This window comes from Xenopus laevis, chromosome 1L, assembly GCF_017654675.1.
Source record: "Xenopus laevis strain J_2021 chromosome 1L, Xenopus_laevis_v10.1, whole genome shotgun sequence".
Taxonomy (NCBI): Eukaryota; Metazoa; Chordata; class Amphibia; order Anura; family Pipidae; genus Xenopus; species Xenopus laevis.
Window position 1 is genome coordinate 71,472,391 of NC_054371.1, and position 144,179 is coordinate 71,616,569.

The 144,179-nt window shown below is 38.4% G+C and overlaps 3 protein-coding genes and 1 non-coding gene across 4 annotated transcripts; 1 reads left to right on the top strand and 3 right to left on the bottom strand.

Annotated features, from left to right (window-relative positions):
* Window positions 1-809: 809 nt before the first annotated feature.
* mcub.L (mitochondrial calcium uniporter dominant negative beta subunit L homeolog) lies at window positions 810-59,070 on the top strand. Its single transcript, NM_001094368.1, is given in 8 exon segments — window positions 810-1,001; window positions 46,873-46,942; window positions 47,103-47,273; window positions 51,910-52,014; window positions 53,329-53,489; window positions 55,319-55,522; window positions 56,610-56,726; window positions 58,900-59,070. Coding segments are annotated over 8 exon segments (960 nt in total). The 5' UTR covers window positions 810-947; the 3' UTR covers window positions 58,978-59,070.
* Window positions 59,071-61,747: 2,677 nt separating this feature from the next.
* trnav-uac lies at window positions 61,748-61,820 on the bottom strand. Its single transcript has one exon. It is a non-coding gene; the product is annotated as a tRNA-Val (tRNA).
* A 2,498-nt stretch (window positions 61,821-64,318) lies between these two features.
* pigy.L (phosphatidylinositol glycan anchor biosynthesis class Y L homeolog) lies at window positions 64,319-64,807 on the bottom strand. The gene has a single exon (XM_018251290.2). The coding sequence runs from the start codon at window positions 64,627-64,629 to the stop codon at window positions 64,414-64,416; it is 216 nt and encodes a 71-aa protein (XP_018106779.1). The 5' UTR covers window positions 64,630-64,807; the 3' UTR covers window positions 64,319-64,413.
* Window positions 64,808-93,254: 28,447 nt separating this feature from the next.
* fam241a.L (family with sequence similarity 241 member A L homeolog) lies at window positions 93,255-112,814 on the bottom strand. The gene is made up of 2 exons (XM_018251297.2): window positions 112,285-112,814; window positions 93,255-93,651 (listed from the first exon to the last, which is right to left on the bottom strand). Exons 1-2 carry the CDS (start codon window positions 112,417-112,419, stop codon window positions 93,409-93,411), a joined length of 378 nt encoding a protein of 125 aa, XP_018106786.1. The 5' UTR covers window positions 112,420-112,814; the 3' UTR covers window positions 93,255-93,408.
* Window positions 112,815-144,179: the final 31,365 nt, after the last annotated feature.

Consider the following 144,179-nt stretch of genomic DNA (forward strand, 5'->3'; position numbering starts at 1 on the left):
AAGAGGCTTAATAATGGAAGAATGGAGTATAGAAAGTAGACATAAAAGACTAGAAGAATAAAGAGGTTAAATGAGGAAAAGAGGAATAATAGTTTGGAAACTGGGCCCATGGTCTAAAGTTTTCAGTTGGGCCTCTGGTATCTCAGTCCGACACTGTTTACATGGTGCTAAAATCGAATATATTTAAAAAAAGCCCCTTTATTAGAGCCCCCTATAAATGTTCTCTGGTCCCTGTTTCAAACGAGTGGTGGGCGTGTCCTAATGGTCCCTGCCATAAGCTCAGTAGGAGGGGGACAGACAATCACAGCCCTGCAGTCACACAAGCACAGTCTGGCTTCAGTTCCCTATCAGGTCCTGCTAGCAGCTGATTGGTTCTTGTTGTCCTACTGAACAGTGAGCCGCCACAGCCTGGGAATTCAGGGAGCAAGAAGTGGATGGGATTATTAGGGTTTTTGCAGAAATATTTCATAAATCAGCCTAGACACTACTTTTTAAGCACGATTCTAAATGAGTATAATGGATATTCTTATTTTTTTATACACAATAGGTCTCCTTTTACAAACACGTTTTTAAACAAAATGTCCCAGAATAATTTCTTTTATAATCCTGACTAGAAGAGTGTTTAAAAGACAATCATGCTCTGCGCCGCCATTTCTCTCTCTCATCAGCTCATTCAATTTGCCCACACAGCTGCAAAATTAACGGCGGCTCCTTAAAAATAATGAGATGAAGCCCAATGATTGCTATTTATGTAAAAACATCCCCTGGGTCACGTTACTCCGGCTGCTCCCCCTGCTGGTCAATCTTGTGCAACTGCAGCCCCAGATGACTGGGGAGTGACTGAGGAAGTGAGTTGTTGCTGCTGCTGCTGGTGTCTCTAGTGCGCACGCTGAGTATCCGCGGCGGAGTCGCTGCTATGTGAAGCGGGGGAATTCACTGCCAACGTCATGTCTGTTCTAGCGGGGCTGTGGAGGAGGATTCCCGTTGCTGCGAGCTGCCAGGTAAGACTACTGAAACTTGAGGAGACGCGTGGCAGCAGCAGCAGAGTTGTGTGTTCATTGCTCTGACTTCTACCTGAAACTCTCCCGCTGCTGTTGGACTGCAACTCCCAAGAGCCTCGGCTGTTGTTGCTAGTTGTTAACATGCAGTGAATGACAGCTACTAAGGAGCCATGCTTTGGTTTTAACTTTCTGCCGACCACTTCCTCGTGTTCCCCGAATCCCAATGTTCCTGTGTTCCCCAGCGTCTGCCTCTCCCATTGAATTCTCCTGCCTCTCCCAGTGCCATTGAATTCTCCTGCATGGGCGCCTCAGTGCTCCCTCCTCCCTTTCTCTTCCCTCCAGGGTGACCATTTCTGCTTCTTTCTTTCATTTCCATGTGTTCTGTTTTTTTTTCCTTTGTGCAGTCCTATTACATGAGTCACCCCACTAATTGCAGCTTCAATCTGAGCCACTGCTTACTCAAGCGCCCTTTCTATTGGGCCTGTCTTGCTCCCATTAGATTGCAAGCTCTCTAGCCCACTCTAGATTAAGATCTGTATGCTTATGGGAAGTACATTTGTGCTGGAGCAAACAATTTGGAAGAGTTGACACACTAAACAATATGGAATGTATATTGCCAGCTGGACTCAATATCTAATGGGGTGGTTCACCTTTAAGTTAAATGTTAGTATGTTATACAAGGATGGCCTTTATTTTTTCTTTTATATAGCTTTTGAGTTATTTGACTTTTTTCTAATGCATTCCTGCTTTCACACTGACCCCAAACTAAAAACAAATACTCTGTAAAGCTACAAATGTATTGTTATTGCTACTTTTTATTACTCCTCTTTCTATTCAGGCCTCTCCTATTCATATTCCAGTCTCTTATTCAAATCAATGCATGGTTGCTAGGGTAATTCTGATCCAAGCAACCAGATTGCAGAATTTGCAAACCGAAGAGCTGCTGAATAAAAAGCAAATTGACTCAAAAACCACAAGTAATAAAGAAAACCCAGTAGCAAATTGTCTCAGGATGTCACACTCTATGTTATACTGAAAATGGAGAACAGCCCCTTTAATTCGGAAACATTTTCTATGATTTAAAATGAGCACCTGCCTTAGACATCATGTGCTCATTTATTTTTTTTGTTTTCCTGTGCACTTATGATATACTTGTGAAATGCCCTAATGCTGTACAGGTATGGGACCTGTTATCCAGAATGCTCGTGAAATGGGTTTTTCCGGATAAGTGATCTTTCCGTAATTTGGATCTTCAAAAATATTAAAAAATATTTTAAATATTAAATAAACCCTGCTGGTTCTGCTTCCAATAATGATTAATTATATCTTAAATTTGTACAAGGTTCTGTTTTATTATTACAGAAAAAAAATGTGGATTATTTGGATAAAATGGAGTCTGTGGGAGATGGACCTACCATAATTCAGAGCTTTCTCGATAATGGGTCTCATACCTGTTACTTTATGGCATTTTCCTTTAGAAACACAAAGGTTTTATTTCTTAGAAGTTAAAGCTAATATAAAGCTAAAATCTGAATGAAAGGTTAGATATTTCCAAGCAACTATCCATTGTACATCTGTTGAACATCCGTGATTACGGAAGTTATTTGCAATTGAAAAACGTCTGTCCCTTTTTGCACTGTTGGTCTCAAGTTCAGAGTTCTGTTAATCTGCCGGCTTCTGCTACATTGTTTCAAATGTCAGAACTGCTGGGGCAGATCGTAAAAATAGACAGGGTCTGCCTTCTGTAACATTTATATGTACAATTAACTTTAAAGCCACTGAACATTTGTAATTTATGAACCCAACATAAAGTTGCTTAGAATTATAATTGTGTGCGTTAGGCAAAATGTTCTTGCTCTGTTTATATCCAATGTAAGAACTTGCTCCGATCAGTATGTAACCAGATTGCAAGAGGACTGGCTGTCAGTACATTCAGTGGGTCAGCAGGATTTTTATCCTTTGCGTATCCAACCCCTTTTGTCCTTCCGCTGACTCGGTCCTAAACCTGCATCTAAAATGAATCTAAGTAAGGATTGCTGCAGTTGCATCCCGCTGTCTGATTTGTAAATGCTTATCTTGCGAATTGTTTCAAGCACGAGGAAAGCCACACCAAAGATTCTCAGACGATAAAGGGGATTGGGAATTAAACATATTGACCTGAACATGGAGTAACTCGTATTACCTTGACTGGATAGCTGGCCAATGGGAGGATCTGTAGAGTGGCCACACAAGTAACACACTGCATACAGGCCAGGTTGCCCAGTGGTCTGGTCCTACTTGTGGGACCAGGTCTGGACTGGGATTCAAAATAAGCCCTGGCATTCCAAGTAGGGCCCAGCCAGCCCCCCATCAGCCCACTAAACAGAGACTTTCTATGGCATCTTACAGCAGCTCCTCTGGCATATGCCAACACCCACAGATTGCCAGCCTGGGCATGTGGGGGGGACACAGACGGCTTAAGTCACAAATTATGTTTTTTATTTTGTGATTTATTTGCCAGTATTCTCCAAATAAATGCTTAAGCATGTAATAGGGTGTATTTATCCACTTGCTTCTGAGGGGCGTAAATACAGAGGAAGCAGACCCTGCGGTTGTAGGGGGGCCCAGGAGTGTAGGGGTCCAGTAAAGCGATAATCAATGAGAAATTTCAAATTATTTTAGTAGAATAAGTCAATTTACCAATGCTTTGGGGCCCTAAATTGAATTTGCTGTGGGGCCCAGTAACATCTAGTTACATCACTGGTCAAAAAGCCATTGTTCTGTATGTAGGCTCCATAATCAGGGCTGCTCCAATATGGAAAGGCATTTGGGGATTATAACATTTTTTCCAGAGGATCATGGTGCTTGGTTGCAATCATACAGTGCTTGCCCTATTTCTGTCATGTCTGCTTAGTGCTCAGTGGATTTTACCTTCAAGGGGTGTCCTATAAACAGAGAGAGATATATCAAGTCACAATGATTACAAAGCATTACAGTTAAATAGTCATCAAATAAACATTTCAAATCTGACTTTAGCAGTCGAATACTTGTTTAGGCAAAGGAAAGTCCAGCCTGGAAGTATGGGTGGCTGTATGGGTGTTTCATAAACAAAACTATTTAATTATGCTTTAAAGACAACCTTCCAAAACATGGACATGAAATTTGATTTATGCTGGAAATGAATGTAAAAAAGACATATTTATAAAGTTTCGTGATTTGATAAGGTCTATCACGATTGCTGAGATATCCATTATAACAAACTGGTTGCTGTATTTATAAAGGTGTATACTTTCTGAAACATTGCCCAGACACCTTAGGTCACCTTATTAGTGATGTCCAGACCCGCCTGACCTGCGTATTTTGTCTGGGCCCTCACACCTCTTTACCTTAGGCCTTAGATAAGCGATTTAAGCCATTGAGAAATATTCTGGAGGCAGATAAATCTGGAAGCATAAAAACAGTAGACAGCATTTTTCAAGCACCGACTTTTTATCCTACAAATGTTAGAGAGATACTTGATCACCTAAAATCAATACACAGCTTGATAAATAGGAGTTAATGCTGGAGTTTATTCAGCACTGTCTAAGGTTGTCTGATGATTTTACACAGCTTGATAAATCGGTATACGTATGTACATATGGCTGAACACATTTTGTTTCTAAGAAAGTAGCGTACACTTCTACTGTAGTTGTTTCTACCTAATCTTCGGGTATCTTGTCTCCATAAATTGATGTAAAATAAGCATTCAAAGTACTACAACAGGTTTTATCAAACACTCCCTTTTGCTCATTTTCATTTTGATAGCGTGACAACTTGCATACAACTCCACTGCATGGCATAAGCAAAGTTCTGTGGCACACACACCACTTTAATCACCGCTACTTGTGGCAGCCATTAAAGGACAAGGAGACTGATATTCACTAGTGGTGTCAATATGTTAAGCGCCCCATAATCAATAGAATCTTTAGCCTTGGACCTCTGCTCAATGTTCCTCTTTGCTAAAACACTCACCAGATGTATATACACTGGCCTGTGGTCCAAGGTTAGTTATTCTGTTATTTGGGGGGTTGCATCTTAATGCTAAACGAGTTATATGGTGGTAAAGGTGGCCATAGACACACAGATTCTATCGTACGAATGGAGGTTTCGTACGATTTTCGGATCGTGTGTGGAGAGTGCCGACAGCTTTCGTCTGGCGGAGATAAGTCGTTTGGTCGATCACTCAGGTTTGATTTTGACCCGACCGATCCCGCCGGAGCCCATTGCATATTGTAATCAGATCGTAATGGCATGTCGGGGAAAGATCCGCTCGTTTGTCAATGTTGCCAAACGAGCAATCTTTGCGTCTATGGCCTCCTTTAGTTGAAAGCTCTGGACTTAACAGTGGACCCTGAGGTAGATCACGGTTGCCCAGCACTATCCAAACAAAAAAAAAAAAAAACAACAGATAGATTGCCCATCTGATACTTCCTATTATTCAGATTTTCAAAAAAGTAAGTAGAAAAATAGTTGTTAATTTAAAGATGATGCTGTTTCCTGTGTATTAGGTTTGCTCCAAATCCAGGAATCCTTGTGCCTGACCTAAATTGAATCCTAATTTGCATATGTAACTTTTTGTCTCAAAACAAGTAAAAATTAGAATGCACCGAATCCACTATTTTGGATTCGGCCGAACCCCGAAATCCTTTGCAAAAGATTTGGCCAAATACCGAACTGAATCCTAATTTGCATATGCAAATTAGGGGTGTGAAGGGGAAAACATTTTTCACTTCCTTGTTTTGTGACAAAGTCACGCAATTTACTTCCCCGCCCCTAATTTTCATATGCAAATTAGGATTCGGATTCATTTCAGCCTTGCAGAAGGATTCGGCCAAATCCGAACCCTGATGAAAAAGGCGGAATCCTGAACCTAATCCTGGATTCGGTGCATCCCTAGTAAAAATAGTTTGTTTTTTTTTTCACTTTTTTTCTTCCTGTCCCTAATTTGCATTTGAAAATTTGGATTTGGTTCGGTATTGGGCCAAATATTTCATGAAGGATTCTGGCATTTGGCCAAATCCCTAATAGTGAATTCGGGGCATCCCTACTGTGAATGTTACTGACTGAAGCTATAATAGCTGTAAAAAAGACCCCGCGTTTGTGAAGCCTGACCACCTCTCTATATACACTTACAGATTTTATGTTTATCTGGTTTATAGGGTAAGTAGCAATCCTTAATCTAGATTTTGTCAGTGGGCTGCCAGGAGCTGTTCCATAACTTTATGTAGAGAGCCACAGGGTTGCATTTGCCTGTTGTATAAGATGAAGTGCACACAAGCAAGTGAATATCCTCACGTCCATTCACCGCTTCTGTCCTCTGGGATTTTGGTTCTGGGATTCTGCCATCTAGTATAAGAAGATTTGAAAGGATTTAGTATTCCGGCTTCAATGCTGTTGATTATACTCTCATCCTGTGATTCAGTGCTTTGATGTTTTGCCTGGTTGAAAGGGTTAGTTAAGGTAATACTTTGTATCTCTCTATTTCTTTGCCCTTCATGTAAAAAGAGACCAGCTGCTGCACAAGAGAACATAAGGGCCCAACCACTAGCAGTGCTGTCTGGCTCTTCCCATGATAAATCATAAGTAATGCTGATGTTTTCACTTAACACTGGAATTTCTAATATGATCTCATTAACGGGGCAGATCACTTAACAGTACAGTAACACCAAAAAATGTAAGTGTTTTAAAGTAATGAAAATATCATGTAGTGTTGCCCTGCACTGGGAAAACTGATCTGTTTGCTTCAGAAACACTACTATAGTTCATATAAACAAGGGATGCACCGAATCCACTATTTTGAATTCGGCCGAACCCCCGAATACTTCTCAAAGATTCAGCCGAATATCGAACCGAATCCGAACCCTAATTTGCACATGCAAATAGGGGTGGGTAGGGGGAAACATATTTTACTTCCTTGTTTTGTGACAAAAAGTCACGCTACTTCCCTCCCTGCCCCTAATTTGCATATGCAAATTAGGATTTGGATTCGGTTCCGCCGGGCAGAAGGATTCGGCCGAATCCTGCTGAAAAAGGCCGAATCCTGAACCGAATCGTGGATTCGGTTCATCCCTAATATAAACAAGCTGCTGTGTAGCAATGGCGCAAATTGAAAAAAGGCTATATGGCACAGGTTAACTAATGGATAACACCATTAGACAGAGCTTATCTGTTATCTGCTGTGTAACCTGAGCCTTATCTTCTTTGAATGGCTGCCACCATTGCTACACAGCAGCATATTTTTATAAACAATAGTAGTGTTTCTGAAGCTAACAGCAGTTTTTCCAGTGCAGGTTACTGCGTTATATTTTCATTACTTTAAAACACTTTTATTTTTTGACGTTACTGTTCCTTTAAGGTGGTTATTTATCAAAGGTCGAGTTTGTGAAGTTTTTTTTTTTATACTGTACCTCGAATAAACTCACAACTTGAACGTTTTCTTATTTATGAATAAATTTAAATGTAATAAACTCGAATCACTTGGGGGGGGGACCTGAATACTTGTATTTATTGCGTTTTCGTTGAAAAAAGCCTCAAACCGCTCAAATTATCAAGTTTTCGAGTGAAACCCACCGAAAACATTTTCACATTTATACACCAAAGGTTAAAACCAACTGCAGTCAGGTTAATTTAGGGTTTTCAGGTATTGGGTGGGCTTTTATGTAGACCCTGGTAGTGCCACATACTGCTGCCCGAGACAAGGTTCTTGGCCAAGAAGGTGAATATGCCCTTTAATATAAATATATAAATATTCTTATATAGCACCAATAACTAACTATCTATAGTACAATAAGGAACAGAAAGAACAGTGTGGTTTACTATATTAAAAGTAGCCTTTAGTTATACATTCAGGGGTAGCCTTTACATCTGAACAGTGATATCCTGAGACAATTTACAGTTGGTCCTAATTTTATTTATTTTATTGTGGTTTTGGAAATATTTAGCAGCTCTTCCGTTTGGAATTCTAGCAGCTATCTGGTTGCATTAACCCGAGCTAACAGGCATTGGTTTGAATGACAGACTGGAAGATGAATAGGACAGAGCTGAATAAAAAGATAACTAATACAAATAGAACAATAGCAATAAAACTGAAGCCACAAAAAGAGAGAGTTTGTTTTTGCTGCTGGGATCAGTAACCACACATTTGAAAGCTATTAAGGCGCAGCAGAAGAACTACATTTTTTTTTGTTTTCAAATTCCAGAAAATTAAGTTTTAGAAATTCTTCAAGCATTCCACACCACTATACCATACTTACTGAGAGGTGCTTGAGCTGCAAAAGGCTAGGAGCTGAATTACCTCCCTTGTACGTTACTGTTCAGTTATGTAGATATTAGCTCAAATACCGGCACCTAATGTAGCCATGTCTTCTTATGGGCACTTTATGCAGTGCCGTCAGCTACTTCAGGAAACTCCCAGAACAACTTGGCTGCTTTCCTTACTGGAAACTTGGTACTGACAATACATGTTCTTCTATCAAAGTGGCAGATCAGGTTTGTCTGGATCCACCACATGTCTAGATAGAACTCCATGACTCAAGGCGCAGAAAAAACCCTTGCTGAATGCTGCATAATGTTTAAGCATCGACACGTTAACCCTAAAACCACAGTGATTGTACAACCATTATAAGAAAGTGCTAGGGCACAGCAAATGGTGGAAAGGCCATGGATTTAGTCAACAAAAACCATAGATTTTTTCCTAATTAAATCAAATGGCAAAAATGTTGTTCAGCAAAGCCCTATTCACTACGCTGAAGTTAAAAGATGGGTATACTGCCGCTTTAATGCAAGCAGCTTATTACAACTTGCCATCCAGACTAGTGATGCAATGAAAGAAAACCTCATTACAAGCAACTTCTCAGTTTCTATATTTATAAACAATTTTTAAATAAACCATTTATATTTCTAATGTTTATTGGAAAGTTGCTAAGGATTATACAGTATTTCCTTTCAATTTCTGTGACCTAAGATCTCCGTGCAGTTCATAGGTGAGGACCAACAATAATTGAAAAGCCGATACCTTTTTATGCAACAAACGGGGTGATCCCAAGCTTTATGCCATGGTGCTCTAGACACGGTTCAACAGATCTGAGCACTATGGAATAAAGCTTGGGATCACCCCGTTTGTTGCATAAAAAGGTATCGGCTTTTCAATTATTGTTGGATTCATTGCTGGCGTGTGGCAAGGCCAGTGCCAATTCCTGCATCCCCTTCTGCCTAACTTCTGTTCATAGGTGAGGACCTACACTTTAGAGCAATAATGGGTGCAAAGTAAGGATGCACAGAATTCAGGATTTGGTTCAGTATTCGTCAGAAGTTAGACTTTTTCAGCAAGGTTCGGATTTGGCTGAATCCTTGTGCCTGGCCAAACAGAATCTGAATCCTTGAAATCATGTGACTTTACACAACAAGAAAGTAAAAAAATGTTCGCTCTCTTTTTCAGATTTTTCAGATTTGGTCCGGTATTCGGACAAATCTTTCACAAAGGATTCTGGGTTTTGTCCCAATCTAAAATAGTGGATTCGGTGCATCCCTAGTGCGAAGTTTGCTCCAGTGTTAATATCAACCAATCAGAAGGTAGCATTTTGTGCTGTGGGTTTCTAGATGTGTTGCATTTAACACTTGCATCGCTTGATGAGGTGTATTAGTTACTGTATCCCAAATAAATCTATTAGCATTTTTCTTTAAACAAGGCAAGTTTTCTGTACTTGGTTACTGTAAAAATGTGGTTCTAATGATTTAAAACGAGAGAATCTAACATAAAAAGGCATTATACTGATAAAGGGAAATTAATTCATGTTTATAAACACAGTATATTATTTCCTTTCATCTTCAGCTGTGTCTAATAAATATTAAATTCATATCTAGTAACGGAAAGCATTTCACAGCTTGACAGTGTGAATATGGTTTCAAATGTGTGATGCAGAAAAGACAACAAACAGTTTCTATGACCAACAAAAATGTATTAAAAAATAAAAAAGATTAACCCCCCCCCCCCAAAAAACATTACTTATATTTTCAAGTGCATGGGTAGGTACAGGTATGGAACCTGATATCCAGAATGTTCGGGACCTGGGGTTTTCTGGATGACAGATCTTTAGATCACCAGACCTTAAGGGTAGAACTACACAAGCGTTTTTCATCAGATCCGACGCACTGAAAGGAAACGGTTGCGACGAAAATAAGGTAAGGAATAGAAATGTCGGACCTTGTCGCTGCATGCATCCGACACGACTGTCGGATGAAGACGCAAAGTGCAGCGTTCGCATCAGTTGTGTAGTGTCTGATGCACGCAGCGACAAGGTCCGACATTTCTATTACCTTATTTTCCTTGCATCTGTTTCCTCTCAACACGTCGCATCTGATGAAAAACGCATGTGTAGTTCTACCCTTAGTCTACTAGACAGTCATGTAATCATTAAATATAACCAATAGGCTGGTTTTGCATGCAATTAGGATAAATTATATCTTTGGATCAAGTACAAGCTACTGTTTTATTATTACAGAGAAAAAGGAAAACCTTTCTAAACATTTGGATTATTTGGATTAAATTGAGTCTATGGGAGAGTTCCTTTCCGTAATTCAAGCTTTCTAGTTAACAGGTTTCCGGATAACGGATCCCATACCTGTACTGGAAATGAATTTGAATTAATCACAATTGCATTTTGGTTCTGTAAGTGAATAAGTTGAATGTTGCTCCAACATGCATCCAAAAAATAATGTTAAAGTGTCCTTATTCTGATTGGTTGACTGCATTAAAATGAGTTGGGAGCCCACGGTCCATAAACTGCTCTAAGAGGTCATTGAAGCTGAGTAAAGGTGGCCTTACACGGGCCGATAAAAGCTGCCAACAGACAGAGTTGGCAGCTTATTGGACCTTGTATGGGGCTTCCCCTGATCGAGATCTGCCTGAAAGTTGGCCAGATCTCAATCGGATGGGACTAAAAATCCAGTCGGATCGCGGCCGCATCTGTTCGTTGATGCGGTCCCGCAATCTGACCGCCCGTTACCCTAGGGCCCACGATCGGATCAGCCCGATATTGCCCACCTCAAGGTGGGCATATCTGGGAGAGATGGGATCTCTCTATGTATGGCCACCTTTATACCTTAGTTGCAGGGGTTTATGATTATGGGTAGTCTCCTATAAATCATTAACAGTTTGACTTTTGCTATTTTTCCATATTGCATCTTTCCTTTGTTCCTCCTGAACTCCAAAAACTTACAGGCAGTATTACTGGCTGCTGATGAAATTGACCATATGGGGCAGATTTATGAAAGTGAGTTTAGAGCTTAAAGCTCTAAACGCCAAAAATGAAAAATTAATATACAGTGGTGTGGAAAAACTATTTGCCCCCTTCCTGATTTCTTATTCTTTTGCATGTTTGTCACACAAAATGTTTCTGATCATCAAACACATTTAACTATTAGTCAAAGATAACACAAGTAAACACAAAATGCAGTTTTTAAATGAGGGTTTTTATTATTTAGGGAGAAAAGAAATCCAAACCTGTGTGAAAAAGTAATTGCCCCCTGAACCTAATAACTGGTTGGGCCACCCTTAGCAGCAATAACTGCAATCAAGCGTTTGCGATAACTTGCAACGAGTCTTTTACAGCGCTCTGGAGGAATTTTGGCCCACTCATCTTTGCAGAATTTTTGTAATTCAGCTTTATTTGAGGGTTTTCTAGCATGAACCGCCTTTTTAAGGTCATGCCACAACATCTCAATAGGATTCAGGTCAGGACTTTGACTAGGCCACTCCAAAGTCTTCATTTTGTTTTTCTTCAGCCATTTAGAGGTGGATTTGCTGGTTTGTTTTGGGTCATTGTCCTGCTGCAGCACCCAAGATCCCTTCAGCTTGAGTTGACGAACAGATGGCCGGACATTCTCCTTCAGGATTTTTTGGTAGACAGTAGAATTCATGGTTACATCTATCACAGCAAGTCTTCCAGGTCCTGAAGCAGCAAAACAACCCCAGACCATCACACTACCACCACCATATTTTACTGTTGGTATGATGTTCTTTTTCTGAAATGCTGTGTTACTTTTACGCCAGATGTAACAGGACGCGCACCTTCCAAAAAGTTCAACTTTTGTCTCGTCGTTCCACAAGGTATTTTCCCAAAAGTCTTGGCAATCATTGAGATGTTTTTTAGCAAAATTGAGACGAGCCTTAATGTTCTTTTTGCTTAAAAGTGGTTTGCGCCTTGGAAATCTGCCATGCAGGCCATTTTTGCCCAGTCTCTTTCTTATGGTGGAGTCGTGAACACTGACCTTAATTGAGGCAAGTGAGGCCTGCAGTTCTTTAGATGTTGTCCTGGGGTCTTTTTGTGGCCTCTCGAATGAGTTGTCTCTGCGCTCTTGGGGTAATTTTGGTCGGCCGGCCACTCCTGGGAAGGTTCACCACTGTTCCATGTTTTTGCCATTTGTGGATAATGGCTCTCACTGTGGTTCGCTGGAGTCCCAAAGCTTTTGAAATGGCTTTATAACCTTTGAAATTGAACTCAGGTGTGATAAACCACAGTTAAGTTATTTTTTAACAAGGGGGGCAATCACTTTTTCACACAGGCCCATGTAGATTTTATTCCCTTAATAACGTAAACCTTCATTTAAAAACTGCATTTTGTGTTCAATTATGTTATCTTTGACTAATAGTTAACGGTTTTTGATGAGCAGAAACATTTAAGTGTGACAAACATGCAAAAGAATAAGAAATCAGGAAGGGGGCAAGTAGTTTTTCACACCACTGTAAGCTTCATCATACTGAAACAAGAAACTTTAAATACAATTAATTAAATATTCGGTACTGTTTCTGAAATAATCAAGTTGATTGTGTCTCTCAGCATCGGTTTCTCTTCATTTTGTCTTCATGCAGGGGTCAGATAATCATGAAATAAAATTAGTTACAGTCTATCTTACAGGGGTGCTCCTTTTGCCTAGAAGATGTATTAGAGCTCACTCTATTAAAATCACCAGAAATCCTGTCTCTCAGAATTTGTGCAAAAGCCAGTTATTTTGTTAAATTTTGTTTGTACTGGAATCAGTTATTTGATTGAGCTCTAATTCATCTGCTAGGAAAGTAAGCTACCCTTATAAGATATATCGGATCTAACTCTCAATGAATGTCTAAAAACCCAGCTCCTGAATGAAAAAACTAAAATTCTGCCCCTATGTGTCCTGATATTATAGGGAATGTCGAATTCCCTACTGCGTTTGTAAATGTGTGGCTGGGCCCTGTATGCTAATATTTCTCTTATTGCTGCATTTCAGGTGAATAAACAGAACATTGTGTTTAGAGTCAAAAGTGTATTACCTTATTTTCTTGACTCTCTGGTACACTTATTTATAAACCAGCACTAAATGGGGTGAACCACCCTTACTAAAGAAATATGACATCTAGTGCTAAAAGAGTACTCATTTACTCTTAGGGCTCCATATACTCTTATCTATTCTATTCTATCATTCTTATTTTTTGTAAGATGCTTACCACTTCTCAAAGTAGTCAAACATATTAATTTGGTGCCTACTTCTGCTTTTTCAGTTTATTAAAACACTTTTCAGTCGGGAAAGTGTTGATAAATGTGTTAGGCTGTAAGCACACAGGCTGAAGGCTCTGCGTAATTTAGCTGTAATTTAGCAGTAATTTAAGAGGATTCACTCCGTGGCCCATCTTCATTGATTTTAATTGCTTCCCCTTGCTCAAGCTTACACACAGTGGAGGTCGACCCAAACGGACAAGTAATTACATAGAATGTACTGTTGTCCTGCATTGGGAAACATTATGTGTAGAAAGACTACTATAGTTTATACAGATAGGCTGCTGTGTAGCCATTGGGGTAGGCATTTCAGCTGAAAAAGGAGAAAGGGCACAGGTTACTAAGCAGATAACAGATAAGCTATAACAATACAATGGGATTCTATAAAGTGCATCTGTTATCTGCTATGAAACCTGAACCTTGAACTGCTGAACCAATGACTACACAGCACCACATTTATATATAAAATAATAGTGTAGCACATACACCATTGCAGGGAAACAGTAAATTTATATTTTGACTTTCACTTTTTTGTGTTATTCAATATTAAAACTGCTGAGAATCCTTCACGATTCCCGTGTTCAAATGTTTTTAAGGGCCTTCTTTCTTGCTCTTCAACCTCCATGGAAAAGTTTTGGACCCAGGTGGAATGCACCGAGTTGTGTTTCACATTTGGTGCTTCCCTGAGTACAAAGTCTTTAAAAAGAACAGGCTGTGTTTCTTCATTCGGTTCCTTGTAGTTGAATGCATAAAAGATCATCCACAAGAAAACAAAGGAAGCAACGCTCGTCTGTAAGAGCCCTAAATCTGTCCCGATGTATAACCGAATCGTTGCCCAGTCTTGAGAAAGCATACTTTATAGCTCCATGTAAGAATAAGTACAAATAATTTCATTGGCACTCATGTCAAGATCCAAGCAGGGACAAACCCTTGCTGTATTTATTTGCGAAGGTGCAACGTGTCGGGGTAAACCCCTTTGTCAACCATGTCCATTTAAGAATAAGAAATTCAGAGTAACGTACCCACCACCCACTTATTTCTCCCTTTCCTTAACCACCAACAATAAGTCTTTGTAACTGTAAACTCTTGCCTAGCAAATATTTGTTCACATATGAAAGGCAATAAGTCTGTGGGTGTGTGTGAGGCATCGATTAAAGGTAACCTTTACACCGGCTGTTATTTCAGTGTTTGTTTGAATGGGTGGGGGGTACACAGGGATTAGCTGTAGTAATAAAATTGCTGCAGTACATCCTCCTAATCTGGCAGTTAATATTCAGAGCAGCAATGCGCACACGTCGGTAGATGCTGAGATGCTTGATGGTGAAGCTTATTTGTCCCACCATCACTCACTTAATAACTTATTTGTAGTGTTACATAGTATATATTATTGGATCCCTATTCTGGTAACCTGTTATCCAGAAATCTTAGAATTATAGAATGGCCATCATCTGTAGATTCCATTTTAAGTAAACAATTCTAAAAATAATTTCTGTGATAAAGTGATTTTGTTTCTCTAACAATAAGGCCTCTTACACTCATATGTCCCTTCATGCAGTGGATCTTTTATGTGTTCCACTACAAAGAACTGCATGAGAAAACACAGACTGCTTTTTCCCCCAACGTTTTTCAAAGATTCAATGCAGTTTCCACCTACGTTTGGTACTTCCCTGTGGCAAGGTTGGTACAACCTCCTTGCAATATACAGATTGGGTTTCTTCCTGCATACCCCTGCGGTGGAACACATGAAATATGTACCTGGAACACAGGTAAGAATGCCCATGTGTCAACATATTCCTGACCTTGCAGACCAGACCTTTTTTGAGAAATGTTGCATGGATGGGGTTACACCCCCCAGAGCTATTACATTTTTATATAGACATATACTCCCCAGCAATTATTATACCTTCGATATGTTCAGTCATGGGTAAAAGAGTAGGGGAAAACTCTAACAAATATAGTATGGGGTAAATTATGAGAGAAGTAAAGAAGAAAGACGTTCAAACAACACAATATTACTTGAAACCAGTTCTAAGGTTCTTCTTTTCCATTCCATACACCTAGTAGATTAGCACTCGTATATCCTGGTCTTAGAGACAGCTGAGGGTGCTCTACACCAGTAACTATGGTCCACATATGGTGGTGCTATCCTAGAGCGTCTAGATATTGGATACTGGTGTACAACTTAATATTTGCAGTATTGAAGGTTAATTTACAAACAAAATCCATATAAGGCACAAAAAAGGTTAATTAATCAAATATTTTTAGCTGCTAGACAAGTTTTAGCGAAATCATGAAAGTCGCCCTCTATAAATTACAACTTACTTAAACCCAAAATCGATTGGATATTTTTGTAAATGAGAAGCTGACCAGTATTGCATTAAGACAAATACCCATTATGTATGGGATCAGAGTGAACGGCAGTTTCTCTGATACAGAGACAAAAAGTTGTCACACTTTCATAAGAATGTTTACTATAATACCTTTAAATAACATTGTACAGGTATGAGACCTGCTATCCATAATGCTCAGGACCTGGGGTTTTCCAGATAACTGATCTTTCTGTACATTGGATCTTTATACCTTAAGTCTACTAGAAAATCATGCAAATATTAAGGGGCAGATTTATCAAGGGTCAAATTTGTAATTCAAATTTGAGTTTTTTTATGATCAGAACTGTCAAATTTGACTAGAGAGTTATTCAATTTTTTGAAGTTTTTTAAAAAAAAATAAATATATATATATATATATATATATATATATATATATATATATATATATATATATATATATATATATATATATATATATATATATATATATATATATATATATATATATATATATATATATATAATTCGATTTTCGAAATGTATCAGACCTGGAACTTTTGAGAACTCAAATTTGACTATTCATCACCTAAAACCTGCCAAATTGCTGTTTAAGTCAGTGGGCGGGGTCCAGAGTTTGCAGCCTTCCTGACATTCAAGTTCTTTTCAGAGAAAAAAACCTGAATTGAATTTTTTAAATTCATATATAATTAGGAAAAAATATGCACCATGGAAAAAAATTGTCCCATTGTGCAAAAATGTTTTCCTCTGTGCAAACCCACCAGTATTCATTTTCAATTTATACTGAAATAAGTTACAAATATGGCACCAAAACAAATGCCACCTTTCAATGGGCGCAGGGGGGCCCAAGGAAGTATAGGGGCCCCAGGAGGCCCTAATTTATATACATTTTGAATAAATACTGGTAAAACAAGTCAACATTTTTGGGGCCTGAAACATAATTTACTGTGGGGCCCTGTAATATCTAGTTAAACCACTGCCACCATTTATGATGTTTTAAAATTTGCCCCACGTAGTTTAATATATGTATAATGGAGAATGTGAGACTGTGATTTTCAGCATTTATTAAATATCATAAATTAAGAAACCAATCATTTCTGCCTGCAATTACTACAGGGCATGTGCTGATTTTTTTGAGTTTTTGTTCATCTGACAGCCAACAGTCAAATAAGCATACCTCTCCTAAATGAACCTCCACAGGTCAAATATGACCTAGGGCGAGGGCAAACCTGAATGCTGGACTGGGTAGAACTGGAATGTTCCATACACCAGCACTCTGATTTCCAGGTCCCAAACACAGGTTTAAAACCAGAAATGTTCCTTTTGTCAAAACACCCAGCTTCTGCATTATTGCATTTATGTATCTACTTACTGTTATTTAAACAATGTATTCATTTTATTCATAGGCTGCCACCAAGTTTATATAAAAAAAGTTATTTCTACTGTTCCATGCATGGCATTTTACAATTAGTTAGCATTTGCAACAAAAAAAGATCTAGTTACTTGATCAAGATAACACTGGGCAGAGAAGCTCATGAAACAGGATTTCCTGCTCCACAGTTCTGTGTGCTAGCTGCTGTTTACATAATAATGGTTTTATGGGTATGAAATTAAACTCTGATCTGCTACTACATCGTTTCCGAATATGAAATTGCTTTTGCTCATTTGTAACCTTTAAATATACTAAGGGGCATGTTTATTAAAGGTTGAAAACAGAACTTCATAATATACCAGAGTGAAATTTCTGTTCATTTGTATGGGAGTTCTAGGGGATATCATCACTATCATCGCTTGAAAAACATCCCCCAAAAATCCGGTTTAAAGGAACAGCAACATCAAAAAACAAGTGTTTTAAAATAATAAAAGTATAATGCAATGTTGCTCTTCACTGTCAAAACTGCTGTGTTTGCTTCAGAAACACTACTATTGTTTATATAAATAAGCTGCTGTGTAGCAATGGGGGCAGCCATTCAAAGGAGAAAAGGCTCAGGTTACACAGCAGATAGGCTGTGTATGGGATCTCTAACCCTGTATTGCAGGCATTTTGGATAATAGATCCCATACCTGTACAAGTAAATGTTGGCTATAATGAGTCAGTGAATGCTCCCCCCCCAGATTGCAATGTTTCAGTAGTATTAGAGCACAGGGAGTACTGAAAATCCACATAGTTGTTAGATAGATGGGTATGCATGATACTCACTACATTACAGAATCTAGTGACAAGTTTTCTTTTGGGTTATGGTTAGAGATTTTCTGCAACTGCAGAAAAATCATTTTATTTAAGCTGAACAGCCCCCTTTGAATAATCACTGGCAATTATGCTTCCAGTGGAACAACAAAGGCACTGGGGGTGGACAAGTTTTCTTTTGGGTTATGGTTAGAGATTTTCTGCAACTGCAGAAAAATCATTTTATTTAAGCTGAACAGCCCCCTTTGAATAATCACTGGCAATTATGCTTCCAGTGGAACAACAAAGGCACTGGGGGTGGACACATTTTCTCCTGGGCTGTAACCCATGGCAACCAATCAGATGATTACTTTCTGTGCACAACCTGCATCTGGCTGAAAAAATGGATTGGTTGCTATGGGTTACTGCCCAGGGGCAAATTTGCCCAGTGTTTATAAATGAGCCCCACTTGCGTGTTTCCATTTAGATTTGAATCACATCTACTTGAGTCATCAGTCATGTTGGTACCCATCTACTTGCAGCCTGCCATGCCCTTCCAGGCATAGATCTATCTTGCTTGATGAGGGGAGCTCTCACACTGGTCTCACAGGGTGCCAAATGGAAGGGGGTTCCAGGCGGGTGATATTCCTCCTGTATAAAGACTTAAATCCCACAAAGTACAGTTACATATACAGTATATATCATTTATTTTTGTACATTGCATTTTAATTTGTCATGGGGTCCTTAAGGATGTCCCTGTGTACTAAGGAGGGTGCCGCTCAAGAAACCGTAAAGTTGGCCATAGACATTATAATTCTTTTCCAAGAAAGATTTTTCGTTTCAACACATGCGTAGAACTGAATCGTCCGATATACAGATAGAAACAATAGAATTCTACCTGCATCTGATGATTCAGCATAAACCAGTGTCGGACTGGCCCACTGGGATACCAGGAAAACTCCTGGTGGGCCCAGGTGTCAGTGGGCCCTCTTGCTTCTAAACATTTGGCCTATTTCATGGTCATTCCCTATTATGGAAAAAATCCATAATAATGGAAGAATATAGTTAGTAGAGATAAAAGACTAGGAAAATGAAGAGGTTGAGTGAGAAAAGGAGGAATAATAGTTTGGAAAGTGGGCCCCTGGCATCCCAGTCCGACACTGGCACTAACAATGGCCGATGTCCAAAACACATCATCTGACCTTAAATAAGTTCCTTATGGAAGGTAGCTGTTACATTTGTCTTTGACATAAGCTTCTATGAAGGGGTTGTCTACCTTTAACTTTTAGTATTATGTAGAGAGTGATATTCTGAGACAATTTTTTTAGCTTTTTATTCAGCAGCTCCAGTTTGCAATTTCAGCCGTCTGGTTGCTATGGTCCAAATTCCCCTAGCAACCATGCATTGATTTGAATAAGAGACTGGAATATGAATAGGAGAGAGACTGAATGGAAAGAAGAGTAATAAAAATTAGCAATAACAATACATTTGTAGCCTTACAGAACATTTGTTTATTAGATGAGGTCAGTGACCCCCCCCCCCATTTGAAAGCTGAAGAGAATCAATTAAAAAAAACTGTAACAAATAAATAAAGCAGAGCAATTGAAATGTTACTTAGAATTGGTCATTCTATAACATACTAAAAGTTAACTTAAACGTGAACCACCTACTGGTAAAACAAGTCAACATTTTTGGGGCCTGAAACATAATTTACTGTGGGGCCCTGTAATATCTAGTTAAACCACTGCCACCATTTATGATGTTTTAAAATTTGCCCCACGTAGTTTAATATATGTATAATGGAGAATGTGAGACTGTGATTTTCAGCATTTATTAAATATCATAAATTAAGAAACCAATCATTTCTGCCTGCAATTACTACAGGGCATGTGCTGATTTTTTTGAGTTTTTGTTCATCTGACAGCCAACAGTCAAATAAGCATACCTCTCCTAAATGAACCTCCACAGGTCAAATATGACCTAGGGCGAGGGCAAACCTGAATGCTGGACTGGGTAGAACTGGAATGTTCCATACACCAGCACTCTGATTTCCAGGTCCCAAACACAGGTTTAAAACCAGAAATGTTCCTTTTGTCAAAACACCCAGCTTCTGCATTATTGCATTTATGTATCTACTTACTGTTATTTAAACAATGTATTCATTTTATTCATAGGCTGCCACCAAGTTTATATAAAAAAAGTTCTTTCTACTGTTCCATGCATGGCATTTTACAATTAGTTAGCATTTGCAACAAAAAAAGATCTAGTTACTTGATCAAGATAACACTGGGCAGAGAAGCTCATGAAACAGGATTTCCTGCTCCACAGTTCTGTGTGCTAGCTGCTGTTTACATAATAATGGTTTTATGGGTATGAAATTAAACTCTGATCTGCTACTACATCGTTTCCGAATATGAAATTGCTTTTGCTCATTTGTAACCTTTAAATATACTAAGGGGCATGTTTATTAAAGGTTGAAAACAGAACTTCATAATATACCAGAGTGAAATTTCTGTTCATTTGTATGGGAGTTCTAGGGGATATCATCACTATCATCGCTTGAAAAACATCCCCCAAAAATCCGGTTTAAAGGAACAGCAACATCAAAAAACAAGTGTTTTAAAATAATAAAAGTATAATGCAATGTTGCTCTTCACTGTCAAAACTGCTGTGTTTGCTTCAGAAACACTACTATTGTTTATATAAATAAGCTGCTGTGTAGCAATGGGGGCAGCCATTCAAAGGAGAAAAGGCTCAGGTTACACAGCAGATAGGCTGTGTATGGGATCTCAACAAATAAATAAAGCAGAGCAATTGAAATGTTACTTAGAATTGGTCATTCTATAACATACTTAAAGTTAACTTAAACGTGAACCACCTCTTTAAGCAAGCAACAGTCAAAATAGGGCATATTTATAAAACGGTGAAAAGTGAGTTTGCTGCAGTTCAATATAGGGAACTGAAACACATCTGTGCTACACAAGGAAGTATCTATTTATTTCTGTATATACAGTAGCATATCCAGTTCTTTGATCATATGCTTTGTACAGTAGATGAACAGTAATACAATGTATCCAACAAGTCTACATGGTATTACTAAAGTGCTAGTAAAACCTTGTCTACTGGCTTTTAAAGGGGACCTGTCACCCCCAAAAAAATATTTAAAATCCTTTTTTATCACATTAGTCTAGCAAAATGAACTTTAATTACACTATATAAATTATTTGAATCTAGTTTCCTTCAGTCTAGGAATTCATAATTATAGCAAGCAGGCAGGAGCCATTTGTGGACAATGTTATTAAGACAAGCCTTGTATCATCTCAGAATCTTGTTTGTGCACCAGAATGGGGGACCCGATGTCCACCCCCATGCCCTGGCTACACAACTAAATAGAGAAGAGAAAGATGGAGTGTGTGGAGAGCAGTGACATCTAGGAAGTGCTGAATGGAAAGTGAAAGTAATTGTCTGCCCCACCTCTATGCCTAAGGCAGCTGAGATTTTTAAATGAACTTACAACAGCTATGAATGCTTTAATAAAAATAGAAATTGGATTTCATGTTTAATTTGAAAAGGACTTTTATTATACAGCTTTTTGTGTCTGGGTGACAGATCCACTTTTTAAGTATGCAACAAACCATAGGCCAATGACGCCATTTTTTTTTTTTTATAGAAATTTAGCTGCATTTCCCAACATTTTGGAAGTAAAAAGAGGGACACAAAATTTTTTCCTGCACGTAGCGCAGCAATTTTTTGACCACACCCCTTTCTGTGGCCACACCCCCTAATTACCATGTTTGTTTTACAAAATTTGGCAGGTTATGAAAGTTTGAAAATATTTCTCCTTATCTAAACTGTGTTTTTGTGTCTCAAAATTGTTACAAAGGGGTCCGTTTACTAAAGTGCGGTAAATCTGACTTTAAGTTTCCGCATGTTATCGCCGAGAATATTTTTACGCCAGAATATTCGCAGCGACTAAGTTTACTAAACAGCGATGCGCTCAGAAGTCATTGCGATCACTTGCGGTAACTACGTTAAGGAACCAGCTTACGTTAGCGGTAATTTTAGCGAGTTGCGAATTTTCTGGCGAAAAATTAAGTTTTTGCGAATATTTATGCTATAGAATAGTCTTGTTTTATGGCGGTTATTATGGCAATTTTTACTGTGACATTTATGGCCAGAAATGCATCTTCAAAACTCATAAACTTTATTGACTGATGATTATACCATCCAACAACATCACCAGAGTAACACCAATCAAACACATCTGCATCATATAAACCCTTCTGCCAATAGAATCATGGGAACAAGAAATGATACCAGTCAATCTATTTGCTTCATAGAAATGCACAGTTTAATGTAGCCAATCACAATGAAACCAAAAAACCGTAGAGGCTGACGAATCCTTGGACTGTGATGCCGCTGCCAATAATACGACTCTGAGCTGAAACTGCTGCTGTTGCAACAGATAGAAGCAGAAGCCAAAACATCCTGTCAGCAATAGCTACAGATCTCTCTCCTGTCAGCAAAGAATGATGGGTAAAAAAAAACCAGTATTATGGGATATTTCCTGCCCCTTGAGAATTTTCTGGCGAAAAAAATACTTTTACGCCACTACATAGGTGGCGGTAAAAGTTTGCGAATATTCTGGCGTTAATTTTGTCTTTAGCACATTTCGCTGTTTAGTAAACCATGCGTTAATGTGTACGTAGCGTTATTTTCAGCGAATGCGATAACTGGCGAACAATTATTCTTGCGCAAGAATATTCGCAAATTTATATTTACCGCATGTTAGTAAACTGGCGATAACATATTTGGCGAAAATTCTGTCTATATATTGTGCGAATATTTTTAACGCACTTTAGTAAACGGACCCCAAAGTATCTTATTTGCACCTGTTAGCTGTTCTGGGCTCTCTGCTAAAAGCCAATTAAGTGAGAAACTTTGTTTCTTTTTCTGGCTGTTCAGTGCAGAGAAAAGAGGGACTTTCCAGTACAAATGAGGGACTGCGGGTTGAGCTGTCAAAAGAGGGACTGTCCCTCCAAAAAAGGGACAGTTGGGAGGTATGCAGAGGTCAGAAAGGCATGTCACTACTTGAATTGCCATGACATAACTGGTAGGGTTATTGTATTGCTTAGAAAGGTTTTCAGTGCAGCATGTGTTTGTCTGTTTGTCTCACTTGTCTAGTTGCAGTCATAGGGAGAAATTGTAAGGCACTTATAGCGGGTTTATAGACTATTTACATATTTTTAAATTGACATCTAACTGAAGGCTACTGTTTTGGTGTGTCAAAGCAGCAATCCATTTTATATATGCAGATTGCAGAGGAAAAAATACTAGACAAAGCAGTCAGAAACCGCAGTACATTTGGAGGGAACGCACTGTCACTGGAATTAGTCCAGCAGCTACACAGAGAGCCAAGACAACACACATTTTGCTGAAAACATGTTTGCTTCTCTATTAGTTTCCTTATTTAGAAGCTTTTATCTAAAAAAAACAAAACACATATACAGGTATGGTAACCCTTATCACTTATCCAGAAATCCCTAAATTACAGGAAGACCATCTCCCATAACTTATTTGAAGCAAAAAAAAATGTAATTTTTTTAAAATGCAATAATAAAACAGCATCTTGTACTTTATCCTAATGAAACTGCTGAGAACCCTAGATCCCAAGCATTCCAGATAATAGATCCTATACCTGTATTACACAGCAAATGCATTTATATTAGACCTAACTAATAAGAGGACTGAAGATCAGTGTGACTCATTCATATACAATGGGCAATTGCACCAAATCCGTTATTTCTGTAAAATGACCAATTGCACCAGGGCAATAACTCATGGCTACCAAAGACATTCTTGCTTTCATTGCATCACTGATGACAATAGCGTGTCTTCAAGAGAAATTTTCCAAGGATACTGTTAAAAAAAAAAAAAGAAATGTTGAATTATAATCTATGCCCTTTACCTGCCTAACCTCATTCAACAATAATAGTATTATTATATTTTATACATATCCTCAAGCAGTTAGTCATATGAAAAAGTTTGGGAACACAACCCCTCTTAACTCTTTGGAGTTTTGTTTATCATTGTCTTCAAAGTAGCAACTTCCTTTTAATATATAACATGCCTTATGGAAACAGTAGTATTTCAACAGTGACATAACGTTTATTGGATTAACAGAAATATGCAATATGCATCATAACAAAATTAGACAGGTGCATAAATGTGGGCACCCCAACAGAGATATTACATCAATACTGAGTTGAGCCTCCTTTTGCAAATGTTACAGCCTATAGTCGCCTCCTATAGCCTTTGATAAGTGTCTGGATTCTGGATGGTGGTATTTTTGACCATTCGTCCAAACAAAATCTCTCCGGTTCAGTTAAATTTGATGGCTGTCGACCATGGACAGCCTGCTTCAAATCATCCCATAGATTTTCAATGATATTCAAGTCGGGGAACTGTGACGGCCATTCCAGAATATTGTACTTCTCCCTCTACGTAAATGCTTTTGTAGATTTCCAAGTGTGTGTAGGGTCATTGTCTTGTTGGAATATTCAACCCCTGCATAGCTTCAACTTTGTGACTGATGCTTGAACATTATCCTGAAGAATTTGTTGATATTGTTTTGAATGCATTGGACCCTCCACTTTAAAGGAGAAGGAAATTCCCTGGGCGCCAAATCCCTGGCCTACCTGTCCCGCCGCTGGGTTCCCAAACGTTTTCATATGTATATACTTTGTGGGTTACCACAGCCAGAAGTTTGCATGCTACTGAAAAAAATAAATATATACATATATCCCAAATTTAAATGTAAATGTTTTAGGTTCCAGTTATATAAATAATTTTTTTTTTGTTTTTTTTTTTTTAAATATAGTTTGGAATGTACAGTCACCCCCTCTGACCTACTTTTGTAGTACAATTTAGCTTGCCTTTGGAATGCTGTTATGTTCTAGCCACTTTAATGAAATTTCATGAACTTAGTATCACTTACTGTTTTCATTGTAAGAAAAATATCTCCAGCCACGTATGGTAATCTGTAAATTGAAAGCATTAGTTTTGGCTAATTTTCATTAGGTTCTTTTTTTCATGCTTACTTTGGAAAAATAATGCAGGAATTGAAGCCATTCAAATGGCAGGATTTTTTGCATAAATCAGACTCGGGGGGGGGGGGGGGAATCTTCAGCATTCAGCAGAACAGAATCTGAACTCTTCTTATCACAGGACTTCACTGTACCACAATTCTGAATACAAAATGTCCTTTTACTTGCACAAGCTGAATTTTTCATTAATTTAGGACAGATATGGTGAAATATTACTATGGGAATTAGGATTCATTGTGTATTGTGGAGGATTCTATCTTTACAGATAAAAGATATGTACTGTATGTGTGTGGAATCAGGTATGTCTGTCTATAAATTCCTTTATATTTATTTTTGGCTGTATAGCGTATGTACCTTTTTTACATAAACCCAAGTTAATGAGCTCATGTCCAATGGGGGAGGTGTTATTTCGTATCAATTTAGTAATAAATGGTCTTGTGATTGGTCCCCTCAGGGGGGGGGGAAGTCACATGAAACCATTCCATTTTACATGAATTAAAAGAAAACTCTTAACCCCCAATCCTTCTCCTTTAGTCTAATTTTAATGCAGTGCACAGCTGGCAAGAGTAAGACATTGAGGAACTATTTATATATGCACCCAGTTTTTATTTGTTTTGTTTCTTTACCTTAGGTGTAACCTTGAGTTACAATGAAATTGCTGGTATTGAGCTATTAAAATCACACCTAGCTATAGCAGTAAAAAAGCTTTGTGGTTAATAATATTATAACTGCAAGACATTGCAGTATATAACATTGGTAATAATGTGCTATGCTTCAAGTTTACAGAATTAAATCCCATTCTAATACAGCACCACTGAACTTGCTGCCAAATTGTCTATAGCAGTTAGTACTTAGTTTTAAGGGCATTAATTGAAGAAGTATTTAGCCGCTAGGTGGGATAATTTAAATGGGACTAAATCTTTCTGTTTATAGACCAGCTGCTCTACATCGATTAGATGGCTTAAAGCAGGCAAAATATAAATGGGGTTTATATGGGAATGCTCATCACTGCATCTCATTTATGAGCTTTGTTTTTTTCATACAGGAGACACAAGTGAGGGTAGTTTACATGAGTTTTCTTTCTGCAGTGCTGTCCAACTTCTCTGTGGCACTGAGGGCGGGAATTTTTCTGGCCTACGTCATTGAGGGCTGATAATGGAAGCCAGTGTTGACCAACCCCTGTTTTGAACCACACCCACTTTAAATCACACCCATGTTACCACAAGAACTTTTTAAGAACATCTGCATTAATGGTGGTAGCACACCAAAAAAACCTAATGGTTGGTGATCATTGTGATTAAGACATACACTTAAATCTATATGCCTCATCCTTCCCTGTAGATAACATAGCACCCCTTACTACAGCAGAGAATGGCACACACAGGGAGCATAGGGCAGGCAGAGCATGGCACACATGGAGCATAGGGCAGGCAGAGTATGGCGCACACAAGGCACACAGGGCAGGCAGAGTATGGCACACACAGAGAGCAGAGGGCAGGCAGAGTATGGCACACACAGAGAGCAGAGGGCAGGCAGAGTATGGCACATACAGAGGGCAGGCAGAGTATGGCACACACAGAGCATAGGGCAGGCAGAGTATGGCACACACAAGGCACACAGGGCAGGCAGAGTATGGCACACACAGAGAGCAGAGGGCAGGCAGAGTATGGCACACACAGAGAGCATAGGGCAGGCAGAGTATGGCTCACACAGAGAGCATAGGGCAGGCAGAATACAGCGGGAGACAGAGAAATGTATTTTACCAATCTAAGATAAACTGTTCATACTGTGCTACATACATACAATTTACTAAAGTAATTACTAATTCAGCAGTACAATCAAAGCATACCGATCTGGGCAGCTGGAAGTGGAATGCAGAGAAATCATCATATGGTGAAAAGAAGAATATCCAATAAAAGATTAATCTGTTGGAGGAAGGATTACAGATTATATAATAAATATCAGAAAAACACTGTAGTAATAGATATAGATGTTCCAAATGTCCATATTCACATTTTCAAAGAACCTGATTGTTAGTTTGGTGCATAAAAGTGCATACCTATCTTAGACTTGAATGCTCAAAAGGGGGGTCGGCAAACCTCACATCATGATTGAAAGTATAGAGGAGAAAATTACATTGATTGGGTTTTATTTTCATTTGGCAGGAAGCAAAGTGTAAAAATGATTTGTAGCATGAGCTTCTACAATATTGATTATGGCCTGAATCCCTAGAAAACTGCTTACTTCAGAGAGCTCTGGAATGGTTTCTGCTGATACAGGGAATGTATTATTTTGGTTAGTTTTAACAAATCTCCCAAGAATACAGATGTGAAATGTCCAGCCCTGCGGCTGTTCAACATGTTTGGTAGTACAACCTTGCTCTAAAAAGTTCAGGACATCACTCCTTTAACCTATGTTGAACTACGGAGGCCTGTGATGGACTTTGTTTTTCACTCTATTCAAAAGGAGTGATGTCCTGAAATCTGAATAGATTGTCTGAGAGACCGCCTACCTTTTGGATGAATTCTTCAGCTGAGGAAAAATATCACCTTGGGGATAGGAATAAAAACAAGCATAATATTTTTCTTTAAAATAGTAATTGTAACACGTTCCTGAATATTCACTACTGTTACTGAAGAAAAGTAACTCACTCACACGTTCTGATTCTTGCAAAAAGGCGGAGATGCTGGGGTGCTCATTAGCATGCACCTCACAGGCCAGATCTGAGAAGCTAACTGCCTGCAGGCCATCTGTTCCCGCTGGCTTTTTATTGCAGTTGTTCCATTTACAAAGCCCAATATTTCACTAGCAAGCTTGCTTAATTATAATATAAAAATGTTAGACTTTCAAGAAAGCAAGTGGAGCAAATGAAAGCCATCAGGAAAAGGAACATTGCTCTGTTATTTTTCATTTAAATGATATCATTCAAAATGTTGTAAATGCACAGTTTCATACATGATCACATATTAATATTACAAATTGTTTTTAAATGTATTTCCTACCTATGAATAGCAACATTGTTTTGTTTTTTTTACACAAAGGGGCAGATTTACTAAGGGTCGAATATCGAGGGTTAATTAACCCTCGATATTCGACTAGGAACTAAAATCGTTCGACTTCGAATATCGAAGTCGAACGATTTAGCGCTAATCCTACGATCGAAGGATTATTCGATTAAATCCTTCGAATCGAACGATTCGAAGGATTTTAATACAACGATCGAAGGAATATCCTTCGATCAAAAAAACACAGGCAAGCCTATGGGGACCTTCCCCATAGGCTAACATTGAGTTCGGTAGCTTTTAGCTGCCGAACTAGGGGGTCGAAGTTTTTCTTAAAGAGACAGTACTTCGACTATCGAATAGTCGAACGATTTTTAGTTCGAATCGTTCGATTCGAAGTCGTAGTCGAAGGTCGAACTAGCCCATTCGATGGTCGAAGTAGCCCAAAAAACACTTCGAAATTCGAAGTTTTTTTAATTCGAATCCTTCACTCGAGCTTTGTAAATGTGCCCCAAAATCTCTGAATCAAGAGTTAAATGCTAACACCAGGCTTGGCAAACAACATCATATTTCGGGCTCCCATCAGAAATCCCAAACCCTCTTACTAAACATAATATTTTAGCACCCAGTCGACGACTGGGTTACAGACATGAGCATGGCTATATATTTATCTAGATCTATAGCACTGGCAGAATATGCATGACGGACAACTGATTATACACTGTGTGTGATACATCAAACATATATGACCGACTTGAATGGATTGGACCTATAGACTCAATCGGGCGTTTGGATATCAATTAGGGATGCATCAAATGCATTTGGTTTGGGGATTTGGCCAAGATTCAGCTTTTTTTCAGCAGGATATGGATTTAGGCCAAAGCCAAGTGCCTGGCCAACCACATCCGAATCCTTAAAATCATGTGACTTATTGCCACAAAAACAAGGAAGCAGGAAAATTCTTAATTGTGTGCTGCACACAGGGTTCTCTTTCACCTTTTCTGGTCCTAATTTGCATATGTAGATTAGGGTTTGGATTTAGTTCAGTATTCAGGAAAATCTTTCATGAATGATTCAACGATCCCAAAATAGTGGATTTAGTGCATTCGTATTATCAATATTGCTTATCTGCCCCTTCCCAAAGACAATTTACAATAATCTCATTTAAGAGACCTTTTATATCCTAGCAAAATGCTGTTTTTGGCTCATCAGTCTTGATGATTGAGCCAAGAAGTCCTTTGAAGGTAAATTATGGGTAATGGAGACTGATAAGTACAAACCTGAAACAACTGGAAAATTTATGCTAACTTTCGTAAATACTGAAACAACTGGAAAATGTATGCTAGCTTTCGTAAATACCCTCAACAAGACACACCCTCCATTTATTAACATTTGTGCTCTCCGCTTCTATTAGCTCTATCCATGTTCATGTTTGAAGGTCTCCACCCTCGTCCTCCTTAAAGAAGAATAGTTTTCAATGGCAGAAAATTATCACCTTATAGTTATGTGCTATAGTATATATTCCTCCATATATCAAAGTTTGCCCAATATCTCCCATTTTAAGCCCACTCAGAAGTATGAACCTCCTCCCATCAAGAATACACAAATAAATATTATATTTTTCCTTTATTATGCTGCCACCCATCTTCACATGAACCGCTTTGACCTCTGTGGTGGATACACCCATATCTTTAAGGGGTATTTCTAAACTCTTAGCAGTTTATGCAAATCTGTAATATTTTATTATATGTTGATGATTTCTGATTTACTGCTGAAAAAGAAATTGAAAGCTTGCAATTTCCCGAAAAGGAAATGGTCTCAGGCAGCTGTTTGATACATGACAAAGTGGCATAAAATGAAGCTATATCTAGAAAGTACAGCAATTGTGATGCAGTTGTGGATAATATCATTGGAAAGGTTTTTCTTTTGTTTTTGGTGAAGTTTCCCGTTAAAGCCATAATAAGCTACTATTAGTAGTATAGATGTGTGCTATTTTCGAGCTGTAATAGGCTAAGAATGGAATGGCTTCTTTATACCAGGCTTTTGGACCTTGTTAACCATTTATAAATGCGCTCAGTAATCACCCCTGATTGCATGCACAGTACGAGCCATTTCTGAGAAGACCTCTCACATCTTACTTTATTGACTGGTTTGGATGGATGGTTAATATATTATTAATATGGGATGTAATTTATACTTGTGCAATATGTGCTGATTGGCATAGACAAACTCGCTTCAACAGATTGTCCCTTGAGTCTCCTCAATGTGCTCACTGGCAAGGTGATGTGAGGTTTTGTTTTATTGTTTATTCACTATTGTCATTGATGCAGAAATACGTTTTATATAAGATCACAGACACATAAAAAGCATCAGACTGTTATACAGTTATGTTGATATTCTTTGATGTAATGTCTATTTTAATAGGAATCTTGTCTCTTTTCATTAAAGGAACATTGCAAACATTGTTGGAATTAAGTAGCAAAAATATGGCCACTTCTTAAGAAGGTACTGTATTCCCTTGTTATTCATCAAAATGACAAAAACAACTAAATGGCTTCAATTGTAGTGAAGCAGCAATTTAGCTAAATCCTGCCCTGCTAAGACCTAGAGATGGACTAACCTCTTCTGCTACCTGGACACTAATGTCCTTGACCAGCCTACATTTGAAAATCCCTAGGGTGGGGGAAAGAACATCCTCCATGGCATTCATGCAGTGATCCTCAACTGCCAGGCTACCGATTGCCAAATTGTGTATTGCCAAACCCTTAGGCTGCCAGGCTACCAATTGCCAATCACATCCCATATTTTGCAGCCTTAGGAACTTTTTGCATGATTATGTTGCTTTCCAAATTTTTTTACATTTAAACGTGGCTCATGGGTAAAAAAGGTTGGGAACCCCTTCATTTATTTATGTTTGCTGTTAAGAAGTCTATGGGAAATCCATTTCAACGAATACAAAAGAACCGCAATTTTAGGCCCACTAAATTTCCTGAAATTATGCTGTTTTTTTTCCAGTGCCACATACGACTACAGACCCTTTTGAGTAAAGGAAAGTAGATGTATAGAAAATGGCTCCAATCCTTTTCATGCAAGGCCAGCTTAAGATGTAGGGGTTGAAACGATAGTGTGCTTACAGTTAGAAGGCCAACAACTCTTTTCTCTCATTACACATGTGAGTGAATCTATATTTTCAGTCTAAATGTGATAATCATATTTGGAATCAAGTCCTGGTGCAGCTGTAAAAAGTATGGTAGGTTTTTATAGTTATTTGTATGTCAGCATAGTTTCATGGCAGATTTCATGACATTTATATCATAATCAGCAGGGCAAATGCTCCAGTGCATTCTAAGAGAAGCTGCTATAAGGCCTAAGGTCACTTTATACAAATGGTTTCTGGCCCCAAAAATGCACATATAATATCAATAATAAATCTGAGGCTTAGGGTCTCCAAGTAGAAAGTGATTATTTACCACATCAAGGAAGAGGCCCAGGTGCACTGCCCTGAGCCCTCAGCACGGGGAGAGGACAATCCGAAAAATCTTTGGAGCAGGCACTTAAAGAAGGCAAACTTCCACCAGGCAGTATATTCAAAGTGAAAAAAGTTTGTGTCCACAGCCTTGCGCGTTTCATGTCAGAAACACTTAATCATAGGCTATCTTCACAGAGCCCTGCCTCAAGTATTTAAATAAAAGGTGCACCTGGGTAAAGCTTTCGGATTGGTTAATTGGTGTATTGTTTTGATTGGTGCATTTTTGTTTAAATATTGGAGGCAGGGCTCTGTTGAGATAGCCTATGATTAAGTGTTTCTGACACGAAACGCATAAGGCCGTGGACACAAACTTTTTTCACTTTGAATATACTGCCTGGTGGAAGGTTGCCTTCTTTAAGTGCCTGCTCCAAAGATTTTTCCAAAAATGCACGTATTCCTTTCATCTAAATGACACAGAGAGGTATGAAGCATAACTGAAGTAGCTGAGTTAATTTATCTAGAGACGCACACTGAGTTAATCAGAAGAGCAGTTATGATGATCACAATATTAAATAAATACCAGTTTTCTTGCTATTTCGCACAAATCCATAGCAGGATTGAAAAATTGCATGCATCAAACTCTATCAAATGCCTGATAATGAACTAATGAATACAGCTATGCTGCATAACTCCCTACTGTCCTGTTATTCACGGGACAGTCACAATTTAAAGAGCTCAACCCACGGTCCACGGATTGTAACTAAAATGTCCTTACTTACTCTTCGATCTCCTGCACTGAACAGCCAGAAAAAGATATAGAGTTTATAAAACTTAATTGGCTTTTGGCAGAGAGCTCAGAATTGGTGCCAGGTGCACTTAGATACTTTTATAACAATTTAAGATAAGCAAAGAAGCAATTGTAACAATTTAAGATAATCAGGTCTCAAGGAAACTGACTTGCAGCTTAAAGGGCAATTCACCTTCCTTAAAACTGATAACACATAAAAACCACAGAAATGTGTTCAAACTTTCTTAACCTGCCAAATTTTGTAAAATGAACATTGTAATTATGGGGTGTGATCATAAAAATGGGAGTAGTCAAAAGACTTTGCTGCACTCCATGTGGCAAATCCTTTTGTCCCTATTTCTATTTCCAAATGTTGGGAGGTATGATGCTGTTTTAGTGACATTTTGAGTATGGCTCCTGCATAGCCTCTTTGAGCTCCTGTGGCCCTACACAATGGTGCCTGTTATCCAAAATAATATTACCATACTACTGACACTGTTCTGGCTCCACAAGGGGCCTCTATAAAATAGTTGGAGGAGACAAACCTCTCATTTGTCCTGCTCTAAAGCTAGCAATGCCTAAGCTATTTAATATAAAATAAAAATAGAAATTTCCTTCTCCAGAATATATATCTCTCCCACAAAAAGTACATTTTGACATAGTTTAAATTTATTAAATTGATTATAACAGCATGAAGGTAGTTTAGAGAACTTTATACAAGGCACATTTTAAACTTCAGATTTCCCTTATGGAAAGTTCAGATGGCTATATATCATGGCTTTAGCAATTTAATTGTAATTTTCGGAGGCAAAGTGTTGTAGGTCATAATAATGTGATTTTTGCCGAGGGTTAGTCTCCAGGTAGTAATTATGTACAGAAAATGGTCCTCACATGCATTAATATTGCAGTAAATAGTCAGCAGTTAACATTATACTCATTATATAATATTATTATTATTATAATGATACTGCAGGTTAAAAACATTTCTTCATTCCAACAGGGATGTACAGATATAATCGGATTGCGGAAACGCTCCATAAAAATCGTGTGAAAACACTAATTGCATGAATTTTTTAGACTATTTTCTGATTTTTTTTTTTAGTTTTTTCCCGAAAACCCTGAAAAAGTACGATTTTTGGTTACCCCCCCCCCCCGATAACTTCTATTTAGGAAATGTGCCTCTCCTATACTTATACAGGAGCTCGACATGTCTGAGATAGTGGATTTTTGGATTTGGGCTTTTTGCAGTATTGGGGTATAATAAATACAAAAAAATTAGGTTTTGTTTTTTCCCACAAAATTTTTTTTTGAGCTTTATTCATTCGGACTTTAATAAATAACCCCCTAAATGTATTTTTGCCTGCAGAATTCTTAGTGCATTGCCTTTGACCTACAGGAACAGTTGGGGACCTATTTATTAAACCTCACATTTTTTGGTCAAGTTTTTAAAGGGGAAAAACTCAAATATTTTTAGAGATTTATTATACCCGAAGCTGCTTAAAAATCTGAATCTGTAAATACTCCAGCTAAATCCTGTCAAAGTCACTTAGAAGTCAATGGCAGATTTGAAGATGTTTCTTGACATTGTGATCTTCATTGGTTTTTGTGCAACATCTCAAAAAGTTGAACGATTCAAGGGCCAAATGTTATTTAAATTAAGTAAATTTGTGGATGGGAGTTAGGTCGTATTTGTTTTAATAAAAAAATGGTAAAACTTTGAGTTTTAGTAAATACTAAATGGGTCCCCAAGAGTAAACTTCCAATTTTTGAAAGGGCAAAACTCGAATTTTTAGAGGAAAAAAACCCCTCAGATTTTTAGAGTTTTATTATACCCCCAAAACTGCTTAAAATCGGAATCTGAAAATACTCTCAAACCTGTTGAAGTCATGTAGAAGTCAATGGCGGATGCCCCTGAAGATGCTTCTTGACATTGTGATCTGCGCTGGTTTTTTGTCCGATACTCCAAGAAAATCGATAAAGTTTTTGCAGTGACAGTACGATTTGAAATGATGTGCAAATTTGTCACAACGTTTCTTCGCTTCAACTTTTTTGAGAAGAATTTTTGATAAATGAGTTCAATTCATGGATGTGAGTTAAGATGACTTTGTTTTAATAAAAAAAAAATGTAGTACCTGTGCTATTAAGTCATGGCTTGCTTCATTTCTAATGTGTAAACTAAAATATGTAAAGACTTATCTTTTATAAAATATAAAAAAGGGGTCAGTGTGCATATCTTCTTTTTTTCTGTATTTATAGCCTCTGCATTGTCTGAGACGCAGAAAATAATAACAATATTTAACCATTCCAACCTGCGTACTTCAATCCTTTACTATTACGCTTATGCTTAACAGGTATTTATAAAACAGATTTGCCATACTTAACAACTAAAGGGTGTACATATTAAGGAGGGTATTTACTAAAGTCTGAATTTATCTCATATTTTATTTAAAAAAAAAAAACACAACCAAACTCCCATGCTCGATTTGAATTTATTTATTAATAAAATAAGCCAAATTTAGCGGAAAAACTTGATAAAATTGAATAGCTTGGTTTTTCTTCTGTTTTTTTTCCTGAAAACGCTCCCTTTTTTGAGTTTTTGCCCGAAAACCCAGAAAAAGTAAAATTTTCAATCTAAACCCACCGACGACCCCAATAACTACATTTTTGGATTGGTACCTCTCCCATTGACAGGTCTGAGATGGCGGATTTTCGGATTCAGGCTTTTTACAGGATCAGGATTTAATACATTAAAAAAACTCTAAAAATTGAAGTCTAGTGAGAAAAACTCAAATTTTTTGACATTTTACTTATCGGACTTTAATAAATAACCCCCTAAATGTACATAATAAATATATAATAGTGACTGATACAGTATTCATTATTTAAAATAGGTCACTGGGATATGTATAATTCTTTTCTGGATAATAGACTCTATACCAGCGATTTCTTTTCTCCAACTTTCCTTATCTCTAAATTTAACATTAACATATAACATTAATACACTATTATTTTTATGCAACTATGGGTAAATATCGGTGGTTTAATAAACCATGGTAATATGCACAGAGCTGTTGTTGTGTGTCATGTACTTGTATGCACATGAAGGGTTTAGTAAAGTACTAACCATTGTACAGCTTGATTTGCCCAGGGAATTCAGTGTCAAGCAACAAAGAAGGCTTAAGATTTAATACTCCACAATGAAGGGAGAATGACTTGGATTGAAAGGAAAAATAAATGATTGCTCTACTAAAAAAAGCAATCTACAGAAATGTCTGCACCTCTGAATTTACTTGTACTTGACTCCCACGGTTATATCGTTTATCCGGCATTCCATTAATTAAATGCTATGTTTTCACTGTGGAAATGAGCTAAAGTAGAAGATGCTGCAGTCGACTGGTTTTCTGTACATAGCTTTGCAATATATTTGCCTCTTCATTAGATTATTGTAACTTGAAGCTAAGCTTTAAAATGGAAACATTTCCTTCCATAATTCAGATGTACTGGACTTGGTAGGTGCCTAAAGTTAATGGGGCATTCGCTAAAATCCACATTAGAAGTGTTTGGAAATGGCAAGGATTATGGAACGTGAAACAGTGTGTGCAGTGCTCATACCACAAGGGTTGCTGCAATCTCAGAGTGAGGGGAACAGCCGGCAGGGGATTGTAAGGTTTCATAAACGTACTCTGAAATGACTTGTGGTAATAAGAAACCATAATAAAGCCTTATTCAAGTTCATTTTATTACATTCATTTGCATCTAACAAGCAAGGAATATTGAGTCCTGTAATTGCTTCATTACAGCAATTTGGCAGAAAGCCTCTGCACAATATAAAGTACATCTTGGGTTTTTTAGTATTAGTTTTCTGAATAGTACCAGGACAAGTCGCACCAAGACCCACTATACAGGTGGGCTGCTAATGATGATGATGATGAATATTAAAGCCATTTTAGATGTTTGGTTTATACATAAGCTAAATATAATTTTTACAACATACCTCTTGAACCCCTTTAATCCACCAGAAAAACCTATTTGGTGCATTATATAGTACGGGTGGTTGCTAGAAGGCCTTACAATTTACTATTGGCCATAATTTGAATGTCCATTGAGTATTGTAGTGTAGAAAAGGGCTTGGGGCCAGTAGAAATAGTGCAGAACTCCTTAAGGAAAATGAAAATAATCAAGAGTAGTGTAGTACATTGATGCTGGCCATGGGAAGTATGATAACAATTCTAAACCATAAAATGAAATGCTGTTAGCTAACAAGCTATAGCAGTGCCCTTTGCAAAACTACGTTTTATAATGACAGTTAAATAGTGACTCACAGGGTGCAGTTATATACCTTTGTGCAGTGCTGGAACACCTTAGTGCACAATGAGTAAAAAGGTGTTTATTAGCAAACAAAATCGACTAACGTTTCAGCAAACACTCAAGCCTTTTGAGAAAGCCTTTTGAGTTTGCCGAAACATTAGTCGATTTTGTTTGCTAATAAACACTTTTTTACTTATTACTAAGACCTGAGAGTGCTAGCTTTCTCTCTTCTATATCCAAACCTTGGCTTATTGGACACAGGCAACTGTGACCTTTATACGAGTTGTGCTTTTGCCTTTAAGGGCAGTAAAAACTGTATATTGCTTATCCCAGCCTAAGGGAACCTATGTGATAATAGCCTACATCAGTGGAGCAGAAAATAAAATCATGGAGAGAAATACTGACATGGTAATAAGTCACTACACCCACGAAGGTGCTGAATGCTGGGTGGTATGTTAATCATATAGATTATGTTGTTCATTATAATTTAATTATGCTGTGCCAAAACATCTTCTTACAATAAATCTTCTTAACTAAGACACTAATAACCTTCTTTCCGCCTTTGTAATTACAAACATAAAACCTGTCGATATACTATATTTTAGTTGTTGTTCTGATAGACACACAGGCAATAAATATATGGTTTCATGTTGGTAATAGTTAAAGGGAAGCACTTTAATCTTGTTCTACCCTGCCCATAATTGGTATAAAATGATACATTTAGGTGCAGTTACAGTAATAGACAAGTTTGTGCTCTGACAAAAAAAACATTGTTGTTACAATCCACCATGTACTATGCAAAGAAGTTGATAATCATGAAATAGATCAGTGATCCCCAACCAGTATCTTGTGAGCAACATGTTGCTCTTCAACCCCTTGGATGTTGCTTCCAGTGGCCTCAAAGCAGGTTTTTATTTTTGAATTCCTAGCTTAAAGGCAAGCTTTAGTTGCATAAAAAACATGTGTACTGCCAAACAAAGCCTCCTGTTGGCTGCAAGTCCACATAGGTGCTATTAATATCCAATCACAGCCCTTATTTGGAAGCCCTGGAATATTTTTGCATGCTTGTGTTGGTCTCCAACATCATTTTATACTTAAGTTTGGCTCAAGGGTAAAAAAGGTTGGGGACCCCTAAAATAGATGATTCCCCCCACACTCCAACAGTGGCTTGATCTAGTAAATGCCACACTGCCTTTGGTTAAGCTGAATTATAATACTTGGACGCTCCTGAAAAGTTTGAAACAATATGGTCACAGTAGTTAGATGCCAACCCCTCGAAGGTCTGGGCCTAGGGCGCAAATTGCTCGAATAAAATCACAATTTAAATCAAGTCGAATGTTTGCTTGTTCATGAAAAAATCCAAATGTAAAAAAACTTAATTGAATGCAATCTGGGAAAAAACTTGAATACCTCGAATTTATCGAGTTTAGAGGCCTAAAACCTTGAATATCTCTTATTTAATTTATCAAATTTTTGAGCGAAAACCAGCTTAAAACATCCGAAAATCATGAAGGCAAGCAACATCTTCAACGGTTAAAGAGACCTCTGCCATTGACTATTACATGAATTCAACAGGTTTTAGCAGCTTCGGGGCATAATACATTTCGATAAGATTCAAGGGGTTTTTTTTTCCCTGAAAAATTCAATGTTTTTTTGTGAAAAACACACCTCAACCTTTAATAAATAACGCCCTAAGTACTTCTTGCTGTACTGAAACTGTCAACTTTCTAATGCAGCCAAATGTGCCCAGTTACTATGGAAGTGCCGATTTTGTTTTTGTTTTGGTTTTGCAAAATGAAAAATAAAAACCTTTACAAATTATATGGGCATGTTTAATAACATTGGAGATAAATATCCGGAGAGATTTCTGGAGATTTTGCCCATAGCAACCAATCAAAATCTTGTTTTTGTTTTTTATAGGTGGCTGCCTAAAACTAATTACTGATGGGTTACCATGGGCAACATCTCCATAAATCTCTTCAGATATGTATCTCCAATGTTAGTAAACATGCTGTACAGTTATGGGGAAGCATGAACAATTGATGAATACTGTTGGGTGAGACACAGCTATGTGAGATACTAATGGGTTATGTCCTTAAGGTGCATTTTAGCCATACATAGTTAGTTTCTGCATCAGCGTTAATGGGAAAAAAATGCACAGTGCAAAGTTTTTCCTCTATGGACAGTTAAAGGAATTGTTCAGTGTAAAAATAAAAACGGGCTAAATAGATAGGTTGTGCAAAATAAAAAATGTTTCTAATATAGTTAGTTAGCCAAAAATGTAATGTATAAAGGCTGGAGTGACTGGATGTGTAACATAATAGCCAGAACACTACTTCCTGCTTTTCATCTCTCTTGGTTTACACTGACTGGTTACCAGGCAGTAACCAATCAGAGACTTGAGATGGGGGGGGGCACATGGGTCGTATCTGTTGCTTTTGAATCTGAGCTGAATGCTGGGGATCAATTGCAAACTCACTGAACAGTTATGTCCCATGTGACCCCCCCTTCAAGTTGCTGACTAACTCAGAGCTGAAAAGCAGGAAGTAGTGTTCTTTGTAAACACGTTTTTGCCAGAAAAAAAATGCACGTTTTGTTTTTTACTCTGGTGGTCCGTTCATTAGAATGTCTTATTGAAAAAGCAATTATTTTGGCAAATCCCAGCACCTTAGTTCTTGAAGTGGTCATTTTCTCTTTAGGATTATCCAATGGCAATACAGGTATAGGACCTGTTATCCAGAGTTTGGGACCTGGGGTACCAGATTTGTTATTTGGATTATTTGTATAAAATGGAGTCTAAGGGAGATGGCCTTTCTGTAATTCGGAGCTTACTGGATAATGGGTCTCCAGATAACGGATTCTATACCTGTACTAGAAAGGTTTTTAGATGAAGCAGTGTTCTACATATGTGCTGTTTTAGGCAATGTATTTTCATAGAGATCTGGAATGTTCAGGGGTGGTTTTCCTTTAAAGGACAAGGAAAGCCACTGAGGGGACATTAAATATAAAGGGGTATGACTCCTGGTGTGAAAAATGTCGGCTTTCAACTGTTTTTTTTTTTTCTTTTTTCACCTTTAAGTTAACTTTTAGTATGTTATAGAAGGGCCAATTCTAAGCAACTTTTTATTTGGTTTTCATTATTTATTTTTTTATAATTTTATGGGTATTCACCTTTTTCTTATGACTCTTTGCAGCTTTCAAAAGGGTGTCGCTGACCCCTTTTAAAAAGCAAATGCTCTGTAGCATTGGACCCTAGCTACCAAATTTCTTAAAAAGCAAATTGAAGAGCTGCTGAATTAAAAGCTAAGTAACTCAAAAACCTTAAAATAATAAAAAATAAAAACCCTTAGCAAATTGTCTCAGAATATAATTCTCTACACCATACTAAAAGTAAATTTAAAGGTGAACAACCCCTATAAGACGTATTTATCTTTTTTTTCTTGCCTTCCTAAGTCAGCAATCACAGAATGGATTTGGCAAAGACTGTGCTGGACTTAGGTCTTTATTACCTTGAACATGGTCCAATAGTCATGGCAACACCATAATAAAAGAAAGTACCAACGGATCTTGCACAGATGATTGTAATATAAATCATTTTTCATGGACGGCCAGAGCAATGCAAATGTTTCTTGACTGCTAAACAAACAAAACGTTTGTGCAAAAAGTATTTGGAGATTTACAATAAAGTCAGGCAGGTGCATGTAAAACAGTCCTTTAATTCAATGCACACAACCTTGCGGCATGTTATTGCAAATCTGTGATTACATGGATATTATGAATCACCGCAGTTTATGGATGTTACTTTCAATGATTACTTCTTCTACTCAACAATAACATTTTTAACATACGTTAACAAACGTATTCTATTACTGTGAAACCAAAATACAAGTCTTTTCTGTAAAACAGGCAGTGCTGTTACTTGTTCTTTGTGGCAGTATCTAGCGCAGCATGGCTGTATATGTGGCACTGAAACTGGCACTGATTGGGTGACTTGGGTTTGCAGTTCCTTCCGTTTCTGGTTTTTAACAATTTTCCTTTTTACATTAAGGGGGTTGAAATAGGACAAGTGTCAGCCACGGGAGTAACATAATCATTGTTCACACAGGAAACAAATGTGGCTTCTATACAACAGCACAGGAAATACTGGTGCCTCCCCAAAACATTGAAGAGAAATATTGAAACCAAATTGCCTGTTAATTTGAGGGTACTCTGTAATCACTACCACACAGTGCAGTCCAGCACAGGAGATGGAGCACTTTTGCAATGTTCATTCATTCTCTATTTTTTGTGATTACTGAGATTTTGGACTCGTAATACAAGGCTGTCAATTCACCAATGCACTTTGAAGGTCTGAGTGTCAGCACTGTCTAGGCACTGTTTATGCATTTCTCAATTTAGTTAACCCTATTGTTTCTGACTCTTGGTTGATTAAAAAAAAAAAAAATTAGCAGTCTAAAAATGCAATTGTCTCACAAACCACTACAAATAAAATATGAATGTAAAAGTGCTCTTATAACAGAGGATTCCAGACCGAGACAGTAATGTTTTTATATACATTTGGGATACAGTTAGAAACTACAATTCCAAGATTGCCTCACATCTTTATAAGCATTTTGTTCTTCGTATTGCCACCTATTTTTTTATGTGAACTATGTAGAGGTGTAAAACAGGCAATTTTGCATTAAAGGGGACCTGTCAGCCAGACATAAAAATCTGTATAATAATAGTCCTTTAAAATTAAACAAGAATTTGTTTTAATGAAACATCCATACCGGTTATAAATTTATTTAAAACTCTCAACTGTCAATCATATATTGACTGGCCCTCCTCTATGTCTTATAGAGGCATACAGGTGGGGCAGTCACTTACTTTCACTTTCCATTCTGCACTTCCAAGATGTCCCTGCTCTCCTCTCCATGTTCAGCATCTAATTGTGTAGCCAGTGCATGGGCATGGTTATCATGTCCCCAATTCTAACACATAAACAATATGTTAGCATGCTCTAAAGCTTGCCTTAATAACACTGTCCACAAAATGGCTGCTGCCTGCTTTCTGTGATTATAATTTCCAAAAATAAAAGAAATGAGATTGAAATAATTTATTTAGTGTAAATTAAGTTTATTTTACTTGGCTAACCTCATAAAATACGATCTGGAATTGTTTAATAAGGTGACAAGTCCCCTTTAAAATCCACGTGTTCATTGAATGAATGAGGAAAGAGCAACTATCTATATGCAACTGGGATTTATTAGACAACCTGCAAAGAAATATATGCAAGGGCAAGACCTCTATAATGATTAGAACACTGCCTGGCTGAGCACAATTAGTATGTTTTAGGCTGGAAACCGTAAATCACTCTGGACTGAACTTTCTCACAAGTCAGACCCATATGTTGTTCCTCTCACTCTACTGTGATTCTTTATCAACCCATCCTGTAAACCAGACAGAAAATCAATTGGAGGCAGGCAGAGAATATAATGGAATATTGTCCTTATAAACTGCCTTTTTAATGTAGCAGTTGGGTGCCCCTGGTCTCTCTTTGTCTGGATGCTCAGCAGGGAGATCAGTGTGGTTCAGAAATATGGCACAAAGATTTGTTTAGCTATATACTCTATTATTACATGGGCTTTGAAAAAATATGAATGCATGAAATGCAGAGAGAATGAGGGAGACTGTACTTGTACTAATGGCATGTGTTTCTACATCCGATATAGAATAGTTATATTATCTGCTGATGACTCTGTGCCCTCTCCTGGGGCAGCGGTGCAAGTAAGTGGAGCAGTTGGAAACTAATATGCCAGAAGCAATTTGCTGCATGAACTGAATTCCCACATGAATTGCACTTGTTTCAGGACAAAGACTTTAAACATGTTGGTGCGGCTTCTGGTTTCTGACTATGCAGTTTGTCTCTGTCAAGGTTGTATTGAATTAGAGCAGTGCTCTGTGATATCTAAGATGGTAAATTAATATTCTTTAAATAATGACTGAATAGCATAATGTTCTCTAAAAGCAGTGCTAAGAGGTTCTAGTTGCAATATATTTATGGAATATGTGGTTTAAATGGGTTTTTTTTTGTTTTTTTTAAATCTGCTAGATCTGCTCTCTGCAGTGACTCACAGAAACACAGCTGTTATCAGGGTTGGACTGTCCCCCTTGGTGGGCCCCCAGGCTGGTCCATTTTACAGAGATGCACCACCACTTAATGACCTGATAGGCTGCTGCAGTGCAATGTCTTTGCCCCCTACTTGATTGTAATCCTACAGACAGGAACTAGAGTTGCCACCTGGCCGGTATTTTACCAGCCTGGCCAGTAAAAATGATGGTTGATCCCAATGTTATTAATAGGGAAAAATGGGAAGGCCGCTATTTTTTTCCAGAAAAGGTGGCAACCCTAACAGGAACCAGCTTTTAAGTGGCAAACTTTTTCTTATTTAAAGAAGGAAAGCTACGGAGGCATTTTATTGCCAATAGATTACAAGGCTGATTATTAAATTCTGATGCTAGTTGCACTGGTTTCTCTGCTGCATGTAGTAATTACTAATCAGCCTTATACTGTGACATTTATATTACTAATTAGCCTTATACTATGACATTTATATTCTATGTGCTCAGTAAGTGACAGCAGCATAGAACATGTGCAGTGAATCAGCAGAAAAGAAGATGGGGAGCTACTGGGGCATCTTTGGAGACAAAGATCTTTACTGCTAAATGACTGTGGTTGCCATGGACTGGTACAGAAGTCCAAAACATAATGTACAGCATTTCTAGCTACTTATTTAGTTAAGCTTTAGTTCTCCTTTAAAGTGTTGGTGCAGGTCTCACCCAGTCCCCGACCGATAGAAGGTATGCACTTGGCGGGGTGGAGGTGGCTTGTGGGGAGAAGGTGGGTGCGGGCCCCTGATAAAGCAGCTCCTGTGGGCCTAGACCCCCCAGTCCGACACTACTTGCATGCTCCTTTGTGCTTATACACTTGGACTCACTGTGCTTTGCACCTCATGCAGGATAAGAAATCCTTCTCAAGGTGTAGCAGAGGTGGATACAGGCCACTATCAGTGGCGATCCTAGAGGGGGGCGGGCCCTGGTGCGTGACGCGCAGCCGGGCCCCGCCCCCTCCATGCGGCCGCATTTTCAGGGGCGAAACGACTGCCGGGGGGCCCTGAGGGGGTGCGGGCCCTGGCCCGCTCGCACCCCCTGCTCCCCCGGTAGTTCTGCCACTGGCCACTATGGGACCCTGTACTTACCAGCTGCCCTATAGGTGATAAGAACAGGGTTGGCCTGTCTCCTGCCATTGTTGTACTGTGCAGAACACAGCCAGTCTTTGGGTAGAAGTACTCTGTGTAAGAACATTAAAGGGCTCACTCTGTGGTGTGTCACTCTGGGGTGTGTCTACAGAGGAAGCAGAGCCTGCTGTTGCAGTGGGGCCCTATAAGGCCCTAATTCATTAACAATATCTATCTACCGTATATCTAGGTAGAACTGAGAAATGTTTTGGGGCCCTGAATTGAATGTTCTGTAGGTAACATTTAGTTATGCTGCTGGGCTCACTCTTGCACTATGCAAATGACACTTAGGGGCAGATCTATTCAAATGTGAGATGAGAGTTTACCACAGAAAAGCTCACTCACTTTCTATTCATTCCTATGGGATTTTTAGAAGAATATTTATCAAATGGTGAACTCTAACTTTCACCCACCCGACGAGGGCTTTTAGTGGAAAATATTCGGCTTGCAGCAGCTCCTAGATATGGACACGTTTTTATAGGAACATGTTGGTATCGCTTTGAGGATCATAGATTTCTTTATAAAAACAATTGCTTTTGATAGCAACTCCTGGTTGTTACTTTATAAACAATGTTACAAAAGTCTTGAGTTCCCCAGCAAAGACAGGTCTCTTAATCAACTGCCTTATCTTACATTGTCTGACACATTAGGGCAGAGAATAGAACTTAAAAACCATAGAAAAATTGTAATGAATGTATTGCAAAGTTTTCTTCTATTATTATTATTTATTATTTTTATTATTTTAATATCATGGAGTCCTTTAGAGTATCTGCAGCACTCAGAACAGCAGTATACTGAGACTAGTTTTTAACATACAAATGAAATCTAAGATATATCAGAGAGATTTAATTATTTGTGTATATAGAGGGAAAGTATCATAGATTTACTGTAGAGAGAAAGGAGGAGCTTTGAGAACCCATTTGACAAGCTGGCTATGCACCGGCTATCATTGTCATACATGATGGTTTCATAAAATACTCTGCCATAAAACCCAGTAGCTGGGTTCTTCTATTGTTATGGCCCATTAGCCCTTCTTGGACTCTGGAAACAACTGCTGCTACAATGCTTTACTCTGTGTAGACTTGTAATTGTAGAAATCTAGATCATTTACTTTTACATCAACATTAAAAGGAAAAATGTGCCTTTGACCCTGGGATCTTCTGTGTATAAAAGGACACAATAACATCACCCAACACAATATTATATTTTGAATATATATATAAAAATTGAAAGTGTGCCAAGTGCAGAATGCAGAAATCTGACTTGTAAACAGTTTTGGATGTTATGAGGATACATAAAGTAATGGAGTCAGAGAGAAGTAATAATTACACCCTCATATGGAATGATAATCCCAACGGCTCTGGCCTGTGTGTGAGTCAGTAAATGTATAAACTAAGCAAGACACTTTAATTATATGTTCTTGTAAAGAACTGATTTTATTGAGCATTTTATACAGAGGGAACACACAGTCTATATCTGGCACCTTGTTCAAGGCTAAAATAAATCAACACACGGGTTAAAGCCAGGCTCCCTAAAGAAATATTTCTTCTAAGCAGCCCTCTCTGAGAATTCCAACATTTAAAGCAATTGTTGTGGTCATTTTTTGGGATAGGACACAGAATGCTTTTAGTCAAAGAAGCACCGCGTCCTCTTTTCCTCTCAGGAGATAGAAGAAATATAAAGGCATGTAGTAAAATGTAATGGTGAAAATGTGATAACAGGTATTTGCACTGACACTGCAGATTGCCAATATCTACTGGTAAAAATACACTGCTGGATGTTTGGACAAAAATACAGGTTCTTATCTTTGCTCACTTTATGGTGCCTTTAAGGCGGAGTTGGAGTGACAGAACAGGTTTTAGCAATTTACTTTTCTTTACTTGTACGGATTCTCACATTCATCAGCAAATGAATCTATGACTCCCTCCCTTTTGTGTAACAGCACAATTATGTCTCAGCTGTGCTCTGCCATTCCTTGCTTTCAGTTTGTCATTTCATAGACTTTTTTAGTTTATTTTGAACGTAACAGTGCTTGTGTTTTTGTACATACATATTGTGAAGCAGATGAACATTATCTTTTTTGAAAACCGGAGTAGTAGAACTAGCTTACTTGGTGTAGGATCTAGTGATGTGCGGGCCGACCTGATACCCGCGGGTCACACAGGTTCGGGTCGACCTCGCACTGGTCCTAGCGGGCAGGTGCGGGTTGAACTCTTCTCCTGCTCTCCCCTCGCGGGCTGCAGCAGGACGGGTTAGGGTCCGTGACCCGCACACCACTAGAAGGATCACGATTTTACCACAGTTTGATAGTACAGTGCTGTGGCTCATTAACAGCGCTTTACAAATAAAGTTATACATACATACAAGATATCTGCCTTTGATTTTGCCGACTCCTTCCCACCTACTTACTTTAACCCCTGGTGTCTACAGAACATTCTGACAGGAATTTATCATGCTGTGTAAAACATTGGAGACAAACATAATGCGTGATGCTTTTGTTTTCAAACTTGTAGGACAAGTTGTTGAAAACGAATTGCTGATTGGTTGCTATGGGCACACATCACCGGGAATGTTTGACTCCAATGTTTTACACAGCAGGATAAATAGGCCCCTAAGGATAGTGACACACGCAAAGATTCGGGGAGATTTAGTCGCCCGGTGACAAATCGCCTCTTCTTCAGATCGACTAATCTCACTCTGTTTTCACTGATGACAGCCACTGTGTATTTTATTTTTAAAGGCAAATAAAAATGATTGGAATTAAAAAAAAAAAAAAAAAATTGGACCATTGCAACAAAATGGATCATATGAAGCCGTGGCTCCAGCTTTATTATATATATATTTTTTATTTTCCAGATCAGATGTCTAACTGGAAATCTTCGTTTAAACTCGGCAGTGTTTTACAGCACACAGCCACCCTCTAGTGGTGAGTTTAAATATAAAAATCCTAGTACTTTAAAAAGATGCATGCTTAAATGTTGCCTTCTAGACCTAACTATAAAAGCTCTGGCACAGAAACAGGAAAGTATCTGGTGAGAATGAGTGATACTCTCCCGTATTAACATTTTTTTTGTCATGTGCCACAGATGTAACCGTTAACTATAGCCATGGACTCCCAGTGATAACCCTTACACTCCCCTCTCGGAATGAGCGCTGCCAGTTCACTATCAAACCCTTAACAACTACAGTGGGGACGTTCTTAGGAGACATTAAAAAGGAAGACCGAGGCATTGATGTGGTTGCTGCTCTTTCCACAGGTATGAACATATGTCATTTAGTGTTTCAGTTGCCTGACAATTACCACAGGAACCACTAAAACAACAATTATCCCATTCATTTACATTACTCGCACTTTTCATTTCAGACCCCAGTGGCATCCAGACTGATGTGTGATTTCAATAAACCCCTTCCTAGAAGTTTAGATCTACAAAATATTTTTGTGTATGGCACTCAGTGCCTTCTATTTATGCCACAGTTTTTAACATAAAAGGGTTATAAGGGAGGGAAGAGTAAGGCACAAACCCATGTGCCCCTAATTCTGTGTTACAAATAAGATGGATAAGTAAAAGGCTGTATTCTATGAGGCATATTCCATGAGGTGGGTTCCTGAAGATATTCAGTATATATTTTTTTCAAGTCTTTATTTTTATTTTCAAGGGAAGGGAACGTGGGAGGAACATACCACAAAATGTGGTTCACAAGCAGTATTCAACCATGAACATATGATGTGTCCCAAGTCCAGTTTAGTAGGAAACAGTCACCAGAGAAATAAACATTAGAACAATCTTACACATCCCCTCACAAGTGGTCGTTAGTAAACACATTATTCTATCTAAATACAATCTAACCAGCAGATGCACAAAATCCAGGATTCAGTTCGGGTTTCGGCCTGGATTCGGCCTTTTTCAGCAGGATTCGGATACGGATGAATCCTTCTGCCCGGCCCAAACCGAATCCTAATTTGCATATGCAAATTAGGGACGGGGAGGGAAATAACGTGACTTTTTGTCACAAAACAAGGAAGTAAATGTTTTCCCCTTCCCCTCTCATAATTTGCATATGCAAATTAGGATTCAGTTCGGTATTCGGATGAATCTTTTGCTCTGCCAGGTTAACGTCAAGCCATGGTTTCCATATCCTTTCAAATTTATCGGGGCACTTTCAAATAAGTGAGCTTGATAAATCCCATTGACCCATCGGGTAACTGTAAGGGTGTTGTTACCCATCCAGCACATCTACTAATTCTAGTAGGAACAGAATCAGGGGAACATACGTGTGGGAATGCCTTGTTATCAGCTTATTACTTCCCCCCCCTCCCCAAATTTCTGTACTGGGGGACACTACCACACTAGATGCAGAAAGGATGCCTTGGGTTCTTGGCATCTTGAGCCAAACAAAATGCAGATGCACACCTGTTCCCTCTTTTCACGTTCACGGTGCATGGAACATAGGAGGACGGCACCTCCAAAAAATGGTAAGTAAATAGAATGAATCCAGCACACAAAATCTGCTCAAGGGTTGTTACCCGTGTTTAATGCCAAGCCAAACAGGTTACAACGTTTCGGGGGCGTACCCCTTCGTCAGGTGATCTGTGCCTCCCACCTCCACCATTAAATAAGTAAAAAATCTTAATCACCACCCACATGGTAAGAAAATTTACATATCAATAAAGAACAATCAAAATGATTCCTTGGATTATAATAAAAGTCCAGAGTCCATCCAATAATCAAGATATCCAATATTCAAAGTAAAGTCCAAACACCTGAAAAGTTTATTTTGTTACAAGAAAATCTTTTCTCAAAATAAAGAGCATACACAAAATAAAATTAAACAATATAGGAAGGGATTAATCATACCTTTCCTTTTCTAATGAAAAAATTTTCAATTTAAGAGAATCTGTAGAAAGATGGAAACAAATTAGCAACATAATTTCAAACTGAATGATACATTGTTACAAATAACATCTCAGGCTAAACTCCTCATTTAACCCCCTCGGTGTTTGAGTTTGAAGCAGCCATATCCAGTAAGCCTCACGTTGTGCCAATCTTATCAAGATTTTGGTTTGATGTATATATTTTTTCTAATACCTGCCATCTTAATTGTGATGTCCTATGGCCTGCTTCAAAAAAATGTTGGTATAAAAAAGTTTCTTTTTTCTTTTTATCACTAATTCCCTTAATATCATCCTTTTTTAGTGGTTTGAAGTTTCTTATAGCAGCCTTACGTTCATTTAACCTTATTTTTACCTGTCTACTCGTTTGGCCAATGTATGCCAAGCCACATGGGCACTTTAAACAATAAATTACTCCCTGAGAGTTACAGGTATGAAAGCCTTTTGTGTTATGTTTTGTACCCTTTTGGGGATGTACCACATAATTCCCCTTAATAATACCAGTACAATGGCCGCAACTAAGGCAGGGAAAAGTGCCTATCCTGTCAGTGTGTTTTTTGTGGACATTTTGCTCCTTCTTTTTAACAATGTCAATGTAACATCACCTTTTTAGGATCTTCCAGTGCTTTAAGATTGTTTTCCTTACATATTTCGCATTGATATCATATGTAGAAATAAACGGTATGCGTTTATCATTATTAGTAGTTCTTATCTGTTTATGTAAGAGTTTAGTTCGAGGTATCTTACTAACCTCTTCACGAATTTTTAATAGGTTATTTTTATCATAACCCCTTGTATGAAATTTTTCAATCATCTTCTCAGATTCACATGTATATAATTCATCATCCAATGTAATTCTCCTAACCCTCATTAATTGACTTTTTGGTAAGCCATTAAAAAGGCTAGGGGCATGGAAACTGGTAGGACTCAATAAATTATTACGGTCAGTAGGTTTTGTAAAAACTGTAGTTTTAAAACCATTATCAGATCGGCAAATATCAACATTTAAAAAGTGTATATTAGTAGGATGGTACTCTAGAGTGAATTTTAAAGTGCTATGTGCAGTGTTTAAATATCCAAGGAATTCCAACAATTTCTCCTTGCCACCTTTCCAAAGAAAAAAAGTATCGTCCACATAGCGCCAATAAGATAAAATATGTGACGAAAATTCAGAGCTAGCAAAGATAAATGTGTTTTCAAAGTAATCCATAAAAATATTTGCATAAGCGGGTGACATATTGGCCCCCATGGCGCAGCCTTGTGTCTGTAAGAAAAAATTGTTCTGAAAAGAAAAAACATTTTTCGTAAGTACCATCTCCAATAAAGTGCACAAAAAATTGATCTGGTGTGTAGGTGTTTTTGTAAGGCCCAGATAAGAACGAACACAATCAATGCCTTCATTATGCGGGATAGACGTAAATAAATCACATACGTCAAGAGAACATAGGAGGTAATCATCTAACGGTACTACTATCTCATCCAAACGTAGCAAGAAATCACCTGTGTCCTGTACACAGTGTTTCAACATTGGAATTATTAATTATCTTAATTATTGGATGGACTCTGGACTTTTATTATAATCCAAGGAATCATTTTGATTGTTCTTTATTGATATGTAAATTTTCTTACCATGTGGGTGGTGATTAAGATTTTTTACTTATTTAATGGTGGAGGTGGGAGGCACAGATCACCTGACGAAGGGGTACGCCCCCGAAACGTTGTAACCTGTTTGGCGTGGCATTAAACACGGGTAACAACCCTTGAGCAGATTTCGTGTGCTGGATTCATTCTATTTACTTACCATTTCTTGGCATCTTGGCCATCCAGATTGCTGGCCCATTTTTTGTTGCTTTGTGAGGATGACGTATAGTTATGGATACATTTGTATTGGATAAGCTGGAGTTTAAATCACTGTAGAGCGAGTCAGTGGCTTCATCCCATTGTTCCTCAGTCAGAGCTGGAAGTGACTGTTATCAGAGTTGCTGGGCTCTGGCAAAGGGTGGGGGGACGGTACCTATGAGCACCTGATACAGTGGTTTATTTTTATATTGTTAGCTTTCAACCATATTCAGCCTAAGTACTGTATTTTAGAACAGATATGAAATTAAAAATACCACAAAAAGCTAAATCTTCTTATAGAAGGCATTGATTTAGAACCCATACATATATTTACATGATTACAGCTAGGATTTAGTAGGGGTCTCGGATGTTAACAAATGACAAGTGGGTCACTGGAGGGCAAGGAAAAATCATATGGGGCACAGTGTACTTAAAGGAAAACTATACCCCTGAACAATGAATAAAAAGATATTGCATAAAACAGCTTATATGTAAAACCCTACTTCATGTAAATAAAGCATTTTCATAATAATATACTTTTCTAGTAGTATGTGCCATTGGGTAATCATAAATAGAAAATTGCCATTTTAAAAAATAAGGGCCGCCCCCTGGGATCGTATGAGTTCAGTCTTTTGCGTCCACACTTCTTCCTGTTACAGTTAGAGTTGAAGTATTTCTGGTCAGGTGATCTCTGAGACAGCATAGAGACCATCACAAAATGGTGGCTCAAGGCAAGAGATGTAAAAGGACAATATTTACTTAAATATATATTCCAGTTTGGTAATATGCCACTTAATATGATATAAACAATCTGGGCAAGTAAAATGTGGTCACCTGAAGTAAGTAAAACCAGGACATATAGGAGGCTTTTCTCAAAATTTGTGTGAAAAACAAAAATAAATGACACAATATTGTGACTAAACTCCATTCCATTATCCACTTTCTTTTCGTCCACAATTGTGCACACGAGTCTCAAATTGGCTAATCACGCTAAGTTATGGGAAAAAAACCAAAAAACACACATTTATTTTCCAGCAATTTTCAAGCAAGTTTAAAAACCACAGAAAGGAAATTGATTTGTTTCTGTTTAGCACAACCAGAAAGTACTAAAAGCATGTATTCCTTCAGTCTTTTTTCACACGGATATTTGTTCTTACCTACAGATGATACCAAGTTTTCTAACTCCACTTTAATGGATGTTTTGCTAATGAATGACTTTAAACTCAACATTAACAACTGTATGTACCACGTCCAGCCACCCTCCAGAGGTAAGTTCTATCAAGTACAACTATTACTATACAGAACTGCAGTCTGTCCATTTTAATGTCTCAAGTACACAATGTGTATGTTACAGAGGTAAGTGATCTGTTATCCGGAAACCCCTTATCCAGATAGTTCCAAATTACAGAAAGGCCATGCCCTATAGAATCCATCTTATCCAAATAATCCAAATTTTTAAAAATTTTAAGAATTTAAAATCTTAAATTTTAAGAATTTCCTTTTTCTCTGTAATAATAAAACAGTACCTTGTACTTGATTCCAACTATGATAGAATTATTCCTTATTGGAGGCAAAACAATTCTATTGGTTTTATTTAATCTTTGTTATTTTTTTAGTAGACTTAAGGTATGGAGGTCCAAATTATGGAAAGATCCATAAAGTGGAATAAAAGTGGTGGTAAACTGGTGTAAAATACTTTCTCCATATTCACAAACAGAAATCCGCCTAAATTCCGACTCAACCGCCGTTTTTCATTTTTTTAGTGAAAGACCGTTTACAGACACTTTTATGAATTTGTCTTTTCAACGACATAAAAATGGAGCAAAAATAACATTTTAAACAACATTTTCCCCCGACATTTTTAAAATGGAGTAAAGCTCAGTATAACTTTTCCCCATGTGTCAGATCAATTCTAATATAATCTGCTCTGTTTTGGTTCACTCAATCTTCATTTCACACCTCTTGTAGGTGCCCCATTGGGGAGTTATTAGCATATTAATAGGGATTAGCATTTTATAGTCCGGATTCTTGATGGTCGCGGATAAGGTACTTGCGGGTCAGGTAGCCGGTCCAAGCGGGTAAGAATGCAGGTCCGGGTTGTGGATTGCAGGTTGCGGGTATGGGTTCCAAAAAAAAAACCCTACCCGGAATATTCCAATTTGATGGCTGACTGACAGGTTTAGTAAGAGCTAAAGACAAATTCAAGAAAAGGTTCATTAAAATGTTGTGCGATAGACACAATCTGAAAACTGTCAGTTTAAAGGACAAATTCACAAAAGTGGAGATAGAGGTTTGTGAATTTGGTGGGAAATCTGACATTTTTATCTCCACTTTAATTTAGTCTCAATATCACCACTTTTGTAAATTCCCCCCTATGTCTCATGTTCTTATTAATCTAGAATGCAAGAATAAACTGGTATATAAGTGTAAATGTGCAGCTTAACTGGAACCTCAGTTTCCCGAAACGAATCTGGTGCAGATAATGTCAAAACAAGCCAATACAGAGTGTGAACCACTAGTATTGTAATACATAGTTTTTGTTTACTTTGCTTTTTAAATCCCTTATGACGCCTTTCTTTCAGATAAACCTTATCATCAAGAGTCTAGGGAAATGGACACCATTAAAACTCTGGTTCATCGTCTGTATACAGCTCTGCACCAGGAAGAACATCATCTTAAGAAGGAACAGGAATTACTTAAGAGGCTTGATAGTCTTAAGGAGCAAATTCAGCCACTAGAGCAGGTCTGTCCAACAAGGAGAACCTTCTAAATGAAATCACTAAACCAAACAATGTACTAGTGACAAGGTAGCACAGCTTTGCTTACAGAGTTTCCATTTGTGCCTTGCAGATCTGGGGTCTTAGGTTTGATTTTGAGCTACAGGGCCAACATCAGTAATCAAAGGGTCCCATCAGTGATGAATTACAGGGAAAACGCCGGCGTGTACCACACCAAACACTTTTTTTCTTGGGGCTCAGCAGATTAGGGGAGAGGGCCTTGGCCGTGGGGGCCCAGTCAGACCCTGAACAGGACTCCAATAAAAAAAATGGACATGTACACAAGGTCACTTCTCTAAACCGCATGATAACGCTGCAGCCCAGTGTGAATCACAAATGTACATGAGACCTTAATCAGGGACCATCACGTGTAATAAAAGTATGGCAGTGGGACACATTTCCGCCATTTATTGATGTTAGGAGTAGTAAGTCACATCTGTGCTACATAACACAATATGGCAAGGGTTTATTGCTGCAGCATGACTAGAGAAATTGTTCAGTGTAAAAATAAAAACTGGGTAAATAGGCTGTGCAAAATAAAAAATGATTCTAATATAGTAAGGCTAAAATGTAATGTATAAAGGCTGGAGTGACTGGATGTGTAACATAACAGCTAGAACACTACTTCCTGCTTTTCAGCTCTCTTGGCTTCCACAGATTGGTTACCAGGCAGTAACCAATCAGAGAGCCACATGGATCATATCTGTTGCTTTTGAATCTGAGCTGAAAGCTGAGGATCAATTGAAACTCACTGCACAGAAATGTACCATGTGGGCCCACTTCAAGTCACTGACTAATTTAGAGTTTGAAATGTAAAGTGATGCAAAGCTGGAATAGTGTTCTGGCTATTACGTTCTCTTCATTTCAAGCTACTGGTGTTCCAGAACTTTGGAATAACTGCACGTCCCTTTCTCAAAGTATACAAAAATGATTACCAATGGTTTTAAAACTCCAAAACCCCATACTTCACATATTATTAACATGTGTTTAACAGGACATGTACATCATGGTATGTAACCCACTCTCTGAAGAATGCTCATCCAAAAGCAGTCACGTTGTAATACAGTTTTTACAGTTACCTCCCCTTTTAATAGGTGGGACATAATCAATGACCATTGCTTGTAAGTGACAAAAACAAACACTGTGGCCTTCCTTTACACAATGAAGTGCCAGAGGATTCTCATCACCTTTAAGTTTACCGTCATTATATCTTCCAATAGTTGTTCTGATATGGGATTCGTGTTCAGTGACTCTGATCTTAAACATTCAATTGGTCTTACCTATGTACAGTGCTGTGGTATATTTTATCATAAACCTTTGATCCATTGCCCAATAAAACCATAGTTGTAACAATGTTTAATCTCTAAACTTTACTGCCTTATTGGGTGCGCATGTGACTGCTTAATGCATTATTTTTAAAATTCTTAAAGGCATACTGTCAAAACGCATCGGTTAATAGTGCTGCTTCAGCAGAATTCTGCACTGAAATCTGTTTCTCAAAAGAGAAAACAGATGTTTTTAGATTTAATTTGGTAATCTGACATGTTTGACATATTGGCAGTTTCCCAGCTGCCCCTAGTCATGTGACTTGTTTTCTGATAAACTTCTGTCACTCTTTACTGCTATACTACAAGTTGGTGTGCAATCAATCACCCCCCCCCCCCCGCCAGCAGCTTAACAGCAGCTGCCAGTAATAATGCCTAAAGGTTGCCAGTGATTTAACTGCAGTATAATGAATTTTATTAAAAACCAACTTCCAAATATGCTAAGCGCAAATTATTTTCCATCGCTGCAGATGAAGTCGATGATACTAACCAAATCAGATGCCAAGACCACGCGGCTCATGTGGATTGGACTGGCGCTAATGTCCACACAAGGGGGAGCTCTTGCCTGGCTCACCTGGTGGGTCTACTCTTGGGATATCATGGAACCAGTAACTTACTTCATTACCTACGGAAGCGCCATTGCCTTCTACGCATACTTTGTTTTAACCAGACAGGTGAGTGAATCCACATGTAATAGTAATGGGGTAGAGTCCTTGCACAAAAGAATAAGTGGGAATAACCTTCTCTTCTGGTACTTTTTATTGGTAGATGTCACCATTGATAGAAGCCATATAAGGATTGAAAAAGTCAATGTTTTATTCAGCACAGAGTTACATAACAAAGTAAGTTGCCCGACGCGTTTCGACTATCAAATTGTCTTTATCAAGGGCTAAAATACAACAAAAAGGCAGGATGGAGACCATTTGATGGTTGAAACGCGTAGGGCAAGTTACTTTGTCCACTGGGCCTTAGGGGCCCTCACACCATCCCCATGCCCCCCAACTGCAATGCACTCTCTGGCCCCCCATCCCAGCCACAACCCTCCTGGCCCCCCATTTTTACCTACTCCTTTAATAGGCAGCGACCAGGGCCAAGGAGAGAAGCCGAGGCAATGACCGGAGCCAGGGAGGGAGGTCCGGAGAGCTGCGGTGCTTCAAGTAGGAGCATGTCTGGACTGGCAGGGGGCCCACGAGAGCTGGGGCCTACCGGGATTTTTCCCAGTACCCGCCAACCCAGTCTGACCCTGACTATACCTACTGATTTTAACAGTTTAAGTAGCCAGATAACAGTACAAAATCCATATTGAAGTTGTGACATACTATACTATATTGGTGTGCAGGGACTCCGCAATAATCGTGCCCCCTACTAGTGTACCCCCTGTTCCTAGCTATTGGCTGTCCCGATGCAAAAAAGAAAGGTTCTGATTGGCTCAGTTGAGGACTGTGTGTGGAAGGAGGTAGACGGAGGGCCTGCAGGTTGCTGTGTAGCAAATAGATAGGGATGGTGTAGAGACACAGACAAGTTGTGCTGTACATGTAAGAGCCAGTGAGTTTGTTGAAGAGCGTGTGATGCCTGACTTGTGCTCAGTAGATGTATCTAAAATAAGGCAGAGAATTTCTAATCTACTATTACTGGCAACTCATGACTTATTTATTTATTCTCAATGGTCACATAGTCCTTGTTCACATCTGATCTTAACCTTCTGCTAATGAATCTGATTCCAAGATATATAAATGTACCTGTGATTTTCCTGTGTTTCAGGATTATGTTTACCCAGATATTAGAGAGCGCCAGTTGCTGAACTACTTCTACAAGAGAGCCAAGACACAGCGCTTTGATGTGAAGGAATACAACAGGCTACAGGATGAATTTGCTGAGGTAAAATTAGCTGAAAATATTGCTGCATTCAGATGCAAAGTGCTGGCAACTGGCAGGTCCCAAATGGAATCATGGATTTAGTGCAAAAATACACTGGTGAAATGACTATGCTACAGAGAAACAATTAAGAATAATGGGGCCCCATCCTATTTACTTAGTAGGGCCTTCCCCCAGTGTGCCTAGATTATTAGCCCACAGCATGTCTGCGACCATTGAGAGGAAGAGACGCTCCCACATAGTGATACCCCCCATTATATATTTGCTTTTTTATTTATTGACAGGTGGCTGGTGCTTAGGTCAGTGAACACAAGGGGGTTGGACTGTGAGCTGATGCAGGGTAAACTATGATGGATCAAAACTCTGCTCTGATTGGTCCAGCACTGGGTTTTTTTCTGCACCACTTTACTACATGCCAAACAGAAAGAGTACCCCCTATTTCCTCACACTTGTAGCACCATAGTAATTAAAGAGATCATTCACCTTTAAATTAACTCTTAGTACTATTCTGAGTATAACTGCAATTGGTTTTCATTTTTTATCATTTGTGATTTTTGAGTTATTTAGGTTTTTATTCAGCAGCTCTTCAGTTTGAGAGACTGGAATATAAAAAGGAGAGGGACTGAACAGAACGATGAGTAATAAAAAGTAGCAAAAACAATAACTGTGTAGCCTTACAGAGAATTTGTTTTTAGATGGGGAAGAAGGCAAATAATTCAAAAACTATTAAAGAAAAAAATGAAAGTCCAAATGGAAAGTTGCTTAGAATTGTCCATTCTATAACTGGGGGCAGATTTATCAACGAATTTCAAGTTTTTTTTATGGCTAAAACTGTTTTTTTAAAAATTCGATTTTCGAGATTTATCATACTCTGGCCCTGTAAGAACTCCAATTCGCCACCTAAAACTTGGCGAATTGCTGTTTTAGTCAATGGGAGAAGTCCTGGAATCAATTTGGAGTTGTTTGCACCCTTCCTGACATTCAAGTTTTTTTCGAAGAAAAAATTCGATTTGAGTTTTCGGGTTGATCCCATTCTCCAGAGTTTAGAAAATGTGATTTATTTTTTTTAAGAATTTGGAGTTCGTGGGAGTTTTTAAATACACCCATGAATTTGAAGTTCGACCCTTGATAAATCTGCCCCTAAGTATTCAGTTAACATTGAACCAACCCTTTAAAATTGTAAAGGTGCCTTTGTAGAGCTCTTTTACTGTGGTTTTTGGGCAAATATAAACACTGCATCTGTGTCATATTAACCAATGCAATCAGCCATATGGGAATAACACTGAGAAAATGATGTTTCATCCTAAAAACAGAATAAAATGCCCCAGTAGGTTCCAGGGAGCAGAAATAATATTTGCTTATTGTAGAGTGTCAGCCCCATGAGCCAGTCAGTCTGTTCACCGGTAACTACATTAGGGCTGTGGAATCATCTATTCTTTATTCAATGATAAACTTCATGCCAAACAGATATAAAGGTATTGCCTTCACCTTGATACTGAAGCGACAAAGAGTGAAGCAGAGCACACTCCTAGAGATAAGATAACGAGAACTCCTGGTGCACAGTGCTAGGAGTCTGGCGACCTCCAATATGACATCAAAATGGTAGACACACTGGCACACAAGGAACTTTATGCAGGGTTACCCCTTGCGTTTATTAAGTGCGGACCTTGATACACCCCAATAGGTATTTACCAGGAACTCCGTGTGGTTTATCTCTAAAGTCTAGAAATGAAGAGATTTTATGTCGAATATCTTCAAATCATCAGCAGCGAGCCAACACCACAATCCCTGGCTAACTCTTGCCAAAGTAAGGGGAAATGCCCACGGCACAAATATTCAAAATGGACATATTCCCTCTATGGGCAGAATTCAGTAAATATTAGGAGCCCCATTCATATCCCTAAAAGCACTGGTCTGAAAAATCTACCCGCAATCTCCAAAGAACTGATAATAAGCTTCTCTCTTTACATCCCATTCTATAGCCAGCGTCTTCTCACAATGTTCATTAGATAGAACCTCAGTACCACAGTTTTCTTTTTGGCTTCAGACAATATGACATTTTGGCGGTTTCGCCTTCCCACTTTTCTTATTTTTACAAAAATTCTTCAGTACCTTAATTTCTGGGTGAATTATAATATTTCCATGTGTTCACCAAAGATTCTCTCTTTGTTTGCAGACTGAAGAGAGCTTAAGGCGTCTGCGAAATCCTCTCCGGCTGGGGCTTCCCATTGAACAGCTGAATGAAAAAGAATAATATTTTTTTTTAAGGCATCAATTTTGTAATAAAAAAAAACTGGAAAATGCTGCCCACTGTTTTCTGCAAATGCAATAAATTATAACAAATGAACCACATTTTCTTTCTTTTTTGTCCCCTGTGATTTTATGCCAGTGTTTAGTTTGAATAGATCACCATGAATTTTACCAAATATTTGTAGGGCCTTTTAATGCTCAGTTATTCTTAGTATTGGAGAATGCTTAAAGGAACAGTAACACCAAAAAATGAAAGTGTTTTAAAGTAATGAAAATATCATGTAATGTTGCCCTGCACTGGTAAAATTTATCTGTTTGATTCAGAAACACTACTATAGTTCATATAAACAAGCTGCTGTGTAACAATGGCAGAAATTGAAAAAAGGCTACTGTATCTGACAGGTCAAATAGTGGATAACAGATAACACCATTATGTTCTACAGAGTTTATCTGCCATCTGCTGTGTAACCTAAGCCTTTTCTCCCTTGAATGGCTGCCCCCATTGCTACACAGCAGCTTATTTATATAAACAATAGTAGTGTTTCTGAAATAAACATAGCAGTTTTACTCGTGCAGGGCAACATTTCATTATAATTGTATTACTTAAAAACCCTTTAATTTATTTGATGTTACTGTTCCTTTAAGCCATATGTTTGGCACTTTAACCAGTGGATGTAGGGGTCTTTCCTAAAGACTGAACATGACATTTATGGCTGAATTCTTATTTGCTCTGGATACTACTTGACTAATGAAGTGTGTTTTATTATTTTACATTTGTGTAAAAACCATGTATGTAGTTGGACAACACAAGGCCTTTTTAGACATTAATGAAGGCAGGGTATACTTTGCACGTTGACCTGAGTTTGTATGTACAATGGAGGGCCAATTAAAAGTTGCACTGATAGGGCTGGTGGTTGGCCACACATGGAAAACTCTCTAGCTTGCTCATTGTTCAGACATATAGGCTAGGAAGTAGTGATGTGCAGGTCGAGAATTTCCTAACCAATCTGCACCTTGCCCTCTGGTGTCCCTCTATTTTTATAGACCGGCGCCCGCCCCGCAGTGATGTCACAAAAGAGGCCGGGCAAGTCTATAAATTTTGGCGCCAGAAGTGATAGGTCGTGGGTGGGGAGAGCCGGAGAAGAGCTCGATCCGGACCCACCCTCGACCCGAAGATCTTGTGCAGGAGTTGGCCGTCGGCCCGAACCAGCTGACCCGTGGGCTTCAGGCCTGCCTGCACATCACTACTAGGAAGTACCAGGGGATGTAACACACAGGAATTTGTTGTACATAACCTAAAGCAGACATTAAGTACAGGGCTGCCTTGTGTCTCATTGCACTCTGCACCCTCTGTTTCACTTATGTACTTTGTGCTTGGTCACTAAGGGGCACTGGGTGCAAAAGTATCAGGCAAAAAGGCAGCCCCGGATTTTAATAGTATTCGTACTAGTGGTGGTGGTGGTTAATGATCTCTAAGAAGTATAAAAAACACTGAGGTGACAGTTTATTAAAGGTCGAAATTTAAATACAAATTTTCAAAATTATTATTGGTCAAAACTCACAAATTCGAATGGTGAATTAAACAAACTTGATTCGAATTTTAATTCGAATTTAGAGATTTATCAAACCTATACCCTGTAAATAATTCGAATTCAACTATTCGCCACCTGAAACCTGCCGAGGTCATGTGTAAGTCAATGTAAAGCAGACGTGATAACCGCTACACTATGAAACCCAATCTTAAATACAAGTTAAGAACATCCTGATATGAAATTCATATAAGACTATGGTTTTGGTATAACTTTCAAGTATCCAGCAATGAAACATTACATATTATCAAAAGACCCATGAATTGTTCAGGCATTGTTCCACTTGGGATTGAACCCAGGACCTTCTGTGTGTAAAGTGGATGTGAGAACCTCTACACTATGAAACTATGGTAAGATTCTTTAATATGCCACTTAATAGTATATGAACTATCTGTTGTTTAAGTGTTCATTTTGGGGGTATAGTTTTCCTTTAAATGCCACTTTCAGGTGTGGTTTTATTGGGATTGCACCCAGGACCTTCTGCATGTAAAGCAGACGTAATAACCACTACACTATAAAACCCCATCTTGACTACACACTTTGTTTTTGTTTGTAATCTAAAATCAAAGGACCCATCACTTTGTGGTTTCTCTGGAGATTTAAGCCAGGACCTTCTGCATGTAAAGCAGACAAGATAAACGCTACACTATGAAACCCAATCTTAAAAACAAGTTAAGCACATCCTGATATGAAATTCATATAAGACTATGGATGTGGTGTAACTTTTAAGTAGCAGTGAAACCACAGTAAAAGTTTAAGTCTAAGGTATGGAGACAATTACACATCATCTTGATTGTAGGCTGAAAGTACCACTAGTCGCTTCAAAGTGTGGTTTCTCAGGAGATTGAACCCAGGACCAGGTCCGGACTGGGAGTCAAAATAGGCCCTGGCATTCCAAGTACTCAGAGGCCCAAATAGCCCCCCCACCAGCCCAATAAATAATGACTGTCTATGGCAACTTATAGCAGCCCCTCTGGCATTTGCCAGAACCCACTGATTGCCAGTCCAAGCCTGCCCAGGACCTTGTACATGTAAAGCAGACATGATAACTACACAGTGAAACCCAATGCTGGGTTCATGTTTAGGACATCCCGGGTTGAAATTCATATAAGACTATGGTTTTGGTGTAACTTTCAAGAATCCAGCAATGAAACCATAAACATTATCAGAAGACACATCAAGGTGTGGTTTCACTGGGGATTGAACCCAGGACCTTCTTCGTGTAAAGCAGATGCAATAACCACTACACTATGAAACCCAACGTCGCAGATGTGATTGGGGGATCCTGGATTGCAATATAAAAGACTATGGTTTTGGTGTTACTTTATACTATCCAATTCTAGGCTATGAAAATGATTGTGGTTTTTGTTTGTAGGCTGAAATTATCAAAGGACCCGTGTAAAACAGACGCGATAACTACTACACTATGAAACCCAACATTGGGTACATGTTTAGGTAACCCAGGGCTCAAATTTATAGAAGACTATGGCTTGGCTAAATTTCCAGCATTCAGTATTGATTCCACTGTTATACCTTTAACTCTAGGCTATGAAAATGATTGTGGTTTTGCTTGGAGACTGAAATGATCAAACACATCTTCAAGTTGTGGTTTCACTGGGACCTTCTGTGTGTAAAGCAGACATGACAACCGCTACACTATGAAACCCATACTTGGGTGCACATTTAGTACATCCTGGAATGAAATTTATATGAGACTATGGTTTGTATGGTTTTAGTATCCAGCAATGAAACTTGGACTTGGTGCACAACATAGTTTGGAGTAGGGTATACATACCTCAACATCTGCTCATTTACATTGATATTATGTATTGTTTTATAATAAAAGCACAGTCATAAATGTCATTCTAGGCTATGGAGACATTTACATTTCTTTTTGCTTGCAGGCTGAAATGATCTAAAGCGACTTCCAAATGTGATCTTACTGGGGATTGAACCCAGGACTTTCTGCGTGTAAAGGCGATAAGATAAGCACTATACCATGAAAACTTAACCTATACTAGGCTGAAATGAAGAGTAGGATATTAGCATTTTATTTGACAATGAAATCTCTGTCATAGCTTTAATTGTGGCAATGAAAAGGTTTATATATTTTGTCATTTTTAGGCTGAAATTATCAAGACACCAACCAAAGAGTGGTTTCACTGGGGATTGAACCCAGGAACTTTTCTCCGTGAAGCAGACATGATCATCACTACACTATAAAACCAAATTTAAAGGACCTGTAACATCAATTTTTTTTTTAAAATTCGTTAGTATACACCAAAAAAACCCCACAAAGACAAATTAAACTTTGAAATCACTAAGTCTTTATTAAGAAATAACTTACCGAAACTCTGCTTGTGCTCCTCTTCAGAAAAGGTGATCCGGCAATCCATCGTGCAGCGCTCGATTTCTCCTCCCTGTCTTCCTTATAGGAGATAGCCAGGGAGGAGAAATTGAGCGCCGCACGATGAATAGTCGCCTTTTCTGAAGAAGAGCACCAGACTAATTAATTTTAGTTAAGTAAAGGCATGCATGCGCTAGAAATGAGGCATGTCTATATAAAAGAGATCAGACAGCTGGGCAATTTATAAAGGCTGGCAACTGTATTGTATTGTCTAAAAAAATGTATGTATGTACATTAGACATACTTAGTGTTGCCACCCGGCCGGTATTTTACCGGCCTTGCCGGTAAAACACCAGCCAAGGCCCGGCCGGTATTACAAATTTACCGGCAATGTAGCTGCTGGTAAATTTGTAATACACCTAAAAAAAGCCTGCGGCCTGCCCCCAGCCAGCTCCAAACTCACCTTTTTTCCTGGGCTTCTTGCCAAATGCATGCGTTTGGCTCCGCCCCCTTTGACGTCACGACCCGGCCAGCCAATAGCGCGTCGCGGCCCCGTCCCCTTTAGCGTCATGGCCCTGCCCTTTTAACCCCGCCCCCTCTCCCTGCAGGTGAATATTATTTTAAAAGGTGGCAACCCTAGACATACTCTAAACGCTAGATGATTAGAAATAAGATATAGTTGTAGCAGACCCTTAGGGAGGAACTCCACGATGCGTCTGGTGCCGACATGTCGCCATGCGACGAAACAGGAAGTGAAGGAGAATCGCATGTAAGAACTACATTTATCCGACTGTCGGATGAAAATGCAGAACTTCCTGTTTCTTCACAACATCCGACACGTCGCATGTGTTTCATTGCATAGCGACGTGTCGGCACCAGACGCATCGTGGAGTTCCTCCCTTATTCCCTTGCTTTTTCTAACAAGTTTATAGTAGGCTATTATTCTCCAGATGAGATCTCTACCCATAATGCTGCCAGCCTTTATAAATTGCCTAGCTTCTGACCTCTTTTACATAGACATGCCTCATTTCTACATAAAACATATACAGCCTAACCATTTTTTTTTAGACCTACATATATCTATATATAAATATATACAAATATATCATATTTCTAATCATCTAGAATTTAGAGTAAGTCTAACAACAGAAGAAATGTGACTGGGAATGTGGATTGCAGATGACTTGACAGAAAGCAGCCAACATTTCTGCACTGTAAGAATATATTACAAATGAAACCTTGTGTCTTTATGGCTCAGTATAGTTATTGCATCAAAAATGGGCTGCATTTTCTTTTTTTATTTCAATGTTATCGCTATGTATTTAATAAGTAAGCTCCTATCAACGTGAATATGTAACGGCTCCCAGGTAAGTGTGGAGCTCACAAAGAAAGTACGACAATAAAAACAATCATATTTCTAATTTTATTTCTATGAAATGGTTATATTTCTATACAAAGTCGTAACCAACCTATCTGAATGAGATATTTATTGTTCACTTATGCATTAATTGTGCCTAAAGAGCTTGATTCCCATCCAGGTCCACAAATGAAAAAACACATAAACGGGCAAAGTGATGGGGAGCAGCAGGCTGTAAAAACACAAGCTGGCTGTACTGGTGCAACCTTTAGGGAAATCCTCATCCACTGAGGCAGAGTATAATAACCCTGTCAAAGACACCAGAGGAATGAGCACAGTCAGCACAGGGAGGGAGAGAAACATGGCTTCTTTACTATTTGTACAAACAAAGCCAAAAACCTATGTTGTCTGCTCCGTGTTCTCAGCTTTCCGATCTTTATGAAGCACGTGGGCATCCTATGGGATCATGTTTGGGATAACATCGATTATTGGGTAATCTATACCCAGCTCATCATTGATTAACTCATTGGTAGAGCCTTCATATCTAGGGAGAAAATGAAATATAAGCAATCACATCTGGATCAATATTATTATTAACACAAATTTCTAAAGCACCAACATATTCCACCATGTTGTACAATAAAGAGGTGTATGTACTAAATAAACAACCAATAACCGAGAGGTGAAGATGGCCCTGCCTGAATGAACAATATGCAGAGAGTCACAATTGTTTTGCAAGATAATACTCTGTTTTTAAAGTACATGAAGCTGTTCTTCATGGTTTATTTAATGTTTGAATGTATTTTAACAGACAGTTAAGCTTAGGTTGTTCCCCACATAAAAATGTACTTAAAAAGTCTGTGCTGACAGACAACACAAAAATAAAATGTGAACACTGGGTGGCAGCAAAGGGGTCAAAACATATACATTCCTGTTCAAAATACAGTCATATGAAAAAGTTTGGGAACCCCTCTCAGACTGCATATTAATTGACTCCACTTTCCACAACAAAAAAGGTAACAGTGGTATCTCTTTCATTTCCCAGGAACATCTGGGGGGTTTTCTGAACAAAGAGTTTTAGTGAAGTAGTATTGAGTTGTATGAAATTAAATCAAATGTGAAAAACTGGCTGAGCAAAAATGTGGGTACCCTTTTAATTTTGCTAATTTGAATGCATGTAACTGCTCAATATTGATTACTGGCAACATCAATTTGGTTGGATTAGCTCATTAAGCCTTGAACTTCCTAGGCTGGTGTGTCCAATCATGAGAAAAGGTATTTAAGTTGCCAATTGCAAGTTGTGCTTCTGTTTGACTCTCCTCTGAAGAGTGACAGCATGGGATCCTCAAAGCAACTCTCAAAAGGTCTGAAAACAAATATTGTTCAGTATCATGGTTTAGGGGAAGGCTACAAATAGCTATCTCAGAGGTTTAAACTTTTCAGTTTCAATTGTAAGGAATGTAATCAGGAAATGGAAGGCCACAGGCACAGTTTCTGTAAAACCCAGGTCTGGCAGGCCAAGAAAAATACAGGAGCGGCATATGCGGAGGATTATGAGAATGGTTATAGACAACCCAAAGATCACCTCCAAAGACCTACAAGAACATCTTGCTGCAGATGGTGTATCTGTACATCATTCTACAATTCAGCACAATTTGCACAAAGAACATCTGTATGGCAGGGTGATGAGAAAGAAGCACTTTCTGCACTCAAGCCACAAACAGAGTTGCTTGTTGTATGTAAGGTTGCCACCTTTTCTGGAAAAAAATACCGGCCTTCCTATATATTTATCTTTTTTCCCTATTAATAACATTGGGATCAGCCATCATTTTTACCGGCCAGGCTGCTAAAATACCGGCCAGGTGGCAACCCTAGTTGTATGTAAATTCTCATTTAGACAAGCCACAGGCATTTTGGAACAAAGTGCTTTGGACTGATGAGACAAAAATTGAGTTATTTGGTCATAACAAAAAGTGATTTGCATAGTGGAAGTAGAACACCGCATTCCAAGAAAAACACCTGCTACCTACTGTCAAATTTGGTGGAGGTTCCATCATGCTGTGGGGCTGTGTGGCTAGTTCAGGGACTGGGGCCCGTGTTAAAGTTGAGAGTTGGATGCATTCAAACCAAAATCAACAAATTCTTCAGGATAATGTTCAAGCACAAAGTTGAAGTTACACAGGGGTTGAATATTCCAACAAGACAATGACCCTAAACACACTTGGAACTCTACAAAGGCATTTATTCTTTTTTTTATACTTTTTCATATGACTGTATGTGATATAAATAGAGTTTGTACTGGGCATCCATTCTGTCTACTGTCTACTGTAATTAAACAATAAACCTAAATAGCATAGAACATTACATTTAACCCACCTGGTTCTACACAGCAATTATGGGAGGTAGTAAATGAACTCTTTACCAGTTAAACATCCCCTCTCCTTATCTCTCCTAAGGGAGGCCAGCAGGAGTAAAAATAATGTTTTTTAATTAAAGCGGTGGTTCACCTTTAAGTTAACTTCTAGTATGTTGTAGAATGGCTAATTCCAAGCAACATTTTAGTTGTATTTTTCCTTTTTATAGTTTTTGAATTTGCCTTCTACTTCTGACTCAAACATCAGCTTTCAAATGGGGGTCACTGACCCCAATGAAAAAAGAAATGCTCTGTGATGCTACAAATGTATTGTTATTGCTTCTTGTTTTTAGTCATCTTTCTATTCAGGCCTCTCCTATTCATATTCCAGTCTCTTATTCAAATCAATGCATGGTTGCTAGGGGAATGTGGACCCTAGCAACCAGATTGCTGAAATTGCAAACTGAAAAGCTGCTGAATAAAAAGCCGCATAACTCAAAAACCACAACTAGTAAAAAATTTAAACCAATTGCATATTGTCTCAGAATAATAGTCTCTAGATCATACTAAAACCTAATTTAAAGATGAACAACCTCATATTAAAACTAAGCAGCAGCCATTAATGATTTTATAAATTGTAATGAAGTCCTGTGTACTGTGACATACATATATATATATATATATATATATATATATATATATATATATATATATATATATATATATTGCCCCTTCAAAGGGTCATTAAAGGGGTTGTTCACCTTTGAGATAACTTTTAGTATGACGTAGAGAGAGATATTCCGAGACAATTTGCAATTGGTTTCATTTTTTTCATTATTTGCGGTGTTTGAGTTATTTGGCAGCTCTCCAGCTTGTAATTTCAACATTCTGGTTGCTATGGTTGAAATTCCTCTAGCAACCATGCATTGATTTGAATAAGAGACTGCAATATGAATAGGAGAGGCCTGAATAGAAAGTCGAGTAATAAAAAGCAATAACAATATATTTGTAGCCTTACAGAAAATGTGTTTGTTTTTTTTTTAGATGGGGTCAGTGACCCCCATTTGAAAGCTGCAAAAGAAAAAGGCAAACAACTATAAAACTATAAAAAAAATTTATAATGAAAACCAATTGAAATTTTTCTTAGAATTGGTCATTCTATAACATACTAAAAGTTACCTTAAAGGAGAACCAGCCGTTTAATGAGAAAATCTGAATATAACTGCGGTTGACTATAACTTTTGTTTTAGAGAGAAAAATAGACAAAGGAACACTGCCAAATTCACTAATTCTACCAGTTATAAAGGCACTTTGGATAGCGGGGTCCACTGTTATATGAAATGAGCAGCCCCACTGCTGTGTGAATTGCAGATAAATAAGCCACTGTATGACACTATATAGGGTTATAGATATGTATGAAGCATCAGTGAAAACAAATGATTAAGTTATAATAGGAATAGTGAGCTGTTAATAAGCAAATAATGAGATGTCAGTGGGCCAGGGAAATGCTGGCTAAGTCAGACACAGCAGTAGTATCATTCAGTCAAATACAGATAATAAAACTGCCTATTAAGCCAGTGCCAGGTGTTTTACCTCAGAGAATTCCGTGAGACAGAGCAGAAATTGCAGAAGGTTAGGATCAAATTCCTTGTTGTCATTCAGGCTCTGTTCTGTGGATCTGGAAGCGGAAGTGCACGGGTCGGAGTCTGGTTGCGGTCAGTGAGCTGGTAGGACAGGCAGCATTCACTGGTCACTGGACTAAGGTGTTATATGTTCTTCCCCATACCCTGACAACCGGCATATTCCACTTTCTGCAGAGAAACGGAGTCTGACACACAAGCGATTCTAGCCGCCTCTTTCCTGTGCAGCTTTCTAACCCGCCCCTCGCACAACACAAACCAGGCTCGGTGGTTCCTGTTAGGCTCCATGTACTTTGATGTGTGATCCAGGGTCATTTTCTCAGTGTGTTACTGCCTGTGCTTGACAGGAGAAGCAAGTGAGGCACAAGGTGTGAGGTAGAGGGGGCTCCAGGGTAAATAGAATTCAGTGTGGAACAGAGAACACAGCTCTTATATTAAAGCACAATATAAAGGTAACTGGAATGCTCACTTTCCTCACTGATTGTATATGCAACACTTTGTACAACTATTCATGGAATTACAAATAGATTTGTATTGGTTAAATTATACGTACTGTAAATGCATTTTGTATGGATTTTTATAGACACAAAAGTTTTCCCCTTTTTTTTTTTACCAAAGCTTGAATAAAAATAAATGAAGCCCATTTGCTCTTAAACTAAGATAAATTAATTTGGAGGGCTGTTTAAGGTAAGGGCACATGGGCAGTTTCAGGGAGATTAGCTATAATGAAAAATCGCCAGTGGGATGGCACTTGCGGCTTTTCATTTTCAAAATGCATAGCTTGCAATTCCGCATAGTTTTGCCCAGTGATGCTCAGTCCTACCTGCCTTTCATTCCAGATTGAGAGCTTCTGGGCCTATTGACACAGGGGAACCCTGAAGCTTCCTCCATTTGCAGACCAAGTGTTAGATCCAGGGTTCCCATAACGCTGTGCTTCAATCTCTATGATTTAGCGGAATAGAGCACACATGTCACTTGAACACCAGAAATGATGACAGACAGAAATTATATGGCACAACTGTTACAAATTTGTGAAGAAGCACATGCACAGTTGTGTTTGGTGAATCAGACACAAGGACACCAGAGTTCTGGGTTAAAAACATTGCACTTTGCTTACTGCACTTGTAGACACACATATGCCCTATTGTCCTTTGAAGTTGTAGAAAGGAGATAATATTTATATATAATTATAAATAAGACAGGCAGAGTGGGTATGAGATCCCTCTGTAACAAACAGACGTTCCAATACGCCATACTGCATTTAAACAGTACATGATTACAAAGAGGCACAGGCTTAACCTGCTCTCAAAATGGTGGGCCCCTTCATACATAAATGTAATTCAGTAATGGCCCATAGTCTGATAACTACCAAAGAGGTACACGGTATCATATTGAATTTATCCCAATGATTCTGATGATTCATCCAATCAGGTGTAGAACAAACGTTGGCTTTATATTAGCTTCCTTCTTGGATTTAGATATACATACTCTTACACTCTTATCAAAATACCTCCTGTACTCAATATAAATGTTATATCAGCAATCTGACATGATCCTGAATATACAAACCTGTTACATGAGAATCTCCTTTTCAGCAATTGTAACTACATCTGAATTTAAACTGGAGAGCTAAGAACCTGTCTCTACAATGTAATGGTATCTTCCAGTAGGCACGCGTGTCTAAAACTTAATGGTATCTTCCAGCATGAGCCTAAAGTTATGATGTCACTTAATAGTAAGTCATGTGATTAGACATCTCAACTGTCTAAAGTGACAGTTAGAGAGAGGAGAGCTAGAGAGCAGGAGCTATATTAGAGAGTGAGATTTTTATTTCAAAACTAAATAGATAATAGAGGGCCGGGCCCATTAAAAGGAGGAAAGAGAGTAGGGAGGACGAGGAGAAAGAGGGTTTGAAGTGGGAGAAGATGAGTAGGAAGGAGACAGGAGCGGAGGAGAGGATTAAAATGGGGAGAGAGAGTAGGGAGGAAGAGGTTCAAAGGGAGAAAATGAGTAGGAAGGAATCAGGAGAGGAGGAGAAGATTCAAATCAATGCTAAAAAGAAGACTAAGAGTAGAGAGGAGAAAAAGATTCGGATGGAGAAGGTGAGTAGGAAAGAGTCAGAAGAGGAGGAGAGGATTCAAATAAATGCTAAAAGGAGGAGAAAGAGTAGAGGGGATGAAGACACTTGGATGAATAAGGAGAGTAGGAAGGAGAAAGGAGAGGAGGAAAGAGCAAATTCAAATGAGAAGGATAGAGAAGAGAGCCAGAGGAGGAGTCCAAAATCCCCAAAAGAGGGAAGAATTACAAAAAAGAGAAGCAGAGAGGACGACAGAGCAGCTGGTAGGTGAAGCAGTTTGAAAAACAAAATACTCTTTTTACATTTTTAATTCTGTAGTACAAAATGTGGCTCAACGTTGTCATCTACCCTTAATGTGTTGGTTAGTGTTGGAAAAGTACCATTTTTTCCATGTCAGTTTGGGTTCCTATAAAACTTGTCCTATGATATCCTGTCAGTTAAACTGTCACTCCCATAAATTCACTGACAGCACTGCATTTTTAGTGTAGTATTTCATTACTAATTTTAAGGAAGACTACATTTCCCATGATGCAATATGAACTTTAGGGTACCACTAGCTCTTGCTGATGCCAGCTTGTCACCGAAAATCTGTGTGCATATTAATTTACCAAACTGGCCTTCTTCGTGAAGTCTACAAGCCCCCATTGTACACTAACATGAGTGCAGCAGGAGTAATCATCTACAGGCATGCAGTTATTCTTGATGTTGCCAAATTACTGTACTTCTTAGTTTTAATCCTCTGTCATCAATGTATGTATATGTGGAGAGATATAAACCCTATAAACACTGGAACAGACCTTTACTCACTCAACAGTGGAAATCGACTATAGGTTTAGATGGTGGATTATAATGTTTTAAACTGTGGCAACTTTAGCTAAAAAAATGGCTTTGATATCAGAAGAAACTTTTAATAAACTATATGTATATGTTATAATCTACAAGATATCACTATTGTATCACTATTGTAAGGTTACTAGCTAAGGTTACCTGGCATAGCCTGGAAAATGTAATCTTACACCTTTTCTTTAGTTATAATTAACTAATTATAATTTAAAAAAAACACTTCATGGCAAAATATTTGTGTTGCTGGCAAGTTCTTCAATGCAATGAATTGCCACAATTCTATAGCATTTTTCAGTCATGGCAGATATCCTGGTGGGCTCTGGGCAAATATCCGCTTTGCTTTGTATTAAAACAGCATGTTAGTTAATGAGGCAATTCAACACCATATACCTCATGCAAAACATTCAATAGTATATATGTGATGGCATTTAAAGGAGTGGTTCACCTTTAAGTTAACTGTTAGTATGTTATAGAATGGCCAATTCTAAGCAACTTTTCAACAGGTCTTACTTGTTTATTTTTTATAGTTTTACAATGATTTGCCTTTTTCTTCTGATTCTTTCCAACTTTCAAATGGAGGATCACTGACCCCATCTCAAAATTCTCTGTAAAGCTACAAATTTATCAGTATTGCAACATTATATTACTAATCTTTCTATTCAGTTCTAGTCTCCTGCTCATAGTTCAGTCTCTTATTCAAATCAGTGCATGGTTGCTAGCGTAATCTGAACCCAAGAAACATAATTGCTGAAATTGTAGAGCGCTGAATAAATAATACAAATAATAAAAAATGAATACCAATTGTAAATTGTCTTAGAATATCACTCTTTAATTAAAGGGGCAGTATACCTCCTTGTTCAACAGTAGTGCTAAACATACTTTTTGTTTTGATCACAAAAAAAATCTATGGTTTTTATTATTTCTTGAGCTAAACTGGGGAAATAAACTCTGTTTCTGTTCCATATGATTCCATGAATCCCTGTTCATTAAACTCATGTTGAAGGTGGCAGGTACTGTCCATTTGAGTAATCTGGCTAATGTAGTGTCATTACTTTTTTTTTAACTAGATGAAATCGAAAGCAAGAAACATCGTGCTGATTCTCCAGAGCCGCCCGACCCACTGGCAATTACCAACTATCAATTCCATTCTGAGCTGGGGGAAGGAACATTTGGCAAGGTGAGTGACAACTTTCCAAAAGGGGTAAAGGTGTGAGGAAAAAGAATTAGGGATTTATTATTTATATTTATATTTAAATTATAGCACTAAAATAAATAGAAATATTATGCTGTGCCTGTCTCTATGAATCCATTTCAATCAAACAGCAAGGGAACGACATGTATTTTGAGAGCTTTCCACAAGTTCTCTAATCTGTCCAACCATTAATTATGCTAGTGTGAATCAGTGATTGTATCCCTGCAAGGGGCTTTTTATGATGATTTCTCATTGCATTTCTCAGGTTTTCTTGGCAAAATTACGCAACAAGAAGACACACGTGGCCGTTAAAGTCATCAAGAAAACATCTAAGATTAGTTGTGTTAAGATCAAGACTGAATCCAAAGTGCTCCGGATCGCCAAAGAAAACCCATACCTGTGCCAAGGTTTTGCAGCATTTCAATCTCAGGTATATGTTTGGGTCAATCATGCAGCCGTCAAAATACTACATATTATTTCCTAATAGACAAACCTTTGCACTAAGCTTCTAACCCACCCATACATGCAATGATCCGTTTCACATGCCAAACAGATCATACAGAACTAAGCATTACATACATTACATTAGCTCTGCAACACAAATCTCTATATTGTCATGCAGCAAAACTATATCTCCCTTACACCATTCATACTAAACTCACAAACCTCATAAATTGATACTTTAATAGGGCTTATATTAATCTTTTCTATTGATGAATGTTCTCACATAGGTGTAGAAACACATAGCAACAAATGAACTATTTGCTTTTCTTATTATATCTACTCCCAACTGAAATTTAACATACTCTACTAACAATACTGACGTTTGAGATGAGATGGATATTGGGTGCACACATGAATGACCAGTAGTCTGATCATTCAAATCATGAGGACAATGGATTGGATCACAAGTAGAGCTCAAATCTGGGCCACAAAACACAGTCTGGCTCATTTATCAGTGCTGGGCAAATTTGCCCATGGGCAGTTACCTATAGCAACCAATCAGTGATTAGCCTTTTAAAGCCAGCTGCAAGTAGAACAATGAATGCAGCAATTTGATTGGTTGCCACGGATTACTGCCCATGGGCACATGTGCTCAGTGTTGATAAAATACCCCAAGTGACTCAATATACCACTTGTATTTGGATCAGTCCTTAAAGGAATTGTTCAGTGCAGTAGTGTTCTGGCCATAATGTTAGACATCCATTCACTCCAGCCTTTATACAGTTTTGCTAACTAACTATATTTGAAACATTTTTTTAATATTTTATCTATTTACCCAGTTATTATTTTTATACTGATTTTATACTGTTCCTTTAACAATGTATATATGATTTTACTGTTTTATAATTGTTTAAATCTGTGTTCTCTCGTATGTTGTTTTTAATTTTAATAATCTCTTTTTATTTGTCTGTGTAACCAGTCGCATTCATTCCTCGTCATGGAGTTTGCCAGTGGGGGCAGCCTGTGGGATCAGATAGTAAAATACCAGCGCCTGGAGATGAGCAGAGTTTTGTAAGTGATACCTGAGGAACTCAACCTTTTTGTGTCTCTTAGTTTACTGTTATCTGCCCCAATATGGTATAAAAACAGGGAAAGAAAAGATTATCCTCTTAATTGTTTAATACGAAGAAAGCAAGTACATGTTGCACTTTACAATAATATTATTATTAGAAATAGGGGGCATAAAAGAAAGTAACAAAAAAAGTTGAAAAAAAACAATAGGATAAAGATATAAAAGTAGAAAAATGACATGGCTATAAAGGGTCAGTAACTAGTAAATGCTACCTGCTGTTTTGTGGCATCTTTTGTTATGCTCTTTTGGTACACTGAAAGATTCTGTTTTTCTGCCCAATTTTCCTCCCTTGAAAAGGTTCTATTCGGCAGAGATAGCGTGTGGCCTAGATTTCCTGCATGACAGAGGCATCATTCATCGGTATGTATTACTCAGCTCTGATCTCTTGCTACTGTATCTGTGGTCTTTTGTAATGTATATTGTGATCCAGTGTCAGACTGGATACCAGGAAAACTGGTGTGGGCCCAGGTGTCAGTGGGCCTCTTGCTTCTAACCATTTGGCCTATTTCATGGTCATTCCCTATTTCTTTATGAAAAAAAGAGGCTTAATAATGGAAGAATGGAGTATAGAAAGTAGACATAAAAGACTAGGAGAATAAAGAGGTTAAATGAGGAAAAGAGGAATAATACTTTGGAAAGTGGGCCCATGGTCTAAAATTTTCAGGTAGGCCACTGGTATCCCAGTCCAACTCCTACAATATGTTTGCAACATTCATATTATTGGCTAAAAGTAAAACTCTTTGACTTCGTTTCACAACCATTTCCATCAGGTCCTTTATATTTTAAATAATTCAATTCTTCTACCTTCTAGGTTTTTTAGAAGATTCTGTTAAAGTGAATATACTAGGGGTCATATAATACTTGCAGAGTACCAAGTGAAAGAATGGGTTCAATCTGCCATTCTTTTTACAATTTGAGACCGTAGAAGAATTCCTGCCTGTCTCTGCAGTCTAAAACAGAGTGCACGGACCTGCGGTTGACCCATAAATATAGTGCTGCAATCAGCTGTATTTACCCATAAGTGTTTTTGTGATTTGTAATGCCTTACCTCTATGCCATTTCATGGGTCTTAATTTAATGGACAGATACATGTTGCTAACGGAGCTGCCATATTTTTTTTGCACAGTGTGACTACATTGTACCAGCAGGTTTCCCATTCAATAGCTTTAGAAACAGATTAAGGCAGATATGTCTTTCTTTCCACAACTACACATATTCTTTTTGTAATAACTGAATGTATTCTATCTATATTCCAGAGATCTAAAACCAGAAAACATCTTGCTGGACCAAGAAGGCCACGTGAAAATATCCGATTTTGGTCTAGCAGTGGAGACATTTGGTGATAGAGTCACTGGCTATGCAGGAACACTGGGCTACATCGCTCCGGAGGTGAGGAATGCAATACCAGTATTTTTCTAGCATAAATAAATGTCTAGGGAATGTGCCCAAAATAATGAAAATGTGTGAGTTATATGGCATTAAACTTAGGTTTGCACATATGTATGTCTATTTGTGTGTCTCGGTTACATTAAAGAGGATGTGAATAATAAAATATGTTATTAGAGTTATTATTTATTTCTGAATATATTATATTATGTTACTTAATTTTAAACAACATTTTAAAATGCATGAATTAAAAATGTGCAATGATTGTAACTTTGTTGTTTAATTTTGGGGGTTTATATAAGTAAAGTCTAATAAAAACAAGACTAAAAAGTTGAGTTGACATACATGAGATAGGTCAGTGGAATGTATTACTTATACTATACATCCAAATATTTTTACCCTCTCAGGACTCTTGAGTGTGCTTTAGATGTTAGGTTCTATTCATGGGTCTCAAAAATATGCTGAATTAGTGCAACATTCTAGCTGTTATCAAAATAAAATGTCATAGTTAACTAAAACAAGCTTTTTTTCTAGATGTAAGTGCTCATTAGATGTTACTATTTCTTGTTTCTAGATGATAAATAATGAGGAGTACGATTCAGCGGTTGACTGGTGGTCATTCGGTATCATCATCTGTGAAATGGCCACTGGTAAGTCCCCATTTTATGATGGCCCTGATAGAGAGAAAGTCATCATAGACACCATCTGCAATGAGCCTGAGATACCTGATTGCCTAAGCACAGATCTACAGCATCTTATAATAAATGTGAGTATGAACAGAGATATAGAAATGGCTAAGTTTATAGACAAATAGTATATTTTAAATTTCTCTCAATATAAGGTTTTTCTGGATTTGCTTTTTACTTTGCCATCCTTACTTCTGAAAATGTATAAAGTTTAAAACGATTGATAATGTACTGCTCTTGGCTGTTGAAAAAAGCACATAGATATCATTCACAGTAGGGCTAATGTCACAAGCACCAGGATTGTTTCAAAGTTAAGAAAATTGTTCATTTTCCTTTAGCTACTGGAGAAGGATCCCCAACTGCGTCTGGGAATTTATGGAGATATCCGATACCACGCATTTTACTCATCCATTGATTGGGAGGAACTGGAACAGAAGAAGATACCACCACCTGTCCAGCTAACAGAAGTAAGTACATGATTGCTGATGAAAATACACTCATTATTTACTCACCAGTGAATTTCAAAAAGTTTACTCTACTTTGCAGTCTACCCAAGGAAAGCCATTTAAAATGGTGGCACAACATTAAATTGGAAAGTTTGCTGGGCAAGCATAATTTGTTATGAAACAAAATCCCAGATTAAAATATTGGACCCCCCCAATTAAATGTGAGTTACCTTGTCCTTTAAACATTGGGAAGGGGACTAAATAAGTGGGGGGAAAAGCAGTGATTTGCATGATTTTGTAGCTTTCATTTTCCACTTGTATTAATGAATGAGTCCTGAAATAAGAAAAGGAGAGGGCCTTAAGGTGTGTGTGAAATACAGAAAAGGAGAGGGCCTTAATGCAGAGATAGATACAACAATCTGTTAATTACATTTTCTGTAGATTTAGAGGGCATTGGTTTTCTAGACATTAGTTACTAACCCTGGCAGACAAAGATGAATTTAAATTTCAGCTTAGTAAGAGGCAGATTAGATATAAAAAAGCATATAATTAAAAAAACAGAAATAGGAAGAAATCCAGCTGCATTTTGTGTACAGTTTACTATAAGGCGAATATCCTCTTTATGAATTAAACATACCCTTCTGCACTACCATTAACACTCAAAGCTTTTCTTGCAGCCTTCAAGTGATGTCAAGAAGTGCTATGGAAAGTCACTGTCACCGTTGGATTTCCTGGATTACAAGAAAACAACACAGGAGATTCACAATATTTCAGGCTTTTCTTATACGAGTTCCACCTGGTACAAGGAGTGACTTAAATGTACTGCTGAATCTCAGCCATGCATCGTATCCACCTGATGCATCAAGATCATCATCCTCATCATCACCTGCTCATAATAGAAACATAACTAAGTATAGAGTAGGGATGGCCTATGCTGCTAGTGAGAAAGGTGTGTGATTCTGTGAGTGAAAGGAAACTCAGTGCCGCCATAAGAAACTCCAGCTAGTGTAGCGCCTCACAGGCAGCTCCCCACACAGCGCAGTGCAGCCATTATGTCACTGGTTTTAATCCATCTAATAAGATCAAAGTGGTTGGACAAGGGGAAATTAGTCGCCAAGCAACAAATCGTCTCTACTGCAGGCAACTAATCTCCCCAAATGCCTTCCCGCCAGCAAGAATATGAATCGCCAGTGGGATGGCAAATGTATCGCTTCATTTTCCGAAGTCGCCAGACGTTTCCTTGTGAGGCAACTTTGGAAAACTGAAGTGACACAAATGCCATCATACTGGCAATTCGCATTCTTGCTGGTGGGAAGCATTTTGGGGAGATTAGTCGCCCGCAGCAGCGAAGATTTGTTGCTTAGCGACTAATCTCTCCGTGTGCCTCCCTTACTGGCAGCCACCTATGTCCCTTCTCATGACGGCACTGAGCAGATATGAAAGGTGTGTGAATGGGCAGTAACACGGGGTGAAGCCTTGACGTGGCGTTGCTGCTCACATGTATATAAACGTGTGCCAATTCCCCCTAATGAGAGACAGAGAGTGCTGTATGTTTGATTGCTAGACAAAGTAAGTGTACATTTTCAGTGATTAAATAAAATGTTGAAAAAAACAAAAGTTGCAGGCTTTTTGTTTTGTCCCTCAAATTCCACATATCTAAATCTTGTGTATTGCTCAAATCCTACTTTTTCATCTGATTCTGGTAAGGAGGCAGGAGCCCTCTGTGTAATAGCAAGAAAGGGGTAATTCTCTTTAATTCAGATTTTTTATTGATAAAGGAACCATAATATAGATTCTTACATCACATATTAACACAGCGAATAAAAAACCCAGCCAAAACTATGGTGAATTTGTTCTGCGGTATTTCAAGAATATTACAGTTGATGGGCATATTGTAATATAGATGTATAGACAGAAATTCACCCACCAAAAACCTTTGCCTTGCTAGATTTTCTGAAAGTCACACTAATAAATTCTTTTAGATAAGACCACTGTTTATGATGGAATGTCATCATAAAGAATAAGAAATTCTACCTTACTAAATATGGCTCATTGCTTTCAGGAATTACAATAAAGTATTTTGATTATGTATTATTCAAGTTAAAGAAGTGAATGGTTTACAGGAACATATACTTAATCTGCTTTATTGTAGTTAAGCCACTGCTTATGACCCCCTATACACTTTGTTCTTTAAAGCAGAGTATTGCAGAGGGGTTGGCAGACATCATATTGCAAATCTTAAGGCTCTACTATTGGCTAAGGGTGGCACTGAAGATGTGCAGTTGAGCATAGGCTCCTGTTAGAAGAATGCCAAGAAGCTGCACAAATCTGCTTTATGGAACAAGGTAAAGGAATAGTGAGTGGTAGAGTTTCAGGAGGGGGCAGAGAAGGCTCTGGAGGGGCAAAACTGTATTAATCACCTCTAAATGTATCCCTACAGGGGATCTGCATTTGTTTAACATAAACAGGGATCAAAAAATTGCATCCAGACAAAAATGTATTTGTTGATGATACAAAACTATGTAGAGCAATGAAATCTATTCAGTAGGTATCATCATTGCAGGCAGGCCCGGACTGGCAATCTGTGGGTTCTGGCAAATGCCAGAGGGGCTGCTATAAGGTGCCATAGAAAGTCAGTATTTAGTGGGCTGGTGGGGGCTGTTTGGGCCTCTGTGTGGGCTGATTGGGCCTCTGTGTACCTGAAATGCCAGGGCCTATTTTAATTCTCAGTCCGGACCTGATTGCAGGGAATATTGACCAATTGATGATCTTGGACAGTAAAGTGGCAGATGGAATTTGCAGTGATAAATGCAAGGTTGTGCACTTAGGAATTTAAAATATGCACAATACATATCCCCTTAATGGGACATAGGAAGCCATACTACAGAAGAACCATGGATTACTTGTACTCTAGCAAGCAATGGGTCATTAATCCCTTTTATAATGCATTGGTAAGGGCCCCTGTAGAAGATGCAGTGCAGTTTTAGTCTGGGATCTGAAAATGATGTCCAGTGGCTATATTTGTTGGTGATACAGAACTATGCATTTAAATTAAATCTATTCAGAAGGTACCATCTTAGCAAGGTAATATTGACCATTTGGTGAACTGAGCAGATGAAACTTGCATTGATAAATGCAAGGTCCTGCATTTGGGATTTAAAATATACAGCATACATATACCCTTAATGGTACGGACTTGTCTTGGTTGCAACAAATCTCTACATGACTGTAGTTGGCCTTGTAGGTTTAAACATATGTAATGTTTTAATTTTTCAATGAATCTACCAACATAGATACTGCATTTTCACTGATCTTATCCTCCTGCCATGTGAATCAAAAGACAGAGAATACCTTTGAAACTGAATATGATACTGAAACCTTCCAATCAATAACAAGAATCAGTGTCAGGCCTCTAACATGTTATCTAGTCTGTCAAGAGGACTGATCACTCTGGGTTATAGTGGTTTGAAAGGGTAAGGAAAGCCCAGAAAGAAGGCATACATTTGTAAAGCACTCATAGGTTATCACAGTCAATAACCTTAAAACACTGGTGTCATGTATGGCAAACCCAAACCCGAGGGAGGTATATGGATTCCTTTCTATGCTGCCTATAACAGCAACTCCTGGCTTTTGGCCTGGCCCTCAGTAATTTGGGTGAGCCGGAACTCACTGCACGGGAATCCAGTACTCCCACAGGGGCAGGCAAGGGCGCCAAATGTATTCTCTGGGAAAGGTGCAGGTAAGGAAAAAGTTGGACGTAGTTAGATGGGCAGGACATAGTTAGATGGGCAGGTCAGAGCCAGATAACAACTGTAGAATCTTGAGGCAAACTGGGATCAGAACCAAAAAACAACACAGGGACAGTACCAGGAAAGCAGGAAACAGGCAATGAATGAGTATTAAGATGGGGATTTATATGCAAGCTAATGGCACTTATAACACTAATGGATTGCAACACTCAATAAATGACTACATTTCCATGACTTATCTTTTACTTGTGTTGTCTGCTATAGCTCCATAACTGAAAACATTTTCCTTCTGTGTACTATGGAATGGTGCAATGTCATTATTCAAATGTTGGTCATTAGTTAAAGCTAAGCACGTTTGAAACCCCCTGGGTACTTTTTATCCTTCCCTACAATGCCTTGTTGAATAGTTTTTGATATTGTGGAACATATGCAATATATACAATACCATATATTGTTTAGATATGCAAGGGTGGTATTCTGGCATTAGATTGCAGATTAAAGCTCAGTAGCTTTAAAAACCCCTAGGCACATGTTCTGTTGCGTTAGGTTGTAGCCTGCAGTATTTTAAGAGAGCGCTGAAGATTACAGAGGCTGTGTTTGTTTGGAAATACCTTGAAGGACTTTGCATTCTTTTAGTAAGCCAGACGGTTTGTCCCTGCTCAGGGCCGGAACTAGTGGTAGGCAGAGTAGGCACGTGCCTAGGGCACAAAGCGAGATGTTTCTTTCACACCAAATCTTTTTGCGTGCATGCACAGACAGGTTTTCGTGCATGCGCACGTAGGTTTTTCATGCATGACCAGCCAGGCCATCTGGCTGGGTTGGCCTGGCACTGCTCCTGCTTAGTTTGTTAGTGCGGACCCTATTGCCACCTTGTTAGGATTGCTGTTTGTATTAGCTGCCCTTTATATTTATTTTAGATAAACAGTTATTTAGTTTACCAACTGTGTGCTAGAAGGGCCACCTGTAGTTGCACTCCCGGATCCCACTAGGTGTAGGCACTTCTTCTTCTGGTAAGAACAAGGAACCCAGTCTCTCCCAATACCACTGTGGAGTGGCTCAGGTTTATCCACTGCCATAAGGTATGCATCACATGTGGAGTGTAACACTAACAAGGGTTGTCAAAAGGGCTACATGAACTTTCAGAATATTCAGTCATTGTGAGTCATGATATGCAAGGTCAAAGGCAGTTTATAAAATGCTACATGAGCTGGTGGTTTTTGAGTATGTGGCAGTGGATGCTCTGAATCCAAAATTTTGGGATTAGGCTGAATCCTTTATGAAAGATATGGATGAATCCTGGACCAAATCTGAGCACTAATTTGCATATGCAAATAGGGCATGGAAGGGTTAAAGATAACTTTTTTTTAAGTTGTTTAAATCTTTTGTGGTTTTCTTTGTATCTAATGTATACATTTATCTGCCAAAAATAGCTACAAGCAATCTGCTGACATTTGTGCCACCACTGGGGATGAGCACATTTTTTTCTCTTAGTTTCGCCACGGAAATGACGCCTGTAGACTCCAATGGGAGAAAAAAATGTCATGCGTCAAAAAATGACACGCGGCAAAAAAATGTTGTCCCCCATAGACTTTAATGCATTTCTGCAAATTTTCGCCTCAGGTGAATTTTAGGAGAAACGGGTCAAATTCGCCAATCACTAGCCATCACCTGTTCTGAACTGGAGCTGAATAATACTGCCATAATAATGAGAACAATGATTCTTACAGATGGAAAATACTGAATAAATACTCATTCAGTAACTGTTTATGAACAAAGTAGATAATGGTATAATGGTAGCTGCAACTTAGCAAAACATTTTTTGGTTTTAGGGTTGTACATATATTAATGTAAATCATGACCAGAATTTGTATTACGGTATGTTTTAAATTCCATATCAAATAACCATGCTCTAAATATAGATATTTCACAATTCGCATAGCTGTAAATGAAATCCTCATAAATGTCTCATTCTCATGGCAGAAAACACTACTTTTTTTATTTCTTCAAGGGTCAGGCCCACCACCTTGCATTGAACACTGCTCTGAAAGCACATCGTCCATGTTACTGTCTGTCTTCACATCTATGGGCACTAACGTGGGCAGTCTGCTAGAAACAGCCTAAATCTCCCGTCCAGACTATTGAGGTGTGCAAAAAAATTATCTATAATGATGAATTATCTCACTCATTGTTTGGTTCCTTTGTGCCTATTCCTATTGGTATATCTGCATGCAAAGAAACTAAAACAAATCACAATAGGACAATAGGAGAATATGAGAATAGGGGCAATAAAGCACCTGAAGTGTGTTTGGATCAAGTTTGGGGAAATCCATCTTTTTCTATTTGCATTCAGATAGCATTTGACAATATTATTAGCTCAAGTGAGACTGGACTTACTGATACAGTATATTCTAGTTCGGTTATAATATCTGGTATTTGCAGTACGTATGGGATTGTTATCTGGAAACCCGTTATTCAGAAAGCTCAGAATTACGGAAAGGCCACGTCTCATAGACTCCATTTTAACCAAATAATTAAAATTTTTTTAAAAAGATTTCCTTTTTATCTGTAGTAATAAAACAGTTCCTTTGTCTTGATCCAAAAGATATAATTAATCATTACTGGAAGCCTGTTGCCTGTTGGGTTTATTTTATGTTCACATAATTTTCTAATAGACTTAAGGTATGAAGATCCAGATTACGGAAAGATCTGTTATCAGGAAAACCCCATGTCCCCTACCTGTACTTGTTTCTGAATCCAAGTGGTATTTTCCCAATATACCTCTAGAGGTAGTAGTGGCATCGTTAGAGCTAGAAAAGAGAACTCAAGAAATTGTGTTAAGTCATATGAGCCATAAGGAGTTTAGTTTCAATATGAGAACAAGAGACATTTCATCATTATACATTGCCTTTGCAAAAGCATTCAGGCCATTGAACACTTCTCATTTTACCGAATAACAAATTCTTTACTAAAATTTTGTTCTCTATGATATATTTTATTTCAAATAACTGAAATACTGAATTTGTTTCTGATGCCTATAAAATTTCATTGTAGGAGTAGATATTCCGTAAAACAAGAGAATTGGTCAAAGGTCTGAATTTGTTTGTGACGCATTTTATATAAATTTGTTGTGTCTTTACGATACCCATGCGGAAAGTTATCCTGCCACATTATACAGAGAACTTTAAGTGGCTATGCACTTTAAGTGGCATACTACCCATGTAGACTTTTAGGTATTTTGATATTTATTTTTAAATCTTTTTAATTATTAAACATTCTTATTTTCAGTTGAGATGCTGCAGAGTCATTTATAGTATATGGTTTATAATTCTTTTATTTTTATAGGTACAATCTGGTGATGGGGGCATGATACCATAAATCAAATATGCACCTTATGTTAGATCAAAATCTCCTGCTGCAGCAGGGGATTTGATAAAAGGCCACTTAAAATGTGACCATTGGTTCAACATGTAGGGCAGTTAGAATAATCTAATACCACTACAGCAAAACTGACCTAATTTTTTTTTTTAAAAAGTTTTTATTTTTCAGTTTTACAACAAAAAAAGTATAATGATAGAAAAGGGAGGAAAGAAGAAAGAGAAAGAAGAGAAAGAGAGAAAAAAGAGCAGTCTCAAGGGCTAACCTGTACCCTACAGGATGCGTTTAACACTTGTTTAACACCTGTAACATCCCACTGGACCATTCACCTTTCTTGGGCCATCACCCAAGTCCCCCATACCGCATCAAACTTTCGGGGACACCCTCTAGCAATATATGTAAGTTTTTGCTTAGTAAGGGAGTCATTTATCAGCTGTTTCCAGAAACTAAGAGTAGGTGCAGTTATTGACTTCCATTGCAGTAAAATCGCTTTTTTAGCATAGTACAGCAGCTGTAAGTAACATCTTGTGGGAGCCTAATGTAGGATCCGTGACAATGCCAAGGAGGCAAGTAAGAGGAGAACGGATATTGGGCAGATCAAGGTCTATAGCCATATACTGTAGTACCTCAGTCCAAAACCTTTGCACTTCAGCGCATTCCCAAAACACATGCATATAAGTACCAACAGAGGTTTCACATTTTGGACAAACATCAGAGACTGTAGGATACAATTTAGCTAATCTATATGGAGTGTAATACACTCTATTGAGAAATTTAAGTTGTATAAACCTATCTCGCATTGAGAGCGTTATCCCAGGTACTTGTTGAAGTGCATCGCTCCACATTTCGTCATCTAGTTCAGGAATATCTCTACACCATTTCTGTTTAACTTTTTCCAACGGGTTAGGGCATGCCTGCAGCAAGATTGTATAACACCATGAGAGTGGTTCGCAGGTCTGCCCTAAGAAGGTATTTTTCTAGAGCAGATTCTTTCAGTTGTATTGGACGAGTAGGGAATTGCACCAAAAAGGCATGTTTTAACTGAAGATAGTGGAAGATCATGTTAGACGGGAGATTAAATTCTTGCTTTAAATTTGGAAACCGTTTAAGATTCCCATTGTCCACAACATCCTTCAGTACTTTAACACCATGTATTGCCCAACAGCTGACCTCAGGGATAAGTTGAAATTGGAGCAGATTATTATTACCCCATAATGGAGTCCATACCGACCACACAGAGGGGGTTCCCAGCACCATGGATAGAGCCTTTTGAAAGGCACTGATTACCATTACCATAGGTATTATAGTGGTTTGGGACCGAGACGGGCCTCTATACAAGGACCGGGCTAGAGCTTCGAAGGAACCGACTGTTGCAGCCTCCAGCACCACCGCCTGATTATCTAGTTTGGGATTTATCCACCAATGAGCAAATACCAACTGGCTAGCCAGAAAGTAGAGTCTGAGGTCAGGCAAAGCTAGTCCCCCCCCCGTTGCTGGAGCACAAAGAGTTTTTAAGGCAATACGTGGATGTCCCCCTGAAAACTGACCTAATTAAAAGTGTGCTTCCGCCAAATACAAGATTTTAAAAATATGAAATTGTCTTGAAGATTTGTTCTGCTTTAATTCTGTACTCCTGTTTCCTATTGGTCTTATTTTGTCTCCATTCTGTACTCCTGTTTCCTATTGGTCTTGTTTTGTCTCCATTCTGTACTCCTGTTTCCTATTGGTCCTGTGAACTGAATCAGAAAGCCTAGAAAGAAAAGATACCAGTCGTGTGCTTGAGAACTATTGGGTCAATATGTTACATCTATTTAGAGGAGCTCTATCTCACTGTACATATGCAAAAAAAACTACAGGTTAACAGCTGTACACTATAAAACACCCTGCTAGTTGTATAGTAAATTGTAGCAATTTTTCCTACATCCCTACACACAGTGGCAGCAAATGTTTTACTGTTAAGAAATGCCTGATATTTCAACCATTGCTAGGAGAGGCGGCCAGACCAGCCGGGCACCCTAGGCGACTCAGCCGGCCATGTCTCCTGTCGCATGTGCGACGACGTCACACGCTTGCGCATGTGTGTTACTGCCACCGTTCTCAATCGGCAAGTTGTGTCTGGTGAGCAGGTGAGTGTGGTCTAGGGGCAGGCAGAAGAGGCAGCTGCCCAGCGCCCCCCCCAATTGTTGTGCCCAAGGCAGCTGCCTCTTCTGCCTACTCCTAATTCTGGCCCTGATTGCAAGTGCAAACATTAGCACCACTGCATCATAACATGTAAATGATGAAACATATTATAGGCATGCTATTAAATGAACTGTGTACAAAGTTGAATCAGAATCCCCCATGAGCTGCTGCTTTTCTTTCTGTTCATAATGATTTAGCAAAGAACAATACTTACAGTATCTGCAATGGGCACTTGATGTTCCACAGTAATTTGATTTTTACCTCGCTGCAGACAGCACAGATATTTTTCCCGGGGTTGTGGCGCTTGCCTTCTATAAGCAATGGTCAAGCATTTTATGATGATGTACTTATATGCATATAAATACCAGTGTACCTCAATAAATTGATGGGAAATTATTACTTTGGCACAACGAAATCACTACTGATGAGATCTCATAGCATGATTACTGCTGACAAAAAGACAAAGGTGAAGGACACAAACCCAGAAACATGGTTGTAAATACGACAAATGAATATGTAAGAAATATGTAGTCTATGGATACGGAGACACCCAAGAAATAATATTTACACAAACCATATATAAAAAGTAAACAGAGAGCAGTAGAGATTTGTAAAGCAGAAATACTTGCTCGTACAAAGCTAGTGAATACGAAACGATGATACTAAATTGTGCAGAACTATAGGTTCCATGCAGGATGCTGCGATTTTGCAGAGTGATTTGTCTAAAGGTGGCCATACATGGATAGATCCGCTCGTTTGGCGATGTCGCCAAACGAGCGGATCTCCCTCCGATATGCCCACCTTGAGGTGGGCAATATCGGGCAGATCCGATCGTTGGGCCCTAGGGCCCAACGATCGGATCCTAGCATTCGGCAAACGGGTGGTCGGATCGCAGGACCGCATCAACGAACAGATGCGGCCGCGATCCGACGGGATTTTTAAACCCATCTGATCGAGATCTGCCCGACTTTCGGGCCAGATCTCGATCGGGGAAGCCAGTCGGGGGCCCCCATACACGGGCCAATAAGCTGCCGACACAGTCTGTCGGCAGCTTTTATCGGCCCGTGTATGGCCACCTTTAGTTGGGAAACTGGGCAGCAAATAAGGTTCAATGGTGATACAGTAAATGCAAGGTTATGCACTTTGGCAAAAATAATATAGTTGCAAGTGTCTCGTCACTGTTGCTACTTTTAATTGTAAATAAGGCAAGGTGAAAGACAGAATGGTTGAAGGCACAAGAAAACTTATATTTTATACCTGCCATTGACCAAAAATAATTAGGAACCTGAATTAGGAATACTGTCCTAGTGATTATCCCTAGTATGCCCTATTATTTTTAACTATTATTATTATTATTATTATTAGCAAGAAGTTATAAAATGCATTTATATTTCACAGGATTGGAAATAAGAGTAGAACATATACAAAATCATATACAAATACCAAGCTAAATGAGGCCTTGCTCTGTGCATTTGATGATCCATGTGGGACATTGTACAATAACCGAAGGCCTCTGCTCTCTGTTCTACACACAGAGACCTGTGGACTGCGCTCAGGCTGCACTCATTTTTAAAGGGGCAGGCAGGGAGAGGTGAATAGGCACCTTCCTTTCCCGCTGATACCTTGAACGTCATTCTATATACTTGATTTTTCATGCGGTGCTCAGCGCAGGGTGCAGTGTAGAGGGGGACACAAGTGCTGGGGAGATAAGCTTGAGCCCCTTAGTATTCTTGCACTTGCACCCCAACAGTTTATCGCCCATAAGTATATGATAAGAATCACCATTGATTTTAAATTTATAACTTAAAGGGGTGGTTCACCTTTACTTTAAAGGAGAACTCATATTTGAATTAAACACACAGGGTAAATCCCTGTTTGCATCTAACCTGTAGTGTCAGTTCTTTTTAGTTCTCATATTTTAGGACTCTACCAAATGATTAAAATAAAGGGTCTGCCATTTTGGGGATGTTTTCAAAGTTACTGCCAGTGTCGGACTAGGGTGTCTGGGGCCACAGGGGTTGCCACCTCGTGGGCCCTCCACCCTAGCCACAGAGACCCCCGACAGGTGCAAATCCCCCACTGCTCTTTCCTTCCCAACTCGTACCTTATGGGGAGCCGTTTGTCCCAAATACATTCTGTATACAAAACTATCCCTAATACACAGAATGAATGTCTCTCATGGTATATAAGTATTTGTGACTATACACAGAGAAAAAAAATATACAAAAGACTTATTTCGATTAAAGAATGAAAACAAAATCTGGTTAGTGCACAAAAGGATGTCATTATATCACAAACTCCATTCTGTACAGTTTAACAAGCAATCTGTCTCACAAATGTATAACCTCCATGTAACGGACACACTTATGTGCAAAGTTACTTACAGAATGAATTATGTAAAAACAAAGTTGGACATAATATATAATAGTGTAACTAACTAGTGCATGTCAAGCTAGATTTGAATGACTAAATAGATATCTGCGACAGAAAGCAAGATTTTATAGCACAGGATTCATTCTTTCCACAAAATGACAGTTTTGTTTCACAAAACAGATAAAATAACCATTCTGTGAAGCAACACTGTCAGTCACATTCCTGAACCAATAAGAACAAAGCTTATTGCCATATACAAACAAGATGAGAAGTGGCCAGCTCTGCTCCACATGGCTAAGGCAAAGTATCTGACCTGCTATAGAGGGCGCCCTCTAATGTCCCCTGTGCTGCATAGTAATAAACATGAACAAACCTTCCCTAAAAGAGCTGCCGTTAAACACTACAGGTTCATAAATCTTAGTGAATTTGCCCCCATGAGAGACATTCATTCTGTGTATTAGGGATAGTTTTGTATACAGAATGTATTTGGGACAAACGGCTCCCCATAGTACCTCCGAGTTGCAGCACTAACGTCCTTGCCGCTGCCTACACAATTAGATCTACCCCTGTGGTCCCCCCTACCTGGAGGTGATGGCCAAGCAACAGGTCAGTGGGTCCCACCAGGTTTTCTCCCGGGGCCCCAGCGGCCCAGTCGGATGCTGGTTAGTGCAGATGTAATAAGGCAATAGTGGACCCAGGGCTAATGTTCCTTCTGCACATTTATTAAGCATCCTTGCTTAGTTTTTGTCTGTAAAATGTAATCTTCAATTGATCCATGCAGTTAGAATATGGAAAGCACACTACTGAACAACTTAAACCTAAATACTAAAAGGGTTCTGTAATAAAATACCCCAACTTCATACCTCCCAAACATTTGCCGCGCGTATTGCAGTGAACATTTTGACCACACCCCTAATACCCATGTTCATTTTACAAAATTTGGCAGCTTATAAAAAGTTTGAACATATTTCTGTATTTTTTTTCTCCAGTTTTTACAGTTTTGCTGATGAAGGTGAAATGCCCTTTAATCTGTGAGTTTAACTTCTCCCAAGGGACCTGTTATCTAAATTGTTACAATTACTTATTTGCTTATCTCAAAATTGTTACAAAGTATCTTATCTGCACCTCATGGCTGCTCTGGGCTCTCTGCCAAAAGCCAATTAAGTTAGAAACTTATCTTTTTTTAGCTGTTCAGTTCAGAGAAAATCAGGACTTTCCAGTACAAACCCATGACTGTGGGTTGAGCTGTCAAAAGCGGAACTGTTCCGCTGAAAACAGCACAGGTGGGAGGTTTGCAACTTGACCCAGGAGCTGTAACCCATAGTAACCAATCAGCAGGAAGCATTGACTGGTCACCTGTTTAAAAGAAAACCTCAGACAATCACCACACCAAACAGTAACTGCTGTCGTTTAGTAACGCCCACTCCTGGGAAGTGTTACATTTCAAAGTAATTATTGTGCTATTTTATGCTTTTATCACTTAAATGATGTTTGCGCTTCATGCTTTAGGATTAATGCTAGTCTATAAGTATTGCAATGCGATTAGAATACAGATTTGCGGTAATGTAGTATTACCACTTGCGATATGTCTATTAGCTTGTGTGAAAAAACTGATGAATCGTTCCTTAAACATTGTTTTTTAATGTGCAAAACTGTGCGTTAAGGAATAATGACCTTTTGTAAATAGGCCCCTTCGTCTTTAATTTTGCATGACCGATCTTCTCTGTAGTGAAAAACCCCACTGAACTTTTATCCATCAATGAGGAATATCAGCAGGCTACAGTAGACACATTTGATAACATGAATTGCATTTGCTTTAGACTTTCCAAGTAAAACATTAACCAACTTGCCTTGCAGATGTGGATTTCTCAGCAGCATATGTACTGTAAAAAAGATGTTTGAAACCTACCCCTAATCTTTTAACATCAAAATATCCTTTCTGCCCAACTAATTTAGCACTTAAATATGGTAAGGTTCCAGGTATAGAACATTTGCATTTATGTTTCAGTATGGAAGCACCACTGTCACACAAAAGCTATAACACAAAGGGGCACATTTACTCAGTTCGAGTGAAGGAATATAATAAAAAAACTTTGAATTTCAAATGTTTTTTTTTGGCTACTTCGACCATCGAATTGGCAACTTCAACCTTCGACTACGGTTCGAACTAAAAATCGTTCGACTATTCGACCATTCGATAGTCTAAGTACTGTCTCTTTAAAAAAAAAACTTAGACCCCCTACTTTGCCATCTAAAACCTACCGAACGATTTTTCATTCGATCTAATGAATTGCGGTAAATCCTTTGAGTGATTTACCTTCGGCAGTCGAATATCAAGGGTTAATTAACCCTCGAAATTCGACCATATGTAAATTTGCCCCAAAGTGTATTCAGGATGAAATCTAAAGTGATTTTTAAGCAGCAAGTCATTGCACACAAGCTCATTCCAAGAATATGTATAACAGTGATGATGTATTGGACCCCATTAAGCATTACAGTCGTGATGTAATGTTCTAAAGTAGGAGTCCCCAACTTTTTCCCAAATTCAAATGTAAAAAGAGTTAGGGAACAAAACAAGCATGAAAAAGTTCCCATGGATGCCAAATAAGGGCTGTGATTGGCTATTTGGTCGGCTCTATTTGGACTGGCAGACTACTGGAGACTCAATTTGGCAGTGCACATGATTTTTATGCAACTAAACTTGCCTGGAATTAAAAAATAAGCACGTGCTTTGAGGCCACTTGGAGCACCATCCAAGGGGTTGTGAACAACATGTTGCTAGCAAGCCACTGGTTGGGGATCACTGTTCTAAAGGGTATATCTTGCTTTCTGTGTTTCAAACACATGATCAGGACTGCATAGGGGATGCGAAGTAGAGTGCTGCTGGGCACCTTTAAGTGTGAACTGTGCTGGAACATCTGTAGAACAGGTGAGATCCAACTGTATAAGAGGGGACAGCTGTACAATACCCAATTTTACCACTGGAACCTTTAAATCTAGCCCCCCTTTCTGAAAATACAGGATTCAATAACAATCCACAGCATTTGTTCTGTTGCACACATAACTGCGTATTTCAGGGCTGCTTTCCACTTTAGAGGAATACACTATGGAGTACTTTCCCTGGGCACTCAAAGGCCATGTTATTCATTTGTTTGTTTTTTAGATAATCATAGCCAGTACAATGAATTCTATGTGAAGGTGTATCCAGATCAACTGGGACTTATTATTACTTATTTATTTGTATATATACTTGTCAGGGTGTTGTTTTAGTTTGAGTAGGCTGGCCAACTAATTTTTGAATATAATAAATGTGTACAGTATATGAATTTTTTTAGATAAAGAATATATTGTTGTATTTACAATAAGCTATTCACCTAAGTTTAATATTTGTTCTCTATAGCTATATAAGCTACATTGAAAACTACCCCACCACCCCTCTCTATTGTATTTACCCCACCATGGCTACCGACAATTCAGTTTCTAAATAAAAACCCTCTATAGATGATGTTTTGAGGCTCCTTTAAAGAAGGAAAGGGATAATCGCTGGGTGCGCGCATAATGTTACGTACCTCCCAGTTATTATAATAATTTACTGGATATCCTATTTGCTCAAAACACTGGCCCGAGTTATTGCTGTTGGATCACCACACGGCCATCTTCTTTTTCTGGATCTTCTTCCACACTCTGGTCCGGGGGTGCAAGCCTAGTAGATTAATAAAGGAGAAAACGGCAAGGTTCGCTGCTGGCTTGATGCGTTTCGGGCACAGCTGCCCTTAATCATAAGCTGTGCCCGAAACGCATCAAGCCAGCAGCGTGTTTTAATACGGATAAAATAGATTCCCAATTTTTAAACTACAGTCCGGTGTCTGGAACCTTGCAGTTTCTCCTTTACACTTCACACAGCATGGGGCGCTGAAATATCTCTGCACCCAGCTGGATGCCTGAGGCTGCCGAACTTTATCTTCCATGTGCGGTGAGTCTGAGCGGTTTCTTTTGAACTCTTTAGTAGATTAATAAGCCAAGTGTTCACTCTACTGTGCACAAAAAAAAGCTCCAGGGCTAAAGAGAAAATATAATAATAATAAGAAGAAGATCATAGCATGGTGCTCCTACAGAATTATGAAAAATCACCACGCACCCAGTTGAAGGCATTCAAGTTATTTAAAAATCAATCTAAACAAATTCCCTGGGGTGGTGCAGTTCTTTGCAAACAGAAGCACTGGCCTGAGATATCAGGTAAGTGATTATAATTACTGGGGGTGCCTAACATTTATCACTCCCAGTGATTATAACTTTCCTTTTTCTTTTACTGCACACTTTTCTTAACTACTAGAGCTTTCTTCTATGAATAGTGGCTCACACTGTTATAATTTGCAAATTGAGGAGGTGGTATTGATCTCATGGTTTTACTGGTCTTGATGTAGACTAATGACCTGATAAGTGTTCCAAATCAGGTCATCAGCATTTTCCTTTTTAGAACCAACTGTGGTACAAAGAGTTCAGGTTAGCTGCCTGAAACTGATCTTTGGCCCATACCAAAGATCAAATACTTCTGCTGGAAATCAATTGAAAATAATGGAAGCTTTGTGCATGTGTGGCTGTTATAAGATAGACAGTACAGGGGAAAGAGAGTAACGGTGAGGAAAAAAAAAGAACAGAAAGAAATGTATATATTATGGTTCGGAAGGTTAGGTAGAGGAGGATTCAGACGAGAAAATCAAGAAAGCTTGAAGAAGATCGGAGTTAAGAAAAAAATTAGAGCTATAAAAGCAATATAGTCAAAAACAAATGTGGGTCTTGATCTGAAAATCCAAGCCTTATCCCAGCCAGGCCACATACTGTAGCACCTTAGAGTTTCTATTAAATTTAAATTAGCTTTTTGCCTTGTGCAGTAATGTGTGTATTTTTTGCATTAACTTTAATTCTTTAATTGATCCATTGAGCTCCCACTGACTACAGAAGCTGTGGTTTGGAACAGAACTGGAAATATTTCCATGTTTTACCCACCGCTTAATGTCTTTTTAAATATCTTCATTATCATACATTTGAAATAGCATGTAAAGCATGTAATGTAGCAGGTAAAAAAAAACAAGCATATCGTAATTCAACTCTTGATATTTTAAAAATGTTTTTAATTTATCAACGCAAAATTTGGCACAAATCATATTGTCTTATGCTCTGTGCCTTCATATTTGAAACAAATATTTTAAGACAGCTTATAAATACAAGAACTTCACTATTTCTCAAACAACAGGTCCTGTCCCATTACTGTATATGAATAATAACAAGGCAGAGTATAGACACCAGTCCTAGAGCTTGAATGCCAAGAAACCAAAGCATAAGTCCAAAAAATAACAGAAGCACTGGTTCCACAGTCCTTTCACCAAAGCACATTCGGGAAAAACCAACGCTAAGTAGAATTTTATTCAGTTCACCAAAAAGGGTTCCCAGTTTTTTATAGTCATCCTTGATGTGCTCTTGGTCTGTGCTGTTTTGCTCCGTAGGTACCTGCAAAATGAGAGATAAAATCTTATATTTCTTTTATTTTTAAGAATACTACCCAAAACCTACGTATCCTTAAATGGTTGTGGAACGAACCCCTGAATAACATTTTAACCACTGGTGCCCTTGTCTTCTCCTGCTCTAACTGCAAAATGTTCCTGATGATAGAACGGGTACCTGTAACGGACTTCCTAAAGGGGCTGCCATGTTCAGCTGCATTACTTTTGCCTTCTGGCTCCTTGTTGCTTATCTCTGAGCAAGAGCATCTGCAGTGGAAGGTGGCAGTCTTGTTCTGGCTTACACTATGCATACCCATGGTCAATAATCATACATTAAAGGGGTAGAATTATCAAGGGTCGAATAGTAAATTTGAATTTTTGAGTTTGAAAATTCACACATTCAAATTTTAATCCCCCTATTTGAATGTGAGATTTATCACAACTTTACCATGGAAACAGTCCTAATTCGAATATTCGCCACCTAAAACCTGCTGAGTTCATGTACAAGTCAATGGCAGAAGTCCGCTGAGTCATTCAAGTTTTTTTCGGGGAAAAAAATTAGATTTGTAAGAAATGAATACGATTCTAATTTTTGGGTCGGAACCTTTTGTTCGAATATTAGCCATTCTAATGTTTTCTTAAATAACCTCCCAGTTGAATAGTGAGTATATTCGCATTTAAAAATATTCACATGAATTCGAAATTCAACGTTTGATAAATGGGCCTCTAAGAGAAGTAATACAAATAAGTATTACCCATGGCAATGCAATTGAACAATTAGTGCCATCAAGTAGCTCTTAAAATGTTGCCTATATGTTGCACAATTTTTTGTGTGGCTTCTATAAAGCATTTTCGTATGTAGAACCTCATACCTTACACAATAATGCTCAGTGCTTCCAGGCCTAAGGGTTGCTTTAAAAGCAGTTAGCCAAACTACCACAGTAGTGGTTTGCCAATAACCGCATGCATAAATGTTTATTCTTTTCAGAAAATTAGGCCATCTTGGGCTCAATTATTAGATTTTTATATAAAAAATAGTTAGGCCTAGATACTAGGCCTACAATATCAGCCTGTGTGTGTGTTCTGTCTAATAAGAAAATATAAGGGCAATAGGCCAAAAGCTTGGTACTGGTCTAGTTACCCACAGCAGCCAATCAGTTGTCTTATTTCAAACAGTGGACCAGTGAAATCTATTTGCTGAATAGCTGCTACGGGTTACAGTAAATGGCACACTTATTACATTAACACTTTAACTGGTTATAAGGTTATATGGTGTTAAAAAGAAATCTCTGGTCTGTTTTTGACCTTACAATGTGCCAAAATGAATTTTACTCCATTTTCTGGACTGGCAGCCCATCTGAAGTTCTTGAATAAGTGGATATTATAAAGAAGGGAATTTGCATTGAATTTGAGAGCTACAAAGGGGGAAGACATAAGCTTATTTTATATTTTTATATTTATATATGTTCAGTTAATAAAGGTTTACTTACTCTGTCCATGTCCTGTAATATTTAAGTGCAAACATGTGGATTGGAAGAAAACTGCCAACTATGTAATTGAACTGTGTTAATCAGCATGGGGGGGGGGGAGTTGTTCAACTTTTTAATTTTAATATTAAGAATGATGTAGGCATTGATATTCTGAGACAATTTGAAATTGAAGCCATAAAAAAACCTGTGAAACATGTTCTTATAATTCAAGAGACAGGAGTATCCTGTAAATAATATACTTGTAAATGGTGCTTTGTAATGTCATCAGTTTTAATTGGTACTTAGTGTCACATAACTCACTGTACTATACAAAATTAATCTTGTAAAAATATGAGGATATAAAAAATACCCTTGGGAGTTCCATGACCTATATAAAACATATTTTTATCATTTACACCATAAAATTGAGATTAATTAACGTCTATAATTCAAAGTATTTAATATGTAACCAAATACATAAATTGTTCTTTAAAAGAAACATGGTACATTGATCTGTAGATTTGTTCTGATTCATGAAGTTCTGTTATAGTGAAACAAAATAAGAAGTGTGAAGAAGAGCAACCGTTACTAAACTTAGTGCGCTGTATAACGTTATGAGCCACAATTTCCTGAATACACACACCACCCTTACATAATAAGACTACACCCTTCCCTAAAACCCAGGTGTCAGAGAAAATGAAAGCACCCTATTAGAACTCAATTGAATTTCTCACGTATGTGAAATTGTATTGAAACATGTTTGCTTATCTAGAATAGAACAGTAATAATAAAACACCTTTGTTTTCACACTTTTCTAGGTGACAAAGTACAGAGATGATGAAATGTGACTACTAATAGTGAAAGGGAAGCACTTGTTTGGCCTTCAAATAGGAAAATTAAGGTTGCTAAACTTGACTGTGTGCCATCTCCAGTGATTCCCATTAGCTATTATGAGAAGATATTACTATGACTTTTCCATGACCAGTGGTGTGGCATTATCATTAGCCCTGCATAAAAAGGGTGTAATCAGCAATTCATCAGTTATGTATTTATCACAATAATGTTAAGCAGTTTCTTTTTATACATCAATAAATACAGTGGCAGTGACTGGCACCTAAAATACTCAAATGCTTTGTTGTCCTTTTAGGAAGCTAGCTCCTATCAGTGCAAAGGGTTGTCCGAAACCAGATCAAGAGAAGACAGAGAACTGTGCAAAGAAGTGTCTAGAAAAACACTGAGCACCTTTACTTTTTTTGTTTTTAAACCTTACTTCCCTTTGTATGTGGTCATCCATTATCAGAATTGGTTGGAGCAGTTTAAGCAGATTACGATTTGGTTACATATGTTGCTTCAGAAGGGGCCGTTCAGACATACTGATGTGTAATTCTATAGTAATGGTCACCACCCAGTGGCTCATGAGCAACATGTTGCTCTCCAACTCCTTGGATGTTGCGCCCAGTGGCCTCAAAGCAGGTGCTTATTTTTGAATTCTAGACATGGAGGCAAGTTTTGGTTGCATAAAAACCAGGTTTACTGCGAAACAGAGCCTCCTGTAGGCTGCCATTCCTCATAGGGCTACCAATAGTCAATCACAACCCATAATAAGCACCACCAGGAACTTTTTGCATGCTTTTGTTTCTCGCCAACTTTTTTCCACATTTGAATGGGGCTCACAGGCAGTGACGTAACTAAATATTACTGGGCCCTACAGCAAATTATTTTTCAGGCCCCCACAAAGTCTAGAGGTTGACCTGTTTTACAAATATATATTGAAATAGTATATAAATTTGGGCCTCATGGGGCCCCTATACCTACTGGGCCCCCTTGCAGCCACAGGGTCTGCTTCCTCTATAGTTATGCCACTGCTCACAGGTAAAAAGGTTGGGGATCCCTGTTCTGTAGGAATGCTTTTGGCCTGTAAAGACTGGAAATCTTGTGTATTGTTGCCACGTTTCAGCACATGGATGTAACAGATGCTAAAAGTGAAAGGAAATGCAGTTCCCTTACAGTTTCGCTCAGATCCACTTGTCAGGCAGACTGAAACAACATGAATGCTATTGGCCATCTGAATGGAAAGTCAAATTGCACAATATCAGATTGCTTAAGCTGTACTCTGATCAGACAAATAACTGGCACACAGTTCATTCTGCAGATAGACAACCTTTAGAGCCACATTTGTGGAAAAGTCACCAAAGGAATGTTGAAAGTGGATACGATTTCTTTTATTTCTGATGGCTGCTCAGTGGGGCAAAGCATTTAATTATAGAATGGATTAGGCTGGGAGTGAGAAAATGTATGTATGTATAACATTATTTGTAAAGTGCTATAATGATCCAAAGTGCAATATACATTATATTACTGTATATATAGTATAAGTAGCATAATAAATAGATTAAATACACACACTGAGCTTATATGAGGACAGAGAGCTTAAAGGGATACTGTCATGGGAAACATTTTTTTTTTTTCAAAATGAATCAGTTAATAGTGCTGCTCCAGCAGAATTCTGCACTGAAATCCATTTCTCAAAAGAGCAAACAGATTTTTTTATATTTAATTTTGAAATCTGACCTGGGGCTAGACATATTGTCGATTTCCCAGCTGCCCCAAGTCATGTGATTTGTGCTCTGATAAACTTCAATCACTCTTTACTGCTGTACTGCAAGTTGGAGTGATATCACCCCACTCCCTCCCCCCCCCCCAGCAGCCAAACAAAAGAACAATTGGAAGGTAACCAGATAGCAGCTCCCTAACACAAGATAACAGCTGCCTGGTAGTTCTAAGAACAACACTCAATAGTAAAAACCCATGTCCCACTGAGACACATTCAGTTACATTGAGAAGGAAAAACAGCAGCCTGCCAGAAAGCATTTCTCTCCTAAAGTGCAGGCACAAGTCACATGACCAGGGGCAGCTGGGAAATTGACAAAATGCCTAGCCCCATGTCAGATTTCAAAATTGAATATAAAAAAATCTGTTTGCTCTTTTGAGAAATGGATTTCAGTGCTGAATTCTGCTGGAGTAGCACTATTGACTGATGTGTTTTGAAAAAAACATGTTTTCCGATGACAGGATCTGTCATCGGATCTGCATACCATTGTGTTTGGGCAACAGTATCACTGAAGCGCTATACTACCTGGAGCATAAATAGGGATATTGCCTAATTCACATCACTGATATTACAGGAACAGATAAGCATGGTGCTATGGTGACTTCACTCTAATAATAACCACAGGAAAAGTCATAATAGCACTACACTTCATTAACAGCATTAATATATATAAGGCTAAGATACTTGCAAAGGCCAACGACAGCCTGATGTAGAAAAAAGACTGGCAAATTACCAGTTGCCCAAATCACTAAGCAACAATTTACTCACCAAAGATCTACTGGGTAAACATGTAGTCTAAAAGCTATTTTTAAAGGGCATCAAGTGGGGGATCAGTTCTGGTTTTACACTGTGACCCCACCCAGTAAAACTAAAAGCAGAGGCTGCAGCAGGCTATACATTTAATTTAATTAAGTACCTGAAGTACAAAAGATTTACCACATCCATAGGGGGTTATTTTCAAAATCTGATTTTATCTCACCATTTTCTGCTACAAACTCCGATCAAATCTGCTTGGGTTTTTTACACTTATTTATTACATTCTCCTGGGAAAAAAAGCAGATTTTCAAGTTTTTTTCTGATTTTTCACCCGAAAACTCAGCTTTCTTATGCTTTTTTGCGGAAAACTTGGGGGTATTGTACAAAACCCCCCCAAAAAAATCATTGGGACTTCCCATTGACTTATATGTAGGGATGCACTGAATCCAGGATTCGGCCAGGATTTGGCCATTTTCAGCAGGATTTGGCCAAATCCTTGTGCCTGGCCATACCGAATTATTACGTGACTTTTCGCGGCACTATTTCCCCTTCCCCCTCACTGATTTGCATATGCAAATTAGGATTCGGTTCGGTATTCGACAAATCTTTCACAAAGGATTCGGGGGTTTGCCGAATCCAAAAAAGTGGATTTGGTGCATCCCTAGTTATTTGCAACCTCGACAGGTCTGAGATGCCGGGTTTTCTGATTCTGACTTTTCCATCTTCGGGGTTTAAAAATTTTTTTTATAAAAAAAAAATAAAAAAAATACATCACAAATGTTTTGGGATTTTTGCATTCGGAGTTTAGTAATTAACCCCGTAGTGTAATAATACTAAACATACTAAGGTATTTAGCTGCAGCACAGTTATTTTATCTTGCAATACTGATATTACATTGTCAGAAGTGCTAGCTTTGCAGGAAAGGCCAATCTGGCATTGTCTGGCACACCTCCATAGCTTTTTACTTTGTTTCTAAACTCCTGCCAGCTACACAACCCAGAAAACTCTCCTAGACAGATCCAGATCACTTAATAGATATGACTCAGCTATTTCCTTCAGTGACTCGGCTATGAGTCAGGCTCCACGGTAGGAAACAATTATTGCTGGAATAAAGCATAGTTTCTGTTACGGATATAATATAGCTAAGGAACTTGGGGAACGCACAGTTTAATTTGTATGGATAGTATATGAAATATTTACCTTCTTCTCCTGACTCTTTCTAGCTTTCAAAAGGGAGGTCACTGACCCCATCTAAAAACAAATGCTCTGTAAAGCATTGCTACTTTTTATTACTCATCTTTCTGTTCTGACCCTCCCATATTAATATTCCATATTCTCATTCAAATCAATGTATGGTTGCTATAGTAATTTGGACCCTAGCAACTAGATTGCTGAAACTGCAAACTGGAGAGCTTCTGAACAAAAAGCTAAATAACTCAAAAACCACAAATAAAAAATGAAAACCAGAGGACTATAAAACTACACAGCAATGAACAGATATTAAAAAAGTCCAGGTCACCTGTGAGACACTGATCTACTGCTACCACAAAATACAGTAGTTTGCCTTTTTTTCACATTAGTACATTAAGGTCTTAAAAATGGCAACATTACTATTTTTACTGTGCTATATCTAATTGACATTCCTAACAAGGATATTGTATATATGTTTTAAGAAGAAATAAAACAGTTACAGGTATTCTTTATTCATAAAATTGTAGGTAAAGTTGTTGTTCCGTGTTAGCCAGTAAAAATCTTACAGGGAAACCCTTTTGAAATAAAAAATAAAGTGGTATAAAGTGATACCTCTTATTGGCTAACTAAGATAATCATAGCAAACTTTCAGAACATTTAAGTTCCGATTTCAAGCGGATTACAATGAAGTTGTGTTCTCTGATATACAGTGTATATATATATATATATATATATATATATATATATATATATATATATATATATATATATATATATATATATATATATATATATATATATATATATAGTATATCAGAGAACACAACTTCATTGTAATTACCTTATCTGCTTGTCTCTTGCAGATCCCCTTGTAAATGACTTTAACACATAGTGATATTCTCTTTTGTGTTGGTCATTTGAGCTGAATATTGTATATATATACATATATATATATATATATATATATATATATATATATATATATATATACATATATACAGGGCCGCCATTAGAAATCACGGGGCCCCGTACAACAAAATTTTTGGGGCCCCCTGGGCCCCGCCCACACTGACGACCAAGCTCCGCCCCATATCCCGCCCACATCGCAGTTAAAAGACCACACAGACATCAGCGCTAAAAAAGTAACCCCCCCCCCACACAAGTTGTAAAAAGCTATTGATGGTCAGGGCCCCCTTATAAAAAAATTGGGGCCCCAAAAAAAAAAAAATTAAAATTTTTTTTTTTTTAAAAACATTGGTGGCAGGGGCCCCCTGTTAAAAAAAACTTGGGGCCCCAACAAAAAAAAATGTAAAATGTAAATGTAAAAAAAAAAACATTGGCGGCAGGGGCCCCCTTATAAGTTAAAAACAAATTGGGGCCCCAAAAAAAAAAATTTTTTGAAAAAAAAATTTTTTTGAAAAAAAAAAAAAATGGTGGCAGGGGCCCCCTTACAAGTTAAAAACAAATTGGGGCCCCAAAAAAAATTTAAAAAAAAAAATTTTTTTTTGAAAAAAAAAAAAAAAACTGGTGGCAGGGGCCCCCTTACAAGTTAAAAAAATTTGGGGCCACCAAAAAGAAAATTAATTTTTTTTTTTTTAAAAAAACAATGGTGGCAAGGGGCCCCTTACGAGTTAAAAAAAAAATTGGGGCCCCAAAAACAAAAGTTTTAAAAAAAAGATTGGTGGCAGGGGCCTATAGAATATTAAAATAATACATTGGTGGCCAGGGGATTAAAAAAAAAAACACACAAACTGGTGTTCAGTAGAATTGAACTCATGGCTTCAGTACTTCAACTTCGCCTCCTTTCGTGACTTCGGGTCTTTTCACCGCTTCAGGACTTCGGCTTCGGCTGTTTTCGTGACTTCGGGTCTTTGCGCTGCTTCAGGACTTCGGCTTCGGCTGTTTTCGTGACTTCGGGTCTTTTCGGCGCTTCGTGACTTCGGGACTTCGGCTTTTTCCGTGACTTCGGGTCTTTTCGTCGCATCGGCTTCGGCTTTTCGGCACTTCCGCATTCGGCACTGAAGAGGCAAGACGTACGGCTCGGGCGCTCGTAAGGGGGGCCCGGATCTTCAAAAAAATGCAGCGCTGCCGGGCCCCCCTTCATGCCCGGGCCCGGTACGCTTGTCCCCCCTGTCCCCCCCTGATGGCGGCCCTGCATATATATACATACATACATACATACAAACAATATTCAGCTCAAATGACCAACACAAAGGAGAATATCACTGTGTTAAAGTCATTTACAAGGGGATCTGCAAGAGACAAGCAGATAAGGTAATTATGTGGACTAAGAACTGCATCCACCAGGTCAGATATACAAACGTGTGGATCTGGACTGGGAGAACATATGGAATTCCTGTTATTCCACACTCCATTAATTCAGCCCTAATTTATATTCAGCCTCTTTGACCCACATTATCTTGTACCTTATCTGCTTGTCTCTTGCAGATCCCCTCGTAAATGACTTTAACACCTTACACACAGATTGATATTCTCCTTTGTGTTGGTCATTTGATCTATGAGCTGAATGTTGTGTATATATACCAGAGAATAGAGTCCTGCACGGAACCAATTTGTTAAACCCGAACCTGCAACACGCATACTTACCTGATTGGACCCGCAAATACCTTATCAGCAACCCGATTCGCTGACCATCAAGAAACAGGAAGTGCTGTCATTATAAACCGGAAGTGACATCATTAGACGTGATCAGTAAAAAAAAGGAGTAAAACTTGATATTGAGAAAACCCGCAAACCTGGAGAACCGCTGACCCGCATCTAAACCCGCTCCCGACCTACTGCAGGACTCTACCAGAGAACACCACAGCTTCATTGTCAGCTTGAAAATGGAACTAAAATGCTCTGAGCTTGCTATGATTATCTTAGTTAGCCAAATCACCTTTATACCACTTTTATTTCAAAAGGGTTGCCCTGTAACATAATTCATAAAACCAACCTACTTGATGACATGATATTGGTACTGGGCAAATTATTCTTTTTTTTTTTTTTTTAAAGGTTTTATTTTGTTTTATTACATTTAGAACAACAACATAGACACAAGAAAGAAAGAGGTATACACTGTGTCTTCATACCAAAAAACATAGGAATACAAATATGCATTTTAGTATGAGAATATCCTACTACAGAATCCAGATATTCCTGACTTGCAAGGTGCCAAGCATTAACATCACATTACTGACAGATCGTTAATTGTGGGCAAATTATTCTTACTATAGTCTGAGGTGCAGCTCTAATTCTAAGCTGTAGAAGCCATTACGTAAGATGTGTATTGCTGCCAAATGCATCAGTAGAGCAGTTCATGCACTAAATGTAACTTTGAGCCTTTAGTGCCACTTTAGATATGCACGAAGTGGAGATTGTTTGAAATTACAGTTTTAAATAACAATTTTTAAGGGTTAAAATTGGCAGTTTCTGTGCAGCTTGGCTGTTAGCACTCCATATCTAATCTTTTACATACCATAGGCATACATGTGAGGATTGCAACAACTAAAAATATCTAGCAAATGACTAGAGCATATCTAGAGCATTAGGAAAAGTACACAGCATGTAAATTAGAAGCCATGGCTTGTTAAACACAGTAACAAAATATTGTGATATATTTTGATAGCCCCTTTTTCATGTCCTAAAATGAGTCTGTTAGAAGAAAAAAAATGTTGCTACATGTTTTATACAGGAAAAAACAGAACAAAGAGTTTAGCCTACGCTGGGCTAGGAGGAAAAGAGCTCTATACAAAATCCCTTGCTAACTTTATAGAATCATGGGGAAGTTTCACTGATAAGTTCACTTTTCTGCTTTCTTTTTTTTTTTTTACACACACTTAGGGGCAAATTTACTTAAGGTCGAATATCGAGGGTTAATTACCGAAAAGATTTACCGCAATTCGTTCCATTTGAAGGATTTTAATCCATCGATCAAACGATTTTTCTTCGACCAAAAAATGCTAGCATTCAAATAGAAGGTCCTATGGGGACCTTCCCCATAGGCTAACATTGACTTCGGTAGCTTTTAGGTGGCGAACTAGGGGGTCGAAGTTTTTTCTTAAAGAGACAGTACTTCAACTATCAAATGGACGAATAGTCAAACGATTTTTAGTTTGAATCATTCGATTCAAAGTCAAAGGTTGAAGTCGAAGTAGCCCATTCGATGGTCGAAGTAGCCAAAAAAAAATTCAAAATTCTAAGTTTTTTTCCTCTATTCCTTCACTCGAGCTAAGTAAATGGGCCCTTATATTTCAGCAATTTTTTGTTCCTCTTTCCTTCGGCCTGATAATTAAGGGGGAGGAGTTAACTAGGTAAATTCTCACCAAGCTTCAATAAGTTGGTGACTGCACAGTGAGTGTTTTATGTGATATAAATTTTGCATGTGTATTAGGGGTGGTTCACCTGTAAGTTAACTTTTAGAGGAACACTTATCAAAAGGTCGAATTTTGAATTAATGTGAGTTTTTAAAAACTCACATAAATTCGAAATTTATTAAAAAAATCTAATTTTTCAGACTCAGATGAATGAAATCAACCCGAAAACTCAAATCGATTTAGAATCAATTTAATTTCGGAGAAAAAAAACTTGAATATTGGGAAGGCTGCAAACAACTCTAAGTTGATCCCTGGACGTCTCCGATTGACGTAAACAGCAATTTGACAGGTTTTAGGTGGCGAATAGTCGAATTCTAGTTCTTAAAGGGCCAGAGTATGATAAATCTTGAAAATCAAATTTTTTAAAAATCGGATTTGAATAACCCTCTAGTCAAATTTGACAGTTTTGACCATAACATTTTTTAAAAATTCTAATTTTTAATTGATAAAACTGCCCCTTAGTATGTTATAGAATTGCTAATTCTAAGCAACTTTTAAATTGGTCTTCATTGTTTCTTTTGTATTGTTTTTTAATGATTTGCCTTCTTCTGACTCGTTTCAGTTTTCAAATGGGGGGTCACTGACCCCATCTAAAAACAAATGCATTGTTATTGCTACTTTTTTATTACTCATCTTTCTATGGTTTATCATTCAAAAAAATATGACCCTTCTTGCTAAAAAGAGAAAAAGTTGAAAGTCTATATATACTATATTAAGCTCATTTTGGGACACCAAATTTTATTTTGCCTCTTGTATTTTTACAGTTACATAAAAGTAGACTAGAGCAGAGTATGCACACTTAATATACATTTATATGTATTATATTCATATAAATTCTGAGCACTAACTGCTCATGTGAGAATATAACTACAATGAATCAGTTCCTGTTAATTAAAGACACACCTTTCACAAGGCACACATGATTAATGTCATATTTAAAAATAGTGGAAGGTTTAAATGATAGTTTTGTGTGCTACATAGCCTAACCATACTCTTACCATATTAAAATTTCTATTTTAGTAGCTGACTAATGCCTTTGATATATTATTAAAGGTAATTGCACGGTTAATAAAATGAAACATAAAATTATGGGAATTTTTTTCCCTGCCAAAAGGTTCTCTGTGCATTGCAACCTCAAAGTCAGCAAACATCTCTAAACTTTTTTAGGAATCTTTAGAATTGGCAGTGTGTATTGAATGGACCTCAACACTAATGCTGCCTGGACTTCTATGTAAATGTGTTGTACAATGTGATGCTTCTGGTGACTACATAAACAGAATAGATGGATGTTAAATGCACTTCTGCTCCACCATACATTTGAGATCTCATTACTGTGTTTCTTTTTATCCAGTTTGGATTCCTCTGGGGCCTATTCCTGACTAAATTCACATCCACAGAATACAAGCACAGTGCATTTCAACAACAGACACAGGCAAAAAGTCATAATAACTATGTATTATCTAGCAATTTCCCAAGGGGGTGCAAAGTTAAAAGGGATCAAATCAGTGTATGCAAGTGATGTGTGTTAGGTGTGGGTAGGGCAACATATTAAACCTTACACCTGCTGCTGTATAAGCCAAAGTAGTTTCTCAGGAGGCAACTTCATATGTTGTACCACCAGCAATTTACATTATAGCAGCTCAAAAACCAGTGCAATTTATTCTATGACATGAGAACCTAATTTTGACATTTTCATCAAATCATCATTTTTCTGCTTGATGCTTTGTGTCCCTAAGCTTAGGTTCTCAACAGATGCCCAGTGCACACTGAGCATGTGCAGTGTCACTGACACTCCAAAATCCAAGATGGTGACCGCCTATACACAACACAAAGCCTGAATCATTACAGTTATAGAGATTCTGACTTAACTTGGTGCTATAAGTTCAGTATTTAAATCATGGCATTTCTACCCATATTTGTTTTTAGGGTTTCGTTTTTACAAGCATAGGCTATATAAGGCTACAGTGCCATAGCATTGCATAATGTGTTCGTAATATCATGTGATTTGTTTCTTACTACCCCTAGTGATTTTCCTGGCTCCTCAAAAATAATCACTTAAGAGGTGCATGCAATTAATCAGATTATATACAACATTTCATAGCCAGAAGGAGAGAAGTATACAGTAGGTGCTATTTTAAGCATAATTAAAACTTGCCTAATTAATTGAATGTCAGTGGTAAAGATGTTCCTTAGAGAGAAGCTGTCCCACCTGAATTCATATCTGCTTTTGCCAACAACAAATGAAATTTCCAGAACACCTTTTATGGCTGGAGATTCAACTGGTTATAGTATAAAAAGTTAATTATAAAAGGTCTCCATGGGTTCTATGAATGTATTGGGGAGGATGGTGATATTTAAAGACAGGACACTAACTGCGTTAATCATCTTTTCACTGTAACACAATATGTGCCAGTCGACAGAGCTTATTGTGTTACCTCTAATTCACATATTTGTTTGGAGAGGTGCTTCTTTTAGCACATTTATGTAATAGTTTCCTCTATCAACTGCACTTTTACTACCAAGCACACAATATGCAATAATCGTAGCAATAATCATATTTTTTTGTTTCACTAAAATGTGTTTGAAGTTACCATATAAATACATATCAACAAATGCTGTTAAATTAAAAAAAGGAGACAAAAGGGGACCAATTTTAGCAAACTGCACTAATTGCTGATTAGTTGCTACTGGTAAATACACTGATGCATGTGTGCACCAATCAAAATGTATTATTATACAAGACCTAACAAAAATGATTTGGAAACAGAAAATGATGCACATATTGCCAGCATTATGAACATCAGCAAACAAATGTTGCTCCTCTTAAAGAATAATATAGTGATGTTAGTTCTGCTTTTAGAAATGTTTAGTATGTGTGTGACAGAATAAGACAAGATGTAAAAAAGAAACATGGCAGCTCTCAACAGGACTGCCATCAGGGCACCATACTTCTAGGTTAAAAGAGCCCTTCCCCATGGTGCCCCAGTTATTATCCCACTGGTCACCTAGGTGGAGGTAGGGTTGCCACCTTTTAGTTCTGGCCCTACTGGCTGGTGACATAGAGGTAGGGGCGGGCCAGATAGGGGCGGGGTTGTGACGCTTCAGGGGGCAGCGTCAAGAAGTTTCGATGCCGGTTTGGCCAGGTAGGGACTGCAGTGCTTGGATTAGTCGAGTAGGGGAGCTGAGAGAGGCAGATCTATATAGGGGTGGAACAATAGGTATAACAAATCTACTGGCTAATACATTGATGGTGAATACCGGCTTTGGCTTTCACAGGCCAGGTGGCAACCCCAGGTTATTAGGCAAGACCAGGTTGTGCTGCATGTTTTTTTTAATTACTGAGAGCACTTAAAACTGAATCAGTCAGATTTATCTTTTGAGTCAATCAGGTTGTGCAAGCATGTGTGCTTTTCCAAACTACTGTATACCCATAATATACATACTTGCGTTGCCAAATCAAAGAGGTAGAAAGAAAAACAGATGTCATTTCTCTCATTACTGACTGCACGGTATTAAAAATTTCTGTCACTCAGATTTAAAGCGCAAGTGTTCCTAGCATTAGAATATTATCACAATTTCAGCCTTAGTGAACAGCTCCATATTCGCTGGTGAAGGGATTTACCAGATGGTGAAGGGATTTATCAGATTAATAATAGGTAAAATGAACAGTACTAAACGTTTCTTGGCCTTTTTCAACTGATTTTGCTTTGCCATGCTGTGTTCTCCCCATTACAATTTTTTTTTTGTTCATATCAGCACCTTTGCCTTCCCTTTTCTATTGTGCTCTTCTTGGCAGTTTTCTGTTCTGCTTTCAAATTTTTGTTGTACTTTTGTGTGTTTTCCACTTTTTGTTTCAATCATTCCTGATCGCTTTAGTACTAATATTTATTTATACCTTTTGCCTACTACTTCACATGTCTGAAACTAATGTGTCTTGGCTTATTTATGAGGAGCAGTTCCCTGTTTTGCGGCTGGTATTTGTGGGGTGCATGTGTACTCCTTAGGAAGAGTGGTGTTTCGATCAAAACTCAAGTCAACTTTAGCATAAATACTGAGGCAGAATAACAAAAATGGGAAAAAAAAGCTGCACTGTGGGTTAAAAAAACATGGCGTCTTGGGCTCTAAATTGCACTTTGCACACTGAATTTGTAATCACTTTTGCACGCAAATGAGCTCTATAGTGTTTGTAGATGCGTGATTAATTGAAAAGGACAATTTCCAAGTGTCTACTCACAATTCTTGAGGTTTAGTCAAATATTTCTGGTTTGTAAGGAATGTTGTGTGTCTATATACTGTGTTTTAGAAAGTGTTTACTGTAATAACAGAGCACAAATATCAAAACAAAGTAAAAAAACTAAACACAACTTAAAAAAAAAAACACAAATGCCCTCTGATAAGTCAAGACACCCTCTTGGTCTAAGTGAATAGTGTATGCAGTCATCTAGATGAACTCTGAAAAGAACTCTGGGAGAATCAGTCTGCAGCCAACGGTCAGCAGAAACAACCTAGGGAATTCTAACTGGGTGAGCACAGTAGAAGTTATATAAAAAGTTATAGTTGCACCTCACTGAAATAAGCTGTAGTTTGTGTTAACATGGGCAAAACATGATACCAGACTAACTTTATGTACCCACATGGCTATGTTTAATGTAAACTGTTATGCAAAGGAAAGGGGGAGTTGCAAATACACAAACAGATATAGTACAAAGCAAAGTTTCATACGATATTTGGTGTGTACATGGCAGAAGATGAGACCGCCAATATAAGCAAAAGACTTGCATATCGGTCGTCACGTTGGCCGGCCAAGTCGGAAATCGAACATCAGCTAGTGCTTGTTGCTGAATCATCAGGCACAGGTAGAATTCTATTGTTTCTACCTTTATATAACTGACCATCCAGCTCTAAATGTCTGTATTGAAAATGAAAGATCTTTCCTGCAACAAAGATTGTAACTGTTACATGCATGGCCACGAAAGTCATTTACCATTAGGGGGTGCCAAATGTTAGGCACCCCCAAGTGAATGTATTTACTCACCCGAAACCCTGAGTCGGTGCTCCTATCAGCAGAAAACTACACCGACCCAGGGTTATTCCAGTGAGCACAACTGAGCCTCTTCTTTCTTCAAATTTCCCAGGGCAGACTCATGAAAAAGCAGTATTTTTAGTTAAAGTTCGGCTTTTCACCCTAATGCGCATGCGCAGCCGCGTGAAGAAAGAAGAAGCTGGAAGAGGAGTGCTCCGTGGTGCTCGCTGGAATAACCCCGGGCCGGCGCTCCTATCAGCCAAAAACTGCACCGGGCCGGGATTATTTACTTCAGGTAAGTAAATACTGTACATTTACATGTACTGCCTAACATTTGGCACCCCCAAGTGGTAAAAAAAACTTTCCTTCTCCTTTAAGACCCAGAGTATATGGAAAATAGACAGTAACATTTTGAAGGTTCTGTAGCCCAAATAGAAATAGGACACTTGCATATAGACTTTGTCCATTATTAGGGATGCACCGCATCCACTATTTTGGATTCGGCCGAACCCCCAAATCCTTTGCGAAAGATTCGGCCGAATACCGAACCGAATCTGGTTTGCATATGCAAATTAGGGGTGGGAAGGGGAAAATATCTTTTACTTCCTTGTTTTGTGACAAAAAGTCACGCGAATTCTGTCCCCACCCCTAATTTACATATTTCGGCCGAATCCAAATCCTGCTGAAAAAGGCAGAATCCTGGCCGAATCCTGGATTCGGTGCATCCCTATCCATTATACACTTTGAAACAGACACAGCACAGGTAATAACCTGGTTGCAATGTTGCTCTGTGCAGTCGTTCAGGCCTCAAAATGAAACATTTTCTGGTGTACAAATAACTGGTGATTGGCGGTTCTCCTTGGTCCCACACCATCCTATAAAAACTTTTTAAGAAGCTGTTCCACAGTCGCTTTTGGCTGGTGTCAGAACTATTTCTTGCCACATTAGGGTTGCCCTGGTGAGAGCCATCATGTCAATTTAATGAAAAAATGCAGGGATGTTTCTTTTTAGTAAGGTTAATTCTGAAGTATAGGTTGGTGAGATGCTTTGTTCTAATGTTATGGCTTACTAAATAAGAACAAGCATTCTGTCATGACCGCTGGAGTGCACTTTAATTACAGTCTCTGGGTGGTGCTATCATATAAGAGTAATCAAGATCCCCTCTAATACAAAACTTTTAAATTAAACAAGATATATTTTAAAAAAGCTCAAAGTAAGCCCCAAGATATGTGTGTGTCGATTAGAGGAAGAAAATAGTCACCAGCATAGAACCAACCAGGAATTACAGGTGATTGTAGTAATACCCCCATATAAGACATAGTTCCAGTAAACTATTTGTCTTTCCAGTGTATTTTAAAGAATAATATTATCCCAAACTACAGAACAATAATCAGGAAGTTTGCATGAACCTTTAGTCGTGGTTTATCTACCATTCTGTTACAGCTATAAAACATTCAAATTGAATGAAATGCTGCAGAACGAGTTCTTACACTATTATTAGTGTTACATGACGCAAATACAAACAAACTCATTCCTAAGATAAAGTGTGTGTTTATATCTGAGAGTGCAAAGGTATAATTGAAAAGAACAATTTGGCAGCATAGGTCTACTCTAGAACAACAATATAGTAATCTCATTAAAGGAACAGTAACACCAAAAAATGTAAGTGTTTTAAAGTAATGAAAATATCATGTAGTGTTGCCCTGCACTGGTAAAACTGATGTGTTTGCTTCAGAAACACTACTATAATTCATATAAACAAGCTGCTGTAGAGCAATGGCGGAAATTGAAAAACGGCTATATGGCACAGGTTAACTAATGGATAACAGATAAAGACATTATTTGCTATCTGCTGTGTAACCTGAGCCTTTTCTCCTTTGAATGGCTGCCCTCATTGCTACACCATTGCAGCTTATTTATATAAACAATAGCAGTGTTTCTTAAGCAAACACAGCAGTTTTACTCGTGCAGGGCAACACTGCATTATATTTTCATTACTTTAAAACACTTGTTTTTTCATGTTACTGTTCCTTTAATCATGCTGCCAACAGTATCATACCCCTTCCATAATCTTTGCCAAGTAACCCCTTTTACTGACTTACTACAGTCCTTAAAGGGGTGATTCAACTTCAAGTAAACTTTTAGTATGTTACAGAATGGCCAATTCGAAGTAACTTTTCTATTGGTCTTCGTGATTTATTTATTATAGTTTTCGAATTATTTGTGATTGTATTCTCTCTCTCCTGCTTTCAAGTAGGGGTCCCTGACCCCATTTAAGCAACTAATACAGTGAAAGGCTACAAATATATTGTTCCTGCTACTTTGAATTACTCATTTTTCTATCCAGGCCTTCTTCTATTTATATTCCAGTCTCTCATTTAATTAAAAAGCCTCACATAATAAAAAATGAAGACCGGTTGCAAGCTGTTTTAGAATATCACTCTCTACATCATACTTAAAGTTGATTTGAAGGTGGACAAACCCTTTTAATGACAGAGGGCTATTAGCTGTGAGAATCAGCACAGCATCCCTAGTCATCTTAAAACTGCTCCCTGAGGTTTCCCCATAAGAAGCACGGCTCATACAGTCTGAAGGGAAAAGGCCCACAGTTTCAGCCTACTCTATTTTAAATATTCTTTTAAATATTTTCCAAAAAGGGCTTTTTGCACATGGGAAATAACTGTAGGGCTTTTTAAGTGAGTGGGATGAAAAGAATAATATAGAGAACATGGGGCTGATATGGAACAGTGTAAGTTAGTGCTGGATGCAGGAAGCAGACTCAGAAAGTACTAAATGCTCAGGAGATATAGGGGGTATAGGTAGATAACACGTTTCCATATATGTATTATAAAGTCTGTGTCCCAAAGTTTAGAGGCCTAAAATAATTTTGCTGTGGGGTAGTTACACAACTGTCCCTATAGTGAGGTCTGTGGTGCCTGGGACACTGTCTAGTAGAGTAAAACTGGTCACTACTCCTCTGTTGGGCCTGAGAAGTCAGAACTATATCCTGAGTGTGACATTTCTACATATCAAAGTGTCCCCTAATGATCCCATATGGCTTCACAAACCCCACCAAAGGACTGGAGCCCGCCTACTACACATGGAGCAAAACATTCCACCCGAGTGAGGGGGGTGTCACAGGATTCCTTTTAGCCATTCATCCCACACTGACTGTGCAGCAGGAGGAGGGTACCGTGTAACTGTGCTCTCTCACCTGTGTGTTGTGTGCAGTGTCCGGGACATGTACACTATTGCCATTCAACGTCTCTGCACATCTTCGCTGTTCCTCCGGGTACCCTCTTGTAGAGCTACTTTGTTCCTCTATGGACCTGCCAACCATACGCTCCATGTTCTTCTGTCAGTGCTGGTGTGCGCTCATTCCCTCTAATAGCGCGCTATCCCCCAAGGGAAGGATTCCAGACACGCCTCTTGTACTTACACAACCGCGCCCCACAGCTCTAGTCGGAGACCGACCGAGATAGAAGCAAGAAACCTCCGTGCCACCCGCACATGAAAAAGAAGCGCTGGTATTTGCGCTAGAGTTGGTTTGTCTGCCAGGCTGGGCGCTTAGTGAATCCGGGACAGGAACACAAGCGTTTCCTGCGGTAACAGCTGCACGGGGCGGGGGCGCGCTTGGAGCCGAGCACGCGAGCTGGATGTGTTTATTCAGCAGTTCAGACAGAGCTTGTACTGTGTGTGCCAGGCCGAAATGTGGAGACCAGAAGGGCTTCCTGCTCATAATAACCCACCGGCCCGGCCTTATTAGGAGTGCCAGGCACAGGATTGCCAGGTTGGCGGTCTTCTAGCCAAATTGGGCTACTAATTTAAAGCCTGGGATGGTTTTGAAAGTAAAAACCAACCAAGATACGGATTTTTGGGCTACTTTTTGGGCCTTTGGCTGTTTTGTACTTTGAAAACCAGCCAAAGTCATTTCTTGCCCTAATGTTCAAGCCTGTCTCCCAAAGCATGTTGGGTAATGTAGTTTTTGTTTAATAATTTGCCAACTGCCAAGTTTAATGTACGACTACAATACCCAGCATGCAATGGGACTGACTTGTGTCAGTCCCATTGTCAGGAGTTACCAGATTTTAGCCTCTGTACCCCAGTCTCTCATCACATTCTCACGTTTTCTGGTGACTTTCCTCAATATCAGACAATTTTGGGGCAAAAATCTGCTGGCCACCAAAATGTCTAGAGGTTGACCTGTTTTTCCAATATTTATTGAAATTGTATATGTGTTCGGGTCTCATGGGGCCCCTATACTGCCTGTGCCCCCTCTGTAGTTACACCCCTCGTGACTGGCAAATCTGTCCCATTTTGCTTCATGGAAAAATTTATGAAACCGTGAACATTTGAAAATGGTATATTTTCATATATTTTTAAGACTTTTTTTTTTTTCACTGCACATATTGTGCTATTTTTTGGCTACTTTTGAAGTGCCTCTCAGCTAGTTTTTGTAGCTGATTTTGGCAGGTTTTGAAAATTAGACCTGACAACCCTGCACTGCTACTTGGGACCTGTAATTCGCAGGGCCGCACAGAGCTTACGGTAACTTTTATACAGAATGGCAAAATAATGTAACTTTTTTTGCATCCCTGAGGCGCCCATTTGCACCAGAGCAGAGAGAGGGGGCTGGGTGGACATTGGGATAATATCCCGGGCTCTCTGGTCAGATAACCACATCGTGGGTAAATTTTATTTAGAGTGCCGCTCTTTTCCCAAATTGTAACGGAATCTTCTTTGGGAAATACATGGCAAAAGTGAATTCCCCCTCACAAAATTCTCCTTCAAGTACTACAAAGAAGCCTATGCAAGTTGCCATGGCTGTGATGTATTATTTGAATAGTTCTGTTGAATTCATGCTTTCATAAAACTAACTCCTAGTTATACTATAACTATCAACCTTTGAAAGCTGCTGGGATTTATAGTTTAATTACACCTGGAGAGCTGCCAAGGCTATCTTGTCAGAGGCATTGCCTCTTGTGTACATGGATTTGTGGTAGAAAGGGAGTACTTGGCAAGTTTTCTGCATCTTAGAATTGTTTGTTTTCGTTTTTTTAAAAAAAAAAATAATAATTGTTCTAGTTTCATATGATTGTTATTTAACAGTTGCCAAGTGCCTTGAAATTGTCTAGTTACTGGAATTAGTCCCTGGAAAGGACCCAGAGTTTCAGTTTAAGTACATAGAGGTATTGCAATTAGTCTGAGGAGAAAGCAACTCAGCGTTAGATTTAACCCACAAAACAACACTTATTGAAAGAGAGAATTATAATTATAATCTTCCATTATGTATTTTTTTTTTTTTTAATGAAGAACAAAGCCCAGCTGTGAGCAAATTTTATATTTCACATGAACTTAGTGGCAAGATTTCCCTGAAGGCAGTGGCATTGCTGCTTTCTGGTGATTTTATCCCCAACCCCCGGTTTCTGTGTTTGCCTAAGTTCATAATACATTGACTCAATTGATACAATTTATTCCGTTTATCCATCTGCATTGTTTGATATTACCCTGCATGTGGCAACCTCAAGGCCCAACACCTTCAAAATAGTAATTCCAGTTTCTAATAACTTTGCAATACATTGCACACCATCCACTATATTACGGTATATTCCACAAAAGTCCACAGTCCACAAAGCAACCTCTGTCTCTATAGAAAACTGTTTAAACCAGTGCTCTCAATACATCAATAGAAGCCCTTGCATGTCTGTACTGGGATTTAAAATAGGCCCTGGCATTTCAAGTACATTGATACCAAAATAGCCCCCACAGGCCCACTAAATAGTTACTTTCCATGGCATCTTAGAGCAGCCCCCCTGGCATTTTCCCAAACCCACAGATTGCCAGTCCAGGCCTGGACCCTTGAAAGCATCCCATTACTACAAAACGTGCACCATAAGTACACTGCACAGCACTTCAGCAGCCTATAGTCAATTGCTATAAATAACCAGGTCTGCCATTGGTGTGAACATTTAAAGTGCTGGTCATTTGGGAGATTTGGGGCTACCTTTGACTTACTAAATTAAAAAAATGGGGGACAAAGGTACAAACTCTGACTGCAAAACGTTATTCCTAAAGCAACGATCAGTTAAACTGCACAGGTCTGCTGAAGTAGCCTCCCCCACTAGGGATGCAGTTTAATAGAGTCAGCACTCCGGTTGGGGGAAAACAGTACTTTAAAAAAAAAAATGCCAGCATCGGGCTAGCGGGGCAATTCAAAAAAAAATTGTTTCCTTCAGCCGGAGTGTGGGCTTTGTTAGCCCCACCTCTGGTGGGAATTCTGTTTCAGCTGACAGGTAGGGTTGCCACCTGACCGGTATTTTACCGGCCCTGCCGGTAAAAATGATGGCTGATCCCAATGTTATTAATAGGGAAAAAACATAAATATATAGGAAGGCCGGTATTTTTTTCCAGAAAAGGTGGCAACCCTACTGACAGGTGCCCCTTAATGACAATGATTTACTCATAAAATCCAGTGTCCCAATATATGCATTAGCTTCACTATACATTTTTAATTTTGATTAATTTGAGACATGGAATTTATAATTTGGTCGCACAAAGCTGTCCTGCTGTGTTCTCCTTGTCCTTTTTGTTTCACTTTTGTTATATTGATCTGAATCTTAGTACAGTACAGGAGATAGATAGGTGTATGGGACACTGTGTTTATTTTAATGATCGCTGCACAAAAGTTTAAGTATATACATTTATACTTCATTTGTTATACTGCTTTAAGTGCCCTAAATCATATATATTTATAATCTGTGGATTAAAGGTTCTGACTGGAAGAGATGATATATTTTACATTCCGCAGAACTTCCTGCTTAAAGGAGACGTATAGGATGAATGAAAAAAAAAAACTATTTTGTAGGCAATTTTGAGTAATATATGGTGTTGCTTTTTCATGGTACTAAAAATTAATACTATCTTTAAAAATAGCCCCTTTATTGGAGCTCCCTATATATGTTCGCTGGTCCCTGTCCCTATTTCAAATGAGGGATGGATGTGTCCTAATGGTCCCTGCCAGAAGCACAGTAGGAGGGGGACAGCCAATCACAGCCCTGCAGTCGCATAAGCACAGTCAGGCTTCAGTTCCCTATCAGGTCCTGCTATCTGCTGATTGGTTCCTGTCCTACAGTGCAGTGAGCCGCTGGCTTCCCTGCACAGCCTGGGAATTCAGGGAGCAAGAAGTGGAAGAAAACTGAGGGATTGTTAGGGCAGAAATATTCAATAAATCAGTCTGAAACACTACTTTTTTTAAGCACAATTCTTCTATATCTAAATGAGCATAATGCATAGGTACATTCTTATATTTTTTATACAAAATGTCTCCTTTAAAAATATGCTGCACCAGCTTTTAAGCAAAAATAAACAGACTGTAGTTGTCAGCACTAGAAAGCTAGGGAAAATCAGAATGTAGCAAATAGAGAACTTATGGTGTATTATTTCTTGGAAAGTTGTAGTTCAACACCTTCATCTATTCATGCACTATGCAGTATTGTGTTCCTGTTTTATATTTAAACACCACATGCTTATGATCGGTGGGTACTCACAAACGTTTCAAATTAAAGTCATCATATATCGCTTGTGGTTTTCAAAGGAACCGTAGTGTCAGTGGTTTGACCCTGACCCGCGGTGTCTTCCCTCCACGTGTAGGTTCCTTGGCGCTTGGGGATGACCAGATTTTAAGTGTTTGATTGGTTTCACAGTTGTTGGCAATGAGCGAAGTGGTGGAAAAAATGCTCCTAGGAAAATTTGCTTGACCCAGGCCAGAAGCCATTGAAAGACATGTGGTCCTTTAACCTCCACTTTTTTTTGTCCTTTATTTTGCCTTGTCCCTATTAAAGGGAATGGAATGAGAGCTGCTGGTTCCTGTATTCAGAATTGCTGATGTAAATACATGGGTGGTTGTGGTTTAGGTTCCCCTCACATGCCCCTTGCCTTGCTGGATATGTAACGTAGGAATGCTAGTGAATGCATCTTCATCCACGCGATCTTCTTCCTGCTTTGACCGGCGTTTTGGCACATGCGCAATAGGAGCATTTCGCCGGTACGGATCTACTGCGCATGCGCCAAAAGTCACAAAGTTTTCCGACTTCTTCGTGACTTTTGGCGCATGCGCGGTAGATCGTACCAGCGAAATGCTCCTACTGCGCATGCGCTGGTCAAAGCAGGAAGAAGATCGCTTGGAAGAAGATGGCGTCGGTGAACTCCGTAGACTGGACCTGCGCAGAAGGGTAAGTAACAAGTTAGGGGCATTTGCCCAGCGGGACAGGTAGGCCAGGGGGGAGGAGGGAGGGTGGGCAACACACGGGAGGGGGAGAGGGTTTTTGCGCCGACTAGGTTTTCTTCTCCTTTAAGGACTGCATGAGTGTAGCATACATGGAGGTGGTGTTGCAAGTGCACATTTGGTGTTTGTACCCCTGCTCATTGTAAATGAGTCCTATACAGTACACACAAACAGGTTTTTCCTTCTTGATAGACAGTGGTGTAACTAGATGTTACTGGGCCCCACAACAATTTTATGGCCCCAACAAATCCAGAGGTTGTCCCTTTTTACAAATATATGTTGAATTTTCTCATTAATTAGCGCCTGATGGGGCCCACTATACCCCTGGGCCCCCCTGCAGTCGTAGGGTCTGCTTCCTCTGTAGTTACACCCCAATGAGAGTATTTTTTTCACAAAATATAACTTTTTTTTTTCCATGTATCCTGCAGTTTTGGGCCATTTACGAAGCAAAAAAGACAAAAGCCATAGGAACGCTTTTCCTCTGGGGGGGGGGTCTCTACACAACGTACAGTTTGTAATGCTATTCATATTTGAAACACTCATGGCATTCATATTTATTACTCTTTTTCTTGTACCCAAGATAACGTTGAAGATAAGATGCTTTAGAATACAAGTTTTGGGAATATTCTTATTATTTTTAAAACATGGTAATTCTAGAAAAAATTTAGGTAGTTTGCATATTTAGCCATTTTGATGTGTACTATATAAATTAGGGATGCACTGAATCCAGTATTCGGTTCGGGATTCGACCGATTCCTTCTGCCCGGCCAAACCGAATCTGCATGCTAATTTGCATATGCAAATTAGGGTCAGGGAGGGAAATCATTTGACTTTTTGTCACAAAACCAGGAAGTAAAAAATGTTTTCCCCTTCCCGCCCCTAATGTGCATATGCAAAGTAGGATTCGGTTCTGTATCCTCTCGGGAAGGATTCAGGGTTCGGCCGAAATACAAAATAGTGGATTCAGTGCATCCCTAATATAAATATACTATACTAAAACATTTAGCTAGTTTCAGTAGATGAGACATGTAGCTATTTTGATATGTACAGGTATGGGACCTGGGGTTTTCCAGATAACGGATCTTTCTGTAATTTGGGTCTACATGCCTTAAGTCTACTAGAAATTCATTTAAACATTAAATAAACCCAATAGGCTGGTTTTGCTTCCAATAAGGATTAATTATATCTTAGTTGGGATCAAGTACAAGCTACTGTTTTATTATTACAGAGAAAAAGGAAATCATTTTTAAAAATTTGGATAAAATGGAGTCCATGGGAGACATCCATTCCGTAATTCAGAGCTTTCTGGATATCGGGTTTCTGGATAAGGGATCCTTTACCTGTACTATATAAATTTACTTGATTTTCAGGAGTATGCTTATTTATGCTTCATTGCTTGGACCATTTGGTTTTGTACTGCTGTGGAATTGACATAAAACGATGCATTTTTAATACTGGGCTTTCCAAATCAGCGTTATCGTGTATCTTGTGAACCTACATAGTAATACGGCATAGTTAGAAAAGAATATATATTTTCACCATGTTAACTAAAAGTTACGCTAAAGGGACCAATTGAAAGCGCAAAGTGGTGAACATTTACCTTTAATTTCATTTAGTGCAAAGGAAGTGCAAATGAGTCTGGCATTAAAAGTGTTAACAGTGAAATTATGAAACCATTGATGACGTTATGTTCTGTACCAGCATCCCTTGGTGCTTGTTACCTCTGAGCAAACATTTTCTTTTCTCGTGCTATTTTTCCAATTTCATGCATGGAATGAATTGCCCATTTTGCCTTATCTACGTTTAGATACTCGTATATTTGTGGCACTTTTATCTGTTTCACTGATATCAGATTTAACAGATTCAGCTGATGTTAAAAATCGGATTGTTTTTCAATTGAGGGATACAATTAATGTGAAAAGGCTGGTTTCTTTGACATCAGTCTTGTTTTTCTGCTTTATGCCATGAGAAATACAGGGCAAGGAAAGGCTTTGCATTAACTTTGGCTCCACTGCTCGTATCCAGTAATAAATATTTCTACAATACAATCATTTATCAAAAAGAATGCCACCAAAATTCTAATTCATTCTCTCCTTGTGACATGTATTTGCTACTGCGAAGGTATGGAACCTGTTATCCAGAATGCAGGGGACCTGGGGTTTTCCGGATAATGGATCTTTCTGTAATTTGGATCGCCATGCCTTAAGTCTACTAGAAAATCATGTAAAAATCAAATATACCCAAGAGGCTGGTTTTGCTTCCAATAGGGATTAATTACTGTATATATTGGTTTTGATCAAGTGCAAGCCACTGTTTTATTATTACAGAGAAAAAGGAAATCATTTTTAAAAATCTGGATTATTTGGATAAAATGGAGTCAATAGGAGATGGCCTTTCTGTAATTTGGAGGTTTCTGGATAACGGATCCCGTACATGTAATTGTGATACGAATTGATTTATCAAAGGTCAGATTGGGGATTCCTCAGTATTTCCAGCAGGTCTAATTTTTCTACTCTGCTGAATGATCCCAATGGTTTTTTTTTTCCATCAGAGACTATTCACCAGATTAAAGCAATGTGTGCAGAAATGTTGCAAGGCTTCTCAATGTTCTTTCAGGAACAAAGACCTGAAAGTGTATTACATTATTTATAAAAGGGTTGTATAAGCCCTTGTTAAAGATTCTTACTGATGCTTATGTTTATTTAAAGGGATTCTGTCATGATTTTTATGGTGTAGTTTTTATTACTAAATTACACTGTTTATACTGCTTATAATTCACTCTACCATATAAAATTTAATTCCTCACCCAATAAGTATATTTCTTTTAGTTGTAATATTGGTGTGTAGGCCACCTCAATTTTGCCTGGTCATGTGCTTTCAGAAAGTGCCAGTGTTGCTCTACAGAACTGCTTTCTGACAGACTGTTGTTTCTCCTACTCAATGTAACTAAAGGAGTTGCAGTGGAACATGGGTTTTTACTATTAAAGGAGAACTGGCCCCCTCCCTGCACAGTGTTACCCCTGAATTGTGTCCCCTATAGAAATTCTGTCCGCTCATGCAGAGTCAGCACAGCGGAGCTCACAGGCGCCATCTTCGGCGCTTCGGTGTTCTTCGTAAAGTGAGCGCCATATTGGCGCATGCGCAGTTGGAGCAATCTTCAGTTTGTGACAACGTGCGTATGCACAGAAAGTGACGTGATTGTCAAAGGGAAGAAGGAAAACTTGAACAAGACAGAAGTGCCAGAAGATGGCACCCGTGAGCTCTGCTTTACTGACTCTGCATGAGCAGTCAGTATTTCTAGAGGGGACACAATTCTGGGGTAATACTGTGGAAGGGGGAGGGAGGGAGGCAGCGGGGACTTTTGGTTGTGGGGGGTTTAGTTCTCCTTTAAATGCTGTTGTTATATCTACCAGGGAGTTGTTGTCTGGAGTGTACTCACTCTACTTTGCTACACCAAATAGAAATAATGGGCGCTAGGAGATTCTTGTGATAAACCAAACAAATAACTTTATTTGTTCAAGACAAATGAGCCCAGGATTTACTTACAGAGGTACAAGGCATACACAATGCAACACAGCAGGCTGAAACAGGTTACAGCAGAGACAGTGACTCCCATCAGGCAAGGTAGTCAGGTAGTACATCCATTTTCTTCTGCAATATAACTCAGAGTGGTCCGGCTCCCACCCTGTGGAGTGGTCTTCCCTTTCTAATCCTGACACCCTATCCACTGTGGCCCCTTCACTCTAGGCAATTCAAAAGCCTTGGGAAGCTACTCCCTACTACAATCCTCGATGGAGGTAATACTGGAGGGAGGCAGCGGGGACTTTTGGTCGTGGGGGTTTAGTTCTCCTTTAAACCTGGAGCAGCTGGGAAATTGACAATATATCTAGCGCAATGTCAGATTTCAAAATTGAATATAAAAAAATCTGTTTGCTCTTTTGAGAAATGGATTTCAGTGCAGAATTCTGCTGGAGCAGCACTATTAACCGATTCATTTTGAAAAAATTTTTTTTCCCCATGACAGTATCTCTGTAGAAAGTTTATTAGCTTTTAGATCACTCGGTGTGTTGATGGGCAGCAGTCTCACATTCTGCCATGTATTTATAGCCACACATTTACCAGTAAATTTTTTTAGCTATTATAATGTCACTTTGAGGTATGATCATTACTATGATGCTAATTTAATTCTCCATCACAATGTCTTTTTCCTACTGCCAAATGGATTCATAGTGTGTTTTCCTATGCAATGGCTTCATACGTGTGTCTACTGTGGAGGAAACATTGGGCTCCGGAAAGCCTGGACACTTCTTCCTTTCTGAAGTGAATATTATCCAGTGGAAAGGATGATTCATCACCTGAACTTTCCATATAGTAAATAAGGACGCTATATGGGCGTGGGAAGGTTTTACATTAACAAAAGTATTATTAACAAGTATTTATACAGTGCCACTATAGTCTGCATCACTTTACACTAAAAGCAAATACATATAACTTGCCCAGAAAGTTTAAAATGCTTCTCTTTCTGCGCATTTGGGAGTTCAGCAACTTATTTTTAAAGGCGTGGTTCACTTTAAAGTTAACTTCTAGCATGTTATAGAATGGCTAATTCCAAGCAACTGTTCAGTTTTTTTTTTTTTTTTTATAGTTTTTAAATTGGCCTTCTACTTCTGAATCAAACTTCAGCTTTCAAATGGGGATCACTGGCCCCAATGAAAAAAAACAAATGTTCTGGGATGCTATAAATTTATTGCTACTTGTTTTTAGTCATCTTTCTATTCAGGCCCTCTCCTATTCATATTCAGTCTCATTCAAATCAATGCATGGTTGCAATTAAAAAAAATGGAAACCAATTGCAAATTGTCTCAGAATATCACTCTCTGTACCATACTGAAAGTTAACACAAAAGGTGAGAAATTCCTTTAAAATGCTTATGGGGAAAGTTAATAAAAATCATAAAGTGTGCACTAGGTCTAAGAACTCATAGCAACCAATGAGAGGATTGCTTTCAGAAATGTGACCTAAAAATGCTAGCTTCTGATTGGTTGTTTTGCGTTATCAGAATTTTGCCACTGACAATGCATAGAAACTGCAGGTTCACATGTTTTTTAACACTTTCATTCATTTAGTTCTGGTCCAATTTTGCTGTGTTGTATGACTGGCAGTTTGGTCCACACACCAATGGTGGGCTCTGCTGAGACTAGAGCTTGGAGTTAGACAGACAGCTATAGGAAATGGGAGATGACACGGCCTTGATATACTGAATTTCACATGTCTAGTACTGAGAAACTTGTTGGGGTTAATTATTTATCTCTATCATCAGTAAACTATATGACAGCTATTGTTCTGGCTTAGCCATTGAATATTGCATGTAGTTGTACACAGTACAATAAATAAAGTGCAAATTAAAGGGGCTTATAATCAACGTATAGCTCAATGTAACACTGCTCGCAAATCTGATGGATTTCCATGAACTATGGCTATTGGGCAGGTCTGGACTTATAATCAAAATAGGCCCTGGAATTTCAGGTACCCAGAGGCCACACTGAGGCCCAAACAGCCCACTTAACAGTGAGTGTCTATGGCTTCTCCCGTAAACTCGAAATTTGACCCTTGATATATCTGCCCCTTAATGTGTCTATGCACCATGTCACCTAGTGTATGGAGCATTGGAGATGGAGAAATTCCTCTGCTCTGCTGTACACAATATGGTGCCCGTTTACTAAAGCGCGAAAAATGCGACTATATTTTCCTGCATGTTATCTCTGCAAATTTTTTCCACCAAATTATTCGCAGCGACAAAGTTTGCGAAACGGCGATGCGCTCAGAAATCTTTGCGATCACTAGCGGTAACTACGCTAATGAGACTGCTTACGTTGTTGATAATTTTAGCGAGTTGCGGATTTTCTGGTGACAAAATAAGTTAGCGAATATTAATGCTGTAAAATAGTCTTGTTTTATGGCATTTTTCACTGACACATTTATGGCCAGATATGTATCTTCAAACTGATAAACTTTATTGATTGTGAAGTATACTATTAACAGCACAGTAGAGACATTTTACACATATAACTTGTATGCATCATATAAATCCACAGTTAAAATACATCCAGTCACAAGCCTTACCCCCTGCCAATATTTTCATAAATAAACAAATCTTTTTTCCACTCAATCTGTTTGCATTATATAAATGCTGTTTAATCCAGCCAATCACAATGAAACCAACTCCTTACCAATGAAATTGGCAGAAATCAAAATCATACAGCCAATGGACAACTGTCATTTCACACAAGACAGCCCACTGATTGATTAGATATAACTAGCCTACACAGCACTGAACCTTTAAAGGAACAGTAACACCAAAAAATGTAAGTGTTTTAAAGTAATGAAAATATCATGTAGTGTTGCTCTGCACTGGTAAAACACTGGTAAAACTGATGTGGAGCAATGGCGGAAATTGAAAAACGGCTATATGGCACAGGTTATATAATGGATAACAGATAACACAATTAGACAGACAGAGCTTAGTTGCTATCTGCTGTGTAACTTGAGCCTTTTCTCCTTTGAATGGCTGCCCCCATTGCTCCAGTTTTACCAGTGCAGGGCAACACTGCATTATATTTTCATTACTTTAAAACACTTTTATTTTTTGACGTTACTGTTCCTTTAACAGGAGTCTCAGCAGGAGTGGGAGACAGATTTTGGAAAGAGAAGAAAGCAGCATCATGGCAAGTCCTGATCACCAGGGAGCTGAAGGAGTGGATACATCTGGAGGGAAAAGATGCTGGAGTACTACATTTTAATATGATGAAAACTGTACCCTAGAACATGGGGTGTTTCATCACGGCTCTGGCGGTCTCCATGGGGGTGTGAGCCCAGGATGCAGGAAATATCTCCTGAGCAGGGAAGCACCTGAAGACCACCTCCTGCATTAGAAAATCAAGGTGTAACAGTTCTTTCCTATTCCCTGAAACATTTATGATATCATCAATGTGAAACCTAATATATATAAAAATAAATTAATTTAAGTAAATTGCAAATGTGCTCAGAAGAACAATTTTGCATTGTTATATGTTATCTTCTGATGAAGTGACGTATTTGTCACGAAACGCGTCAAGCTACACTCTCCCTGCCCGCTTGTACTGTTTGTTTTAAGGATTCAATTAAAGGTTATCGATTTTATTCAACTACCTGGCTCCACCGTTTTTGATGTCCTTCCGGATGCTACCCACCTTCCCACTTCAAGTGCCTGCTTTGATTGCATTGTTATATGACAGAGTACATGTGAATATATTTGAGCTTTTTACCATAAATACATCTGTTTATATTTGTTATACAATATTAAATACAAATTGATTGGAAAAGTACAAGGTAGTGTAATGCTAATCTGACAAGGCAGACCAAAAAGGGGTTCATGTCCAGCTAGTTGTTAGAGCACGGGTTACATGCGACTCAAAACACTTCAGGCTAGGGCCTTCACTACATGGAAGATTTCCCAGGTGGAGTAGTTTTACTACAACTCTCACGCTACTTTGCTAGACTGAGAATTAAAATAGGTCCTACCATTTCAGGTACACAGAGGCCCAATCAGCCCACACAGAGGCCCAAACAACCCACACCAGCCCACCAAATAGTGACTTTCTATGACACTTTATAGCAGCCCCTCTGGCATTTGCCAGAACCCACAGATTGCCAGTCCGGGCCTGGCGCCAGGAGATTCTTGTGATAAACCAAACAAATAACTGTTTATTTGTACAAGACAAATGAGCCCAGGGTTTACTTACAGAGGTACAAGGCATACACAATGCAACACAGCAGGCTGAAACAGGTTACAGCAAAGACAGTGACTCCCATCAGGCAAGGTAGTCAGATACTACATCAATTTTCTTCTGCAATATACCTCAGAGTGGTCCGGCTCCCACCCTGTGGAGTCGTCAGGGTGAACACCTTTCTAATCCTGACACCCTATGCACTGTGGCCCCTTCACTCTAGGCAATTCAGAAGCCTAGGGAAGCTACTCCCTACTACAATCCTCAATGGAGCTCCAACTGCTATTACTATCTGTCCTCTCTACCTTACTCTCCTAGAGAGTCTGACAGAACTAACCCTGTTTTGCTAACCTCATTAACGGGGTCCCCTGCTCCCCGACTTAGACACTAGAGGACCCGGGCCCTCTAGGCACATGGCTTTCTGGGCCTTGCTGTACCCAGGCACCCCTGGGCATACCCAGCCAGATCAGCATCCAGCAGTGTAGCATTGACCGTATATTTATAAAACTTGAGCTTGATGCCTGTTCTGTAGTGTATGTAACATGAGAAGTCTTATCAAAGTGAAATGGGAAGCCGCTTAGTCCATAAAATTGCTTAAGAAACTTCTGTATCGTTAGCAATTCAGTTTTTTCTAATTCACTGGTTTTAACTCATTTTCTACAATTGCAGTATTTTAAGCAAACGTTTGCTCCCAGTATTACCGTTGCTACACCACTTAACCAAATATGGTACTTTTACAAGGCGAGCAGCAAAAAGTAAATGTAATTCTTTACTGCCTTTTACAACACATTTATAAAACTATTGCATGGTCTTAAAATAAGTTTACTGGATATACTAAATGTTTCCATTCGGTGCACTAGTGCGCCATCTAGTGAAAAACTGGGACTTGTGACACTTTCTAAGTCAGCTGATTATCTCCCAGTTGCCTAAATGGAATTTATTGGCCTGTCCAATTTTCATTTGTGTAACAATCAATTAAATTAAAAGTAAATCACACAGGGTTGTCCTTTGATCACCCAACATGCTGAACAACAGTCAGCCCAGCCCAATAGTCAGGGCCAGATTGAAATCAATGAGAACATTTTATTTTATGTTTTATCATGTGCAAACTTATGGGCGACATTCAATTTGAGGAGAAAAAAAAAACTTTTATCCTAATTCAATTCCAGTTTTTCTCATAGACTTTAATAGAGGTTTCGTAAAATAAACAGTGAGATATTTATACTCCGTATTTGTGACCATGGTATGGTGCGTGCAAGTCCCCTTAAAAATTAAACACCTATAAGAGTAGATCATTATTAGTTGCAATACTAAGGGCTCTTACAGACGAGCGTTTTTACCTGCGCTCCCCTGCATTCTGTATTTCTGCGTTCAGCCGCAGGGGAGAGCAGGGATAGACGCATTACATTTTTTCCAATGGAGCTGTACTCACGCAGGCGCGTGTAGGGCGCTGAACGCAGGAAAGATGCAGCATGTTGCGTCTCAACCTGCGTTCTGCGCCTACACGTGCCTGTGTGAGTACAGCCCCATTGGAAAAAATGTAATGCGTCTATCCCTGCGCTCCCCTGCGGCTGAACGCAGAAAAACGGAACGCAGGGGAGCGCAGGTAAAAACGCTCGTCTGTAAGAGCCCTAAAACTCACAACTCACAACAATCAGTTTCTACCTGTTTAGTGTTATATATAACTGGAGCTTAATTAACTTATACAGTTAAATAAGGCAAAATCTGGAACAGAGAGAATACACTCATATGACAAAAATCTTTTCGACACTTAATTTAACATCCTTAATTCACGCTTGCTTGCTGCTGGCTTGGGTACATGGCAAATGTAGTATTTTAACTGCCACACGGCTCTCAGGGAAAACCACTGCAATCAAAACACCTTTGATTGTCTGTCATCTGAGTGGTGCCCACTGCTGAAATTTACATTTGGGTGTTATCTGCCTTCTACACCAGTCTGGCACAGGCAGCTTAAGGCAACTAAGGGTGTCTTGACTGCTGCATTCTTATTTGACGTCACCAAACAGTGAAAATGCTACACGTACTACAGTCCATTATTAAATAACATAAATGGCATATGGAGTATTGTACACACATGAACATGTACATTGTTATATATTATTATCCTCTCTGCACTTGCTAGAATGTGCTGGGTGTTGACATTCATCACCAAATTATGGAGCAGACTAGAAACCTCTGAATTTTCATCATAACACAGGAGAAGCTTAAAGGGGACCTTTCACCCTAAGAAATAATTCCAAATCCTATTTTATGATGTTTGTCAAGCAAACATTTTTTACTTATACTATATTCAATCTTGTTTCATTCAGTCATGGAATTCACAATCACAGCAAGCTGGCAGACGAAATTTTGAGGACACTACTATTAAGACAAGCTTTGCATTATCCCAAAATTTTGTTTTTGTGCCAGAATGGGGGACCTGATGCCTATGCACATGGTTAGGAGGGAGGGGGAATGTGAGGAGAGCAGTGACATCTAAGTAGTGCTGAATGGAAAGTAATTGCCAGCCCTGCCTCTGTGCCTATGGGTAGGACTTCACGATGTGAGAGGAGCCGACACGTCGCAATGCAACCAAACACATGCGACGTGTCGGATGTTCTAAAGAAAAAGGAAGTGAAGGAGAAATCGCAGGTAAGAACTAGATTTATCCGACTGTCAGATGAAAATACAGCGCGCACTCGTTTTGTCATATTGCGACGTGTCGGCTCCTCTCGCATCGTGAAGTCCTACCCTAAGGCATAGAGGAGTGGCAAGCAATATATGATTGACAGATGAGATTTTTAAAAATATTTTTAGAACATATGGATGGTTTAGTAAAAAAAAAAAAAAGAATTTGGGTTTTGTGTTTAATATAAATAGGACTTTGGTCATACTGCTTTTTATGTCTGGGTGACAGGTTCCCTTTAAAACATGTGTCCACATATGTTAGAACTAGGTAAGAGTGATCAGTTACATTAGGTGCATATATATTGGCTTTAAAGGAGAAGGAAACCCGTCGGAGCAAAAACCCTCCCCCCTCCCGTGTGTTGCCTGCCCTCCCTCCTCCCCCCTGGCCTACCTGTCCCGCTGGGCAAATGCCCCTAACTTGTTACTTACCCTTCTGCGCAGGTCCAGTCCACGGAGTTCACAGGTGACATCTTCTTCCACGCGATCTTCTTCCTGCTTTGACCGGCGTTTTGGCGCATGTGCAGTAGGAGCATTTCGCCGGTAAGGATCTACTGCGCATGCGCCAAAAGTCACGAAGTTTTCCGATTTCACTTCGTGACTTTTGGCGCATGCGCAGTAGATCGTACCGGCGAAATTCTCCTACTGCGCATGCGCCGGTCAAAGCAGGAAGATGATCGCTTGGAAGAAGATGGCGTCGGTGAACTCCATAGACTGGACCTGCGCAGAAGGGTAAGTAACAAGTTAGGGGCATTTGCCCAGCGGGACAGGTAGGCCAGGGGGGAGGAGGGAGGGGAAGCAACACAGGGGAGGAGGGTTTTTTGCGCCGATTAGGTTTCCTTCTCCTTTAAGTAAAACTCATAGCAACAGCAAATAGTTAAATAAGCAGCAGCGGCATAAAAACACTAACCTTATTTGAGGAGAATTTAGCTAAAGAAAATGTAGGAGATATCACTTGCCCTCCTTGACTTTACTTCTTCTGTGCAGCCCCATCCTCCTCATCCACTCGGCAGGGAAACTTTGATACAATGTAGCCACTTGGGCTGGGGATTCCCCTACACTGGCTGGCTACTAGTGCGTGTTCATCAAGTTTCCCTCGACCTGCACCCGACCCTAACCTGCCCCCTCCCAAACCGGCCAGCCCGCTCTGTCTCCTTAATTTATTGACCCGCTCCCGCCTTGCCCCCCGGTGATGCCATGAAAGGGGCCGGGCAGAAGCGAGTTTAATATTTAAGGGAACTGAAGCCAGCAGTGAGGTCACGGGCTGGGAGAGTGACCCGAAGACAGCCGAGTCCGGGCCTGCTGGAGGGGGTAGTCACCACACACAGTATATCTATGCTGCCCTGCTCTACACATAATATTGCTTATGTAATCACCCAGCAATCAATAACCTTGTTGTGTCGTCTCCTTGTCTCTGGGTACCAGCAACTTCACCCTTTAGCCTTTAAAGGAACAGTTCAGTGTAAAAATTAAAACTGGGTAGATAGATAGGCTGTGCAAAATAAAAAATATTTCTAATATAGTTAGTTAGCCAAAAATGTCATGTATAAAGGCTGGAGTGACTGGATGTATAACAGAACAGAACTCTACTTCCTGCTTTTCAGCTCTCTAACTCTGAGTTAGTCAGTGGCTATAAGGGGGGCCACATGCGACATAACTGTTCATTGAGTTTGTAATTGATCCTCTACATCAGCTCAGATTCAAAAGCAAACAGTTATGACCCATGTGCCCCCTCAAAACCAAGAAGTGTTTTGGCTATTATGTTAAACATCCAGTCACTCCAGCCTTTATACATTACATTTTTGGCTAAGCAACAAGCTTTCAACTAGTTCTAGGCACTTAAACGAGGACAAACTTGAGTGTGAGCACCAATTCACCCCTTCAGCCTGGACTAATGAATTAAATAGAAATGCACATGAAGGAAATAAGCCTGAACCTGGTGGTGATTCCAGGCTAGAGCAGTGAGCCCCAACCAGTAGCCCTTGAGCAACATGTTGCTCCCCAACCCCCTGGATGTTGCTCCCAGTGGCCTCAAAGCAGGTGCTTATTTTTGAAATCCAGGCTTGGAGTCAACTTTTGGCTGCATAAAAACCAGGTGTACTGCCAATTTAAAGCCTCTTGTAGTCTGCCAGCCCACAGAGGGGCCACCAAATAGCCAATCACAGCCTAATTTGGCACCCCAGGAACGATTTGCATGCCTGTGTTTCTTCCCAACTCTTTTTATTTTTGAATGTGGCTCACAGGTATAAAAGGTTGGGGACCCCTGTGATAGAGTGTTGCATTAATAGTCACAACTAATTTCCATCTTTATTTATGCCATGAATTGAAGTTTAGACCATTCAATTTTAAATCCAGAGGGGAAACGTATGTCACTATTGGCACATGATTTACCAGTAGGGACACTAGTTGGTGGATTGTGAGCAACTGGATGCAAATTAGCGAGTGCCCAAAACGATTCAATTCTATGGAGAAAATCCTGCATTTTGGTATATAACATGGTGATTGGCTTCCAAACTCTGCACTTTGCCCTTAAAATGAACTTTGTTTCTCATAAAGAAAAAAAAAAATCACATTTACTAACTAGTTTATATTAAAACAGTACATGAATCTGTATAATAAAAGAAACAGCCAACATATTTCTGATGACATGCATAAATGAGATTAAAATCCCTGGAAACCAAATGTATGCGAAACACATTTTGTTCATAACAAAGCCCGCTGTTCATATTTCACTGGAATCCTAATTATTCTTTTTTTATGAGCTGGAAAGAACTACATGAAACTGAACAGAGCATGAGAGTACAAAACAGCATGTCCACTGCATCATTTCAACAGGGGAGACCAAATGATTGCTGTAAACAGAAAGCTCATGTGGAGGCCTATTTATCAAAGATTGGATTTTAGTGGTTTTAGAGGTTTTTGAAACCACAACTAAACTTACAAATTCTAAAACTACGAATGTCATGGAATTTATTAACAGATCCAAATAGAAAAAGTATGAATGGAAAATAATGCGCTAAAAAACATGAATATCTCAAAAACCTCTAAAAGTTTGAGTTTTTCAGACAATTCCTACTAAAAAAAATCTGAAGACCTCTAAGAGTTTGAAATGAGTTTAAACGGTCCAAAAGGATCAGCGCAGCTCCCATTACCTTCTATGGGACCTCAACAACTTTTACCTGGCAAAGTTTTGTATTAAAGGTTTATGTGGTTTATGGGGATGTTTTTAGAGATTTGTGGAAAAAAATACATATAGAGCAGGCACTCAAATAAAGGCAATCTTCCACCAGGTTGTTGAAGCAGGGTAAAAAGGATTTATTGTGTCCACAGCCTTACGCGTTTCGTGTTACAAACACTTAGGGGCAGATTTATCAAGGGTCGAATTTTAAGTTCACGGGAGTTATTTTAAACTCGATTTAAGTTTTTTTCTCTAAAAAAAACTTGAATGTCAGGAAGGCTGCAAACAACTCCAAATTGATCCCAGGATGTCTTCCGTAGGCTAAAACAGTAATTCGGGCAGGTTTAAGGTGGCGAATAGTCAAATTCAAATTCAAAGGCCAGTGTATGATACATTTCAAAAATCAAATTCGAATTTAAAAAAAACTCGAATCAAATTATAACAATTCCCTAGTCGAATTTGACAATTCGAAAATTTGAATTTTCAACTCGACCCTTGATAATTCTGCCCCTTAGTCATAGGAAAAAAAACCTAAAATTCATTGTTATTAAATGGGCCACTTAAAGGAAAACTAAACCCTGCAAATGAAAGTATCTAAAAATGCCATATTTTATATACCGAACTTACTGCACCAGCGTGAAGTGTCAGCTTCTCAATAGCAGCAATGATCCAGGACTTCAAACATGTCATAGGAGGTCACCATCTTGGAACAAGCTCACAGGTATTTTAAGCTAACATCTGATACATTGATATTCTTATTCCCCAGCTCAAAGCAAAGTCATAGTCCTCTAACCTTGTTGTTATTAGATTGCCAGCTTAGTGACTGAACAAGCTGGCAAGCCTCAAATCATTATTGTTTGCCTACCAGCATCCCTCCAGCTCATTTTTAACTACAGTTTCAGTTTAACAGCAGCTAATGGGATGCAAGTCGGACATTACTGGCATAACATTTAAATGTGTTGTGCACCTGTGAGTTAATTTTTAGTATGATGTAGAGCAGTGATCCCCAACCAGTAGCTCGTGAGCAATATGTTGCTCTCCAACCCCATGGATGTTGCTCTCAGTGGCCTCAAAGCAAGTGCTTATTTTTTAATTTATGGCTTGGAGGCAAGTTTTGGTTGTATAAAAACCAGGGACATTGCCAAACAGAGACTCAATGTAGGTTCACAATCCACATAGGGGCTACCAAATAGCCAATCACAGCACTTATTTGGCACCCCAAGAACATTTTTCATGCTTGTGTTGCTCTCCAACTCCTTTTACTTCTGAATGTTGCTCATGGGTTCAAAAGGTTGGGGATCCCTGATGTAGAGAGTCACATTCTGAGCCATTTTGTAAAAACGCACATCTGCAAATTTTCACATGCGTGGTGCCTAATTTCATGCGTCAAAGAAATTAGGCCAGATACAATTACACTAGAATTATGGGGGAAAGCACTGCATTGTGGGTAAAAAAACATGGCTATTTGTGCCCAGAATTACATTTTGCCCACTGCACTTGCTTTTGTAAATTAGCCGTAATGTTTTTTTGCTTATTGTTGCTTAAAAATGTAGATAAATGCACAAATAAAAATATATACTCAATTCAAAACAGCAATTGTTAAATGCTTGTAAGAAATGATAATAATGTAAACGACAAAGACATGCATTTTCTCTCATTGGTTGCTTATCTTATTGTGTCACTTTGCTTCTGACCATAAAGTTAACTTGACGATAAAACAATGTTATCTTACCAGATTCTAAAGGATAATAATGTTTATAATTAAAGTTTAAACTTTACGTTTGTTATTGCTCTGGTATGTTGGTCCTGAATATCGCACATTTATAGGACTTTTAGAGTTATTTGAGCCAGGCCTTCTTTGTATTTTTATTAATGTAAAATATAATACGCTGGATCAGAACTAATAGACAGAATGGATACTTTAGAGAATTATATTAAAAATCCTGATTTGTAAATTCCAACCCCCCCCCATAAAAACTTCAATATTATCACTGAAGCCCTTTATTTAGAGATTGGCAGTGCTAAATGCCTGTATTAATACTCTACCAATACAAAAGAAATGCAGAATTTTGCTTGCAAATTTTCTCTATTTTGAAATTTTCTTTTGGCAACTAAAAAAGCAAAACAGACCCCTTACCCTTTAAATTTCTTACAGAACTGTTGCAAAAGTTCCTAATACAGACAAATAATAGTTTAGCAGTCATCGTTATATGTTAGCCCTCTTTACATGCTTTGAAAATTCCTAAAAAATTGGCCCTGTTACTTCCTGTTACTTTTCGGATTATGGCTTTTTGCAGCATTGGGGTATAATAAATCTCGAAAATTTCGAGTTTTTTTTTTTTCCTATAAAAATTCTAGTTTCTAGTGAAAAGATTTGTGTATGTGATTCTTTTGCCATATATTTACTGTGTCTATTGATATCTAGTATAGGTAAATCTAAAAACAACTGGACTTGCTGAGTAATCAATGAAGACGTTTCACTACTCATCCGAGCAGCTTCTTCAGTTCAACTATAGAAGGAGTTAAAACAAGGAAAACCAAATATAATTTTTCATAGGAGAATACTGTCAATGCCATACTAAGGGGCAGATTTATTAAGGGTCAAATTGGAAATTTTAATTTTCTTTATGGTCAAAACTCTCAAATTCGAATTGTGAATTATCCAAACCTGATTCAAATTTTAATTAGAATTCTGAAATTTATCAAACCTATCCCCTGGAAAAAATTCAAATTCGACTATTCACCACTTTAAACCTGCCAAGTTCATGTATAAGTCAATGGGAGAGGTCCAGTGACCAATTTGAAGATGTAATTAGCCTTCCTGACATTTGAGTTTTTGGGTCGAAAATATTAGTTTGAGTTTTAGATATTTAATTTTTTCCTTAAATAACCTCCCTATCGCATTTCGGATATATTTGAATTTATTAGAGTTAAAAAAAACTCTCATGAATTCGAAATTCGACCTATGAAAAAATGGCCTCACCGTGTCACATATAGGCGCACACAGTAATTACCTTACATAGTAACATAGTAAGTTAGGTTGGAAAAAGTCCATCAAGTTCAACCTTTTAATCCGCCTAACTGCCAGTTGATCCAGAGGAAGGCAAAAAAAAACCCCATCTGAAGTCTCTCCAATTTGCCTCAGAGGGGGAAAAATTCCTTCCTGACTCCAAAATGGCAGTTGGACTCGTCCCTGGATCAACTTGTACTATCTTCCATAACCCTGTATTCCCTCACTTGCTAAAAAGCCATCCAACCCCTTCTTAAAGTTATCTAATGTATCAGCCTGTACAACTTATTCAGGGAGAGAATTCCACATCTTCACAGCTCTCAGTGTAGAAAACCCCTTCCGAATATTTAAGCGGAACCTCTTTTTTTCTAATCGGAATGGGTGACCTCGTGTCAGCTGGAAAGACCTACTGGTAAATAAAGTTAGAGAGATTATTATATGATCCCCTTATATATTTATACATAGTTATCATATCACCCCTTAAGCGCCTCTTCTCCAGCGTAAACATCCCCAATTGGGCCAGTCTTTCCTCATAGCTAAGATTTTCCATACCTTTCACCAGCTTAGTTGCCCTTCTCTGTACCCTCTCTAATACAATAATGTCCTGTTTGAGTGATGGAGACCAAAACCGTACGGCATATTCTAGATGGGGCCTTACCAGTGCTCTATAAAGTGAAAAATGACCCCCTCCTCCAGTGAATCAATGCCCCTTTTAATACAGCTCAAGACCTTATTTGCCCTTGATGCTGATGACTGACATTGGTTGCTACAGCCAAGTTTATCATCTACAAGGACTCCAAGGTCCTTTTCCATAATGGATTTGCCTAGTGCAGTCCCATTAAGGGTATAAGTGGATTGGATATTTTTACATCCCAGGTGCATGACTTTACATTTATCAACATTGAATCTCATATGCCACTTAGCTGCCCAGATTGCCATTTTGTCAAGATCGTGTTTCAAGGATGCCACATCCTGGATGGAATTAATTGGGCTGGATAGTTTTGTGTCATCTGCAAACACTGATACATTACTTACAATACCTTCCCCTTAGTCATTAATAAACAAGTTAAATAAAAGTGGACCCAATACCAACCCCACTAAGAACCTTACTGCAAGTAGAGAATGTACCATTAACAACCACCCTCTGTACCTGATCCTGTAGCCAGTTTCCTATCCATGTGCAAAGGACTTCATTAAGTTTAGAAAGCAGTCGTTTGTGGGGCACAGTATCAAACGCTTTGGCAAAATCCAAATAGATCACATCTACTGCCCCCCCACTGTCCAGTATCTTACTTACCTCATCATAAAAAGCAATCAAATTTGTCTGACATGACTTATCCTTCATAAAGCCATGCTGATTGCTGCTCATAATGTCATTAATCAAACTCACATTGTGTTATAGATCCCTGGCAAAGTAGTCAGAAGATAAAATATGTATATCTTTATGTAAAGACACATTTTTAAAATATACCAACATAAATCTATAAAGAGAAAAATACTTGGTCCTGCATTAATGGCAATGGATGATACAGATCACAACAGGGATGAAAAGTACTTCTGAGTGTTTCACCCCAGCAAAAGACTTTCTACACTGACCATACACATTATATAATCCAGTGTAATTGTAACTGATTTACAGTTTGCTTACTTTGTCTTAAGGGAAATGCCACTGCAAACTGTAACATTCACACTATGGATACAGCTGGGGTAGCATTAGGATTAGCCTGCTCATGCTTCTTGCCAAGAGTTTATTGGGTAGTATATACCTATGCTCAACAGGAGCGCAATAAAAGAAGCTTGTATTGAAATTGTACTCCTGTTTTTCATCAAATGGTAAAAATGGAGCTTAGTTTTATTTTAGATTTTCTTCCTTTCCCTGGAAAGAATTAGTTTTGTTTAGTGGAAGTCTCATAATATAAAACCATACAAAGCAAGGTTGGTAAAAAAGCTGTGAACTTGGATAACTTAAAGTCATGTAGAAAAATCCATTGGTTGAAGTGAATATGGTCTCATAAAGTTTTATTGTCATCTAATTGTGCTAACTGTCTGACCATTCTGCTCTTTGTTTATAGAAGCAACAACATTTTTCAGAATCACAGCAATAAATAGTAGAGAATTATTTGGGCCATTGATTGCTTTAGGCTTAGAGCAAAAAAGTGGCATTTTCCTTCCAAAAGATCCAGTGTTTTATATCCCATATAACCAAAGAAGGAGCACTCACCTACATCTCACTGCTTCTAGCAGAGGTATAGGATCTCTTATCCAGAATAAATTACAGGAAGGCCGTCTTTCAGAGAGACCATTTTTAGCAAATACATTTTTTTTAATGACTCCTATTTCCTCTGTGATATTAAAACTATACCTTGTTAGAGGAACGCCTAGCTGCAGCCACTCGTAAGATAATCTTACATCTTTGGCTCAAACCAGATTTGCCATCCTGGATCTGGTAAAAAAAAAAAAAACTACACTACATATTCTATATGGACTGATTGGAGACAATGGAACATAGGAACAAAAAACAGCATAACATTTTTCACATTGGTCAATTTATGTTGCCTCCTTCCCCAGACCTATCCAATCAATACACTCCCTTCACAATACCATCTGATATGACACAGAACTGTTCTAGAACAACTCACTTCTAACAGAAACGCAAAATTACTTGCTGACCCTTTCACAAGAAGAGAACTCACCACCAACTGAGCCGTCCAGGAGTCACCCAGTAACCTGGTTACTGTCAACGTACATTAACATCTCCTGATTATGGAAATGGACTGAGTCTCATTTAAGTTATGCTGGTTGATTTACCTACAAATGTTTTACACTGATACTTCTCATATCTTAAAATATGCAACAGTAATCAACTATACTGTACATTAGTGAAGTGCGGGCAACCAGATGCCCACGGGACACACATGTTTAACCGCGGGTCGGACGGGTTCACATCACACGCTTCGTTGCGGGTTGCTTCCGACTTCCAGGTTCATCTTTTATAGATGAAGCGCCTGCTCGCCCCTCCCTTTTTGTGACGTCATCGACGGGGCAATAAAAGGAACCCGAAGTGCGGATGTGAGCGGGTGCGGGCCAAGGGAGGGCAGGTTAGGGTTGGGTGCAGGCCAAGGGAGGGCGGGTTAGGGTCAGTGCGGGTCGGGTACTGACCCGCACATCACTACTGTACATATATGGAAAATTGTATGAAAACTGTAATTAACTTGTATGTTTTAAATATTTTTAATAAACACATTTTACAAAAAAAAACATAATACTTTGTCAACTAAGCTGCATGAATCCATATTGGTGACAAAACAATCCTACTGGGTTTATTTAATGTTTACATGATTTTTAGCAGACTTAAGGGATGGAGACCCATATTACAGAAATATAAGTTATCCAGAAAACCCCAGGCCCTGAACCATCAACACATTCTACATCAAAGTAATCTTTTAATGCAGGATTACTTTTAGCACAGTACCTATGAACATTGGAATGGCGGGCTGAATAGAGGTATAATTGACATGCCAAGTACTTGAGTGGTTTGTATGAAATGCATTCATACAATAGCACCAGTTAATATGATTACTGAAAAATAAAAGCCAGCGCCAAAAGGCACGGGAGACAAACACAGAGAGAAAGATATAGGGTAATATTGTTTTACAAAGTTGCCACCTCTTGTGCACAGCAAAATCCAATATCTTTTACCATCTAGGTGTTTCTCTCATGTAATATTCTCCACCACCAGAATAAAATTTAAACACTTTCCTTAAAAAATTTTTTTGTGTATAGGTGGGTACTCACAAACACATATTTTTCAACTTGCATATAGTAGTTCGACGAAAAGAACCTTCGAATCGATAAAGCGGATGCTTAACAGCTCACATGCAATAGATCTTGAGGAATATCCGGGTATATACTGTGAATTAACATGCAGCAGCGATAGTGTAAAATCTTTTTTAATTTAGAATAAAACAATTAAAATGCACTCACATGGCAAACAATGTTAAAAAAGCATATCTATGCATCACCGTCTTGAAGGCTTCCCTTGTGCAAAAAAACGTCCACCCACTGAGTCCACCAGGAATCTTTAAGATGGTAAAAGTACAAACGCTGGCGTTTTTTCGCCGGCTTGTTTTCACTGGCGTTTCTTTCTCCTCGTGTACAGGACGGGGCGCACTTCAATGACGTCACCTGCCTAACGCGTTTCGTCGTGCGACTTCTTCAGAGGCCTTAACTTCACTGCGCATGTCCCAATCTTTTATAGCGTCTTCCTGTGTGTCTCCCCAACCAAGCCTCGTTTTGGTTACTCTTGGTTGCTATGGGGACGCGTGATCCTTCAGTTCACTCCTTCATTCATTTTTAAACCCTAAATAAATTATATATACTCCTCTTTCATGGCTCCAAACACCTTCTTATCACTTTGGGCATTAAATAAAAACATGTTATAAATGTCCAGCAGATTTTTCTGATTATTAACATATATTGTAATTTAAACTTCTAATTGACATGGACACTTTCTATTGTTCCTTATATTTATGCAACTACTGGCAACTCCAGGTATTACATACATGGAGCAAATACATACATGGAATAGATACATTGTTATAAAAGCAAACACATTCCTCTCTACCACATATTTAATTCTAGGGAAGGAGGGGGGGGGGAGGAGGAGAGAGATAGGAAAGTGTATGTCTCCATAGGGGCATTTTGGGGGGCCTATATTTCCCTTCGCATATTAAAGAAATGCTCTTAGATTTATGTCTATATTTAACCCCTTCGGTATGCTTGTTTCCATTCTGTAAATCCATTTACTTTCTATTTGTAATGTTTTATTTATCAAATTTCCCCCTCTCCAACTCCTTTCTATCTGTTCCATACCCCAACATTTTAATCCTTTAGGGTTCTTCTCATGTGCAACTTTAAAGTGCCTGGAAACACTATGTGTGTCCAAGCCTTTTTCTATGTTTCTTATGTGTTCTCTTATTCTATCTCGTAGTGGTCTATTTGTTTTTCCGATATACTGTAATCCACATGGACATTCTAAGCAATAGATTACGTTTTGTGTGGAACATTTTATACATTGCTTAATTTTGTGTATTTCTTTAGTGGTATTTGACATAAATTGTTTTTTCTTTATGCCATATTTACACGCCTTGCAAGTTGCACATGGGAAGAAACCCAACCATGATTCATCCACTTTTCTGGGTTTAATACTTTTAGTCATTAAATGATTTTTTGTTAGAACCTGCCCAAAATTTCTAGATCTCTTGAACACTATCTTTGGCTGTAGGGGGAGTGCTTGTTGTAGTTCTGTATCGCCTTTCAATATATCCCAATGTTTTTTAATAATTTTCCCCACCTCTCTCGCTATAGGATTGTATGTAGTTGAGAACACTAATTGTTTCTCTTCGTTTGGTTTTTTTGTGTTCCCTGCTAGAAGTGTGGTCCTTGGGATTTTTTGCACTTTATTCAAGGTCTGGTTAACTAAAGTTTTATTATAACCCCTTTCTCTAAATCTATTGCTCATCAAATCTAATTGTTTATCTATATGTTCTTGTTCTGAACAGTTTCTTTTTACCCTGCACATTTGGCCTAACGGGATGTTCTGTATCCATTGAGGATGGTGATTACTTGAGGGTATCACATAGTTGTTAGAGTCAACTGGTTTAAAGTGTGTTTTTGTTTGTATTTTGTTTTGTTTAATATATATATCCAAATCTAAGAATGTTACACTTTCCGTGCTAATTGTTGGAGTTAATTCGATGTTTAGATCATTTTTATTTAGCTCTGTTATGAATTGAGTTACTTCCTCTGGTGTACCTTTCCAGATGAATATGATGTCATCGATGTAGCGCCGCCATAGGAGCAGATTCACACCCAGCTGTAATAAGGGGAGTATGTGGTAAATTTCCCACAATCCCATGAATAAGTTGGCATAGCTGGGTGCGAATCTTGTTCCCATGGCGGTGCCACATAGCTGTAAGTAAAATTGACTCTCGAACCAAAAAAATTGTGTTCCAAAATAAATTCTATAGAGCTCAAAATAAATTCCTTCTGTTCAACAGACATATCTTCATCTTTATCTAGAAAGTATGCAGTGGATTTTATGCCTTGATTATGTCTTATAGACGTATATAGGGATTTGACATCTAAAGTCCCCAGAATATAATTTGGGCCCCATTCTATTTTTTGAATTATATTCAAAAGTTCAGTAGAATCTTTTAAATATGTCGGGAGTGATATAACGTATTTCTGTAAAAGCCTGTCCACATATTGGGACAGGTTACTTGTTAGGGACCCTATTCCTGAGACTATGGGTCTTCCCGGTGGGTTGACTTTATCTTTGTGTATCTTCGGCAGACAATATAGAACAGGTATAATTGGATTTTTTATTTTTATGAATGCATGCTCATTATTGTTCAAGATACCTCTATCCTTAGCATTATCAATTAGTTTTGTTAATTTTAAATCAAATATAGTTGTCGGATTACTTTTTAAAACTTTGTATGTGGTTGTATCTTCTAAAAGGTCTAAACACATTTTTAGATACCCGGCTTTATCCATTAAAACCAGTCCCCCACCTTTATCAGCTGATTTTATCACTAACTGCTCATCTTTAGTTAGACCTATTATTGCTTCTTTCTCTTTTTTGGTTAAGTTAAATTTATTTTTATTTTTATTTGTTTTATTTTCCCATCTGCATTGCAATTGTTTGAGATCTCTTTTAATTATCTCTTCATATAACTGTATGTGATTTCCTTTCTCTATAAATGGGATAAAATCCGATTTATTTTTTAGATCTGTATGTATATATCTGTTTTCGACATTTTCCCTAATTTTATCAGTATTTTGTTTTACCTGATTATTAGTAAAATTGTTTGGAAAATTCTTTTCTATACAATTATTTTTACTAAAATGTTTCTTTAGCATGATCTTCCGTATAAATTTTTCTATATCAATATATGTTTCAAATTTATTGGGTTTATTTGTGGGGGCAAATGTTAGGCCTTTGGCTAGAACTTGTTGTTCAATATCTGTCAGAGATTTTTGGCTTAGATTAAAAATTCCCCTTTCTCCCTTTTTATGTGCATTGTGCCTTAATCCTGCTTTTTTACCTCTATTTTTTCTTATAATTACCTCATTTTTCCCTGTGGTATTCCCACATTGTGGTTGTGTCTCGGTGAATCTGTGTTTAGCGGGAGGTACCGATTGTGATAGTGTCCCTCTATTTTTGTGTTCTTTTTTATCCCCCTTTGATGTGATGCTTCCCATTCCCCCTGTGGTTTTATGTTGTTCTGCAATCCTATGTGTCTTACCCCTAAAAAAGGAGAATCCCATTTTTTTTTATTCTCTGTTCCAAAGTTTTTTGGTCTATAGGTGTTTTGAAATTGCATAGTGTCCCTATGATCTCCCTTTTTGTAATTTGTGTCAACCATAACTTTAGGTTTTGAGTGATATTGTGACGAATTGTTTTTTATTCTACCATTAGTGAATTGGTGTTTTTCAGGGACTTGATTTTTTGTTCCCCACTTTTTTATATGTCCAGTCCTGTAATCTTCCATATCTCTTTTAAACTTGTGTTTCTTTGTGTCTAACGTGTTAGTCTCTAACTTTTCTAGCCTTTCCACTAAATTCTCTTCTTGTTTTTTATATTCCTCTAATCCCATAAAGGGTCTCATTTTTTCTTTTATTACTTCAATATCTTTATTATATCCTTCTAGTTCTTTTGTTCTCTGTTTTATAATAAGTTGCATTAATTTTATGCTACAGCAATCCAATATATCGTTCCACTCTAGCATAAAATCTGAATTATTCTTTCCAAAAGTGGGCTCTTTGGTTAGTCTTAAACCTCTTGGAATAATTTTGTTTTCTATATATTTGTCTAAAGTTATACGGTCCCACCATACTCTTAACTCTTTTGACATAACATATTCTAATTCGTTGAAACAATCAAACATCTCGATATCAGAGACTAATTACTAATAATCAGGTAAAACAAAATACTGATAAAATTAGGGAAAATGTCGAAAACAGATATATACATACAGATCTAAAAAATAAATCGGATTTTATCCCATTTATAGAGAAAGGAAATCACATACAGTTATATGAAGAGATAATTAAAAGAGATCTCAAACAATTGCAATGCAGATGGGAAAATAAAACAAATAAAAATAAAAATAAATTTAACTTAACCAAAAAAGAGAAAGAAGCAATAATAGGTCTAACTAAAGATGAGCAGTTAGTGATAAAATCAGCTGATAAAGGTGGGGGACTGGTTTTAATGGATAAAGCCGGGTATCTAAAAATGTGTTTAGACCTTTTAGAAGATACAACCACATACAAAGTTTTAAAAAGTAATCCGACAACTATATTTGATTTAAAATTAACAAAACTAATTGATAATGCTAAGGATAGAGGTATCTTGAACAATAATGAGCATGCATTCATAAAAATAAAAAATCCAATTATACCTGTTCTATATTGTCTGCCGAAGATACACAAAGATAAAGTCAACCCACCGGGAAGACCCATAGTCTCAGGAATAGGGTCCCTAACAAGTAACCTGTCCCAATATGTGGACAGGCTTTTACAGAAATACGTTATATCACTCCCGACATATTTAAAAGATTCTACTGAACTTTTGAATATAATTCAAAAAATAGAATGGGGCCCAAATTATATTCTGGGGACTTTAGATGTCAAATCCCTATATACGTCTATAAGACATAATCAAGGCATAAAATCCACTGCATACTTTCTAGATAAAGATGAAGATATGTCTGTTGAACAGAAGGAATTTATTTTGAGCTCTATAGAATTTATTTTGGAACACAATTTTTTTTGGTTCGAGAGTCAATTTTACTTACAGCTATGTGGCACCGCCATGGGAACAAGATTCGCACCCAGCTATGCCAACTTATTCATGGGATTGTGGGAAATTTACCACATACTCCCCTTATTACAGCTGGGTGTGAATCTGCTCCTATGGCGGCGCTACATCGATGACATCATATTCATCTGGAAAGGTACACCAGAGGAAGTAACTCAATTCATAACAGAGCTAAATAAAAATGATCTAAACATCGAATTAACTCCAACAATTAGCACGGAAAGTGTAACATTCTTAGATTTGGATATATATATTAAACAAAACAAAATACAAACAAAAACACACTTTAAACCAGTTGACTCTAACAACTATGTGATACCCTCAAGTAATCACCATCCTCAATGGATACAGAACATCCCGTTAGGCCAAATGTGCAGGGTAAAAAGAAACTGTTCAGAACAAGAACATATAGATAAACAATTAGATTTGATGAGCAATAGATTTAGAGAAAGGGGTTATAATAAAACTTTAGTTAACCAGACCTTGAATAAAGTGCAAAAAATCCCAAGGACCACACTTCTAGCAGGGAACACAAAAAAACCAAACGAAGAGAAACAATTAGTGTTCTCAACTACATACAATCCTATAGCGAGAGAGGTGGGGAAAATTATTAAAAAACATTGGGATATATTGAAAGGCGATACAGAACTACAACAAGCACTCCCCCTACAGCCAAAGATAGTGTTCAAGAGATCTAGAAATTTTGGGCAGGTTCTAACAAAAAATCATTTAATGACTAAAAGTATTAAACCCAGAAAAGTGGATGAATCATGGTTGGGTTTCTTCCCATGTGCAACTTGCAAGGCGTGTAAATATGGCATAAAGAAAAAACAATTTATGTCAAATACCACTAAAGAAATACACAAAATTAAGCAATGTATAAAATGTTCCACACAAAACGTAATCTATTGCTTAGAATGTCCATGTGGATTACAGTATATCGGAAAAACAAATAGACCACTACGAGATAGAATAAGAGAACACATAAGAAACATAGAAAAAGGCTTGGACACACATAGTGTTTCCAGGCACTTTAAAGTTGCACATGAGAAGAACCCTAAAGGATTAAAATTTTGGGGTATGGAACAGATAGAAAGGAGTTGGAGAGGGGGAAATTTGATAAATAAAACATTACAAATAGAAAGTAAATGGATTTACAGAATGGAAACAAGCATACCGAAGGGGTTAAATATAGACATAAATCTAAGAGCATTTCTTTAATATGCGAAGGGAAATATAGGCCCCCCAAAATGCCCCTATGGAGACATACACTTTCCTATCTCTCTCCTCCTCCCCCCC

Excerpts from the sequence above, each read along its gene's own strand:
- pigy.L (XM_018251290.2), bottom strand. The coding sequence starts at position 64,629 with ATGTTTCTCTCCCTCCCTGTGCTGACTGTGCTCATTCCTCTGGTGTCT.
- fam241a.L (XM_018251297.2), bottom strand. The coding sequence starts at position 112,419 with ATGGAGCGTATGGTTGGCAGGTCCATAGAGGAACAAAGTAGCTCTACA. Across the intron at positions 93,652-112,284 it reads ACACTGCACACAACACACAG|GTACCTACGGAGCAAAACAG; the intron begins GTGAGAGAGCAC and ends CTCATTTTGCAG.